This window comes from Leuciscus leuciscus (genome assembly GCF_965113295.1).
Source record: "Leuciscus leuciscus genome assembly, chromosome: 6".
Lineage (NCBI taxonomy): Eukaryota > Metazoa > Chordata > Actinopteri > Cypriniformes > Leuciscidae > Leuciscus > Leuciscus leuciscus.
Genome location: NC_138730.1, coordinates 24384061 through 24513561, shown reverse-complemented (window position 1 = coordinate 24513561; position 129501 = coordinate 24384061). Strand labels below are relative to the sequence as shown.

The 129501-nt window shown below is 39.4% G+C and overlaps 3 protein-coding genes and 2 long non-coding RNA genes across 5 annotated transcripts; 3 read left to right on the top strand and 2 right to left on the bottom strand.

Annotated features, from left to right (window-relative positions):
- Positions 1–13447: 13447 nt before the first annotated feature.
- On the bottom strand, positions 13448–83260 carry chd7 (chromodomain helicase DNA binding protein 7). The gene is made up of 38 exons (XM_082172590.1): positions 82999–83260; positions 52658–54639; positions 42700–43127; positions 38157–38292; positions 37722–37844; positions 37551–37616; positions 36713–36768; positions 36253–36367; positions 35645–35728; positions 35336–35473; positions 35087–35208; positions 34700–34943; positions 33257–33433; positions 29802–29945; positions 29426–29702; positions 29076–29286; positions 28728–28923; positions 28392–28559; positions 27993–28172; positions 27680–27790; positions 26834–27039; positions 25552–25751; positions 25294–25453; positions 23449–23538; positions 22909–23012; positions 21468–21597; positions 21262–21319; positions 21073–21133; positions 20644–20980; positions 20345–20553; positions 18802–19584; positions 18192–18349; positions 17595–17822; positions 17039–17443; positions 16765–16962; positions 16515–16655; positions 16318–16422; positions 13448–15544 (listed from the first exon to the last, which is right to left on the bottom strand). Exons 2-38 carry the CDS (start codon positions 54461–54463, stop codon positions 14492–14494), a joined length of 9408 nt encoding a protein of 3135 aa, XP_082028716.1. The 5' UTR covers positions 54464–54639; positions 82999–83260; the 3' UTR covers positions 13448–14491.
- On the top strand, positions 77181–84691 carry LOC309500843. Its single transcript, XR_014206705.1, has 2 exons — positions 77181–78342; positions 78374–84691. It is a non-coding gene; the product is annotated as an uncharacterized lncRNA (long non-coding RNA).
- Positions 84123–97596, bottom strand: rab2a (RAB2A, member RAS oncogene family). Its single transcript, XM_082172595.1, has 8 exons — positions 97392–97596; positions 92315–92386; positions 91481–91548; positions 88919–89001; positions 88682–88774; positions 87986–88097; positions 87019–87087; positions 84123–85589 (listed from the first exon to the last, which is right to left on the bottom strand). The coding sequence occupies exons 1-8, from the start codon at positions 97435–97437 to the stop codon at positions 85494–85496; spliced, it is 639 nt and encodes a 212-aa protein (XP_082028721.1). The 5' UTR covers positions 97438–97596; the 3' UTR covers positions 84123–85493.
- A 4949-nt stretch (positions 97597–102545) lies between these two features.
- On the top strand, positions 102546–103333 carry LOC309500844. The gene is made up of 3 exons (XR_014206706.1): positions 102546–102772; positions 102904–102975; positions 103218–103333. It is a non-coding gene; the product is annotated as an uncharacterized lncRNA (long non-coding RNA).
- Positions 103334–109007: 5674 nt separating this feature from the next.
- Positions 109008–121509, top strand: ca8 (carbonic anhydrase VIII). Its single transcript, XM_082171852.1, has 9 exons — positions 109008–109588; positions 110523–110714; positions 113338–113462; positions 114033–114128; positions 114320–114382; positions 114470–114518; positions 114667–114779; positions 118376–118546; positions 120986–121509. The coding sequence occupies exons 1-8, from the start codon at positions 109516–109518 to the stop codon at positions 118508–118510; spliced, it is 846 nt and encodes a 281-aa protein (XP_082027978.1). The 5' UTR covers positions 109008–109515; the 3' UTR covers positions 118511–118546; positions 120986–121509.
- The last annotated feature ends 7992 nt before the right edge of the window (positions 121510–129501 follow it).

The following is a 129501-nucleotide window of genomic DNA, read 5'->3' as shown; positions in this document are numbered from 1 at the left end:
AAATAGAAGGAAACGTAATCAGATTAATTTGAGTCTGACTATTTCCTAGTGATAAAACAGCAGTACAGTCCATTGTAGCCTAATATTACATCCCTGAGCAGCAGAGCAGTCCAGGCTAACATACGTACACTACATAGCCAACACTATACAACTAATTCAATTATCATCACAGCCCACAGCAGTTCAGAACAGCATAGAACAGATTGTTAGGGAAATCCCCAACATTTACGTGAGGTTTGGGCACCACCTGCTGTCTTGACCCGCAAAATTCATGGGGAATTTTGAAAAATCTACATATTATGGACAAATAAGTAGAGTGGAAAAGGATGTGTATACTTAATAATGTTGAAGCTTTGGGGTTATTCAACAGCGAGGTGTTAAAGTGTTTGACACTGATTCTTATAATGTTTTTTGGAAGTGTGCGCTGTCAGCCCGGCTAGCTCAGTCGGTAGAGCATGAGACTCTTAATCTCAGGGTCGTGGGTTCGAGCCCCACGTTGGGCGTACGTTTTCTCTACCTCACAGAGAGGGTACAACAGCTAATTCTCACTAACACTGAACTTTCTCTTCATTAAGTAATAATAATGAAAATGTATATAGATTTACTAGGTATTAAAATGACTAAATATTTTCAGACCTAACACGGGGTACAATTGTTGCATCCCTGCAGCATAATGTCTTGGTCCAGCAAATATATAAGATAGTAGCAATTTTATATCATCAGATATTGAGAAAAGAAAACATTCTTTTTATGTTATATTATATTATGTTTACACTTTTTATGTAACTATACACTTTTTAATTTAAAAACAAGACAAAATCTGTAATTGTACTAACCTTGCACAGCCAACAGAGGACAGTTCAGATAAACGTGCAAATAGTCAGGCATTAGCTAAATATTTTCTTTGAAAGAAAAAAAAGGTTCAGGGTCTTAATAATATTAGTATCTCCATATTATTAATATTACTATTATTTTTTATAAATAATTTATGAATATTGTTTTTTTGGTTGTTTTTTTTAGCCCTCTATCTGCCTGATCTTATATCTTGTTGCCTCTATTTGGGTTTTACATTAAAATAAAACAGCATGTTGTGTCAATTAGGTACTTTTTTTTTATTGACATGGCAGATTGTAGCAATAATTACAGTGCTCTAACAACAGAGGTTAGCTGAATACATTAATAAATAACAACTGACATTGAACACGATATAGATGTAATGAAGACCAAGTTTCAGTGAAATAAAGATGTCTTTATGTCCTTCATTATGTGTGTAGGCCTATTCTGAGTGGCAGTTTCTCTCAGCAGATGATGAGGTTATGATACGTGATAGCATCTGAAATACACAATTGAGTTTAGAGTTTTTGTGTCTCTTCCATTTGATTATGTAAAAAACAACTATGTTCATGAAGTCCAAAATTAGCATAAATGGACAGAATGAGCCCTTTACCATGTTAAAAGGAAAAAGTGATATAAGTCATGATATAGCTTTAATGTTTTTTTTGTGACTGTACAAATAGCCCGAGAATCACGAATTGCTTTACGGCACGACGTCACATACCTCTATGGAAGACACTAGCACATTTCAGATGTGAATCATGGCAGAGTCGACGAAGAAAACGAAGAAAGCGCGGTCGGAAGAGTGCAGAGACGGCTCTGCGTGAGTGGTATTTACGACAGTAACGTTAAATACAAGTACTCCGCAGCAACTCTAGGGGTCGCTGTTTGAGAAAAATAGAAACTGCATAGTGTGCCTTTAAAGTTATAATTTAAAGACATTTTAATAAAGAAATAATTTACCTGTTGAGAGACAGTCTGTGTAGTAACTGTGGTTGTACAGCTAAGCTCCAGAAAATCAATAATGAGGTGGCTTTGACAGTTACAGATTGGAAAAACAAAAAGGCGGAATAAACTCTAACACAAAGAACCATTTCAGCATATAAAGGGTTCTTCAGGATGATACGGTACTAAATAGAACGGTTGGGCTACTACGTGTAAAGAACCATCTTTTTTGAGTGTCGGTTTGGGTTTTGCTCTGCGCTATAACTATAGCTTTGCCCCCTACTTAATTTAAAAACTAAAATGAAGACAAAGATGAACAATCCAATGACATGGAAGTAGGCCACATATGCTTAACTAGATGCTGAATCTCTCAGTCATGCATGCTTGGCCAGCGGAGTGAGGTCGTTAGTTCAAAGGGGCGCATCTGTTCAAAAATCTGATGTGTCAGTGAAAAGCGTACGGCTCAGGGTGAAAGAGGGTGTGCTGGAAAAACAGGCAGTGCTCATTACAAGCTATATAAAATAATGAAAATTATGAATATGACTGGCAGACAGTCTCCTGGGGGAACGTTTCAGGGCCATTGAAGAGGGGAAGATTTAGGATTTTAAAAATCATTATTACATGGCTTGGTTGAATTCTAATGTACATTGCGGCCGGTCTGTTATTTCTTGATAACAGACCGCTGCTAAGTATAACACACCGTTGCCATGAAAAACAGAGCGTTGCTATGGATGCAGGATTCTAACCGGAACAGACTATTTTATTTAGCGGAAGCAATACAATAGTTTTTAAATCAATAAACTCCTTTTTAAATATTATTTTGTGTCAAATTATTGATTTATTTGGTAGGTAGCCATGTAATAAGCGGGATGGTGTAGAGCGAGGCGGTTGTTATAGCGAATACAACCCCTTCAGGCTGATTCAAGACCCCTCCGCTTCGTGTCAGGGTCCTGATCAGCCTGTCGGGATTGTATTCGCTATAACAATCGCCTCGCTCTACATTATCCCTTACATATCTGGAAGATTCCCACTCTGTGATATATTTCCACCATACTAATGTACACAAATTATTCACTAGTCTAATTTATATATTGTGTGGTGAACTATGTACAGTAGATAAAGTTTTCTAGGAATTCAGATGGCCCTCAAGGTTTTCAAATGACAACTTCTGTTTATTCATCTTATAGATAACAATAATAATTTGAAATTCAGAAAATATCAGTCAGAAATGTGTCCCACCAAAAATGTCAACAGACAATAGCAAATAACAACATTGGAAATGAGATCGTTTGACACGATAGACCACAGAGAGAAAGGCACTGACATATCCCAAATAAAAAAAAGATTTTACCGAATTTGAATATTGCATGTACAAAACAATTGAAACATTCTTCAAAATATATTTGTTTGTGTTCCACATAAGACCGAAACTCAGGTTTGAACGACATGAGGGTGAGTATAGGCTAAATAATGATAATATTTATTCAATTGCTTTAATTTACTAGACGTTAGAAGTGCTTACAACAATTACCAAACACTATATTTTACTTTTATCAGCCATTCATTTTTATTACATTTACAAAACAACGAGTTACAAACACAGAAATGTCCTGTATAAAAGCTCGAGCATTTGGTCCATATATGCACTACATTTGATTTCCAGCAGAGGTCCCTCCAACAACGACTCTCAATCTGACTGACCACGTGCTTGCTGTGGCTTGACTGAATGGGCTGTTTCATCTGACTTTAAGTGTGTTTTCAGACATTTTTCTTGATCGTGGAAGAAAACCATCAGCCTGGCTTCATTCAGATATGCTAGCATGGAGAAATAACAAATATTAAAGAAAAGAGATAAACATACAAACATATTTACTTGCAGCTCAGGCCTAAATGTCTGATTTGGACACCTTTTTTTTCTTGGTAGATCAGTTTTCGTAGTTGATTATATTAATTAATTATCTTATAGTGTCCCTATAAGAAATAAGATTACAGAAACATTTTAGCCATTTACATTTATATCAACATGTATCATACATCAAGCTTTTGCGATTGTAATTTCTGTGGTTTTTAAATGTCACTTCTCGTCTTCTTTTACATTGTGAGGCTTCACGGCTTGTCATTCCGAGCATGTTTATCTCAAACAGAGATGCATCCCTGTCAGATCCACACTTGATCTGCTGAGGAGCGCTGTGGCATTAGTGCAGAGCCGTGAACTTCTCTGTGTCCATGACGCATCCCCTCCTCCATTAGCCATCAGGACGTGGGGACTGGGATTGGGAGGGGGCCCGGTGTGGGGGGAGGAGCTCTTTTGTCATGAGCGGCGTTGTGGCTAATCTAAAGACCTGTGATGGACGCCTCTCTGGCTGGACTCCACCCCTGAGAGGAGCAGGGGGGATGGGAGATCGCGTGAGAGGGCAAGGGGGGAGGGGTGGAAGGAGGAGGAGGAGAAGGCGAAGGCTGGAGGAGGGGGGAAGGTCATTAGTCAGCATGGCGAAAAGGAGAACAGCAGGACACAGTGCCACACATTACAGCCCAACCACCTCCTGCATTGTCCTTCCTCACAGGCCAAATGACTGCTGGAGTTAAGTTTCTAATCTCTCTTGAGGGGGTTGGAGCGCCTCTTTTTTCATGGTAATCTAGAGTTTTGGGCAGGTAAAGTATGTAACACATGTAAATGAATGAATCCTTCACCAGAGGAGGAGATAGGAAGGTTTGTTTTAAGATTAGGATTGTGTCTGGCCAATTATATGTATTGGCACCCTTTGACCTGCGCTTCTATCTTTAGATATCTATAGGCCACCCCTGTGTGCGTGACTGAAAATGTAATATTTTTGCACCCAGCTCCATCAAAAGTGACCTTTACTGCTCAGCATGGCACCACAGCAACAGACACCTGCTGTTCCAGTCCTCGAAGGCCATCAAACCACATGTCTCTCACAGCAGACACTCCTAAGAACTTTCTTTTGTGATTTAAAAAGACATTTTGCTAGCATGGTTGTTTTAGAAAATGCAGTGAGAAGATAAACGTAAACTTGTGGCATCTGCAGCAGTGCTGGCTAGTGATCGGATGTTGATTCTTAACCGTCTCAGAAGAGCGTCTATGTGCAGGCGGCCGGCAGCCAGAGCTCAAGGCACAGACACGGTCCAGACTCGCGGCTGGGTTTGTGTGCCACGCTGATAAGACATGCAGCTGGAGGGGAACCAGCCTCACTTGGTCAAAAGACAGCGGAAGAAGACGCCAGAACACAGATGAATGGGGTCAAATGAAAAGTAGTAGACAACAAAAAACTACACTAAGATTTTTTGTTTTAAGAGTAACATTACAATGTGTGTAGCGAGGTTCTCAACTGGTTTAACTTCAGGGACCATATTTTAGGCTACTTTGACGAAGTTGCGAATCCAAAAACGTTTATTGTATGAAAATAAACCAAAAAGACCTTTAAATTGAATCATTGAAATGTATTATATAAGGGCTGGGTAAAAATATCGATTTCTTGATTTTAATCGATTCTCATATTTATGTTTATATACATTTTTAAATCCCAAGAATCAATCTTTTAGTCTATGCAGTATTTTAGTTGATGAATTAACAGAACATTGTAGCATGCCTCTCATCCAATAACTCATATCAGTTTACATTTCCAAACATTCTTTTTGCCATTAATTGTAATAATCCAGTGAGATTTGTGTATGCACAAGGAGTCTGACAACAGCCGGTATGATCTGATCTCACCATCATCGAGTCCGTCTGTGATTACATGAAGAAACAGAAAAAACTGAGACAGAAATCCAGAAGAACTGCGGGAACGTCTCCAAGATGCTTGAAGAAACCTTCCTGCAAAGCTACAGTACTGTGAAAAGTACTGGCATTTGTGTTAAAATGCTGTAAAGTGAGAATGCTTTCAAAAATAAAATCATGAATTGAATTTATTTATGATTTAACTTCTATTAACTAATAACAAATCAATATATGGTGTAACGACACTTTGCGTTTAAAACGGCTTTTGTCCAGGTACACTTGCGCATAGTTTTTCAGGTAGCTTTGCAGGATGGTTTCTTCAAGCATCTTGGAGACGTTCCCGCAGTTCTTCTGGATTTAGTTTGTCTCAGTTTTTTCTGTTTCTTCATGTAATCACAGACGGACACGATGATGGCGAGATCAGATCATACCGGCTGTTGTCAGACTCCTTGTGCATACACAAATCTCACTGGATTATTACAATTAATGGCAAAAAGAATGTTTGGAAATGTAAACAGAAATTTCCTACTGACACACTACAGCAAAAGATATAAATAACTGACTTAAAAAAATTTTTGGGGGGATATTAACATGCCTAAGACTTTTGCACAGTACTGTATATATACATATACATATATACTTATATATATACAGACCCTTTCCAAAAAATTTGAATATCATGGAAAAGTTTATTTATTTCCATAATTCCATTCAAAATGATAAACTTCCATAGATTACAGATTCAGGGCCCACAACTTAAACGATTTCAAGTATTTAGTTGTTTATTTGTACATAATTTGGGCTTCCAGCTCATAAAACCCACGAAAACAGGATTTTTAAAAATTTGAATATTACATGAAATCACACCGTAATTACACAGTAATACCATGGTCATGGAACCAGGTTTTGGTTCTTTTGGCAGTGTGGGCGGGTGCAAATCCTGCTGGAAAACGAAGGAAGCATGAAGTGCTCTGAAAATGTCCTGGTAGACGGCTGCGTTGACTCTGGATTTAATAAAGCACAGTGGACCAAAGTCCTCTTTTCTGATGAGAGCAAATTTTGCATCTCATTTGGAAACCAAGGTCCCAGAGTCTGGAGGAAGAACGGAGAGGAACACAATCCAAGATGCTTGAAGTCCAGTGTGAAATTTCCACAGTCTGTGTTGGTTTTGGGAGCCATGTCATCGGCTGGTGTTGGTCCACTGTGCTGTCCACTCAACACACCCGTCTACCAGGACATTTTCAGAGCACTTCATGCTTCCTTCAGCAGACAAGCTTTATGGAGATGCTGACTTCATTTTCCAGCAGGATTTGCACTTGCCCACACTGCCAAAAGAACCAAAACCTGGTTCAATGACCATGGTATTACTGTGTAATTACGGTGTGATTTCATGTAATATTCTAATTTTTTGAAATCCTGTTTTCGTGGGTTTTATGAGCTGGAAGCCCAAATTATGTACAAATAAACAACTAAATACTTGAAATCGTTTAAGTTGTGGGCCCTGAATCTATAATCTATGGAAGTTTAATGTTTTGAATGGAATTATGGAAATAAATAAACTTTTCCATGATATTCAAATTTTTTGGAAAGGGTCTGTATATGCTCGATCAGTGTTTCAATAGCGGAAAGACGTCAATAGCTTGTAAACAATGTCACGTAACATTACATTACCCTCAGAAAAGGCATTCAGTGACCAACCCATACAATTAATAAGTATACCTTAAGTTAATTTAAAGTATAGGCTACTTAAGTTAAGTTCAAGTATATTTTTAAGTAGGCTACTTTATGAAGTAATATCAATGTTCTAGTACTTGCAAGTGTACTTTTTATACTAGGCTACTTGGGACTAAATTGGCCCACTTTTATTGTGTAAAAGTATACTTATGAGTATTTGACTTTTTTAGTTTAATATTTTCCTTATAGTTTGAGTGTTTGGTTTGTAAACATTTCTTGAATTGCATGCTCTCGGCAGCTAATAAGCCTACTTCACCATACAAAACACATTGTTAGCACAAACCAAGTTTGTCTTCATTGCAAGTCAACCTGTATATAAAGGGAGTTTACCCCAAAAATAAAAAAGTCATAATTTGTTTACCCTCATGTCATTCCAAACCCATAAAATGTTTGTTCATTTTCAAAACACAATTTAAGATATTTTAATGGAACCCGAGAGATTTCTGTTCCTCCATTCATCCAAAACACTGGCACGTCAAAACATTCATAAAGAGACCGTTAAGAAATCTGTTACACTTTACACATGACATGGTCTTAAATACATGCAACTAACCATACACCAAACCAAAATCCTAACCCTAAACCTATATTAAGTATGTTGTAAATAATTATTACTCAGTACTAAAATGTATAATTACACTATAATAAGGACACCTTAAAATAAAGTGTAACCATGGTAATCCATGTGGATCGAGACGTTTAATCCAAGTGTTCTGAAGAGGCATGATCTTTTATTTAAATTAAATTTAGACCTTTATACTCATATAAACATTGATCAGCGAGCATAAAATATGGTAAACAAAAGCTCAACCGGACTCAAACTTCATTGGTTCTCACGTGTCAAAACCAGTGAGAACCAATGTGGTCTGAACCAACAGAAATCTTTCTGGTTTTATTAAAAATTGCTTCTTTTATGTTCCAAAGATGAACAAAAGTCATACAGGTTTGGCACAACATGAGGGCGAGTAAATTATGAGTTTATTATTCTGATCCTCATTATTCTGATTATAGATTCATTTTATTATTAGCCTTTAGCATCGTTGCTGTCCGCAACCATATCAGAACAGACAACCCACAAAAACCACTGACTTGTTTACTGGTCAGACACTTTCATCTAATAACAGGACGATTTAAGACTGAATCACACTGAGACTTGAGGATTTAACATAAATGTCTCTCAGAGATGAGAAACTGCCATGTGTTATGCATTCCTCTCTTCCACCCCCATATCAGCAGAAGTTGGGCAAAACATTCTGCAGCAAATCTTCCTGGGCGAACAGGGCATAATGAGGTTGTTTGTGTAGCGCAGGAGCGTTTAATTTCACAGTGAAATACAGCCCGTCTCTGGGGCCTCACAGCTCACAGACACCGGCTTTGGGCAATATGGCTTCTGATGAGTCATACCTGTGCTGAATAATCAGTCTTCATCTCAACTGTGTGACAAGCACAGACCAGCAAGCAAAATCAGGAGACCTCCAAGTATGTTTGTAGACATGAAGGTCATCATCTGTTTTTACATAATTAAACTTAAAGGATTTTCACCCATAGTTTAACAAAAAATGAGAACTGTCATCATTTACTCGCACTCATGTTGTTAAAATGATGTTAGACAGGATGTTCATGCTGCTCATTTTCATACAATGAAAGTGAATGACATTATAGAAGCAGGCACACAAGAACCAATGAAATCTTTGACATTTTGACGTGATCCCATATTTGAATATACATGAACGTAGGCTAAGATTAGAGAGCTGCAGAGGATTCTCAATGAATACCGACTTAAAATTTAGACACACAAAGCTTACGGAAGACTTTAAATAATGTATAGTTGTATAATATGCACTCCTTTCATGGTGCTTTTGGTCATTTTTGGAGCTTGACATTTAGTCACCATTAACTTTCTTTGCATGGAAAAGAGCAACATTCTGCTAAATTCTTATTTTTTGTTGTTGTTTCTTGTATAAAAAGAGAAGAAATTCAAACAGGTTTGGAGGATGAGTAAATGTCATATTCTTGGGAGGATTATTTATTTAAAATATATTTCTATTTTTATATCCCTCGCTGTTTTCCACAAGAAGCTGTCAGAAGTTCTAAGTTGACATCTGTTTGCACTACTGAGTGAGAGCGTGAAAAAGTGTGCGCGCGCAGTTTGAGAAACAGGCCTGGCGAGCAGTCGGCATGACACTTATCACCCAGCCTGCGATTGATGCTCTGCCTCTCGCCCTCAATGTCACGCACGACACATCCGTCTCCGAGGGAAACAGGAGGTGTGAGAGCGTGTGACAGTTTTAAATCCCCTCAGCCAGGGAGAAGGACATCGACGCTGCATCTGTTAGAGCTCGGCTGCGTCCCTCCCTCCCCCCTACCTGTGTCACCGGCGCGGGATACTGTGATCAATCACGGCGAGGCACCAGGTCGTCAAGGCGACCGCAAAATCGCTCTTTATCGGAAAGCTGCAGAGACAGGCGGCCCGACCAACTCCAGCTGGAAATGACATATTTATTGGCTCAGAATAAGAATCAGCTGGCCAGAGCCTGACATTTGAAGAAAACAGTAGTTTTAGGCTCATTGGCTGGATGGTTTAGATGGTTTTAGATGGATAGACGCTAGGCCTATAAACCCATGCTTTTTGTGACACATCTCTTGGAATCCTGTAAGAGGAAACTGTAGGTCATCGGGATCAGATTCCTGTGCATTACTACAACCCTGTAGGCTCTCGCTGGATATCAAATCAGTTCAGCGGCTGAACAGAGCATGTAGTATGACATGAACGTCATACAAAAGTATGAACAGATACAGGATCGCTGGCGCTAGATAAAAGTGCGCTGAGCCCCAGACTTGCAGACCTGTCACAATAGCTAATGAGCTGCTCTCGTTAAGGGAGCGTCCTCCAATTAGCTGATTATGTAATAGTAATTTTGATTAGTCGCACCTCAATGCCTCCGGTCATTTCTTCTGAGAGAACGGACTTGCGTCCATGAATCAATCCTGGAACAATAGGCTACTGTCAAAAATGTAATCAATCTTATGAACTAAAAAAAAACAAAACACTCAAGGGCTGAATCCAAAATCGCCCCCTGTACCCTCAAATAGGGCGCTATTTGTAGTGGTGTCTGAAACCATAGTTCACGATTCTGAGTGCACTTATTCAATCCCACATTGCAGTGCAATAACGAGTGTACAGCCGATGCTCATTCAACGGCTGTCTGAATTCACTCACTCCTTTTCATTCACTTCTTTAAGTGAACAGTATCAGTGGACTAACGTAGGGAATAGAGAATGAAGGTTTATGGGGAGAAGGCCATTGCAAAAGGGAAGTTCCGTCCCGTTCACTGTCACTAGAGGCTTGTGGGCGTTCCTGCTGTCGCTCTAATGTTATTGGTCGAAGGCACATTGGGGCCATTTTATCTTTAGAAAGTGCAGTCCCAAATGATAATGACTGCTCACTGCATTATATAATTAACAACACAAACTATAAACTTATGAATCAGAATCACTAAGCGTTTTACGCGTAGCCTGGCTACAGATGACAACGTTGTCAAAATGATCCCCATTTTCACAGATCCGCGAAAGGTCATTTTTGAAAGAAAAATATCGTGTGTAACGTTAGCTGCACTCGTGTTCTGGCTTCCGATTTGTATTTCCACAGCATCTTGAAGGTCATATCTTACGGATTTATGAATGAACCGCTCATTTTAAAATCTTCTCAGTCTACTGACATTACATCTGCTTCAAAAATTACAATGCTCATGATAACATACAATAAGTAAATCTGCATCACCAGCTAATTACTCTTAGACAGCAATGCCACAGAGCTACCGCAAAAATGCAAGTTCAAAGACAAAATAGGCTACAAAAGATATTTTGTTTTCGCGCTTGTTTCTCTGGCCCATAAGGTCTTTAATGTGCTTGTGGATGACGTCAACGTTTTCACATTCACCATGTGTAGTAGACAATGGTATCGTTTTCAAATACTTACACTTTGAAACCCGTTTTCAAAAGTTTACGTTTTCAGACCCCCAGAACGCAGTTGTCGTGTAAATGAACGGGCCAAAACGCATAAAAAGTTTAGAAATTTTTAATTTTTAGTTAAAAACGGTGTTGTGTAAAAGACCCCCTTAAGACTGCCTACTACTATTTCTTTTCCACGCATAATTTTATTATAATTATGTAGGGTAGGCTATATGGTTACAGTCAAATCATAAAACAGTGAAATCGCCCTGGAACTCAGTCTTGCCTGCACTTTAGATGGTGACGTGGGAGCTCCATTGCACTGACAGTCTTCACTCCTGGTGGTTGTCGCTTGCGAAATTCACTGCTCATTTGTATAAAGTTGAACTTTTCTGAATTTTTGACGGGCGACTCACGTCGTTTGACGCCTACAATAGTCACTGTCGCTTGTGTCACCAGCCCTCCATTGAAAATGAATGGAATCATGGCTGTGTCGCTGGCAGTGTGAACAGGGCCAGTCACTTTTTTTGTTTACCGTACTTTTAAAGTAGGTGGACAAGCCTGGGGGAAAAAAAGACTATAAATGTAAAAAATAGTTTTTGCTCTATAAAGTGATTACATTTGAGCAGAGCAACAAAAAAATAAATATGTATATATGTATATGTAGGCCTATATACATATATATACACAGCTCAGAAGTTGAGAAAGACAATTTGTGTGTTGTCAGATTTTATTTGTTGTTGATCTGTAATTTAGACAAACAGATAAAGCAGAGTTTGGTCTTTCCCCATTCAAGTAGTTAGGTGCTGTACATGGCCAGAAATAATAAACATGTTTTACAAATATGACCCGTCTTCAGGTTGAGTGAACTGACTTTAAGGGACTTTGGAAATGCATAGTAAACATGGTTTAGTTTTTTTTAAAGCACTGATTCAAATAGTGATTAAAAAAATGTGTAATTAAAGGAGTAGTTGACTCAGTCCTCTTTTGACAACTTTGAGTAGTTGACTCAATGCCACTGAATATCATTGAAAATTGTTAAACCAATACATATGGGTGATTTTCTGATATCACCTCATTAAGTTTTTTCTTATGGTGGTTCAGTGCCAAAAGTCCTCTTTTACAGTCTACAACCGCAGCAGCCAAGCATTCAGTTTGACCTTCCTGATAAAGGGCCTCTCCCAAGGGAAAGCTGCCAGCTCTAATCCCAGCGCCCAGCATTAGTGAACTGTGCTGTGTTGCCATGTTTGACGCTCAGTGGCCAACCACAACCTGTCTCCTCGCCAATGACAGACTTCACACCCAGCAGTCAGTGGTTTGTGAAGGAGGCACGATGCCGGCGGTGACGAGCCCTCAGCGAGCGACTGCGCCATGTGTCAAGATGGCACATAATGACTAGGAACCACAGAAGATCTTCAATGCCACAAAACCGCCCTGACGACACAAGAACTCGCTCTTCATTAAAAACAGGAAGCAAAGAATCTATTCAACAAACGCAAGAGCAGTCCACTGTTATTCGCCTATAAAGGACCAGGGAAAACATTTCCCACATCCAAAAACTCAATTAACGTACATTAACACCTCAGGACTTCAATGGCAACAATAAAAGGCATCATTGACAACTCTGTGTATGAGCACCTCCTGTCCAAATCTCAAACTCTAACTCCCGCCAAGAGCTGCATGCTGGGTGCACACGAGACCTATGGATTTCACGAGCCACTTCATCGGAAAGTGCAATTATGAAAGATGTCTGTCGAGAGAGGGGGGAAAAAGCCTTGTTCCAGGCGTTAGGCTCATAATGGCTGGCTACTGGAGCGGACAGAGAGCCCCTGCCATGTCCTCCCGTCCTGTCGGAGTGCATTATGTCAACCGCTCCACAGGACTGATGGTGTTTATGATGGCTAGAGTAAACAGGCCTGTCGGAACCTCTTTCCCCGGCAACCAGGTCATGCAGCGCTACTGTATGAGGCATCTAGTGCAGAATCATTCAAGTTCAGTTTTGAAATTCTGTTCTTTAAAAATTAATTAAAAATGTGCTGTCTGTAACAAGTACTTTGCACCTAAATTCAACATTGCTATAGCATTAAACATTTGGTGCTAATGATTAAAAACCTTTACAATTAATTCAAATAAATACATGTGAATGTAAAGGAAATTAACAATTTATTCTGTTAGATGATATATAAGGTTAGTTGTCAACAGAGGATGCAGTTTGACATCCCCACAGAGCTACACAAAACAGCGTTTTGGTTTCCTAGGCGAATATTGAGTCACTTTTATTAAAAGCATCATTACTACAGTTGGCAGCAATTTACAGTTCATCATACATGATGGTTTCAAAAAAAAAGAAAGAAAAAAAACTCACAAAAGAAAAAAAAAAACATGTACAACATTTATGTCTGTAAACTTCAAGGCTAGTTAGAATTGAGGTAATGCTGTTCAGCTTTGTGGCTAAAGTAACAAAAGTCCATTCAAATAGATAAAGGTACCTGATTTTATTCTTACACCAGTGCATTAACATGGATACAATGAGACAATTTGACTGCAGTAATTTATTTCATGTCACTTTTTCACACTTTCCGGTGTTTAGTCAAAAGAGTAAAATCGAACATTCAAAAGCTGCCTTCGTTATTGCTGTCTCCACAGGTAGAGAGGTCTCCTCACCTGTTTGGATTGTCAGTGTGAGAGACTGGGAACAGTCCAAGTGTAGGCTATGATATGTGAGAACTTCGCCCGCTCCTCTCAGCAGAACAGTACAACGAAAACCACGATTCTTCCTCAGCAGCGGAGAGTGTCTTAATGCCGTTAAACTGTACACCACTGAACATTACGAGATGCTACTCATTGTTACAATATCAACAGTAGAGTAAGAGAGAAAAAAGACAAAACAAAATAATATTAAAATAAAGAGAGAGCAGCATAGCACTATCGGAACGATTAATTCCTATAATATTTCAGGAAATTTCCATCTCATCTAGAAGGCACCCACACAGTGCCAAAGACTTCAAAAAACAAAACAACCAAAAACACAAAAAGAAAAATACATGGGGGGGGGGACACCCTTTTGACATCCGCACAAATCTATGTCTGTTCGCATCATCCCTGGCTACGCTAATGGTTACAGAGACAGCTCATTTGCTTTACTCTTAACGTTACCTGTCAACAAAAACCAAACAACCAAAGTGTTTTGGATATTGAGTTGGCATGTAAACACCTGGACTAACCATCCTGTCAGAGTTCAGTGTGTCTCCTCAGCCCTGGGGAAATGTTGGAAGGCCTGATTCAGTTTCAGTCACTTTTGTCATCCTCATCAGCAGGTTCGTCATCGTCCTCATCATCATCATCATCATCGTCATCGTCGTCATCATCATCATCCATTCCACCCTCCATGGAGTCCATTTCCTCTACTGGCCCTGCCAGGTCATCATCTAGTACTGATGAATCAGCAGTCTTGTTCTGGCTCTCCTCTGAGTCACTGTCTTCAAGTGTGTTGTCAGCAGTTTCAACATCAGCCGCAGAGGCGTTCTGGTCCTGATTTGTGCTGGGCCCTTTGGCGGACTCCTTGTCCTCACCGGCAGCCCCCAAAGCCCCAGACACAGCACTCTGGAGGTCAGCTAGGGAAGCTTGGGGGAAGCCTGGGAGGCCCAGGCCGCCAAGGCTGGCGGGTAAAAACATGGATGGGTAGAAGAGGCCTGGGGCCATGGTAGACAGCAAGAAAGGGTTGAAGGCCAGCGGACTAGTAGACATGCCGGCAGCAGCGGCCGCAGCAGCAGCAGCATTCAGCGCGGCAGCGTCTCCGGTAGCCTCGGCAGACTCCGTTTCAGTCTGTTTCTCTGCTTTTTCCTTCTCATCTCCTTCCTCCTTGGTCTCCTCATCCGTCTTCAGGTTGGGATTCTCCTCAGATTCGGCCTGTTCTGTACCAGACGCACCGTTGGTTGCAGTCGCAGCTGCAGCCAGACTTCCTCCGAACAGACCCCCTAGACTGAACATGTTGGGGAGGCCGCCCATGCCAGGAAGCATGAGAGGAAGCATGGCCGCGGCGTGCTTGCCGTCTGCCCCCCCTCCGAGAGCAGCGGGAAAGCCCATGAGGCCAGCTGCCAGCTGGAGGCTCTGGAGGTTCTGCAGGCCCTGCAGACTGGTCAGGTCCATACTGCCAAACAGTCCATTCATCAGCAAAGGATTAACACCGGATGTGGAAGCTGCTGCTGCGGCCGCTGCCTGCGCTGCTGCCGACGCCTTGGCGATTTCAGATTTGGGACGTCTGCCTCTGCGGCGCACGCCCTCCTCTCTGACCACCGGCCCAGTCAGGAGTCGGTCAAACATGGACTCTGGGAGAAAGCCCTGGGAACAAAAAAATGTTATATTATATAATTAAGGTATAACTTCCCATTAAACAGTTTGAGGTCATTAAGATTGTTTTACACATTAAAAAAACCAGCAAAATTGTGAAATATTATTTAAAATAACTTCTATATTAATACATTTTAAAAGGTAATTTATTCTTTATTTTTAGCAGCCATTACTCCAGTCTTCAGTGTCACGTGATTCTTCAGAAATAACTAACCATCAGAAATCATTCTAATATGCTGATTTGGTTCTCAAGAAACATTTGTATATTTAATAAAAAATAAATAAAAATAAATTATATTTGTTTATATGCGTGTGCTGGGCAACAATTAATTGCATCCAGAATAAAAGTTTGTTTTTACATAATATATGAGTGTACTGTGAATAATTATTTTATATAAAAATACACATGCATATATTTAATAAAAAGGTGTTATTTATATATAATATAAATTATATATAAATATATATACACAGTATATACATGCAAATATTTCTTAAATATATACATGCGTGTGTGTATTTATATATACAAAATCATTGCCCAGCACTAATAAAAAAAATTATTATATACACACACACACAGTTGTGCTGCATAATATTTGTGAAACCCCCCCCCCCAAAAAAACGTATTCTTTGATGAATATAAAGTTTGAAAAAACAGTGTTTATATGAAATGGATGTTTTGTAACATGTCTGTCACTTTTATTCAATTTGATGCATCCTTGCTGAATAAAAGTATCAATTTTGATAAAATCAAGACTCACCGATTGCTTCACAATATCTGTCCAGTCTGGGGCGATGGCAAATTCTGGATTTTCAATCAGCCAGCGAGGTAAATCCTTCATTGGAGGGGCCATGGCTCCTCCCATCTGTAGTCATAAAAGTTATAAATGTTGCAACAAGTGTAAAGTACATTTTGGGATAAAACAAAATGGATCCATTTCTAAAAATGAATACTTGCCTTTCTTCCATTCCTAATGTTAACAACAGGGACTCTCTCTTCTCCGGTCAGCGTGTTTATGTCAATCTTGTTGGGATTGCGGCATCTGTGTCTTTTCTGTTTGGGTTTCGCGAACTGGGAGAGGAGGTGGTCCTCATTCTTCTGAAAGATAAAAACAAGAGAACTCTAAGATAAACAGCATACCGCACAGGACATTCCTACATCAGCCAACAGAATTTTTTTTTTGATGGGCACAAAGAATTGCACTCACTGGTACGTATCCAGGCACATCCATAGTGTAGGTGGGATGCTGTCTCAGCCATTCCCGTAGGTCCTTAGTGCTGGGACCATCTTCTCCTTGAAGATGGCTTCCCTCTTCTAGGCCTTCACCAGGGGCTTTCTGTGCAGGAGATGACATGGGCCTGTGTGCCCGCCCATCTACAAAAGCTTTGGTCCCATCAGAATTTTCCTGTAGAAAAAAAAATTATCAATGTGCTACATGAAAACGGCATGACACCCACATCACATCCTGGCAGGATACGTACCACATTGAGAGGTCCTCTCTTGTTCCCCATAAAGAGCAGTTCCAACCCCTCCACATTTTTCCTGCGACCTCTTTTTCTCCGGTTGGGGAGTTCAGTGTCATGCAGAGAGCCGTTGGCCCTTGGTCTGGAGGAAGCGCCTGCTTGCAGCAGCTCCATCTGTGCTTTCAGGGCTGCGGAGGAGGCCATGGCTCCAGGGAAGGCAGAGGAGGAGGAAGAGGAGGACACGCCGTGCAGGGCTTTGGTCAGGTCTATGGCCTGTGTCTGGCCTTCTGTGGCATGGGACTCTCGTAGCTGTGCTACCATCTCCATCAGGTTCCTGCGCTTGGCAGCACGCTCTGCCTCAATCTCCACCTTCCTCCTCCTGCGTCTGCGCTGTCGAGGTACTGACAGGCTTAAAGTTTCATCCTGGACAAGAACATTGACAGGGTGTTTAATCAACGTAACTCTTAAAATCTATTGTATAATAATAAACGATGTTTAAACAAAAGACAAAAAGTGCATTGGCACCCACAGTGAGTTTCAGTGCACAGTAGGGCGGGTTATAGGTGGGACTTGCCTTGTTGACCTGTGGTGACATGGTGAGGTCCTCACTGCCACTATAGCTGGTCTGACCCACCATTGAGAGATCACCAAGACTCCGCCTCTGCAGGGGGCTGTCCGTTGTCATGGAGCTGTAGCCAGGCAACAGGCCTGGGAAGTCAAAGAACTGCCTCCTGTTGAAAGGCCACTTGCCCTTCATGACCGCTTCACAGATGTTGTCCATACGATTGATCATTACCCTGTCCTGAAGTACAAACACAGAAGATCAGCACAAGTGTGAGCGAGCGTGCGCGTGTATGCATGCATAATGAAGTAGAGGATACATAAAGGGCATCTCATTTTCTCCATTTCAGCTCTGGTTTCATGTCTCAAGGATCTTATAATGCTCTATTAAAGGATAAAGCTCTAAAACTTTAAGTACAGTCTTTTCACTAAGCATCACATCATAGTTTTCCTCACAGCTTTGGGCTTGGCTTCATTTACCTTCAAATTGCTTTTGTGGCAAACAATATTACAACATGCTACAAGGGAAAACTAGATGCATATAAAAAAAAAAATTAATTGACAAAAAAGGAAGGAAAAGATTAGAAGAGGGAAAAATGGTTTGACTAACCTTGGGCCAGAAAGAGAATAGTGAGCGTTCACTGAACATCTGAGAGGCTGGCGGCTCGACGTCATCAACACTAAAGCAGTCCCTGGTCTCATCGCGGGCAGTGCTCACGGAGGCGTTACTCTCCTCGTCAAAATTCTTACTCTCGGAGGCGGCTCCAACTGCAAATCATAATGATCTTTCAATACAAACAAGACTGCAACAAATTTTTAAATCAAAATCTATGCTCAATGATCAATGAAAATTGATCAGTGTAAAAAACTGCTTGAGCAGCCAAATAATCTTTGTTCAATCAATAGAATACAGGGTTTTACAACAATTACAAGTTTTACAGTTCTGTTTGGTGTCAGTAGAGGCACAGAAATTACATACTTGAACTTCAAATTCCCAATAAAATAGGTATTCCTCAAAGTAAAATTACAAATGATTGAGAGAAATTAGCATAATCCTAGATTTAATAGTAATTTAAATTGAGAAAATGGAAGCTTGGCCTAAAACTGGTGTAATTTGTTTTTGGAGCATACAAAAATGTTTTGGGCATGTTTCTCAGATAGAGATGTAACAAACGTAGTTTTAATAGAAAATAAAACATTAAATAATGCCTAATATTCACCTTCAGCTTGTGAAGATTTTTCTGATTTGTCATCCTCATCCATTTTTTCTTCCTCATCTTCTTCAGAGATTTTGTCAATAGGTACTTCAGTCTCATTGTTCGAGGGAGGCTCACTCTCATCCTGAGCGATTTTATCTTCAGGGGTAGGGAGTGTATCTGTGGACTCATGATCTACGGGATTCACCTCAGCCATACCATCCACAGGACAATCCAGCTCTACCTTGGTCTTAAACTCCATTGCATCTTTCTCCTCCATCTCCATCTCCTCGGGCTCGTGCTTAAGACTCAAATCATTTGCTTCCTCTTCTTCCTTCACTTCCTTTTTAGGAGACAGGGCTTCAGATTTATCTCCTTTGACCTCCTCTGTGTTACTGTTCTCCACTTTGGGCACCATCATATCACCATGCTCTTCTTTCACTTCTTCATCTTTGAGCAGGGTCAGAGGGGTGAGGGGATCAGACATGATGGGCATTTCAGCACCCTTGCCCTGTGTGAACTTTCTATGGGCCTCCAAGAAGCTCAGCTCAGGGTCGTTGAGGATGTGGTAGTCAGTGCGGCTGACACCATGCTTTGCGGCACCCTGAAGGAGGTCTCGATCATGGCGCCCGGGCTCCCACCAGGCAGGGAGGTCGGGGCTGGGTTGGCACAGACTCAACCTCTCCCCCAGCAGAGGGTGCGGCAACACCTGCTCCCTGATACGCCGCAGCAGCTCGATACGATAGAGCGTCCGTGAAGCCCGCTCCTCTGTGATGGGGTCAATGATGAGGGTGGGGTCCGGCAGTTCTGCAAGCAGAAAGATGATGTTCAGTTGAATAATCGAAAATGTGCAAATTCAAATCAAAGCAACATTAAAATGTAAAATGCACAAATAATGTAATTACAGTGCGATTTAAAAAAGTAAATATATTCATGGCAGACAACCGATATGGTTATATATGTGTATATGTATATGTGTGTATGTGTGTATATGTGTGTGTATGTATATGTATATATATATACACAATTTAGCATTAATGGATTAAAAAGAGAAACAAGAATCATTAAATTCTACAAATCAATCTAGGAATCACAATGTTATAATGTACAGTATGAAAAACATTAATTGAGATAATATTTAACAGTATTAACAAATTATATATTTTTTATATTAACTGAGTACTGGATGATGGCAAAGGTAATCTAAATGTAAAAATAGGGGAAATGAGCTGCACAATTAAAACTCCAATATTGAAGGACAGCAATAAAATTAAAACAAATCTTTTTTATCAGCTATCAATATGGTTCCGATATATTGTGCATGTTTCTTCTGGTAGCATGTTTCTTCTAGGGATGAAGATGCATAAATAGAGGGAAATAGAGCTACTAAAAAGGTAGAGGAAGCAGACTAGGTTAGGGGGCACAATGAAGAAAATAATTTTTGGGACTACACAACCAAAACAAAAAGCAGGAAATCACAAAAAGAAGATGATAAAAATCTTTGAACACTTTTATTGCATTTAGCAATAGCACAAATTCCCACTCTCAAAATACAGGAATAGTTTACCTGTCTCTGATTTGATCTGCATCCGGCACACACGCTTGCACATGGCCACAAAAGAATAGTAATATTTTTCCAGGCTCTCATCAGTCTTCTTGTCCAGACGAGCAAAAGCACGGAATTGGGACCAGTCAAAGCACTGTCTGTGCACGTCATAAACCACACCGAATGTGGACACCACCCGGTAGAAATCAGCCTCTTCACGCCTTGTCCATCTGGAAAACAGATGTTGATAAATGGAAATGAGGTGATGCGTGACTAAAGAATAACTTTTTTTCAAAATGGAAGATCTAGAAGTAACTCACCTCTGCCGTCGCTCTTTGAAATAAGCTGCTCCATCAGCCAGCAGGGCGGCGCTATCAGGGATGAAAGGTGATCCCTTGGCCATGAAGGGCCCTCCTTCAGCCATGAAAGCCACTGCTCCCTCTGGAGCATAAGCTCCTCCCTCTGATACCATGGCGAGGATGTCATCACGTGGGCGGCGCCGGCGCCGGTCAGGTTTGGTCATGGCTTCCTGCCTTAGTTGCTCGCGCTTGTGAGTGCGCTGATAGGCCGTGATGAGACGGCGCAATCGGGCGGTAAGAGCCGAGGCTGGAGGCCAGTACAGATTGCCTGCCTTCCCATTCTCACCAGGCTTAGGACCTGAGGGTGGACAAACAGACGCCGATAGTGAGCACAGAGAAGTAAAAAATCAAGTATGATGGGTAACACCTGTTCACTAGGGAAATAAATACCTTCTCCAGCCTCACCATCCATCCCTTCATCTTTATCATCCAGTGGTGAGTTTGTAAAATCCTGTGGACATGGCAGAGAAAAGTTATGTAATGCAATCTAATAATATTTTAGAATATTATTCTAATGATTTTAGATAATAGTATAATAATAGTATAATAGTCAAGACTAAAATACTTTTGAAAACTCACATCCAGATCATCTTTGAAAGGCATCCGTAGTGGCTTGTACTCTGGGTCTTCATCCTCTCTATTGTGAAAAAGAGTGGGAGAGAAAACAAAGAAAATCAGCAAAAAAGAAAAGCAGGGTGATAGATAAAGAAAGAGGAAGAGAGCCAGAGAAAGAAAGAGCAGGAGGAGTCCCTCTTGCTGGGGCTGTGATTTTGGGCCAAACTTACCCCTCGACACCATCTGCCATCATGTCCGCTCCCCTCTGCTCGGCAGCGATGGCCTTGGCATCAGGCATGCCCACCCTCTCCAGGAAACACAGGGTGGGGTCAGCACGCATTGAGTTATACTTCTCATAGCCTAGCGGAAGAAAAGAGAGCAGCGGCGAACATAAAAAAACGGCATAATTACAGGGTAAGCTGAGGGCTGGGGAACTATTATTTCCCCTGGTGATGTGAAGGCAAAAAAAAAAAAAAAAGTCTCAAATGTATTTTGAAAACAATAATAATACATTTATTTTAACATTTCTGTTTAAATATAGAAGGTGCCAAAAAAATTAAGTCCAATACAAAAACATCCAAAAAACTCAAATCAGGCTAAGCTAACACATTATGTGCTGCAATAACCTTATAATCTTCCAGAAGATTGAATAAAACCAAAAAAAGAAAAGGAAAAAGATAGAAACAAAAGGAAAGCCAGAGGAAAATGCCCGTTGAAACTGTCCAAGCAGAACAGATTTGAGCCTGCGGATCCCTACAGTGCACAACAGGGGAGGCGATTGGCAGGCTGGACCCACTTCAGCTGAGCCGCTGATCAGACGGGGCTCAAGCACCCCCTCCCCCGCTAGAACATCACATTTCAATTAGGATTTATGCGGTGACACATTGTTCCTAACTGCCGCCGCGCCCCGAGCCAAACTGTAATCATGAGGGGGTTTATAGGCCATCACTCTTTCCTCTGCAGTCCAGGCCTGCCACCTCTCCTCTCCCCGTTTCCTCCCCAGACCTCCCTACTGAATTGGGATTATGATTAAGAACAGGCAGCCTGTGTTATATACACGCTCCTGTGTGCGTATGGAGGCCAGCTGAGTTAACGAGGTAGCGCAGCGCACCGGGGGAGACTGGAGAGACAGCTCTCTGTACACACATTCAGGAAAAAGACCAATCTGAGAGAAGCTTAAAAGCCCCTCACATCAAGATTAATATCGGCGGTGAGAGCAGAAGACACTATTAAATAAAGTGACTATTACTACACTTTATACAATTAAAAGTCAGCAGTTGAGAAACTCCTTTCCATCTCTCTTTTTAAATACTGCTTTTGGCCCCTTTTCCCTTAAAAGATAAATTGTGACAGCTCCGCAGCTTCACAAAAGAAAACAATCACGACCCAAACAGGGAATTTAGCAGGCTCTCCCAGAACACTTAACACTGTGGGTCAATGTTAATAAAATGCGCTGAGAGGTGCCTGTTGCCTCTGATAGATTAGATCTCGGCTCTTTCCCCCATCCATTTTCCCAGCCACCCTCAATCTAGTGCAGGATTGGCCATTCGGAAAATATCACCAATCAATCTTCTAGGCAATATTACAATAGGTCAACATTAGCAATTATTGTCGCCTGTCACCGCAAAAGCACCAGTCGGAGAGCAGCAGCCGTGAGGAGGCGGAGCTTACCATGCTTATAGACGCCGACGAGGAGGGACTTGTCAGCATCGAGATCCCACCAATCAGTGGGGACGTCGGCGTGGAAGGGTTGTGGGATCCAGATATCCAACTCACTATAAATGAAAGACAAACAAACACAGGAAAGAGTGATTAAAACCAGGAGATGGCCGCAGTGGCATATAATCTAATGAGAGCGGCATTAATGTCTATCTGCAGACATCTGGTAGGAAACGCAAGCATTAGCAAGCCACATCTCATTTAGGCCCATTTCTCATCTTGTTTATTTAGGGCCAACCTGATTACGGCCGGAGATCTGAGCTGCTCGCTTATCTCACCCTGTGCACTTGCGAGCCCATCGCAATCATTAGAGCTTCAGTCGAGTCCTTGAGATCATCAACATGGCGAGCACGTTTGCACATTATAAATGCATGCACATCTGGGTGGGGGTGTTGTCAGAAAGGGGGAAGAGGAGGAGGAGAAAGTGATGGAGGGAGAGGAAAGATAACAGCAGGCAGGATTCAGTGGAAGGGAATGGAGAGAGATGCCAACCTTGAATCCGTTCCCTCCAGGATTCTGTCTGCCTGGTCTCCGATGACTTCTTGTCGCAGATAGTACAGCATGCGGACCCGCAGCAGCACTCTGTCAGAGATAGAGCGAGCAAGAGAGGATAAAAAGGGCAGGAGAAAAAAAAACAAAAAAAAAAAAAACAGATGAGTTGGGGGTTAATAGAGTGCCACACAGATTGAAAGGAAGGAAAAAGGGACAAAGGAAGGAGAGAAGGCAGAAAACAAAAGAGCGAGTAAGTTTGGCCAGCTCCGAGCTGTGCCAGCAGCAGTAGCAGCGGCAGCAGCAGCTCTTTGGCATGTGCCACGGCTCATCCATCATGCTGCCAGGGCTGATTAGCCACGCTGTGCGGCAGCCTCCGCGCCTGACAGATGGCTGCACATAATCACCTCTGTGTGTGCCGCCTTTCACCCGCTTCCAACAGGTCTGCCTGGCACCTGGCCTGGCACCGCGCCGCTGCGCTTGGGGAGCCGCCCGTACCCACCCTCTCCCCCCTCCCCCACGCATATGCACTCCAGCACCTTCATCCTCTCGTTTTAATTTCCTTCCTAATGCTGTTAGGGAAGTTGGGGAGGTGCTAACGGGACGCCTCCAAAGTAAAGAGGCAGAAGTTTGCAGTGTGGCGAGCAGATGGTTGGCGGTCTAAGCACCTCGCATTTATCGTCTCGTAACGTTTCCTCAGCTGTTGCTCTGTTCCCCTTCTCTGGATGCACATCAGAGCCAGCAGTGTAAACCTTTTTTTCCCTTCTCTCTCTTCTCTGTCACTGCCTAGCGTTAGGCAGGACATAACAATGCTGGCCTGGCAACAGAAATTATTTATCAAATGAAACCAGAGAGGCCTCAAAAAACAAAAGACAAGCCGGCGACACAGGGCATTATGGACATGTGGTGCAAGAGGCAAAATCATCATGTGCTGCCTGATGAGCTGAACGATGAATTATTGAGTGATCTTAAAAACTGTTATTTTAGTGAAGAAAAAGACTTCTCATGGCCTGTAATTCATTATTTCAGTCATTTGGCAGAAGCCTTTGCCAGAAAGATGGGACTGTTTTTTTTTTTTTTTTTTTTTTTTTTTTTTAAGATTCTTTACAGCTGGCCATTTTTTTTAACTGACATTCATTAGTCAAAGCTAAACTATGGAGGAGCCAAGCAACTTAATGAAACATCTGCACCACAAGGTAATAGCGCTAACTCGCTTTTGGACATGTTAAGCTAATTCACAAGTTTGCTTCAATTACTTTTTCCAAGTTGAAAAGCTTTTCAAAAGTCTTCAAATACACCTGCTTCTGAGGATATCAGGCTTGGAAGTCAAAAAAGTTACTTTCAAAAAAGATAGCAGCAGTAAAACTTGAATTTTCATATTTCATGGCCAAATTTGACAAAAATTGCTAGGAAGATTTCCATTTATATGTCAGGTACAAATCTTTTTGAATAGATCTAAATTATACTTACACTAAATTATACTAGGATAAATTATACAATGTCTCCAAGACCATCAATGGGGTGACTAATGTTATCACATTGACCTAGAATTACTTTAAAATGTAATTGGCATATGCACACACACATACATATATACACACACATAAACACAATTGTATTGTATATATTGTATGTATGTATGCATGTATATGTACATATATATATATATATATATATATATATATATATATATATATATATATATATATATATATATATAAAAACACACACACATATACACACAACTTTAATTTCACTGTTTTTTTCAGGTTTCCCAAGACCATAAACCCGCAAACAGATTTACATTATTTTTGCTGGAAGTTTCTGTAAAGGTGTGAAAGGACATACTTGTTGCAGTGGTGTTTCAGGTGTCTCTTATAACTATCCTCTTGAAGGAGGATGTCAGGATTACAGTCAGCAAGCCAGTCAGCCTGTGGCATGTGAGTCTGAGCAGCCTGCGGCTTCCCCTTCTTCCCTTTACGGCCCCGGGGCACAGGAGCAGACAGACCTGAAACCACAAAAATTGCATTTAACAGGTTAAGAAAAAGTAAATGCAAGAGAGCTCATTGAGGAAATAAATGCAATTCCATGGTTGTAGTGTCCTACCAGAGTGGTTGGTCAGTGTGCGGCTCTGGCCATCCTCGGTAGGGGTTATGAGGTCCCAAATGAAGCTCTTGATGTTCTCATCTCCACGGTAGTGGAGCAGGCAGTAGGCCAGGAGGGCTCGGCAGATGGTCTCTACATCTCTCTCCCTTAGCGGACGCTTAAAGCGGCCATGGGACAGGATGTCACCCCAGCGGCCCCAGCTATGCAAAACAGAAGAGAATTTAGCCAGGGCTCAAAAAGTCACTGACAAAGCAAGTTAAAACAATTCACAAAGTAAATTTTTACCGTCTGGGAAAAAACCTCAGTGTCAAGACCATTTAAGAATAGCATTACTCTAAGATTGTACCATTTCTCACAAACTGGAGAAGGTGGGACACCACCACTATCTTGCTGGCATGGTGCATGACCATGGGGAGACCCAATGCCCTTGTTATTTGATGGAGTATAAGCACTCTAAGCACAGGCCTAAAGGGCTTTTTTGGGAAGAGAGAGGGGGAAAGGTCTGCTCTGATTTCACAACCCTACACTGCAAAAAAAAAAAAAAAACTTCAGAAGAGACAAAGCTCTCAGACTTGATGGATCTAATTTGCCGTATAGCCCAGGGGTCTAGACGCGTCTGACTAAAAAAAAAAAAAAAAAAAAAAAATACTGGTCAGACATGGTGCGTGCAGCCAGCCATGATTAGTGCTGAGTGCACTGAGGCCTGGTGCTTAATTAACTGTGCGCGTTAGATAGCGCCGTGTCTGCCACTGCCCCGGGACAAGCAAGCGTGACAAACTCGGCCACTGCACTGGTGGGCTGTGAGCTACCAGATATTCTCATTCCAAATGGAAAACACGACGAGACAAGGGGAATTTGGATGGCGATAAAACAAAGCTGGAAGCTGAATATCCCATCTCATGGCACTGGGATGGACTTCCTGCTAAAAGCTGGTTTCTATGATGAGCTACGATTGAGGGAAATGGAAATCTATTAATGAGGGACATGGACTGAAAAAGTTAGATGCCTGCAATAATTTTAACTTGAATGTTTCTATGTAGGAAATTTTTCCCAGTGGGGGTTCTGTGTTGCCCTACAGAGTCATGTATAGTTGATTTTGAGCAAAAGGCATCTGCTAAATGGCAACTAATTATAAGGAAAGCCCCCAGGGACTGTTTAAGTGCAAGATGTTGATATAGCACAATTGTGATCTCAGTAGATTTTCAGGGTAGCATAGTCAGAGTACAAAGATGTTAAAACCAACAACAATTCTTAAATATGACAATTTCCAGACTGCACTCACCCATACACCAGAAGGTTCTTCTCCACTCTAAAGCACTCACTGCGGGGGTACCCCTGGGTTCGGTCCTGGGGCCTCCGCGGTTTCTGAATGGGCTTGTCTTCAGAGTCACTCTCAAGTTCTGAATACTCCATCAAATCATCCTCCTTCATAGAACTGTAGTGACGAGTCTGCTTCCGGACCCGAGGAGTGTCAATCACCAGATTATTCTGACAAGAGATATGATCTGGGGTAAGAGCACTCCCTCAAGTGTTTAAGACAGCAGAAAAGGATTCTGTTTGTTCAGCACCATGATATAGGTGATTGCTAGATAGCAAGATGGAAGACCTCTAATCATGGACATATGCAGAAAATGTGATAAGGCACTTTTTTTTTTTTTTTTTTACATAACATTTCTCTGTATGCAGATTAAAGATGCTTAGCGCCTACAATTCTCCTGAGAGCAAAGAACAGCGGTAATTACAGAAAATGCTTCCCATGGCCAAGTTTAAACAATTTTGCCTTTGCTCAATTACGGCTACATTCCACGCATTGTTAGCCTGGGGAAATCAGCCTTATTAATTATGCCAAGATAGCATATTTATGAGGAGTGACACAACCAAGTGCAGTGTTAACTACCCAGATTTGAATTCACACCATCTTCAGTTAATTGTCAAATAGGATTGTGAATATGATACCTGTCAAAAGCTGCTAATTCATGACTCTAGCATTAACAAAACAATGAATAGTCAGCCGTAAGTGCTCCACATAAGAGAGTATGCTACAGATTAGTGCCTTTTTATGCAACATCTTCTATGAGGCATTTCACAGTACAAGAGAGCTCCTTTCCTCCATTCATTTGCATCTTACCCTGCCATTGATCACATCCAGGTCCAGCTCTGCTTTCTTTGCCCATTTCTGCCAGAAATCTGGGTCCTCCAGAGAAATGTCGGTTCTGTTCCCAGAGGCCACAAAACTTGCCTGGTAGGGGAAAATAAATGAATGTAAATGGTGAGATCAGACACAATTACCCTATAGGCTGCACTATTTTAAGAGCAAGATGAAATGGGTAGTAAGCATATATACTTGTAATTACACAATAAAATTGATGGGTGGGTACTTTATTAATATCATAAATACCTCAGCCATGGCAAAAAAGGAGAAAGATTTTAAATGTCATCACCTTAGCAAACGTTGAGCCTTTGCCTTCTGATTCAATGGTAATGGTCTGTGTGCGCCTCTGCAAAATCTGATCAATGTCTTCTTCACAGAACTTGGATCCCTCGTCCTCTTCATCCATTAGAGCTCCATAAGCTCCTTTACGTAGGAGGTCCTCTACCTCCTTTTTAGAGAGCTGCTGAACCTAAAAAAGGAGAGAAAAAAGAAAAACAAATAATCAACTTAACAAAAAACAGATCTCAATAAACTTACTGTTTTCATCTTGGGTATTTTATGGAATAGACTGATTTTCTTTTTCACCATCTACCTAAATTAGTCTCATCAGAATGTTTGATTAATGAACCATCTGGAATATTGTTTCAATGAAACACCACAAGATGGTGGCGCTGTGTGCAGTTCATACCCCGTTGGCAGCATTCTCTCTCCCGCTCATGGACTGAAGCACCGCCTTGTCCAGTCCTAACTTCAGACTGGCCTTGTCAAACATTTCTCTTTCGTAGGAGTTTCTGGTGATCAGGCGGTAAATCTTCACAGCCTTGCTCTGTCCTATCCTGTGGCATCGAGCCTGTGCCTGAAGGCAACAGCACAAAACGGTCACACACACCACCTCTAAAGAGGTGCATAATGTGATAGTGCACTTCCAGCTGGGTTACTAGTTGGAATGCAGCTTTAAGATTTTGTGAAATAAAATGGCTTCCAATGAAGGTCCAGCACATTTTCACTTGCATACTATGCTTACCTGTAAGTCATTCTGAGGGTTCCAGTCGGAGTCAAATATAATGCACGTATCAGCTGCAGTTAAGTTAATACCCAAGCCTCCAGCCCTGGTACATAGCAGGAACACGAAACGGTCAGATTCTGGTCGTGAGAAGCGGTCAATAGCTGCCTGGCGTAGATTTCCTCGAACTCTGCCATCTATACGCTCATATGGATACCTAGATTACAGGAAATTGAGCATACATTAACAATACATTTTTATTGGTTGATTGCATTTCTTAAATATTTTTTTACATCTGAAATTTCATATTAAATTAAAAAGTGTTTCTCTATCAATTTATTGGCAGTGGTGTGGGCTCAGACATCCTACCGTCTCTGGATGAGGTAGTCCTCCAGGATGTCCAGACAGCGCACCATCTGGGAAAAGATGAGCACACGGTGACCCCCAGCCTTCAGTTTGGGGAGCAGCTTGTCGATCAGCACCAGTTTTCCTGCAGCCTGGACCATGGCCTGGAGGTGGAACTCTGGGTAATCTAAAGGGTGACTCTCCCTGAACTCCTCCATTATCTTCTCCTCAGCTCCTACAGACAGAGAAAAGAATGAAATTTAAGTTTGGCTGACTGGAGAAATGGTTATACAGTTTAAACAAACACCATTAGCAAATCAATAAAACAATTTTAATTTCACATGTAGAGTTTCACATCTGATATTGTTGCTCACCATTGATGAGGTAGGGGTGATTACAGCACTTTCTCAGCTCCATCATGGTGTTCAGCAAGTTGGGAACACTGGATCCTCCTCCACCTCCGCTGCCACCTCCTCCACTCTTGGCAAGGAAGGCAAAGTTCTTCTCCAAGATGGCACGGTAGTATTTCTTCTGCACATTGGTCAGTTCCACTTCAATGATGGTCTCCTCTTTCGGTGCAAGATTCTTCTCTACATCCTCCTTCAGTCGGCGCAGCATCATGGGCTTCAGAATGGCCTGCAGCTTTTGAACCTGAAACAAGGAAATTACATCCATTAGAAAACATCCAGGCATCTCTGAAACGTTTCACACACCAAGTACAGTGGTTTAACAAGTGCTGATATTCCATACCTGCTCTTCTGTTTTAAGATCTCCAAACTCCAGCATGAAGGTGGATTCTGAAGGAAACCTGTCTGGCTCCAGGAAATTAAGGAGACTGAAGAGCTCCTCCACTGTGTTTTGCAGTGGGGTCCCAGTCAGCAGGACTTTGTGTTCCTATGGAAGATAAGAGTCTTGTTAAGTGACAAACAAAAATGAACTCCTCCAAAGTCCTTTCACCATGTTAACCAATAAGGGTGCTCCAATCAGGGTTTCTGGGGCCGATTACGATCGCTGGAAGCAGTATTAGTATTAGTGATACTAATCACCAATACAATCACCTAAATAAATAATACTACATGATATATAGAAGGCTTCAAATAACCCCACTGGGCAGAGTCCTGCACGGGTCCATTTTTGGAGACCCGCCCCCGCCCGTACCCGCAAAGTTCAGCACCAGATCCGACCCGTCACCCGTGATAATATCAAAATTAAATCCACACCCGCCCAGACCCGTTAATATTTGGCCCGTTACCCGACCCGTGCCCGCGATAAACCACACAGGTGACGCGTTCATGTAACAACATGTAAGGGTGCGTTGCCAATAACGCACCAAAGCTGTCACAAAGAACTTGGGAAAAGTAATGATTATTAATAGGCCTATGTCAAATATATCAATGAGACATTTCAATTGTTTATTAATAAGCAAGTGTTTTCTGTGTCAAAGATGATGATGCTGACTCGCGATCTTCGCAGTAGTGAACGCGCCAGAGAGAAATGCACATCTCATACGGATTATAAGCAGAGAACAGTCTGTTTTCTTTCGTTTTGAATTGTTTTGTTTAAAAGTACACATTTCATGCTTTCTATTTCTCAGGTCTGTGAGGCAAGTAGCTTATACGTTGAGTTTCGGTTCATTTAAGTTCATCAGTTCACGCGCGGGCGCCTCCGGCCGTGTCCTGATTATATTGCCTGCCTGCTATATTTAGCCTACTTACATTTACATTTACATTTATTCATTTAGCTGACGCTTCTATCCAAAGCGACTTACAATTGCTATATATGTCAGAGGTCGCACGCCTCTGGAGCAACTAGGGGTTAAGTGTCTTGCTCAGGGACACATTGGTGTCTCACAGTGGATTCGAACCCGGGTCTCTCACACCAAAGGCATGTGTCTTATCCATTGCGCCACTACCACCCCACTTCTTCCCCTTCCCCACCCTTCCCCACCCCACCACCACCCTACTTCTTATTTATTAAATCCAGGAATTTGGTAGATGAAACATTGATTAAAATTAAGATACAATTAATACAAAACGAAATTCACTTTAAAGAAAGGCTGAACAAACTTAATGAAGTGGTCAAAATCATGTCTGCCCACTCCATTTGTCTCACGATATTCGGGATCATCTTATCTTATTCATGCTTTTCACTTTTCATATAATCAACATGAAATATATAAAACAAATTATATTATTTTATTTAAACATGAATATGAAACTAAATAGTTTTTTAATGACTGGGCTACAACACATAGGCCTATTAGCCTACAGTACAGAGAAATTTAATGTCGCAACTTGGTCGGACTAAAAGGGGAGAAAAAAATAAAATTGGGTCGGTCCTAAATTGACAGGGTCGGTCGGGTTACGGCAAACAAGAATATTTTTAAGGATGGCCTGACTAAAACACATATTTGCGTATGTGTAATGCTGGTAATTTAGACATACAAATGTCTATTCTACATATTTTTCATCCGCTACCCGCCCGCAAGATGTTCATTATCCGCCCGCGTCCCCGCCCGTGAATTTTAGGAATGTCACAATCCACCCGTTTTAGCCACTTTTATGCGGGTACCCGCGGATACCCGCGGGTACCCGACCTGTTGCAGGATTCTGCCACTGGGGTTAGTTAGAAATTCTTAATATATTTAAGTATAACAAATTAAGCAATAAGAAAGTATCATGAAATGACAACTCTTTATTGGCAAGCAACATGTGCAACATATTCTATTCCCTCCCTTAAAGGTGATTAGGAACAACTTGGAGCTTAACAAATATAGCATTCCTGTGAAATAAATAATTTCAGTCCATCAATAAAGAACAGTCCATCAACAAAGTTATCAAATGTAAATCGACCGCATTGTCTTCACTGTATAGATTAAACCTGCTAAATCTACTAAAAAGCAGTGAGTGATTTTTCTGTTTTTTGATTAACAATGAAACAGATGGCAGTAGGTTTTTTGGGCTGCTGTCACTAAGACTTGACTAAGATCAAATGCATTTTCTTTCACAACTGTTTACAAGAATATATTAGCCAAGAGGGGAATTTACAATTTTGTCATAATTTTGTCTGTATTTGTCTGTTTAAAGGAACACTCCACCGTTTTTTGAAATAGGGCTTATTCACTTTCTTTCCTACATTTAGATAGGTGGGCAAATGCATTTTTGTCTCAGTGCATGCATTGTTTTAGTTTGACAGGGTCTGCGCTAGCTTAGCTTAGCACAATGAATGGAATCCTTTGTTGCCAGCTAGCATGTCCTGAGTAAAAGTGATATAAAAAATTTAAAAAACCCACCTAATTACTTCTTGTGGCCTGCGTATTCACAACAAGTACACATAGTGATGCAGATTAACACTAGGCGATTTCCTAGGCAGATATTGACTTATATATTAAGGACTATATTAGGGGGAAGCACAGGCGAAGCACTGCTACTTGGGCGTGATATCTCTGCGCCCAAGTAGCAGTGCTTCACCTGTGCTTCCCCCTAATATAGTCCCAAGTCAATATCTGCATAGGAAATCGTCTAGTGTTAATCTGCATCGCTATTTGTACTTGTTGTGAATACGCAGGCCACAAGAAGTAATTAGGTGGTTTTTAAAAAATTTTTATATCACTTTTACTCAGGACATGCTAGCTGGCAACAAAGGATTCCATTCATTATGCTAAGCTAAGCTAGCACCGACCCTGTCAAACTAAAACAATGCATGCACTGAGACAAAAATGCATTTGCCCACCTATCTAAATGTAGGAAAGAAGGTGAATAAGCCCTATTTCAAAAAACGGTGGAGTGTTCCTTTAAGCACAAAAGAAGCGAAAGAGAACTCGCTCTGTGCACTACAGATGTGTCTGCAAAGAAAACTCTTCACACAGTGCTCATGTACCGAAATAATTTCTCTTGTCTTTTTGTGCTTGAATGCTTAAATTGGCAATGACAAAATAAAGGTGTCTCTTGGAAAAAATAAATAAATAAATAAATATATATATATATATATATATATATAATTTTTTTTTACGTTGCATCGATCACCTTATTGTTAGTAATTTGATCAATGTATTGATCCATAATGTATTGTTACACCCCTAATATTCACAGGTTTTCAGCACCATGGGAACCCTGCATCTGGTAAAAGTGAAAGCTATAGCTGTATTTACAGCAGGTTCTTTTCAGAAAAAATATGTTTTTTTAGGTGGAAGTGGAAGCACTAACCATGTCCATCATCTTTAGGCCCTCAAGCAGCTTGCAGTTCCTGTTCTTGAGTCTATGAGCCTCATCAATGATCACACAGCGCCAAGGCACACTCCGTAGTTCGGGGCAGTCTGTCAGGATCATCTCAAATGTGGTGATGATTGCATGGAATTTGTAGGCTCCCTTTATTACACGACCCTGCAGGAAGAGATTTTGGTTGTTGAAGGGCTCTTGAATGCACAACCTTATATATATATAGTCCTGCAGAAATCTTGTGAAACATTAGCATCAATAACTTAAGTCAGTGTTTCCCAACCTTTGAGTCACGGCACCCTTTGAAAATTAAAACAAAATTTGTGGCACCCTAAACTAATGTTATGATACTATTTTGATGCATTGAAATGTATTGATTTTCAATACCACATGGAAGAAACGCCTACTTGTCATATAGATATTTTTAATATTATAAAAAAAAAAAAATGGTCCATCAATTGAAAGTCTAGGAGTCAGTAATTCCTTCTGAAGAGATCACTTTATATGACGACATTTAATTAAGGCTTTTATTCATTTATAAACATCGCTCAATTACATTGCAAATCTCACCTAAATGTTTGCTTGTGTTTTTATATTGGGATTATTTTGTTAAAATTGCACAAGATAGCTTCAATATAAGTTTTTAAAATATATTTTATAATGTAATAATTTCACAGTTAATCTCCAAATTAATGTAGAAACAACAAAGACAGTATATTATAACTAATTGTTTAATGGCATCTTTTAATGAATGAAGGCCAGCATCACTGATATCAATACTGCTGGTGATGTCTTCAATGATTTTATTTTCAATTTTAAACATTAAATCACCATTCAACACTACAGTATAATTGAAAGCTATCATTTTTCAAACAATCCTCACATATACCCATAATAAATGTCATTTACCTGCACCCTTCCTACCTGTCTAACAGGTAGGAAATATACAGAAATTGAATAAAGTTAATTGCGGAAAACTTTTGCGAAAAAAAGTTAATTTAAATAAAAAAAGCATGCATTACCGTTGACAGCACGGACATGACTGATGTGTTTATATGAATATGCGGCAAGACGGACGTTGTGACAATATTTTCATGTGATTTGACCAGAAGCGGAACAAGCCATGAAAAAGAGGCAGATGTATGTGTACGCACTGGGAATGAAATCATGAGCAACCCCCACAATTGAACGCAGAAAACGTACAATTTGCGTTTTTATTATACATTTTTGCGCGTCATTTGTTATTAGAGACTGAGATTGATGGTACATAAATTATAATTTTTTATACACATTTTAGCAATTTTAAAATGTTTGATGCAGTTTTTACACGGCACGCCTGCATTCGCCAGACGGCACCCTGGATGGGAAACGCTGACTTAAATGATATAAAATGATCTATGCATATCAAATGACAAAAGAAGCATTATGTACCTGTGTGTCTCTGTAGTACATCTCATAAGCCTGAATAGTCTTTCGGCTTGCCTGGCTACCATGATAGACCACTACGTTTAGCTCAGTCCATGTCCTGAACTCCCTCTCCCAGTTTGGAATGGTGGAAAGAGGAGCAATAACCAAGTAAGGACCATGGATTCCCTTCAGGTATATCTCGTAGAGGAATGTGATGGACTGGATTGTTTTGCCAAGGCCCATTTCATCAGCTAAAATGCAGTTTCGCCTAAGAGCAGAAACAAAAAAAAAAGTGCAAATTTTCATGCAGCGGCAGCAATTCATGACATCCCTGCATTTAAATAGCTTGAAAAATTCAGTCCATGTGTGAGTAAGCAGTGTAGTTGGACGGCTGGGTAATTGCATACATACGTGTTGTACCAATTGAAGAGCAGCCAGTTGACTCCCTCCAGCTGGTATTCCCTGAGCGCATTGCCATTTTTATATTCTCTGGAACTCTCGGATTTCTGCCAGTCACTGGTAGGAGGTCGCTCCTGTTTCAAATAAAACAATTCCCGTTAGTGGTTTCCATGCAACCGCAAGAACGTGGCCCTCTCTCCTCACTAGCTCAGCACTCCAAAGTAAAAATAAAGAGAGGGCAAGAGGACTGCCAGCTCTTACCACGCGCTTTGGCTCTGGCTCACGTGCCATCACTCTCTCGAACTCCTCAATCTTCCCTTGGTCAATGTCAGCTTTTAACTCCCACGTGCTGTCCTCGTAAGGCAAGGAGCACCACTTTACCAGGTACAAAGTTACAGGCTGCAGGAACACACATCAACACAACAGTTTTCCAAAAGAGGGTTCTCACATCTTTCTAAATTTTCTGGGGGTGGCTCTCGTAAGAGCTTTAATCAAGGTTATCCATGCTGTTTTGAAAGAAAGACGGATTAAGAACGACTGAAGCGAATGGATGAGAGAGACAAGTCATACCTCTCCATTTTCATCTGTGCTTTCAGACACATCCAGAACCCTGTCCACCTCCACATAATCTGGGTTGAAGGGCTCATCATCCATCTGTCAATAAGAACGTGATTGATTGGTTAGTTGGAGCACTGAAGAATGGCGGTTTCACTGCTGCTTGAGCCACAACTACTTTGAGACTTTAAATGAGAATCTACCAGGTGGAATAATTTCAAAGTTTTCTGATGTGGGTGGCATAAATCTCTCTGGGAAAACCCCACCTGGTTTTGATAGAATGAAAAGCCCTTTCGAATGGTAGTGTGGAGTTGCACACCAGAAATGAAAGTCTCAGCATTCGTTTCAATGCAACTGCTTGAATTACTTTAACTTGTGAACTGAACTAAGCATGTGAAGGGAGATTGCGTGCAACTGAGATAAGGGCTTGAAGTGAGGCGTTTTATTGCCTTAGCATGCATGAGATTGTTCGAAAAGCCACTATAATACTACCACAATACACCACTGTTGAGCATACATACTGCCACCATTATCAGTGAGGGCCATAAAATGGGGGGGGGGGGGGGGGGGGGGATGGGAGACAAAATGGTGGATGACAAGGAAAATGGAGGGCTGATGCTAACCTCACTAAGGAAGTTACTGAGGGCTTGCTTGGCCTTGAACCTCTTAACCTTCTGCTGGATTCTCTTATCCTTCTCCAGCTCTTCGATGTCTGCCCAGCGACAATGCAGGTAGGAGCTGAAAAAAAATATACAATTAAAAAGTCATGGGTGAACTATCATTTAAAAATTAACATGTCAGATAAACAAGACAAAACATGAGTATGTTTATGTAGGAGCACAGTAACAAATTGTGTTCCTAAACAAATGACTAAACAGGTGTATTGACAGGTGATGATCCATCTGCATGAGTAGTTTTATACATAGTTGAGAAAATCTGATAACTAATTTTAATAGTTTTGTTGCTTGTATGCATTATTTGGCAAATGAATTCCATTAATGTTTAACTGTAATTATTCTCCAATTACCTTAATTATGCAAGAAAGTCACATTAGATGGAAGACATGCTAGATCAGATACTTACAAGCCTTTGAATTTGACATAAAACTCCTCAACTTCCACCTCTTCACCAGATGACAACTGTAAAATAAGAAGCAGGAATATTTGGTGATCAACACATTTGTTTGTAAACCGTTTGGAGCCTTTAAATCACTAGTGTGCATAATTTCCACCCATCACAGTCACAAGTGTAACTCATTTCCTGTGACAAACAACTCTGTGTTTTAGCATTGCTCTCAACTGTAATGCCCCAGGACAAAAGCAGTATGACAACAAAGACTGGGGGAGAGAGATAGAGCAGTCGTCGTCCTATTCTCTTTCTCCAGCTAGTAGTACGCTGTGTGGCTGAGTCATGAATCACTTCAGCTCTTCTACCACACACAGCCCCATTCACAGGGAGCTGACCCAGGGCCTGGCTTCCTGCCAAAACCACAGCACTACGGCAGACGCCAAACCTACCATTTCCTCGGGCGGGAGCCCATTTGCAGCTGCGCTACTAAAAGCCATGCAAGGCGTATTATTTTTGGCCAGGCTTTGTTTTGTGGAGCAGTTTCAAAGTAGTAACGTTGCACGCTGTCACGGTCTGCATATAAGGGTCTGAGATTAAACACGCTGAGAGACAGTTTATTCTTACATGGCTTCATCTCAAAACCTCACACAGGCTTTGCTCTGAACCTGCAACGGCCTTTACTGGATTAATACTACTACTGTCAGGCCGAAAACAATATCAGCCCACTCAGGCATCTTCCTGACCATCACAGTCTGGGGCAAGATTTGAGACAGCTATTAGGTGTAATCTGCCCTCATCCAGCAGACAGCAATGGTTAAAGCTCATGTGAGAGGCTTTTGGTGGCTCAGCTCACCTCTTTCTTTCCAATGCGCATCCCCATAATCTTCTCCACCACAGGGCCCTCAGCATCTGGCAACTCCTATAGTACACACGGGAATGAAGGACACAGAGTCAGCGTGAGAACATCCATCATGCATAACAAACAGTGGGTTACATCAGCAGTTTTCCAACTCATGATACTGACCTGCTGCTCAGATGTTGTTGGAGACTTTGGTCCTGGGGAATCATCTCCATCATCATCAGAAATTCTGAACTCCAGGTCCTCAGTATAGCGTTTCCTCTTTACCTGCCGGCTAGATCGCCTCTTCTGTAATCAGAAAAAAAGTTACACAAATGACAAAAATAAAAAATAAAACCATGAAGTTTTTAATCTGATAAAGATTAGCAATAAACTGAATAACAACAGTGACCATGTTTGTGTACGATGATGTGCTGTCACTTGTATTAAGCAGGATAAAGGTGACATTTTATTAGCATTATCTTGTCAATCTTTAGTTATCGGTTTTAGTCTCAGAAAAAACCCATATCGACTACTAGCAAAGGCGGCATTCAAACCTTTTTTAGAGACAATAAGAACTTTATTATTTTTTATTAGCCAAAGTGAAAACTTGATGTTTACCTGAACGCCATCATCTTCCTCCTCCTCTGGTGAATGTGGCGGTGTTTTCTCCACATCAGATGTGACTGAGGGCTCTCTCTTGCGCTTTGCCTCTTTCTTGGTGCTGTTACTGGACTCGAAGTCTGATTTTTTTGCACTGTGGGTGAACAGGGACGTTTGGTTAATATAACAGTCACACCAATAAACCACAGATTTGTCTGGGTCAAAGTCAAACCACCACGCTGAGAAGTTTTAGTTAAAAAAACAACAACACTAGCAAACAACTGTTCATACCAGTCCCAGAACTTTAAGTTTAATGCTTTATATATAATTTTTATATATAAGCACCTTTTAGCTTCAACAGTTCAATTAAATAGTAAATGGACAAATAAACGTTTAAAAGTAGTTTCAATTAAGATGAGGTACAATTGCAGAATAAACGACATGTATAATTGTACAATAATTAGAAAATTGCAGTTTAAAGAAGTTTTATATGGAGTTTAACATCTCACACTGCTATTACAATGTAATGTGAATCTGTATGAGCAACTTTAATGCAAGAAAAAAAATCTCAGGCTATCCACAGTTCTTGTATTTTTCTCTTTAGTTCTTTTCATTTGTACCTTGCGTTCACATGGACATACCAGGTTAAAAAAAGGATAATGCTTTAAGGTCCTTTCCCTCCTAAGTTCAGTTTCAGACACAGAAAATAGGGAATGAGAGAGGAAAGACAAGAACTAGTTAAATCCACTTCCAGTTTAGAGTTGTACTCTCTTCCCTGCCACATATTACACAATGCCCTAGAGGCTCTTGCGCTCTCTCGCTCTGGGGCCCCCTCTCTCTTTTCATTCGCACGCCAAGAGCAATCAAATCGCCCTGGTAACCGGCGGTCACGTGACCCGCACCTGTTCCTCTGGCTGGACGCCACTGGCTAAAGCCATCTGCTTGCCTCAGTTAGAGTCTCTCTCTCCAACACACATTCAAGCACCTGCAGCCGCACCGCTCTGTGGCTTTGGGTTTCATACTGTCACTGCTCAGCAAACACAGCCAGAAATAAGGAGAAAAAAAAGGCACATACAAAAGGAAGAAAGAAAAAAGGGACAGGAGGAAAAAAGCCACGAGGGCAGGAAGAACACTCAGTTTAGGGGGAGGGATGACAGACTTCCTTTCGATGGCTGACCTTTATGAACCATAAAAGGCAAAGAGCTGCTATAGGACATACACTGAAGATCCAGTTGAACGGGCCAGCGGGGTGGGCCATGGTGAGTGTAGTCTTTGAGATGAACGGGCAGAGAGAGAGGGGCTAATTGGCATTAGTAGGGGGAGGATGCAGTCCCTGCTGCAGGTTTACATGAGCTCTAGAGCTGACACTCAGGAGGAGGAGAGAGGGCCAGGGGGTTAATGGGACACCTGCCGTCGCCAGTGAGATGACTCATCTTCAGCTGGACCCCCGCACGGTGCTCTCTCTAACAGCAGCTGCTCTCACGCCGTACACATAACTGTTTACCCTCAACAGCTCTTTTGCAGTGTCGCACAGGCGCAAACGTAAACACACGTACATAAACAAGGAGATAAAAACGCAGAGAACGAACATGCTACGACAAGTTAACAACTGCAAATAAAAACGGGCATCTGTGTCCTTCAAAGCAAGCAGGCTAATTAGGAACCACCAGACAAAACAAGGTCACTTGAAAAAAAGGGGGGGACAGGATCCAAACACGCCCTGTTAGTCAGAGTGCTAGCAAGTTGAATCAATGGAGGTGGTGCAATTAAAATCACACTAAAACGTGCCTGAATTAGGGTAAGGGAAATGCCTGAGAGTGCCGGACTGTGAGGGAGAACGTGTGGAAAGAGGATGTGAGTGGGTGAGTTGAGATATGTGAGAAGGAACACAAACTGTGCAGTGGAATGAGAGGAAAGATAGGGAGGGCTAGAATGAGACTCGGCAGAAGGATTGCGAGTGTGTGATAATAGGTGGAAAAGGACAGTGTACGCATGCAAGAGCGTGTGAAAGTGTTAGGGGCCCAGTGGAGGAGCAACACAGGAAGAGAGTCGGGGGGGAAGCAACAGTGTCGTGTCTTGTGCTCTCAGAGCAAGGTCACCCGTTCAATTCCGCGGCATCGAGAAGGCTGGTTTTTTACTAAGAGTGCAACTGCACAAAACAAAACACTTTCTGCGTTACTCAGATTTGCGTTTTGTTGTACCTCTGCGAAAACAAAGCAACATACATCTTACGGTAGTTAAATTGCCAAGAGACCATTCAAGCTACTTTTTGAGCCGCCTTAAAAAAAAGTTATTTCAACGTGGAGCATCTTTCATGTGCATAGCGTGGGGGCTGGCTCTTTGTTTTAAATGTGGAAGGCTTTGATGGGAGTGGGTAACACCGGTGATGTGAGTCTTCACTCTTGCTTGTCTCCCCAGAGGCTGCGCATTTATCATTCGGCACACTTCTCACTCGCTCGGTCTTCTGAGGCAGTGGCCTGTCTGATCACCAAAGCAGCAAACCCAAGAATTCACAGGAACTGAAAACTCCCAAGCTCTGGTGGGACAGGCCTGCCAGTCTAAGAAGATAAAATAAACTGAAAGGACAAAGTTGGATGCTTGGTCCTTTCCTTCTGTTGTGCCATCCACCTCTCTGCACTTTATCTTTAAGGTTCAGTCACAGAATTCAAGTTTTTTCCCCCCACTGGAGCCTGGGGGGATGACAATGTGAAGCACTTGTTTCAGGACAAATATGCAGGCAGGCTGACATAAAGGTGATGTAGTCAGACTCATGAGCAAACAGGCATGCTGGTCCCGCAAGCGAAGAGCTTTAAGTACACACATTGCAGCACTTCCTATGCAACCGCGACTGTTGTGGTTTTTGTATGCGAGCACACAGGATGTAGCTAAGATAATATGCGAAAGAAAAAAAAGAGACTCTGCTTTGACATGAAATGAAAAATCAAAGGGCCGACGGAACTGCCCACCCAGGTTAGGTGGTTATGCAGTTAGAAAAAAACCCCACCAACTAAAATGGGGGCTTTGCAGTAGTTGCTTGGGAACCTGCCAATAAATTGAAGGTGAGAGGTGTGTATTTGCAATGCAAAACAGTCTTCTCGTGGGGGGAAAGAGCCACATGCAATGCAGCAATGAGGAGGGATCTTTCTGAAGTGTTTGATGGCTGTGTGTATATATGGAAAACAAACCTGGGTACACAGACGCTCACATATTACTCTGGGTGCGGCCTGAGAATCACTATTTATAGTTGTACTTTCTTTGTCAGATAAGAACACCAACAGATACAAGGCAAAGATTTTTAATGTCCAACTTAGTTTCCTGTACTCGACTTCCATGATCGAAACTAGCAACTAAACAAGGAAAACATTAAAAGAGCTGATAAGAAAGGCAACAAACAAATGGAGATGGGGGAAGGGAAATGAATGACATACTCTCATCAAATGTGAGATGTGCTATATGTAGCCCACTTTTTGAGAAATGGGGCCACAGTTTAAAAACTATCCACAGGGACTCGCCAATGCCACACATCCAGTACTGTAGCAGATTTGGTCAAATTCAGGCCGGCATGATTAATGAGACAGCATTGTGGACTAACTAGCATTAGGTGCCATTTTGAATGGAGACATTCCCCCTCCCCTTTTCCTTTTTTACAAACACACACACACTTTCCTCCCTCCTCCCCCTTCAGATGACCTACTGCTCTGGCACTCTGCTGCAGATGCACTTGCTTTGGCCCTGCCCTTTTCCTCTGGATGAAAGGGACGTGGTGGTGGAGTGACGGGCTTTGGATAGGCGAGGGGAGGAGGAGGTTAAGGGGGAGGGCTGACACATTCCTCAGTCGGATCATGTTACTACCTCAGCTAGAGAGAAAAAAATGGCCATATAACCTTGCTGCTCTGCATATTCAGGATGGATGCATTTTCTTTTCTTTCTTTTTTGAGGGGGATGGAAATGGGGGGTGTCAAAAAGAAAAGAAACGAAAAGAATGTGGCATCATTTAAAATGTGATGAGCACCATGATTGTTAACTGTATCCAGAAGAGACAGATATATACGATGGATAAACATGATAGTATGATGTTTTAGGCAGTGGTTATTAACATGTATAACAAACTCTTGACAGAACAAATGACCAGCAAAGATGATAGTAACCCTTCACAGACCTCCGAATGAAGTTCAGATACCTAAGCAGGGTCTGTCAGAAAGGCGTCAAGTTTGTGGTTTAGCGCATGTAGTTCAAAGCAAAAAAGCTGAAGTCTTTTAATCTATAGACAAGATCAAGTTCTTTGTGTCTCAAAAGTGTAATAAAACAGAACACCCCTGACACTTCTGAACTGACTAAACTCTGATATAGCACTATCAGCTTGTAATAGTCCTAGAAAACAAATCATAGTAAACATATCTACAGTTCAATGAACCAGATGATCACATGAGGCTTTTTGACTCCATCCACATGTATGGGTAAACGCATACAATAAAGATGTAGAGTTTAAAACCTGTAGTTTAAAAACATTTTTTTATAAAAAGGCAAGGTGAACGCTACAGGAAACTCAAATTTCACATACCTGGGCTTTTTGGAGCTTTTAGGCTTCGGGGTGGCAGTCTTCACTTTTTTCTCCTTCGGTTCCTTGGGTTCTTTGGGTGTCTTGGGTGTCTTGGGAGTCTTCGGGGTTTTGGGAGTCTTGGGCTCTTTCGGTTCCTTGGGCTCCTTCTCCTTTGGCTTCTTTTTGCTCTTCTTTTCAATGGCAGACTGTTCCGCGGGAGTCATAAGACTGTCTCCCTTGTTAATCAGAGCAGCTGCCTCTCCACCAGCCTCACCACTGATGTCGTTACCCTCCTGGCCGTCACTTACCTTGGCCTTCTTCTTTTTCTTCTTTTTTGGCTTGAGCTCGCTCTCCGTCTGCTGTATGTCACAGCTGGCTGGTTGGAGGTTTTGGCCCGAGACAGGTGCCTTACTGGATGTTATCTCCAGGGAAGGGTCTGATGGAGAATGCTGTTTACGGGGGAGAAAAACAGGGAGATCTGTTAGTACCAAGAATGAAGAAATATAAATCAAGGCAGAACACAGAATTGTTGTGTGTGTGTGTGTGTGTATGCGTATGCATGAACTATACAGTAGTCAACATTTAAAGTGGATGTAAACCTTTCAAAGTTATACATGTGGTGGCCGACAGACACTGTCATCCTTTTTTTGCCCTCTTTTTTTTTTAAAGCTGTGATTTTACCACTGGATTTCATAGCTTTGTAAGATAAAATCCTTCTTTGCTAGACCTGATAATTATTTTGGTAAATAATCATATCAATATCAAAAAGTAGAATAAAAAAGTAGCATTAAAAAGTTTATTTTGACTAATAGTCTAATTTTCTACCATATAGCCTACAATTGAATAAAATTAACAGCTAGCTAACAACAACAACTTGCTTTGCTCTTTTTTTCTGTTTTCACCTCACTCCAGTCTAAACTAGGCAAAAAAAAAAAAAGGTAATTTCTACACATTGTCATATATAACCTGAAAATACTGTAGTTCATTAAGGTTAAATCTTGCTAACCACTCTTACTAAAAAAAAAAATGGGGTAAGCACACTTACATTCTAATTTAAGAGGGTTTCTGAGTAAATGATTTGTTTAACACTTTACGATATAGTTTGATTTGTTAACAATAGTTAATTAAGCGTTAAGGGTCGGGGAGCAGCTGGCCCGTACGGATCATGAATCACGGATCAACTACGATACCTATTCTTGACATCGCACATCCTGTGATGTGACTATCGTGGATGCGTACATCGTGATATCGATGCTAAAACGATACATCGTGCAACCCTAATACATATAACTAACCGTAAATAAGCTTCTCTCTAAAGTTTTTTTTATAGCTAACTAACACATCGTGAACATCGGATGACTTTCCTGAGGTAGATGCAACATTAAGTTACGTTGTCCAAAAGCTGCCTTATTGACATCTTTCTGCGGTTGAAACACAGATTGAGTGACTACGAGACAGATTTATGCAAGTTGTGCTGTATCTTTCAACATACCTTCTGATATTCATGTATGTTTTTCTAGATATAATTCGTATTAAAGTGGAAGACGACACTCACTACGCTACAGCGATCTGTCACGTCACATTTAAGAGCGTCAAAACGGCATTCATAGTTGAATTTCGTGATAAAATGGGACAGAATTTGAAAGATGACAATTTCTTTTTAGAAGAAATAAAGCACAGAGCTACTTGCGATTATTGGATGAGAGGCGTGGTACAAACAATGTTTAGAATAGGGAAAAACGGCAGGCCTGGAAACTCCCTAGCTTGAACTATAAAATATTATATTTGTTATACAATTAATTATATATATATATATATATATATATATAATTAATTGTATACTATAAAATATTTATATATATAAAATACAATTTCTTAATTTTTATCAGAAGGCATGCTAAATCAAAAATGGAGAGTCCATGTCTTTAATATTAAAGGAGAACTTGGTAACTTTTTTAACTTAATAAAACTGTCTAGAAATCATTTGGATGGTTAAACAACCTGTTCTGGTGATATTGGTGACTTTCCCCGCTCCCCCCAGCGTTCCCAGGCGGAAAACCAACCTTGCAACACTACCGTCCCGGCAAGTTAGAAATTGGAAGTCTCGTGAGAAGCGAGAACTAGAACGAGCGCGAAACACAAATTGCTTTACGGCAATTCGACATAAACACACACGCATGTATGATGTATTACCAGATTACCCACCTCGGTAGACATAGCTCCACGCGATACAGTTGGCTTGCTCCGATCAAAACAAACGCACATGAGCAGCGGTAGAGAGGGGGAGGAGGCCGCCGCAAATGAGTTTTTTACGACTGTGTTGTGAAATATACGCCCCCCCCACAGCTGTAGGGGGAGCTCGTGGGGAAAACATGCGACAACAAAAGGGAAAATCAGCGAAGAAGTGACTAGAGTTCGCTAGAGTTACCGAGTTCTCCTTTAAATATGAGCCTCTTATGCATCCACTGGGAGTGCATCCACTTCATGATTAAACATGAAGACAATAAACACACGACTGTGACAATGTTTTTGTGTTCAAGGCTTCTCTGGTATTTTCATAAGAATAAAGTATTTTAATGCAATGCTAATCAACATAGCCTTTATTTGTTTATAGACCTTATGCGCCAGACAAACAAGTGCGCAGCCATCTTTAGAATTTTGTTTTGTGGTAGCCCTGTATATTTCTATGGCATCGCTGGCAAACTGTATTTAGCTGGTGAAGTAGATTTATTTATTGTATAGTTAATGAAAGTTATCATGAGAACTGTAATGTTTGAAGCAGATGCCATAAATGTCAGTGGACCGGGAAGATTTTAAAACGAGCGGTTCATTCATACATCTGTAAGATCTCACCTTCGTGCTGTGGAAATAGAAACCGGAAGACAGAACGCAACGAGTGCAGTGCTGAAAAGGGAGCTTCATAAGGTCTATACAATACTATAAAATAATATATTGTCTGCCTGTGATAAGAAGTTATTTCAGACACTCGACTTGAGTAAAAACTATTAAATGTTGCCTTTTGTTGGACAACAGGTTTATGTATTACAAGTTTGGGAAGACGTTTGAAGCATGCTGCTTTGCACGTTATGATATGACACTATAAGCAACTCAAACTTGCAGTGCTTTGAGATGGAGCAGCAGTTAATACTGATCACAGACCCGCTCTTCACTAACGCTATGCGTACATTTAAAAATCAGAGGAAAAAAACCCTGCAGCCTTTACGATTTCATAATCGCACTAAGCCAAATCGCGATTTCAGTTTAATTTCGGTTAATCGTGCAGCCCTACATCATGCCATGTTACTTCATATAATTCCTATTGCTCCCATAAGTGCCAGTGCTAGTTGTAGCTCAGCAGAATCAATGCAGCAATGGTTTTGCCTTTCTCCTTGCAGTTATCTCCGTTCTACTCTGCATTCATTGCAAAGGCGGCTGACAGGAAACATGTTGGCAGCTGAGCCAAGCGTCCAGTTTCTCAGAGTCCCTGTAGCAGATGGGACTGGGGCATTATGACGGTAATAAATTATATCTATACTTCATAAATGCCTCAGTTTTAAACATCAGCAAATATAATGTAATATGCTACAAAAAAACAATCTTCCTGATTTTCCAGGATGGAAACTGTGTATTCTTTTTAAGTCATGTGTTGATTCTAGTCAAGAGTATTACATACCATGCACTCAGCTTTAAAACAAAAGACTTTGTAAACCACATCATTGTGGTGATGAAATACATATTTCCTGTAAACAACGGCAGGAGATATAAGGGTGCACAGTGCATGCCAAACAGTGGCAAGGTCACAGAAAATGCCCAACACCCAGTCCAACGGTGGTCATTAGAGCAGCTGGAACAGCGAGTGTTCTGCTGGCACTTTAACGGATAAATGTCTCTCCTCCTGCCAAGCCTCCCCAATAATCAATTGCATGAATGACAATAGGCCTACCGCATGCGCTCTCTGCATTTCTAATTTGACAGCAGCAGTCCAGAATACAATATGTTCAATATAGGATTTCATCTCTCGGAGGGGAAGACTGACGTGTCAGTTAATCTAGCAGGCAAAGTGCTCACTCGATGAGCTAAATACTCCCTGAAGGAGCACTGAGCTTCGGCGCAGCACGGCAGGCTTTTTGCAGGGCGAACCCATGAGTTAACACCCAATTCATCTGATGAAAAGCAGGCTCCTAGACACGGAGCCTAACCCTAGCTAAACTTTATCTTCAAGATTCATTACTTACCGCTGCTGAACTTCAGTCTGCCTCTGACTCAGAGCAAATCTAATGAGCTACAAATTTATGGCATTGAAACACCTAGATTTTGTAAGCTACTTACTAGCAGCTAACTACTCCAATCACCCCCCCCAAGAATGCCAAAGTATAAACGGTGTCAAACGAGTTTATAAAGCTTTGAGGCTGTAATAAACTATAAAAAGGACAACGGGAAAAAAACCTGCCACGTTAGGACTTCAGACAAATATCAAAAAGCTGTCCAAGAGACTAGAACATTTATACACTTGCCATTTTACCCCTTCTGTCACAACTTCCTTTTACAACATTTAGTTTGCGCAAATTAAAGAGCAGCAAGTGCAAGCATACAACCGTACCTTCCTGGGTATACAAGCTGAATATTTAGGAAGTACTGCTCTGCTTGCATCTCTCCCAGAGAGAGGGTAACACCACTAAGACGGCTGTCAGCTGCTGTCAGCCGAGAGACTCAAGAGGCTAGCACCTTGCATGAACTGCTAAACAGGAAATAAAGGAATCATAAACATGGCTGTTCAATCTCCACATTGGGCATGACTGGATTTAAGCCATGGCTAGGGCTCTCATGGTGAAGGAATATACGATATTATCGGCATATTATTATTTGTATTATTATTATGCTATATAAGCAAGCTTGTTGGGCTATCACTAGGGGCCAAGCACTGAAAGTGCATAGACCCCTATTGTATCTGTTGGCGTTCCTATTATTATTATTATTCTTGAGTCTATGGCAGATCATAGAACCGCTTGTGGGAAAGTTATGAAATTTGGCACACATATAGAGGACTGTCTGAACGGTCACCATAGCAAATTTGGAGTCTCTAACTCAATGCCTCTAGCACCACCAACTGTCCAAAGTTTCACTCATGTTTATGCTAGGGCTGGACCCGAATATTCGAATATTCGTTCGGTGGGTTGGTATCCGATTTGAAAATTTGACATTCGAATATTCTGTTTTTTTTATTTTTTTATTGCACACCTGGGATCCCTCTCGAAACTGTTCTCATTCGCGCTTGAATAAGGCCGGCGACACACTGGCTGCGTGGCGTGTCCGTTTTTATTTCGGCTCCCATGTTAACAGGTTGGAGTTTGCACACTGCCTGCGTGAGACACGCGTCTCAGGCGCGGCTCGAGCCATGCGGAAAATGCGTGCATGCTAGAAATAGAACCGACGCCTAAAAGTGTTCCAGCAATGGGAGTGTTCTCTGGCTAGAGCGGGAAAATAGAATAATAGAAACAAAATGTATTAGCGTTTTTACCCGTTATTATCAAATCTAAATTAATCTCGTTTTTCTTTATTTAAATTTCGTTTATCTTTATTTAAATTACGTTTTTTCTTCATTTAAATTACGTTTTTCTTTATTTAAATCCACCCTTTACTGTGTCAGTAATTTGTTAGTCAGAAAAATATTAGACTACCTTAAAAGTATTGCTTAATTTAACGGACCTGTGTGTGTGTGCGCGTTTTATAGCACTAGTGCAGTGTCCGTTCTCGGAGCATATAAGCCCTGCCCGCGTGAGGTGCGCCGCTTCCCGCTTGAGCTGTTCTGTAGTTTACTAAAAGTTTATTAATTCTGAATGTGTCGCGTCTCGCATGTCTATTGCACCAAATGCGACACTGCACTCCCTTGTGAAGTCGATTGGATGAACGGTTCTCGAAATAATAAAAATGCAAACGGACATACCGACACACAGATTCCAGCCTTTATTAGAGAGAAGAATATGTTCAGGCCCCTCTCTCCGAAGCTTTGAATATTCGATGTTCATTACTACCGAAGCTTCGAAGCTCAAAAAATGGTATTCGGACCAGCCCTAGTTTATGCTAATAACTTTTGAACCATAATGGCTAGACAAAAAATTATTTCCACTGATACCTTGGCTCAGGGCGATTCAATTGCACCCTATGACGTCATTTACATAATTTTCCACCATTTTGAATAAAAAAATAAAAAAAAATAAAAAAAAAAGTACTTTTAATTCCTCCTAGGCTGTTGCTACGATTTTCACGAAAATTTAATCAAATCATCTTCAGACCATGCCGACAACGTCGATTTATCAAACAGTTCTCAAATACTGCACAAACTAATTTTACATAGCGCTTGCAAAAACAGACGTAAGGCTGTATCTCCGCAACACTATCATATTCAGACCAAACTTGGTACATGTCATCACAAGCATGACCTAAGGCTACATGCTGCGTTTCGGAGATACGAAAAATTGTCATTTTTTCTTATACCGATTCAGGGCGTGTCATGCCGAATCGAATGATATCCAATTTTTCCATATCGACCATTTTGAATCTTGTACCAAAATGCTGTATTTTATGAACGCTTTAGCATATCGTTAAACTCGGTATGGTTCATCAGTACGATGCCCTAAAGGAGCCTGAGAAGTTTCGAACCAGCGCCGCCTAGTGGTAAAATTTACATTTCAAATGCTTCTAACTCTGTTAGGTTGACTTATTTTCACGGGAGTCATCTCAGATTCCTGAATCCTTGCAGAGTCCAACGATACCAAACATGCAAGGTTTCGCCTTACGGTTTGTGTAGCGTTGTGATTTAGCGCTTAAACATTTGCCAATATCTTCGAAACCAGTAGACCGATCGAAACAAAACCACAGTAGGAAGTTTGGAAACATAGGTCATTGGCTATACGCTAATGCCCAAATGTCAACATTAATAGTAAGTGGCAAGAAAATGCAAACAAAGTACGGTGTGGGTAATTTATGTTTATACACAAATGTCTATAACTCCAAATGAAATGAAATTTTCACTATGAGGACACAAAAACTGTGGGATTGTGCCTCTTGTTGGCGCTACAATAGAACCAAACAGGAAATTTTCATTGACTTCAATACATTATTCTGATATAAAATGCTATACTTTATGAACGCATTAGCTGTCATTAAAAAACTCTGTATGAGTCATCGGCACCGTGCCCAGAAGGTACTCAGATTGAGACAGCGCCACCTTTTGGTCAAAATGTATAATGAAATTTCCAAAAATGCGAATATATTTTAAATAAATTAGCCTATTGCAATGAAACTGGTCTTAATATATCTCTTGGGTCAGGCCGAGAACATACCAAGTTTGCCATATTTGGCCGAACTTCCTGTTCACCATCTTGATTTTCATTCGATACCTACTTTAACTCCTCCTAGACCGTTTGTCCGGTTTTCACCAAAATCGAATCGTATCATCTCCAGACCATGCCGACTAATGTTATGGATTTCGTGTCGATAGACAAAACCATTTTCGTATACAGCAGCAGCAAAGTTGAGGCATGATGCCAAAATGACTATTCAAGCATCATCTCTGCAATACCTTGACATACGCCTAAAAACACTGATTCATTTATGATTGAAACCAGGTGTTGAACTTAACTTTGAGTGCCACTTCACAAGGCTCAATTGTCGATCAGGCGTGTCACATGGGTAACGCTGAAGGCTGATGTTTCACTTCTCAGAAATCAATGGCATTGATTCAGTGTACTGAACAGCATTGACACCAGTCATGGGAAGTTCCCTCAACCATTGAAAGCATATTACGACAAAGATATCGCTTTGATCTTCTGACAACTGATGGCAAACTGTTTTTCACAAATATATTACTGGACCTGAAGAATGACAGACACAGGTAAATCACGCATGCTCAGTTCCCTTGTCGCTGTCTGCTCTCTCTCTGTTGTGTGTGGGGCAGAGCTGCCTGAGCCCCGCCTCCGCATCAGATAGCAGACAAGATAACTGAGCCAGCGTGATAGGCTAAAACGTTCATGAAATTAATTATGTAAACAAGCATGTAAACAAAATGGGCAATACATAGTCACCAAAGTTTATCGCGGTCATGTCCATATATCGTGCGAAAAGTTGATATAGTAATTATCAAGACAGGCCCAGCCATGGCAAAACATCTCATGCATGCATTCCCATCTGCACTTCTATTTTAGTTCTTAAAGCCCAGTGTGATGCTGTGAACACTTGCGCTTGGTACCAGTTTGACTGGAGCCACAATGAAGAGTCTGTTCCCCTCAGATAAAGCACAGCTCTACTTAAAGGTCACACTCTCTTTTATTTCTCATCAAACCTCTTAATATTCCATCAGAAAACACAGCACTGGGGTTTAATAGTGCGAGAAGTGAACACAGTGCAGTGCAAAGGGGGGCTATGTATCTTTGATTACGAAGCATTCAGCAAAAAAGAGTGAACATCACATATGACTCACTTCATTCAAACTTCAACCAAGTATAGGACGACAAAGTATAGGAGAAACAAAACAGAGGACTATTGGTTATGAATGCATTTTAGATTCCTGCCCAAATATTTTATAACCGTCATTGTAGGTTTTAGAAATGAGAGATGGTAACCAGCTATAAATAAAATTAACAAGGTCTCAGCTGGTCTAAAACTGAGATTTAACGGCGATATGTGGAAGTGGTGACATCTTTTCTTTCGTATTGTGTACATCCGTGTAAAATGTATTATGGAAAAAGACAAAATGTAGGGCAGGGACTTGGTTCTATGTATCAGCAGAGAAAGATCTGATAGTGAGCTTGCAGTCATTTGTAAGAAATGGCCAGAATTTAAGTGGACTAAATGTTTGTTTTGACATGCATCATAAGAGAAAAGTCTGTCATTTCAGCATCGAGTTATGACATTTTGATTAAGAACTATGAGGTCAAAACTGACAATTTTTTATGAAAAGTATGCACAGATGAATCGTTTACACTAAGATCAGTAACATATTAGGAAAATAGGGTGAACATTTTTAATCAAATCACACCATATTACAGAAAAATATATATTAGGATCAAATGACTTCAGGCATCTCATGATCCGGACATGCATTTCATCTAGGTCACAAGTGATGTGGATGAATTAATACTGACTGATCTTAAAATGTCAACCACACAACTTTAATATCAGTACACAACCAAAAAGACATCACTGACATTGAGCCATGGCTGTCAATGGTGGTATGAGTGAGAAAGAGACAAAAATGCTATGTGCAGGATGTGTATGCTGGAATAACAGCAGCCATTGTGTGTGAATGGGTCACTAGAGAAAGAGGCTTTCAGAGCAAAACAAGCTAATGGTATCAGAAGCACGTGACACTGGCTCCCCCCCTCCACCCTCCCAACAGGACGCATCCTGCTGTACACCATTAACTCACGCATGAGTCCTCCGAGACAGGCAAAGCAAACAGAGAGTGCAGAGAGAGAGAGAGAGAGAGAGAGAGAGAGAGAGAGAGAGAGAGAGAGAGAGAGAGAGAGAGAGAGAGACAGAAATGATGCAGACAGAGCGAGAGAGAGAGAGAGAGAGAGAGAGAGAGAGAGAGAGAGAGAGAGAGAGAGAGAGAGAGCGAGAGAGAGAGAAATTATGCAGACAGAGAGCGAGCAAGAGGGGAACGGAAGGAGCGCAGACGGGGGAGGAGAATGATGCTTACTGCGAGCAGGAAGGGAGCATTTCCCCTTCAGAGTGGGAAGGGGGAGGGGTAGGGGTTAGGAGATTAGCACTGTGGCGCCTGTGTCTTGGGGAGGGCCAGGATATGCAGCGAGGAGGAAACAAACAGCTGTAAAAATCCATTTCCACACTTGTGGGGTACGGGCGGCACCATAGCCGGCAAGAGAAACCTTCAAATGGGCCTTCTGCCACCCACATGCACATGGATTTTCAAAAAGACTTTTAATGGCAATGGAAAGCATGCTTCATTTGCGCAACTCACCTGCATGTGAGGCACTTTCTGCATGGGTGGAGGTGACTGGCGAGGAGGTGCCCATGCCTGCTGAGATGGAGGGGAGTTCTGGTGGTGTGCACCTTGGTGTGTCTGTGATTGAGGAATAGAGGGAGGGGTGTGCACCTGCTGTAGCTGGAAAGGCAATGGGGGCGTCTGCAGCTGCTGGCGCTGCGCTTGAGCAAGCATCCTCTGGTCCTGCGGGCCCAGTGGCTCTGTATGGTTTGCACCCAGTCCTGCTGGAGGTCTTCCTTGAGCACTCGTTGCCCTGTGATTGGGTGACAAAGCAGCATACATCTGGGTTGGAGGAGGATGTGGGTGCGAGGGATGTGATGGTAGCTGTTGGTGAGGATGTTGCTGCGCTGCTTTCATTGGGCCGGCTCCTCTCTGGGCATGAGCCATTGGGCCTTGAGATTGATGTGGCACGACAGGGTAGCTGCCAACATCGGTTCCCAAACCAGCACTGGGTGGCCGGCCCTGCTGGGGAGGTGGGGTGCCTGCAGGGGTGGCCAGGTTCCTCATGGGCGACATGGAAGGAGGGGAGGCATATGATCCCTGAGGTGGAGTCTGTAGATGCTGTTGCTGCAGCTTCTGTTGGGCTGTAGACTGGTTCTGAGCTTGATGCATAGGCTGGGTGTTGATTTGGTTCACATGAATGGGCTGCTGGTGCATTGGTCCCTGTTGAGCCCCAGCTGTGGGGTAGCGCTGGGGCCCCGTTGGGGCAGGGTAGCGTTGCACCTGGGTCACAGGAGCATTAGGGTTGCTGTTGCTGCTGGTGGTAAGGCTCAAGTTGGGACTCATTCCTGAAGTGTTGGCTAATCCCTGATTAAGGTTGCCGTACGAAGGATAGGGAGGGTACTGCCCTGAGCTGTTTACAGTGTTGGAAGGGACTTGCTGGTTGTGCATGTTAAATCCCATGGTTTGGTGGGGTCTTCCACCCATGACCTGCTGCTGCCGTGAAGGGCTTTGTGGGAACTGGGGGTTATGGCTGGCGACGGACTCCGTATGACCCGGACCCTGGCCGGGTCTGTGGAGAAACTGCTGATTGGGTTGCTGATGCTGTTGAGGAGGCTGTGCCGGGTGACGCATGGGGGGCCCCGACATGCCGGGATTCTGAGTTATACCCATGTGACCCATGAAATGATTGGCTTCCTGAGGGAGGCCTTGTGGAAAGTGGTTCATTCTGGGAGGTGTTTGTGTCTGGTTGTGACCCTGAATGGCATAGTCACCACGACCAATAAAAGGGCCCATTTGGTGGGTGTGTCCTTGTGGTCCAGCAGGGCCGTGCTGATGAGAGGAGGCTTGTGGAGGTTGCTGCTGGAAAGGTGGTCTAGTTTGTTCAGGCACCTGAATCGCTTGAGCACCCCACACATTTCCACCATCTGGGAATGATTGGCTCCGCCCATCTCCTTGTGCACCCGGGTAGACATGATGCCCTGCTGTCCCTCCCGCACTTGGCGGAGCACCATGATAGCGGGAATGAGGGGAGGACATGCCATTTACTGGTCCGTTCCCCATCAACCGGCCTCCCTGCTGGTCCATTGGATGCATTTTGGGCTGCTCATACTGATTAAAGTGGTCAAAATGGTGGCCAAGCTTGGCCTGTCCAGGGACAGCAGGTGAGGAGAGGTGAAGAGAAGAGGGGAGCTGTCCGTAGCCTTGGTGCTCATGGGGCATCTGTTGACTCATGGGATTTGCCTGACCTTGGGGGTAGCCACAGTCCCCCAGGCCCTCCAACTCATCAGAGAACAGATTCCCATCATCTCCAAAGAGGTTGATCATGCCTGGGTCAGCCATGGCTGCAGTGCTCCTGCTGTGCAGCCGAGCTTCAGAAGCAGGACAGGGAATGTGTGCTCACACAGAGGTGGATGTCCTCAAAGCCGCTAATCCGCTAACTAATCTGCAGCATGTCACTCCATATTTCCTTAATTCTCTCAGAGAACGCAGCGTCAGGCAAAGTCAGGTTACAGGACCTGGAGAGGAAGGGAGAGAGAGAGAGGGAATATTAACACAAATAGCTCTAGGTGAGAGCAAGCCTCTTCTATTTTGTTCACTTAAACCATGCTTTATTTAATTTTCAGCCAGTGAGTCACAGCTGTTGAGAGATATGAGAGCAGTTGAAGGGTGGTGAGACTGAGGTTTTTTTTTTGTGTGCAGTTAAATCAGTTGTAACTGACTCCTTGCCAACCTTTGATCCCAACCCCCACCCTCTGTTCCTTCTGCTCCCAAACAAAAGGGCCAACACACACAGAGCCTAAATTCATTCATTCTTTACAATTTGTTGATGGTGAGGAAAGAACAAAGGAGTTTAAAGTGAGGCAGCAGCAGAAGTAGTGGTAGTTAAACAACAGCAGCTGCCAGACCATGCAGGCAGATGTAGGAACACAAGCAGGCAGCCCACCTGCTGAAGCCAAGACTTAAAACCAGCCCTGTTGCCGCCTGCATTTGTGAGCGTTTCTGGAATATTTGAGTATGAGTGGAGTGTAAATTCATGTGCACATCATGTACTTAAGCAGCTCGTCCCAATTGCAAGGTAATCAGATGAGTGGGGGAATTATGTAGATGTGCCAAACCAGGCAAGGGTGGGGGAAGATGCAGCCTGCTGAGATGGTCTACTCAACCACAACTACCTCCATGTGTGTATATGCAAGTTAGTGAGTGAATATGAACATGTGGGGGGTGGCAAGGAATGCATCGCCTCAACTTCAACTACTCTACAAGAAAAAATTTCCATCCCAAGCTCCTCCCATTTGGTTCCTCCTTCAGCCCTTTTTCACCCAACCCCCAATTTCCCTCTTTCTCTAGGCCTCTCCACATGGCTGTTAAAATTACCCTGGTGAAAATCTACTCTGACCAGCCTTATTTAACTGTGCGTTCACACCGCCGCCGGCAAAAGCGGCAAAATTCGCTCTCGCCGCCCTGCCAACAACGCCGTAGAAAGATTTGTGGACGCTCTGACGCAAATCGAATGCTTGGTCTTTTTTTAACTTTATTTAAAGGGTCCGCAAAGCAAACAAGCATGTTGATCGTTATTTGTGCAGACTAACCAAGTAGGGTATAAGTTAACCTCATGGAATCTTTTAAATGTGAAAGAAATTGATCGATGGAAAGAACTTAACTATAGTAACATGCTTGCTAATGAAATAAGCCAATTAAAAGCCATTTATGTGGTGTATTGTGTTCATGGTTAAGTGCTAATCTAATTTGCATTCTTGCTGAAAAACAAGCGTTCTAGCGCGAAAATGTTGCCTATAAATAGTGTTGCGTGCCTTGTCAAATTCACATGATCAACCTCTCCTCTATTTTGCCTTGGGAACTAATGTGGTCGGGAAGTTTACTTGACTGCGTTCTAGGGATGGGACGATTACCGGTTTCACTATAAACCACGATAAAATGTACAGACGGTTCGTATTATCGTTTAAAATTTAATTATCATTAAAACAGTGTTTGATTATCGCGATTTTAATAACTCACTGTGAATCCTGTCCAGCCAGCAACAGTCTGAAGCAGGCGCAGCGCGCAATGTTAGGTTTTTTTATTCGAGAAGGAATGTCGGAGGGCAGTGACCGTATTCGGGAGATTTTTCAGCCTTTTAAGAGGACCAAATCTGAGGTGTGGTCATATTTTGGCTTTTACAAAAGTCCTTAGGGAAACTTAATCGATGATGATCACTACAATAGAGGGGGAAACACTTCAAATCTGCCGAGTCGTCTTGTGTGACCATCACCCACTGTTTATAGCGAACGCAAGGCAGGTTAACTTTGACCTCAATACCAAAACTACGTCTGGGAAATAATTGGGCACAAAATGTTGTTTTGAGTTGAAATATTTGATCTCACTCACTTGAAATAAACGTGAAGCTTCCGCGAAGAAAAGTTCGCAGCAAGTGGCTTTGAGCCAAAGACAAACGAACAAGTTCAAACAAGACTATTAAGAGTGACATTTAAGGGATAATAATGTATATCATTGTACACTTATTACACTGATTTTTTTTTACCACATAATTACGGGGACATATTGAATTGAGATTAACGTTTTAAACCTTACCGGTTTATAAGTCCATTTTGTACAACGTACAAAACAATCGCCCAGACAAGATGATCACAATATTATTAAACTCTGTAAACAATAAATCAACTCTGATTTAATTTTCAATACAATCAAAAACGGAGACGCAAGACGGCAAGTTGTATTTGATTGAAACGAGAGAGCGCGTCCGTTGTGACACATAGATGTGCGCTGTGTTATAATGCGTTGCTATTGACGACGGTCATTATAAGGAAGGAAATGCCACAGAATAGAATCTTGCTTAAATAAGTGCATAGAGCTGATTGTTTTATTTGTTGTTTGTTGATTTTCAGTGTGAGCATCAGTTATTTTTGAACACTTTCATCTCGTTTGAACAAAACCGTGATAATATTGATTATCACGATAATTTTGGTCACTATAATCGTGATACGAAATTTTCATACCATCCCATCCCTACTGCGTTCTGTGGAATCTTCTCAAGCGGAGGACTTCTACATTCCGATTGGTGGCCGCCGAACCACGTCATAGCTCATTACCATAAAGTTGACCTGACTTCAACTCTCCTCGCCGCTCTCGCCGTCCAAGACGCGCCACCCTCGCCGGAGCTCGCCGCCGGCTCACACTGAAAATGAATGGCTTCCGGCCACTGACGCTCTCACCGGCGCCGGTGTGAACTCACAGTAAGGATCAAAGTCACTAAAACAAGCTACAGCTTGTTGCATTTTAAACATCCTTTATGAAGTTTCATGTCCAGAATATTTGCAGCATTGTTTTTTAGTTAATTGTTTTAGTTAATTGTTATACATCACTACTAGGGGTGGGCAAAAAAAAAAAAAATCGATTCACATATGAATCGCGATTCAAACGTTACCGATTCAAAATCGATTCATAGAATTCCAAAAATCAATTTTTTTTATTTTTTTTTATTTATATTTTTTGGTATTGTCCTGAAATGAGTTTAGCTTGCCCTTCCCATAGATGGCGCTGCATCGAATTCACACTTACGCCTGCACACTCTTGTCATAGCCAAAAAAAAGTGCAGCAGAAGCTTCTTATACTGTCTATGAGCAGAAGCAGAGCAGAAGGAAGGCTGGCTGGCTGGCTGTGTGGCGTGTCTGTTTTTATTTCGGCTCTCATGTTAACAGGTTAGAGCTTGCACACAGCCTGCGTGACACGCGCGTCTCAGGTGTGGCCCGAGTCGTACGGAAAACGCGTGCATGCTAGAAATAGAACCGACGCCAATTTTTCTCGCGACACGCAAGCGTGTTGGAAGCGTTTTCAGGCTAAATAGAATGTTTATATGTCATTTTGACACGAATATTCATATTAATAAATGACATTTTGATGTTTGAAAGTCTAGGTTTTGAAATAAATGCAGATATAATGTAGGCATATTGTTTTGTTTTTTTTGATTTTCAAAAATGGCACCTGTCAATACAGAACGAAATATTCTGTAGCCTATTTTGCCGTCAATAGCCTACTCCTTAAACTACATTTAGCAGTATTGTTTGTTTGATCTGACTACAGCACTTTAAAGCTAAATGTAAAAAAAAAAAAATGTATTTAAGTTTTAATTTAAACTTGAATTAAATGTATTTGAAAGCTGGCCAAAGCTTGGCACTTTGTACTGTTTAGTTGCAAAAGTTTTTATGAAGACAAAGTAATATCAAACTTCATTTAATTTGTTTATTTATTTTCTTTTAAATTGTATGTCTACTGCAATCACACAGGAAAAAGTCAACTACATTTACATACTGTGAATCGTTTTTTTTAATCGAGAATCGTTTTTTAATCGAAAATCGATTTTGAATCGAATCTTGAGACTAAAAATCGGTATCGAATCGTGAAATTTTCTGAATCGTGCACCCCTAATCACTACGGCAACAAATGACAGACAAAAAAAACGTTCTGGTCATAAACAGGGGGACAAATGAGTAAATGAGTAAAACTAGATAACTTTGAAGTGCAGTGGTCGTGTAGCGTGGCAGGAGGTGTCAAGGCTACCTGTAGGGCAACAACTGCAGTATATAGTCACTACTACAAACCACACAAAAAAATAAATGATGCACTATTACACACTTCACCAAAATCAGCAGACTGGCACAAACCACCATTCATTTAACTGACAAGGATGGGATCCTTTTGGGGCAGACATAACTAAACCCTCCTTAACTTTTTTTGACCTGAAGCCCTGAAGATGGTGAGAAGTTAACAATTACGACCACAGCTAACCTTAATAGGAGTGATCGAAAGGATGAGAGATGCCTGTGGGTGACAGCACCACAGCTTTAATCTCCTCACAACTCTAGTTAAGAGCAGGAAGAGGAGTCTCAACACCACAGCCATAAATCAGTCCCTATTTACCAGAGTACTTCGCTACTCTTGCTGCACTGGTGGGGGAGGGTGGGAGATCCTACAGAGCCATGCTAAAAGCTGCAAATTTGAATCCCTATGATCAGATTTGGCGTCTAAGCCAGCAGGCTGACCGTTCACCCAATTCTCTTTGGAGAGTGACAGATGTGGCAGAGTGCCAGAACGGCTCCTTTTGAAGTGCCACACCCCTCAGGAGGAGCACAAGCCATAGAGCAAGAGCACCATGACGTACACACTTAACTCATAACGTAACTGCAGCGAGTGGGTGGCCAGGCTTGCCCCTGACCGGAGGGTAGAACAAGTGAGTATGCAGCCATTCACAACCATGAACATACATAATGTTGCAAAAATGGCCTTGACAAGCCAAAAACACATTTAAGCCGTCTACAATACTTGTATCCTCTACGATAAGCGCCTCAAGGCCACAGTTTCACTAGCGGAGTCCAAAAAAGTCAAGAATTTGGATTTTATACAATGCTGGATTTGTGTGTACATATTTAAAAAAAAATAATTCTTCCACAAATAATTTTCCATTTCTGATCCTGAAAAGAAACAAGAAGCCTAGGAACAGGAAAATTTGTCAAAATTACTGAAAGAGATAACAGAACGTAATCTATAAAATGAAACAGTTTTGACCACTTTACAAGCAGCAAAGCATTTTTAATATGTTTGCCACACCAAGACTGTGAATAATGATGAATAAGACCATTCAAGAGTCATAATCTATTTTAAAATCGTAGAAATGTAATTCAATGTCAAGAAGAATGAATGTACTGGGCAAGTAACAAATATTAAGTAACATTACAACATTCACTTTTAACATTACCAGTGTTTCATAGCTCAAGTTACTGCATAGGGCAAAAAGCCTAGAGCATGTGAAAAGTGTGGTCTAGAGTGAGACTACTGTGACGCATAATAAATCTGAATAAAGGTCCACTCACGGGTAAGTTATCACCACAATTGCCAAACTGGAGCAAAACTGGAGTATTCAAGAGACACTGTGCTGATCATGTGATCTGCTGGTCAGTTTATACTTTTCAGTCCATTTCTATGACAATGAGCCAGTTTAGATAAGCAGTTATAATCAAAGTTCAGCTGCTTTTTGCTTAGTCAAGCTAGAGTTTATCTGTATTCAAGTATAGGCTACATGTTACAAAAAGAGCAATTAAATGTATTTGAAGCAGGGCTCGACATTAAACCTTTTCATGCGCTTGTCCTTTGGACAAGTACTTGTCATTTACTTGTCCGTGCAAAAAAATTGTTTGTCGGGATTTCTTTTGTGTGTGCGCGTTGTAAATATAATTTATTTAAATCAATATTATCATCAGTGTTCAATCAGCTTTGATATTTAAATCTGCATATTGTAATATCTGCACCTCAGAGCAAGAGACAACAAAAAAATGCTTTTCCACTGTCGGGGCCAAACCGTTCTCTTTCCTTAATCGTTCCATTCCGTGCCAATCGTTAAGGATATGGTTTCATTTTCCACTGTGGGGCTGATAACAGAGCTCTTAAAAATATAATTCAAATGTGCCAGTCGTTGCCTTGGTAACGCAAGATATTTCTTTAAATTTTTTCGGATATTTATTTTAATTTTATTAATTTGTGTTCACGTCGCTCAAATATCGCGCTTAGGCAGCTACAGAGAAACTGGTAGCCAGGCAACAGACAAGTGAGTTGCGATTTCACTTACAGCCTGATGGTGGAAAAGTGGCTAAAGAGGCCAACTGTTACAAATATTCAATTTAATCACAGAAGTAAAATCTATAAAAGTTTATAGTTGATCAATGACGAGCAAACCATCTTTTTAAAGTAACTTGGTGCTTTAAATGACAATTGTATTCATTACATCATTAGGTGGCGACAAGTTAATTAGGCTTAACGTATCTGTCATTGAATCATTAATTCAAGAGATTCGTTCAGAAATGTTGATTCATCCAGTAATGAAACAAGTGAAGTATTTATGAGCGAGTGTTGTCACGATACTGGAATTTTCAACTTTGAAAATATCGATATTCGATACCATTTTTGATACAACAGGTAAAACTTCCATATACACCGCCATCATTTTACTGCCACAATTTTGTTGTAGTAGCTTACACAGCACAGGGAGGCTTTATTTGAATCGTTGAACTACATAATTTTTTTTTTAAAGTAAACCGTAATAAAATAAAAACAAATTGCAAACTGAAGCCATGGCTCTAGACTGCGACCATTTTTTGAGAATGTGCGAGTTATTTGACGTGATTGTATTTGTGCAAGTGCATAGTCTCACACTCAATCGGTGTCTGCCAACCTGCACTTGCATTAGGGACTTATGGGCAATTCCACACAAAAGTCATCCTTACTATGAAAAAATTTAGTTTTTACCTAAAGATTAAAACCCTTTTTAAGTTGTCCATTTAGGTCTGCAATATACTGTATTAATGTGCTGTATCAGAAATTAAGAAAATTGCCTTGTTTTTCCACCACATATGAGGTGAGCAGCAATGCCAAAATAAAGTTCAACCAACCATATTTCATGCTTTCAAAAGAGGGATCAAAGACCCCCTTTTTAAAACTTTATTTTAACAAAGCATTTTGCAGAAAGATTGAGGCATGCCTGAGAAATAAATATACTCATTTTGTCATAACATTGCCTGCTGAATTTATAAGGGCTATAATTAAGAGGTCACGATGCCTCAGTGCTCTTCCACGTCCATTAAGTTTTAAAGATTATGTTTATATAATATAAAAATTATAAATACAAATAACTTGAAACTTTATATGCAAAGCTAAACTATGTTTATGCTTATTACAGGGATGCAAACATGTATGGTCAAAAAAGAGAGGTTATCGAAGCCCTCACCCCGCGGCAAATATCCAGATACTTACATAATTGTGATGAATTTAATCCTTTGTAAGTTATCATTTGCAGTGTAAGATTACAGTTAACACCTTTAAATATTACAGAAATGTATTATGTATTTTTATTAAACTTAGTGAGTGTATAAATCAGCAGCAAAAAGTAATTCTTGAGAAAATCTGCACAGTAATTTTATAAAATCTAAACATGTTAATAAAAACAAATTACTATTAGTACTCTTATAAAATTCAATCAGGCAATCATACATTTCACAATTTTATATTTATATATGAATGTCAAGAATTCAGAAGTGTATATATTTATATAGCCTACACTACACAGAAATAATACACTATTAAATTATGCTTATTTTAAATGTATTGTGCAGGCTAGGTATAAAAAATATAGGCTTTTAATAATCTTTCAGTGCGCAAAACCATGATAATATGAAACGCTTCAAAACAGAGCGCACAAAGCGCGTATGCGCATATCGCGGGTGCAGAATGATGTGCTCAAAGCAACATGGATTCACAGTGTGCAGCGCTGCACAAGTGCGCATTTAAAAGTTCACATTATAATGTGAACTTTTAAATGCGCACATTGGAGAGAGTTTTACCGTGCATCCTGCTGTAACCGGACGAGGCGCGCGCGCGCTGTTTGAATACTGAATGGAGAATGATTGACAGCCGCAGAGGAGGGAAAATTAGTTTCCGTAAACTTTAATTTAATGATGTAAATAGACTTCTGTCCCTCACATTAAGCTATGGAATGGCTTCAGATGACTGTGAAATTATAATCAGACGCTCTCAGACCCAAGTCACCCAAACTGACGTGAAAAAAGCGGGAGGCGGCGAAAAGCGTGCTGTTTGCATCCATGTAATTAGATCGACATTTCATCCCGCTACTTTGATCTGAACAACCATAACACTGCATTAAGGACGTGACCGTTACAGGCCCTTCATATTAAATCATATGCATATTACTATTGCTGTGATCTGTTTCAGGCGTACCGTATATCAGTGCATATCCAATAATTGCAATAATATTTGTGCTTTGTTAGTTTTAATATGAAAAAAGGTCTCAACTTTCAAATTCAGTCGATATTATAAAATTCAAACAATAGAGGTCGCTCTGTAATAGGCATGATATAATTCTGTATAGCGGTAGATCAAGCGCACATGAACCGATCTTCTCTTCCTCTTTGCCAGTTACAAGACGAAATATGAATATCAAAAGGTAGCCTATATGATACAGTACAACCTACAGAAGAGCATACGTCTTATAGGACACTTTTCTCTGGATGTTGCATTTTTCCCTCTTTGTTAAAACACGAATATTCATCATAATCCCACGATCAAGCTGACAAAATAATAATAATAATAATAATAATAATAATAATAATAATAATAATAACAACAACAACAACAATAATAATGCAATAATTTTGACTCACGACTGTGCTTTGAACTGCACAAACTGGCTGAAAACCGTGCGATCATTTAGACAAAAAGCTCATGATTGCGAGCAACTCGCACCAAAGGAAAATAGTGTTAATCAGTTCACCTGGACTGTGGAGGAAACCTCCAATTTAAACTCCTATTTGATAAACATTAATATTTGTTAATTATTTTAGCAAGCAGTTCTGTTAGTAGGAAAAATCATGGTCTCTATATTGAGTCTTGAACCACGCTTGTCAACATGAGAAATAGCCTTATAACCATTTGAATTAGAGCGATTTAGTAGCCTATAATAAAGTTGATTAATTGTGCAATCTTACCAGACTGGTATCACAGATTTCAATATTTGGTTGGAATGAGTCACTGAGCATTTAATTATAGAATATCGGAGGGGTTGTGCGATTATTGTCTAAAAAAATCTCCATGTTTTCGCTGCTGATGCGGTGGTGACATGTTCATGTAACCAGAGGGTGGCGATGCCTAAAAGCTGTCACAAAGAACCGGCAAAAATTATTATGAATGTCAAATATAGCAAAGAGACATTTTAATTGTTTATTAATAAAAAAGTGTTTTCTGTGTCAGTGTCGGCTGCAAAGATGAAGTTGACGATGCTGACTCGCGATCTTCGCAGTATTGTGAACGCGCCTATAGAGAGAAATGCACATTTAATTTAGATTATATAAGCAGACAGCAGTCTGTTTCCTTTCGCTTTGAATTGTTTTGTTTAAAAGATATTTCAAGCTTTCAATAGATTATTTCTCAGGTCTGTGAGAGAAAAGTACTTTATACGCTGAGTTTCAGTTCATTTATGAGACAAGCTCCAGTTCATGCGCCGGCGCCTCCGTGTCTTTATTATATTGTCTGCTATATTTGCTTATTTATTAAATCCAGGCAATTGGTTGATGAAACCAATTAAAATTAATATACAATTTATACAAAACGAAATTCACTTAAAGGCAAAAAAAAAAAAAAAAAACTTAATCAAATGGTCAAAATCCTCTGAAATTTTTTATTTTTTAAATTATTTTATTTATACATAAATATGAAACTAAACGCGTTTTCTTTAATGACTAGACTAAGACTACAACACGTAGGCCTATATATTAGCCTACAGTAGCCTACAGAGAAATTTAATGTCGGAGCGGGATTTGAGCGAACGCTGTCTTACCGGTGAGCATGTGAGGAAGGGGTGCGGTTTTCGAACAATCATCGAATATTATTTTTGCTTGAAATGCCAATCCTTAATATTTGGTGTTTTAAATGCTTTTTAAAAGTTTTAAAGCAGTCTTTTAGTGCCGCTTTCAGAGCGGTCATGTCCGTAACATTGTTTTTTCCTCAAATGCGAACACGAAAATTTTTATAAAATGAATATTGTATGTTCTGTGGAGAGCCAACCCTTCTTCATCCAGTGGGTAGAATTACTTTTGGTTTGCACAGTGTAATTCATAGAATTACTAAAAAATATTTTGCCACCTAAAACTTAGAGATTTTTCTTCTCACGTCCGTAACGTAATGCGTGTATTTCCCTCATATTAAATATAAAACATGTGTAAACTGATATTTTTCTAAAGTCTGGACTGCTTTATTAAGGGAGTATGGATATATAAACAGACATTTCAATATATTGGTATTAAATGCATTTTCTGAGAATTAATATTTAAATTTAATACTTTAATAGTTTTGACTGCAAATGTCACGTCCATAACGCTGGAATTGCCCTAATCTAATCTGTCACGTATTACCGACTACGACTCTCGTTCAGCTCACAATGCATTGAGCAGAGACATTCAGCTTTTAAGTGAAGTGTCTGTCTAACTGAACCAAATGATTTGTATTACAATAAAAAAAAATCTAAACGACGGTGGGGGGCAGTGCCACGGTGGGCAAGTGATGTAACCTTTTTGATAGTTAAAAGATTAAAACATTTTGTCAATATGGTCTTGTGTCACTGTCAGTCTTTTTACATCAGTGCAAAGCTAGGGTATGCAGATTAAGACAACTATTCATCACCATGCATTGATTAATGTGACCAAATCATGTCAAGTTTATTTGTATAGCGCTTTTCACAATACAGATTGCATCAAAGCAGCTTCACAGTATTAAACCAAATCATGTGCTGGTGCAACCAACTGAGAAAGTTAGTCGCACCAGTGCGACCAGTGGGAAGAATGAGTCTAGAGCCCTGGTTGCACAAATAAATAGAATAGAATAAAGACAAATGAAATAAACATGGCTTTAAGCTTTTCAGGTGGGTCTACAGATAGTTATATGGATAAAATAACTGGATAGTTTTCATTGCAAACCTTAAATGCAGATTAATGCTTACAATTAAAGTTACAAAAGTTATTTACTAAAGAGCAACAAGTGATTTTCTTTGATTAACATGACAAGCAGGAATATTAGACTGCTGTCACTTTAAGAGCTTATGCACAGATCCAATATGGTTACACAACATGCATTTTCTCTAAAATATTTTTTTTTAAAAGTGCCTATTTAGCCTACCTGAATACACGCCATACGGACAATTTGACAAATTTGTATGTATTTGACCATTTAAGCGCAATAAGCCATGAAAAAGAGGTGGCGGCTTTATGAAAGAGCCACTTATATCGATGAGTGGCGTGAGCGCGAAACCTGCGGGAATGAGTCAGATGATCCGCAATACCAGCACAAATGACACAAGTGAGTGAGGAGGTGGGTGTGTGTTAATTCACCGCCAGAGAGAAGAGAGCGAGAACACACAGCTGGTATCAGTTTATTGATAGATACTGCAGAAAAAGTATTGGAACCTTTTCAGATATTTCAGTATCGATACTAGGAAAGTCACGATACAAAAATTCCAGTAGTAATATTAAACAAAATTCAATGAGTTTATTATTTATGATGATAATCATTAAAAGTAAATATATATAAACATTTGAAGACTACATGCCATTTAAAAGTTAACATTGTTTATAAAAGAGATCAAGTGAAAAATAAGCAACCCTCTACGCTAGGGATGTTAACGATTAATCGACGATCGATTAATTGTCGATAATATATTTAATCGATAAAACTTATCGATCGTCGATTAAGCAGGTTCATACGCGCGCGCGCTGCTCAACCGCGAAACATCTAAAGCAGACAAGAGGAAAAATGAAGTGAGCGCGCCAGTTATGGTTTACAGCTAGAGTTACCCATCATGACCCTGAGTATGCGTGTGCATTCGCAGCCTTTATTTTGTGCAAATGTAAGTTGTAATATTGTTTATTTTGTGCCTATCTAGGCCTATATCTGATTTCTCTCATATAGGATGTATTTGGTTAAGAAATAACACTGTAGTAAAGCATGTCGGTGCGTCAGCGTACGCAGCTCAAACGGCAATGCACGACTAATAATGACTATGATTGTGACTATAATGTTACGTAAACATGACAAAGAGAACAATATTGTAATAAAACAGTGTTAATTATTTGGGTTTAGTTGCTGTGTTTCATTGCGTTGCTCTAATAAGAGCGTCCACAACATGAGTCATTCTGAATAGCACGTAGTTCAAGTTCATTTGTGCATTCACGTCATTTTGAGCAGATATCATTAGTAAAATTGTTTATTTTGTATTTATCTGATTAATCTCATATAGGATGCGTTTCTTTGAGGTAGCAAAGTGCGTTTACCAGTGTTCATTCAAAGCTTCAGTGCACGCAGCTCAAACAGAAATGCACCACTAATAATAACTATTGGGACTGTCATATTACATAACATAAATGAGAACACTTAATAAATCGTTGTGAATTCATTGGGTTTAGTTGCCGTTTTCAGTGCGTTGTTCCAGGAAGAGCGCTTCCACAACAGGACTAGCACACATCAGAGGCGACGTTGGTGACACGTTGTATTAGCCGTTATATATTTGATTATTAAATAAGTAATTTAATAAATCAAATATACCCTGTACTGTACTCCAGAAATGCTGGTATAGTCACATTTTCTAAATTTCAAAACCGATTTGGTACCGAAGTACCGGTACTTTTGACAACCCTAATGGATACACATCGAAATTTGACAACACAAATCAAACTGATTTTTAAATTATAAGTCAAATTAAACAATTTACATAAACTGCAGCAATTAACTTTTGTCAGAACCTCTAGTAAATTATATGCTAGTTTGTTTAGTTGTCCGTTCAGAATCACGGGAGAATCGTGATCTCAATTTGCAACAAAAAAAATTGTGATTCTCAGTTCATCCACAATCATGCAGCTCTAATACAAACATACTTATGGAGACTGTAAAGACATGAGAAAGGTCTCACTGAGGAACAAAATGGGTAACATCTCTTGCCAGCTACGTGTGAATGGAAGGGATTCATGCAACTCACCATCTTCCTCAAAATCAGTTTCATAACAGTTAAGTTACACAATGTAAGAAAGCCAATCAGTCGCACTGATCACTGATTATTAGATGTCATGGCTACACAAGTAGTTCACTGAGGTTTTTTCCATTCCTCATACAAAATATAGGAGGTGCATGGGGCATTCATGGGATAAACAAAACCACCATTAATGTTTGATAAAGCCTTATACTATGAATACATATTTGATGAACATTATAGGTCACACTGACATACTTTTCATCTTGCATTAAAGTTACATTGAAGGTCACTTGATTCTTAATATAGAATAATATACTTGAGATCTAGTTAACTAAAAAAAACAAAAACAGCAAAATCCCTCAGTGACAGAACTGCCAACAAAACATCAGTATTTCTGAGATGATGCTAACAATAAGCTCATGTTTATAAGGGTGAACAAGTTCATGCCCTCTTTCATTAATCGTTCAACAATCATCTTTTGACACTAGCGATAAACAAAAGCAGTCTGAGCCGGTTTTCAGCCATCTGTGTCAGAGCACCAACCCGCATTGTTTTTTCCTGAAACCAAACCAACCAATGTGGCCTTGCCAAAAGAGCAATGCACGGTGATACTAGCACAGAAAAAGACTAAAGGGAAAAAAAGTGGGGGAGGAAAGGCCCACCAAGTGCGTGTGATTGCAGTCATTAACACCGACAGTCTCTTTAATGCACTCGGAGAGCACGTCACTGATTAACCAATCCTACCTCCCCAATTTTCCCATTTCACAGGGAGCTTTAAAACCTTGTTAAGAGAGGGCAGGTCTATGGCCACCTGTGGTTTGTCTCTTGAGTTTAAGTTTAACATACGAGGTGTGCATCATAGCAAAAAGGAGGGGTTGCACTCAAAACAAGCTCCTTGCACAAATGCTCTCCAGCAGCATTCCTTTTATTTCATTCCCCTGTTCAACAACCCCCACTAGAAGCTGTAACTGCAGCTGGGCATAATTTATGTGTGTGCTCCTCCACATTATATGCATGGGCGGGGGTTTGGAGGGGGTGTATCTGTGGCAAGTAACTGAGCACAAAGACAGTGTGAGGGTGACACAGGATGCGACGGGTGGGTAACTGGAGAGTGAGCGGGGGTTAGGGCTGTAGAGCTGCTCCATTTGCGTAAACTGGTTCCTTTACACAATGCTGCTGTAATTAAATGGATGAGTCCCCCCCCTCCCCTCACACTTTATCGTGCTAGCTCAACCAAATGGGGTAAAAAAAAAAATAAAAAAAAATAAATAAATAAAAGTTGCTTGCGGAGAGCAGTGCAATCCGTGCGTGATATGATGTCATGCAACAATCATTACAGTTTGAATATGAAGCAGTTCCTATTAGAAGGAACAGTTAGATGGCAACATTTCAGTCACACATAAAAACAAGAGCTTGAGTGCGCTAAAAGTCACAGACAATCATAGAGAAAGCGGATTTGGGGTAGAAAAAAAAAAAAAAGAGGAAGAGAACTTTGACCTTCACTTCCAGACCTGCTGTCACCCAGTCTGCCTCTGGCACTTGAGTACCAGCTGAGAACTTGCAGCAGGGTCAGCTGGGGCAAGAAGCCATAAAATTCCACTGTTCCTCTAGCAGAAGGCGACAGTAAGGCCATGTATCCACCAAAGCGTTTTTTTTCATGCGGCTGGCGTATTTTTTCAATTGTTTTCAATGGGAGTGCCACGTTTTTAAAACGCCATGAGCGCAACGAGGTGCTGAACGTTTTTTTCACGCTGAAGCACTCTGCGTTTTTTACAGGTCGCCGAGAGTTGAAGAACTTTCAACTTTGGGTAAAATGCAGCGCTCATCACTGTCACTTTTTACCCAACCGTCCAAGCACAGAGGAGGAAGGGCGGGACCAATACCACACCGACCAACCGCCACATTCTGCTTGTACAACGTCAACAGATGACAACAAGCATAATAACAGAACAAAATTTAAAACAAGAGCAAGCGAAAATAGGCTGTGTTACATTGTATCGACATTTTAATATAGAATCAACACAGAAACAAAATGAGTGAAATGTGATACTAGTAACACTTTCGCGGATATTCCGTATCATAAGCAAAGTGTCTCTACTAAAAAAAAAATGCTGCGCTGCCGAAACGCTCTCAAGCACCCACAGCTAGGCATTTTCAGCAGAGCGCCTAGAGTTTTCAGCTGGCTAAAAATGCTTTGGTGGACACACGGCCAAAAGGCTTTAAAGCGAAATAATCTCAACCATGTCACTGGCATAGTATGGAGGAAGCTTAACCAGATCAGGGCTCCAGACCAACATTTAATGGGGTCATCAGATGCCCATTTTTCACAAGTTGGTATGATTCTTTAGGGTCTCCATGTTTGTAATATACTTTGGTTAAAATTCCTCAATGGTTGTGTAAAACAACTCCCTTTTTACCTCCTCAAAAACAGCTCTGTTCACAGCGACCTGTTTCGGTGCATGTCTCTTTAAATGATAATGAGCAACTGCTCACCCCACTCCTCTCTTCCGTGGGGTGTGCTGACAAGACACAAAGTGCTGCCATGGCAGACAGTATACAAATGGCTGAAGGCAGAAATATGCTAATACGGGAAATATGCTAATACGGGACAGTCCATCATTGGTCGTGGGCGGAGTATGAGCAATATGACATCATATTGCTCAGAAAATCCAAATGGCTTGATTGAGACCGTTTAGGCTTTTTGAGAAAAAAAAAAAAAAAAAAGAGTGAATGGATTTTCTTCATTGTATGGTGGTGTGTCCACACACTGCAAAGACACATTTATATGCAAACACCATATAAAAGTGAATTTTGCAGCCGATGACCCCTTTAAGAGCAGTAGCACAGGTGTGTTCTACAGATGGTGGTGCCAGCACCTGATCTTGTAGCGCTGGGGGGGATTTTTAATCATCAAGGTAATTTAATCATAAAATTACTACTGTTTTGCATTAAGAACAGTTACTAATATTAGCTACATGTTTATTTCTTGGAAATGCACTTTTGCCATTAAAGCAGTGAGCTCGAGATAAGATGGAGATAAAATTAACTTAACCACAATAACGTGCAAAAAAACTTAGTGAAACATTTTAATATTTTACTCTTATTAAAATGTACCATCGTTCTTTAGTATCATACTGAAATGACTGACACTTCAGTGATTATAAAAAGGAGCACTCTTTACGGTGTAATTCAGTTGCAGTTTGAATAAAAGTTTGTTTTTCATTAGAAATTGACTTCCCACATACTTCAATAAAACAACATGCCAAACTTTGACAAAATTATTTCTTGATTTGATATTTTATAATTTGATTTCATAATGTCTAAATATAAAATCAAAAACAAACCGTATGAAAAAAATATTAGTGAGTGGAAATAGCTTGTTTGCAGACAAGTGATTCTGACAACGGCCAAAATTCAGATGGAGGGCAGGAAGTGAAAAGCAGTATGGACGAGATGGAGGAAAGTCCATACTGTGCTGGTTTAGATAGGTACAAACAGAAAATCACAACAACATTTGGACGTGATCCTTATGTTATGAAGAGGAACGATTTTTCTACTGAATTTAAATACTTGCCTGCAATCGAGGCGACAGATATAGAGAATGTGAAGCTGCCGTCACGACGTGTCGAGTTCAAGTCTGTTTTGTTTATATCGTGCAGTATGTAGATTTTCTGTCGTGATTGTGAAAAATGTCGCCATTGTAGGTCATTCATGATGAATCGAGAATTGCTATAGGAACTCACATCATTCAGGGAGAAAACGGGACAGTGAAATAAATTTTCGCTTTTTCTACGTGTAAAAACACTAAGGGTAGCAGGTTGAGGAGGTGATGGAAAGACGCCGGATAGCAAATCTAGTAATAAATGTCACTAATTAATCCCTATCACTCAAAATAATCACATTGCTGAGTGTTTTTGTATTTTGTTTGGTTTAATAATTAACATTAAATAATTAACATGAGAGTGTGACTCTCACTCAAGCGGCTTGTGAATTAGCAGAACTTGCACGCAGCCCCTTCAAAACTGTTCACAAGCTTATATGGATTTGATTTTGGTTGTCATTTGTTGAAATAAACAAAAAAATGACTGCCTTGTCTGTACGTTGAATGTGACCCTCTCCGATTTTCCTCTGTGGTCATATGTGAAAGTGAGTATTTACAATGACAACTAGAGGGGGAACGGATCGCAGTTGATCCGTACGGATCAGGCCCCACGGTTTGGCACGCATGTGATTTGCGGATTAACTGCTAAATTTAAATCATAGAATGAAAGTTTATAATTTGGACGTGTTTTGTCTTGCCAACTTACACATTCAAACAATTTTAAACCAGAAGAAGAGGCGAAAGTCGGGACTCAGCCGCACGCATTCAAAGCATGCGCAGAGAGAGTGAGGCACAGACAGCGCTCGAACACCGAATTGATTCCTCTTTCGCGTTTCCTTGCCCTTGAACGGACACAAACACAAAATTATGTCAAAATACTCGTCTAAATACCCATCTCGGCAATATCCTCTTGTTTATGTCAAAAGTGAACAGTTGAGAAAGAAGCCGGATGTTTGTCCGTTTTTTTCGGTCCGTGTATAAATGAAAAGCAAAGTTTTGGTTCGTTTGCCGCTTGAGGCTCTTTTTTTCATCCAAGATTAGTTTCAGTGGCTTTATGTTCGTTTAAACCGGACCGCTAAATGGCACAGTTATCTCAGAACGTAAACTTTGACACGGAGAACCACAAAGATGCATCACTAGCGTTAACATTAGCAAATTCAGCTCAAAAGATGATAGAATTATACCATCTCCCGCTGTGTTGTACAGAGCTGAAGTTAGGACTAATTTTGGCTTACACTATAAAGAAACCACTAAGGAGATCAACAAGTCATGTTGTTTGCAAAATAAGCCATGATAAAATCCAATACTCACAAACGCATTGAATCTAAGAGCTCACTTAACATCCTGACGTATGCATATGTAAAATAACGCAATCATCCAACAGCATATCACAGCAAAATCTCCAGTGTTGAAATCCTGGTGTTAAGGACTCAGAGTAAAGAGTTAATTTTCTGGTGTTGAATTTCAAGGGATTAACACTGCTAGTGTAAACCGCACCCTCTGGCTGGTGAAAATATGTAGAGTTAAATCCGGGACATTTACACGCTGGGTGCGACGAAACGAGCTGAAACTTTTCACAGGCGCCATTTTCTTTGACTCGTGATGCAAGGCATACGAGGTGGGAAAACAGATATTACGTGTTGTATCGCATTTATATATGCATTTTATAAAATCATATCGCTTTATAACAATATGTGCTGTGCATTTTTGTTGACGCGCGATGTGGAGCAGACCAGGATGAGGTTGCTTTTAAACAGGGAAACGACAAAAGTGTTTAAACTAATTTACAATAAGTATTTCATAACATTGATTTATAGCTATATTTAAATGCTCTGCGCGCTTAAACGAGCCGAAACTTCTCAAAGGCGACATCTTTGACTAAACACGGAGCTGACGATGAGGAGGTTTGCTTGTAACGTTAACAGGGAAAACTCAGAATGTAAGGGTTTTTAACCTAATTTACAACATGTATTTCATGGCATTATATTGTTTTATAACAATATTTATGTAATGTGCACACCTTAACCTTTCTCACAGACTAGGCCCTACATATTCTTTGACTCGTGGCGCAGTGCAGACACGGAGTTTGCTTTTAACAGTGAAAACACAGAGCAAGTGTTTTAACTAATTTACAATACGTGTTTTATAATGTAATATTTGTTATGACAATATTTGTGATGTGCAAATATCATAAAGTATGCATTTATCCTCAAACTCTTTTACTCTCATTTGCCAGTACACCTAGCATATAACTGAAAAACAGAAGAACAACTCCAAAAACTGCGGACCAACAATGCACGTTAAATTGTCACTTTAGTTCCTTATTTGGAGGACCAATTTTCTTAGAATGGGTAAGTAATTCTTTCAGATTAAATATTTATGCTAAATGTATTTATCAGATTAACTTTTGGTTGATGTTTGGATATGCTTTCATGTTTAAATGTATTGATCTTGCTATGTGTTTGCTAGGAGCATTTCTATGATGCACCAAGTGGCTAAGGGCACCAGGCTTGGTGTTTAAAGACTGTACAGACTAGAACCTGGTGATGGTAAGATTTAACAGATAACATATGAGAGAATCATGGGCACAAACAAAAAAATTATCATAGCTTTGTTTCTATTTGGTATAACTAGATTTTCTGTTTCATAACACTCATTTTGAATTTGTCCAGTCAAATTATTTTACAAAAGTAATCCTTTTTGAGAAAAAAACCCACTTGAGTCACATGGATTACTTATGATTTCCTTTATACCTTTTCGTGGCTTTGGAAGTGGTAGTTGAATAGGCTATTAATGAAGGGACAGAAATCTCGTAGATTTCATTAAAAATATCTTCATTAAGTGTTCCGAAGATGAGGAAAACTCTTACTGACAACATAAGGGTGAATAATTAATGACAGAATTAATATTTTAGGATGAATCAAGTCTTTAATTTACTTGGAAATCAGTAAATTCAAGTCTTATCTAACCAAAACAGTTTCTTGTTCGAGTCACAAAAGTCTAAGACGATTGAACGTTTTCCACCATAAACTTGCTGTATTTATAAAACACAAATTGTATTAATTGTAATTGGTCTGGTTTTGTTGTCTAGGGAACCAGCACTCCAGGATTTTTCGAGAAAGTTGGATCTGCACAGCCTTTCCTGCTCTGTGCAACAACTATGCACTGAACTTTACTGTTAGCAACTGGACACAACTGATCCACTCATATCCTGCAACTGTTTATCATCTGCTGAATGTTGTTGACTCAAGCACTGCTGTACTGTTGCAAAGTCAAAGGTACTCAATCAACTTCACTGACACAGGACTTACATTCACTGACATTTACAGGACTCGAAGTATTGCAGACCATTTGATAAGCAGCTTTCATATAATTCTGATGACAGAAATGCCTATACTGTGCCTTCATTTATTTTAAAAGTTAACCTATGATGTAAATGGGCTTGTTCATTAAACTAGTTTGTTAAAACAACTGTTTGCATTTTGCCTTTATTTTTAACTTTACAATGAACAGAATTCTACTATGATCCCAGACTACGGTTACAATTTAACTTTCTGGACTTCCGGTCTGTATTTTCACAGCGATTCTGCGTGTTTATTAATGAACGGCTCGTTTTAAAATATTCCCGGTCGACTGACATTTGTTAAGTCATCTGCTTTAAACATCACAGTCCTCATGATAACTTTCATTAACTTTACATTAAGTAAATCCACTTCAAAAGCTAATTACTCCTGGACAGCAGCGCCATAGAAATATACAGAGCGACCGCAAAAACGGAAGTTAAAAGACAATATTCTAAAGATGGCGGCGCCCTCGTTTCTCTGGCGCATAAGGTCTATAAGGTTGAGAAGATTATGATTTCCTTTTTTTTTTTTTTTGTGTTAGGTCAACACCAGAACCATGTAGAATTTTAACTCTGCCAGTGTTTGCTACAAAGCTGTACCCAGCTATGTAACAGTGTTGTTGTTATCTGCATTGGTGTTAAAGGGCACCTATTATGCCCCTTTTTACAAGATGTAATATTGGTCTTGGGTGTCCCCAGAATGCATTTGTGAAGTTTCAGCACAAAATACCCCACAGTTAATTTATTATAACCAATTGAAAATGTCATTTTTGGGGCCTGTTTTAAAAAGAGCTGTTTTGGAGTGTACCACCTTAAATGTTAATGAGCTGCATATCCCCGCCCTGCTGCTGGACCCAGATGATGAAGAGACACGAATGAGAATGGACTAAACGTCTCGGAATGGTTATTTGATACATTTATGTACTTACAAAGTTTTAATCGCGTCCCCTTTGCAATTATGGATGTGCAACACACACACACACACACACACACGAACTGTGATAACGTTCGCGCAATTTTTTGAAACTACACACACACAAATACTGTGATAACGTTTGCTAAGTACAAACGATTTATTTATTTTTTTCTTAAGGGGAGGGAGATAGACGTTTATATACGGTCTATGGAGATAGAGCAGACCTTCATTTATTTACATCTGTAATTGCTGCAAAAATGATAGCCTACGTGACATAAAACTGTCTGACGTTGTTTGTTGAGACATCTATGACGACGACAATAAATAGCTTTAGACGCATTTGTTGTTGAACTGGCTGACATCGATTGAAATGACTATTTGCTCAAAAATCATAAAATACACTTACTTCTGGAGGTGACGTTGAATCGCGAACTGTAGGCAATGATCCACACTTGATTAACTTTGACCCTCGTTCACTAAACAGTAGGGGTGGCACGGTACATGAAAAAACATCCGAACCGTTCGGTTCGCTTGTCTCGGTTCGGTGCGTGTGTGCGTCGCGCGGTTCGCACGGTTCGACGCATGCGCAATGTAGCCTTGTGCCCGTGCTACTGCTAATACAATGCTAAATCATAAATCAGACAAATGTAGAATAACATTACAATGTCCAGCAATCGATTGAAATAGTACACTGGGTTTACTTAGACATTTAATGAGATCAACTCCACTAGGCTATATGTTGTTTTTTTTCACGTGAATAAATAGGCTACATAGATCGACTGTTCCACGTACCGGTATGTACTTTAATGGTCCAGTGGCAGAACTTGCCAAGCGTGTCAAAGGTTCTGAGTTCTAATCTGCACTCGTATATATTTTTCTTTTTCATCAAAACCGATTATGTTTATCAGCGGTTGTATATCAAGCAGGGACAGATTTGTATGAATTTTGTTTTGTGATTTCATCGGAACGAATAGAGTAGCCTAGAGTCTCCTCAACGGACTGAAGCGCGCGTCTGAGTGAAGAATGTGCGGCCGCTGCGGTGTGTGCGCGAGCCACGAGAACACTGTATCAGCGCCACTGATCGCAACGGCAACGAGCACTTTGATCACTTGATTAAAAAAAACACATTTCAGCGCTAGATTGCTTCTTATTTAACAAACGAACGAAACGAATACTTTGCTAGTTAACTGGAAATGTTTTATTTATTTGTATTGGTACATCCGTGCTGGGACATAATATCAACCCTGGCAAAAAGTGGTGACAAATAACTGTCCGACACAGCCCACGGGAAATGAGAAGCTGCGTTTTGCAAACACACCCCATTTATGAAATAAATAAATTAATAATTAGATAATTCAGCTATATATCATATGCTGAAGTAAATTTTTGGAGTGTTAAAGATTAAAAGAAAAAACAACAACAAGAACCGTACAGAACCGAAAACCGTGACCCTAAAACCGTGATACGAACCGAACCGTGGGTTTTGTGAACCGTGCCACCCCTACTAAACAGTCAGTCAGAATTTTTTTTAAAAGTTTAAAAATTTTGAAAAGTTTAAGTGGCGCCGTTTCTTCATAAATAAAATCCATCCGCTGCGTTTTCAGTGGCTCTGATGTCAGTGAAGACTAGTATGTCCATTCTTTCATCCCACAACAGAACACCTACACTTCTTATGAGACATTACACACCGGCTGTCGTTGAAACAATGGAGGATGCAGATCACCGAGGGCGGGGTCTATGCCAAAACCAGACTGTCAATCAAACCGCGTCGGTGGGGCTTAGCGCATTTCTACGTCACAGTGAGGGAAATCTAGAACAGGGCGTTCTGAGACAGTGCTTGTGATTTATTGAGATAGTAAAAAAACTACTGGGTGGATTTTTATCATTCTAGGGTGGTTTTGCTCACACACTGCCAACACACATTTATGTTCAAACACCATGTAAAAGTGAATTTTGCATAATAGGTGCCCTTTAATATTTTACTCTTAGTGTTCATATTGTAACACTGTGTCGGTGTTGCGAGAGGTAACACTTTTGAAAGTGTTGAACTAACACTTTGTGGGTGAAACTAACTCTATTGGTGTTGATTTCCGGATTTCAAATTTACTGTGTGCCTAATTTTACCAAATTAAATGTCGACCCAGGATGAGGTATACGAGTGTGCAACATAGTATAAGGACTCAATCTACTCCATCTGGTTTTGATCATCGTTCTGAATCAGATCGGGATGTAGTCTTTAAAAAACTTGATTTTCTCAGCTTTTTGCTCAAAATGTTGCTTCTTTATGAAACTTACCCACATTCAAGTGTTGATAAAAAAAAAAGAATGCATTAAGCTAGAAATGAAAAACTTTTTTGTTTAAAAGTAGAGGGTCTGTTCTTTCTTTTAATATATATTGCATGTTCATATTCATACAAAAAAAATATATTCTGGGGGCCACGAAAATAATGTGAAAATGATCAAATGCTGGCAGTGGTTGGCCACTTAAAATGAAAAAAATCCCCTCCTCTCAATGAGAAAATATCAGTTAAGATAGCATATGATCATAGCGATGTGGATATGTTGGCACAAGCTCTGTAATTTATTCAGAGTGGACTAGGCACTGTTAATTACTTGAGAAATAAATAAAAACGGCAAAATTGTGAGCCTTTAAAGAAAATTCAAAGAATATTTAGTCTGTATACATAACGGTTCACCTAAAGAAACCTGTAAGCACTATTTTTCCTTTACTCAGATTTAAAAAAAATATTGTGCTGATGTTACAGTGACTGACAAAAGCAAATGCAGATCTCAAGAGTTCTGATTAAATATAAACTTTCTCCGTTTTTTTGTGTGCATATAGTGGTATTCATTATGAGAGTATATGAGAGTAATGCAGTAATTCGTGGATCTCTGTAATAGACTCTCCCTGTGCTCACCAGGCCCTGTCTCTCCCTCTATTAAAGCACTTACATGATAAAAATAAGTCATCTATAATGTTTTGAATAAACATACCACTAAAACAAAAAACACGATATGGTGCTTTTTTCACTTTAAGGCTCCAGCGTGTATGCGCTTCAGGTGATCAATGCAAACAATCACTGTTCTAATCGCAAAGTGTGTCAAAATGACTATTCCCAAACTTTAAAGGCTTAAAAGCAAACATTTAATTCTGACTTCATGTCATTCTTGCACGTCCCACACATTGAAACATCAGTATTTCCTACAGTATGTGCACTCATCAGTAAATGTTCATCAAAGCAATCGCGTCTCTTCAGAAGACTTGGATTAAACTGCTTGATTGATTACAATGCCTTTATTGGGATATTTTAACCCCTTTAAGTGTTTAGGTGAAACTTTTAAGTTAAGGGAATGGACTTTAAAATGGAGGGACAGAAATCTCTCAGGTTTCCTATAAATAAATAAATAAATAAACTTCATTTGTGTTTGGAAAATGAACAAAGATCTTAAAGGTTTGAAACAACATGAGGGTGAGTATAATGAAAGAAATTTCATTTTTGGGTGAATTAGGCTATACCTCAAATACAGTGAGCTGAGTCTTGGATAAAACTAAATCACATTTCATTGTTCACATCCCAGATACATACCGTCACATTTTATATCGCGATATATCAATATAACAATACTACATGAAGTAATGGAAAGTCTTAATCTCATCATAATCATCATATCAACGTTACTGTACCACTGATTTTGACATTCCCTCAGCTCTGATGAATTTAAGGATCCTGAGGTTCTGATGACTGCCTGTAGCCACATGGGACACAGAAATGACCTGAAGGGAATTTCTACATTAAATCCACTTCTAAAAAGCCTACGAATTCAGACCATGTGTGGCTTTAAGAAATTATCACAGAAAAAAAGCAAGTTTTAAGTTGTTGTATGAGTGGAAAAAGGCTGCTTTGTTTGACAAAAAAAATGGGGAAATGACACACAAACAGTGAATTGCATGCACGACAATATTAACAGCGGATGTGATTATGAAAGCTTTTGAAGATATTTTGAAAGGCTTGATTAAACACGCACTAACAAATAGGCTCAGATCATGGTACAGATATATTATTTTTGCACCACTTGGTTCACTGCCCATATAAAAGCAGAGTTTATAGAAACTTTATGAAAAAATAAGGTCTCCAGAGAGGAAAAAACTGAAATAAATTCAAATGCAGCAGGCCCCTTAATTTAGAAAAACTAAAATATCTAAATCTTCATCCATTAAAGGCCAGAACCTCTCATTTGAATATTAGAGGACTCATCCATTCCAAGCTATTCATCTGAAACGGTTCCTCCATCTTCTGTGTGGCAGGGAAGAGGGGGATGGTCAGCGAGAAGGGGAAAAAAAGCCTGCTTGTTTTGCAGCACAACAGGCCACTGCAGCCCTCCTGCTAACCCACGGCAAGAGAGGAGGGGTTGAGGGAAAGGGCCTGCACAGAGCGGTGCTGCTCCTGGCGTGGATTGAAAGCATGTTGTCAGATATCTGAAATACAAGCTTTGAAAGCACCGTCCAATATCAGTGTTTGTGTGCACATGTGTCAATGCAGGGTGTGCCTGACCCACTCTACCACAGTCCTCCAAATCTGTCACAGCCAGACCCAAGCTAGTTTAGTACCAGGATGGTTTGTACGAATTCAAAATCGCTACAAATTAAAAACATATCTATGCTCACTGTTTTGCAATATATAACTACAGCATAGATTTTCATGTTCATTGTATAATTTCAAGGCACACAGGAGACTTTTCCCTCCCCTGAGTTTCATTCAGGCACATACTAAAGATATGGATCCACAGACATTACAATAGGTTTAAAACTGCAGTGTGTAGGCGTCTAGAGGCCAGGGTAAAGCATTTCACTATCAAAACAACACTAATACTGATTCAAATGAATTGGTAAACATTGCTGACCAGATCTTGTATCTCATGCAACGCACTTAAAGGCTTAGTTCACCCAAAAATGACAATTGTCATTAATCACTCACACTCATGTCCTTCCAAACCTGTAAAACTTTCCATCACCTACAGAACACAAATGAAGGTCTTTTTGATGAAAGTTTTATGAATCTCTTTATAAACTTTTTGAAACATCAAAGCATCAGTTGCGTTGCTGAGGGACAAAAAGCTCTCAGATTTCATCAAAAAGATCATTTGTGTTTCAGAAGATGAACGAAAGTCTTAAGAGTTTGGAACGACATGAGGGTGAGAAATTTACATTTTTGGGTGAACTATCCCTTTAAAAATACATATAGCAAAGGATGCAACAGACATCATGCCATACTTGCATTTAGTCACAAAACTAGGTTAGGTACAATATTTCATATAATTAACTAAAGCATACAAACTAATCTAAACGACTTATATATTGCTGAGATATCAATAAAACAAGAAATAAATACCCCCTTATTGTTAGTTTAAAGTTCCAAAATTGGTTGAGAGAACAAGCAAGTTGCTATCGAAAATCTCGTTAGTTCAATAAAAAGTTGAGCAGACTAAATCGACAAGAATTTCTCTGACCATGAACTGCAACTGTAACTCATACAAATAATGTTCTCACAGATCAAATGCAGTATATGGGCGAAGGTATGCACTGTAAGCGACTTTACACTACGTACAAACGTGTACTGAAACAACAACAAGTTGGATTCAAACTTTCTCTGAGGACAAAAGAGGAACCAGCACTTGACTTTTCGATTTGATGCAACTAGTGAACAAGCCCCGACAACCACAAGAAAAGGCAAGCGAGATGAAAAGCCTAAAGCGACTACAAAGCAGCCTCACATATGCTCCGCCATACCGTCTTCATAATATCTGCTCATTGAGTGGACCGACACACATTAAAAGCTGCCATCTTAGGTTAAAGACTTGAGGCAGAGAGAGACAACGACGATACCATCTTTACACGATTCTTCGTCAGACTTTCAAGATTAAAATTGTGTTTTAAAGAACTTTTTAAACACTAAATATTTTTAACGACAATTGTTTTAGTTAATTTGAACGACAAAATACAGATACGGGTTAAAATGGCATAAAAACACTACATGATCAATTATAAATGAGCTTTTCCCCTATTCGTGGCTCTACAACGCTGTAAATGAAGCAGGTGCTTTTCACGTTTTCTGTGTGGCTTTAATATGGAGATTGGATAATAAAACCCGGTCGACTTTATGTATAGTACGAAATAAACAAAATCGTAAACTTTTGAAAAAACACGGAAACTCCCCCAAAGATAAACCAGGTGCATTTTTTCAGTTCCCCTCAAATAAAGTGTCGTCCGATCCCTCCTCCCTTTAAACCCCTTCTCTACCTGTTGAGGGAGAAAGGGGACAAAAGAAATGTGAGATGAGTTGTGTCCGGCTAGCAAGTTAGCTTGTCGTGAGACAATGAAGTCGACGCTGTCCGTCTCTTAGAGCAGATCGGCCACTTCCAACTAGCTAACGTTAATTACCCTCAGCGCACGCCTGACTCTCCAATGCGCCTCTCACAGCCGACCAAACGATACAAATAAAACATTCCCCCAACCTGGAACACAAGCAACATCTATGAATTGAGATTCATGAAATACATAAAAGTTTTTGACTTCTCTAAACGAATAGATAAAGAAAACGAGGAATTGACCATCTGGCCTCAAGCAACCTTCCCCGGTATCTATATTGTCCTTTGGACGAGCGCACTTTCCTGCTCGCTTTGCTGTTTCCACATACTATTTCGGGCATCATCGAATGTTATAAGCGAAAACCACAAGCATAACACTTTAAGGCTATTCTTACGTGCAGTTTCGTGCACGTGAAAACTATTTTTGAGTGTAATTGTTGATACGAGGGGTCGGGGATCTCCCTCATTCAGCTCGGCCAATGACTCACCTCTACGCTCAAACCACCTCGTGTCTCAACAATTAGCTTGCTAACGAACGCTTACTTTATGAGGTTTTGAAAAAAATATTTTCATCAATTCGTGAGAAATGTAAAGGATATGAGTGTTTTTCTAGACCACTCGAACAGAAATTGCATGTATACGATTTAACTAACATATTTGTCGCTTCCACTCCTATAGGGATCCGTGCGTCTCTATACAATGCAGTGCGCGTGAGCTAAACGAGCTAATGTTAGCATGTGCGCGAGCTAGTTTGAGATTCTTCGAGAAGTTAAAATGTGAAGAAACGAAAAACTAACCTCCGGTTTCTGTGTTCCCTGTGGAAAGTTGAATTAAAACAACTTTTCGCTGTTTTAAAACACGGTTTTCACCGCGGGTACCGCCATGGTACAAAACAAGTTAAATGTACACTCAAAAACAGTTTTCTCACAATGAAAGTGCGGGTATATTTGTACAACAACGTTAAAAACGCTAGGAACTACCCGATAAGTTTGTGTGCGACTGAAAAAGTTGGTTGATTCATATTGTATAATGAGAAAGAAAGACTATTCCTTACCCTACTCAACGCGGGTCAGTTTAGGGTTTTCACCAATTAACTCCTCTTCATCTATCCCGAAAATCCGTTTAAGTACGTGAATAACTGTCGAAATTCAAATGCTGTCGGCGTCTCAGCGTCCCGTCCTCGCCGACTCTGCTTCTCTCCTTTGTGTTAATTTCACTCAATTCGAGTTTAATCCGATCGATCCAGGCAGTCGCGTTCTCGTGTCCTCTCCTCTAGACACTCGCGCTCACCTTCCACAGGCAGGGGGCGCGTGCATGACTTACTGGATAAACATGCGTGCGCGTGAGTGACCTCGCCGGGCTGTGACGCAAGCGCTTTTTTTCTTTTACTTTCCAGGTCTTTGTAAACATTACGTATTGTTTCGATACTGCAGATTGTCTTTTAAAAATCGATATATCATATTTACATATCATATTTCGGGGTTTTAAACTTTTTTTTAGCTCTCGTCATGTTACATCGAAGTCTTTTTTAGTGAAAGAGCATTGTGCACTTGATATCTCATATCTAAGTTTTAAAGATTTTTTGTATGCTGACTGGAAAAACTCATGTAGAGATCACATTGTACCGCAGTTCTATATGTAAACACAATATTTGCATGAAGCATTCATGTTTTTTTATTACTGGAATGTTGTGAATCATTTTGTCTTTCACAGTTAAACATTATTTATAATTACCGATAATTAAAGATGCTGTGTTTGCCTTCATGAATCTGAGGAAATTTCCATTCACAACTGTACTATTATGGGTATAATCATACACAACCAAGCTATACACATACATGCGGAATTTACCTGAATCGTAAAACAACCAATCCCTGTTGGCGTCGGTGGCCCGGATGTTCAGGTCTGCCTCTTTACGTCAGTTCTATCTATATGCCTGCTGCACTCTCGGGTTTGATACATTGCACCTCTGGCGCATTCACAGACGTTTTATCATCAGTCGTTACACGCTGTGGTTCATGTATTATCGGATGATTTTGCAAATGTTCTAAACTAAAACAAACATTTATGGCCAGAAAACAGCAAAATATACATTTAATCTTAAACAGACACTTTATTCATATGCAATCCAACACAAAGCCAGTCCCGGCTTTGTATAAAAACTGCACATAAGCAAACTGAGTTTAGAAGGTTTTATTATATTTTTTCGTGATAGCATTTCATTTTGAGAACACAGCAAATAAAGTCGAGGGTCACAAAGTTACTCCAGGTTTGGCTTTATCACACCCCTTTCACAACAGACAAGATGTTCACCATATATCTATTAACAACATAGTGCCAAGAGAAAGCAAGTCTTTACACAATCACTCAGACACCTAAATTAATGTGGATCTGCACTGACTTTACACAGCGGACTGCATCGGAGAAAATTAATTTTGAAGAGAGGAGAAAAAAAAATAGATATATTTATATGCATACTAATGCATGCATATGTGACGACTTGTATGGATATATAAGTACAGGCATGTATGCGTGAGTGTCTGTCTAATGGATAAGTGAGTCTAGCGTTATCATATGCAATATACGACTGCACGTAATCACTGAAATGATCTTGTGTAACATGAATATGTTATTGTTTTGACGTCCCAAAATCTTTTAAGGCAAACAGCAGATCTAGTTCTGGAGAGGTGATCCATATCTGGAGCCATGATTTTAGAACACAGGTAAACACAAATTTGGCATTAAAATAGGTATATAGAGCCAGAGTTTCTATACAGAGAAGAGGATCGGGGGCACGTTTACGAGGGGTCAAGGCAGATGGCAGGACCAAACTAAAATAAATGAAGTAAAAGATTACCTTAAAATGGTGTCAAAGAGGTTTTGGAAATATCGCAATACTGTTGCAGTTTCAAGCTCTATTCATACAGTATAGAATTTAAGCAAATTCAGTACAGAATTCTAGCTCAGTCAACGTACACCAAAGCAAGAAATGATAACTATATATACAGAATGTGAATGATAAATACAGATTTAAAACAGTCCTGCTTTTTTTCTTCTTTTAACTTCTTCACTTTGATAACAGCTGTTTCTTTTTTTAGACCAGCTCTACGTTCCTTTTATTTTGACTTCTGAGTTCACCACAGTTTTCATTGAATTCACCCACATAAACTGATTAAAATACTATAGATGACTTTGTAGTGTTTAATACAGTTCAGCTTGAAGTCAAAAGGGCAAAAACAAAAACAATTTGCTGAGAAACAAACATGAATATATATTTACCATAATAACTCCAAAGCTCCTGCCTTTTTCCTTACTAGTAACCATATAATGTCTTCTGTAGCCCAAACAGGCTTCAGGAGTTTGTCAAGAGGTTTGAAGAGGACCTGGACTTTATAAATATTTTTGTTTTGGACAGCCATCTAACATATGATTTGAATCCGGGGCCTGGGCTGTGGGAGGTTAAGAAAATGTTAGTGAGCCCGACCAGTCCAGTAGAAACGTAAGGGGCGGAGGGGGGTGTGGAGGAGACTGGGGGGTAAAGGGTAGTGCTCAGCAACAGCCCCCTCCGGCTTGCTGTCCTCCCTGACTACCGCCCATCGTGGAGTTGGTGGCAGCATGCTGGGGTCCAATTTTGATGCCGTTAGCCTGCACACACAAATAAAACATGCAAGACATTTAAACACTTATTTCCATTTCAGATGACAGACCACACAATTTGAACCTCTGCTTCCATAAGAAAAAAGAATCCATGAGGAATTATGGTGATTTTGTATAACGCTGTATTAAGCAGACAACAGCCCCTGTAGGCCTGAATTAGTGGGCCGCTTTTGTCAGCACTGAGGCGGGAGAACCTCTGGAGTGTTATTCCAGCGGTAACTCAGAGACGTAGGGAAACCTGCCAGAGCTTTAAAAATACACACACACCCAAGCTGGTGGCACTTTCATTCATCACACAAAGGCATCCACCGCACAAACTTTTCCCTTAAGCGGGCTTGTGTTCAAAACAGACATGCCGTAGCGAAGCTGTGCTTTTGTAACGTTCTCAGGAAACTCCACACTGCGCCAAATCTGATTTATAGTGATCTGGGGTGAGCTCACATGTGAGCCTTGAGGTTCCTGGCCAGGATATCTATCAGCTGATGTGGTTTGGATGCTGTGCCTTAACTTTTTTCTTTATAAAAAAAAACTCTTCCTACTACTCCAATAAAATAGCTGCACTGGGCTCACCTCCATTCAACCAGCTGTAACTTACGAAATGTGAGGAATTTATGTGTTGGCTACCAGCCAGTAGAGAGAAACTGAAGTGCTGGAGGGCTTGTGTGGAGCTTTCCCTGGAGCAGATCTGTGTTCGTTGTAACCTTGCTCCCTCCTCTCACTTCAGTCTTATGGGTTTATGTAATTGTCAAGTATTCACCACCATTACATTCCTAAACATTTTATGGGCTGTTACAATGCCTGAATCATGTGCAAACCAGTACAATAATATCTGCTATGGTACATTGGCTATTACATCTGAATTTGCATAGATTTGAGGACAACAATGTGGCTACTGTGGGAAAACAATCACCATAGTACAAAGTGCATCAACCATCCAATGTGAGACTCTAGTATATGACTTTACTTTTTTATTAAACCTATTTACTGATGAAAAACTCTGACAAAGTATCTGTAATATACAAGAAGCTTTCACTAAAGTTAAAGGTGCAGCGCTTAATTTATATGTCACTAGTGTCACTAAACTGAATTAAATTAGCAAAAAAAGAAAAGAAAAAGATAACCCCAAACTCACACCATTGCTTAAACTGGTCACAGAGGCACAATGTTTAATTTTGGGGGGATTCATCCTATGAAAATCCTACTGAACATTGTATATCAAGTGGGGAAAGTAGCAAGTATTTTAACAAAATTACACATTTCACCTTCCAGGAAATAGTTTGTAAATGTAGTTTCTGAATCCACCCACCAGACCATGCATAATGGATTTCAGTGTAACGCAACAGGAAGTCCTCTTGACCCAATTACTTTTAAGTTGTAAAAGCAAACAAAGAATGTGCTTCCTTGTCATATGGGTTACCTCGTTATTTATATCAAAGACTCCCTCCTGGATCTTTTCATAAATCTCCTTGGCTGTGTTGATAAATGCCTGAAACACAAAAAAAGACCATATTTTATCCATGCGATTAAAATGCTATTCTTTAACTGCTTAAGATGATAAACTCACACAGAATTCATACTGAATTAAATGAGACGGTGCAAAACAACCAATACTGGAATCAAAACAATACTGCATACTGGGATCAATATAATTCATGAATAAACAAGTCAGATAAAACAGATATGATTAACTTGAAGTGTTCAAACTGTCAAGGTTTTTACAGTTGAAGGCTGGTGCCCCCATCTGGCTGCAAGTGATGGTGTCTATTATTACTGGAGTTGAGCACACATTGGTCACCCAGAGAAGATAAACACGGCCGTCTGCATGGCTCACCTTTAAAGTGTTAAGACCTGCCACCGGCACTTCGTAGCCTAATTAACAGAGCTGCTTTGCTTTTTGGTGCAACTGCCTCTCAGCTCTCCAGAGCTATCAGTCCTCTGTGGCTCAATTACCACCGAGAGAGAAAGAGATGGCTGAGCGAGTGCCACAGATGTGTGCGCTTGTATCTGCGGATGTGTGTGTGGCAGGGAATCTATGAATATGCATGAACCTTAAATAGGAGATTGAAACGTCATAAAGGGGTGGGGGAAGGGTCAGGAGAATTCACACGACACTAATGAGACAAATTAATCATTGAGGCGACTTCGGGTGGGAGGATGGGGGAGGGACTTCCACAATTTAACATCCCTACTCTTTTAAAGCCAGCTCTAAGCCCTGCTTTAGCTTCTTGGCTTCCACCGCAGAGATCCGAATGTTTTTCTCCCCAGTCTGTGTCCCTAGGGTGTTTTCTATATGCATGTATGTGCACATGTTTTCACACAAGAACCCAAACATAAATCACGACACTGGCACTGAAGACCTCTGAGCCACACAAGAGCTGTTTTACCTCTTCTACATTTGATGCAGTCTTTGCAGAAGTCTCCATGAAGATCAGTCCATGTTCTCTGGCAAAGGCCTCTCCTTCCTCTTTCTTCACCTCTCTCCGTGACTCCAAATCACTGGCATGAGGAAATAAATCAGATTTTGTTTATTTCAAAAGATTGAATTTAAATTTACAATTTAAAATAACTGTTTTCAATTTAAAAAATTATGTAAATTATTCCTCTGATGGCAAAGCTGAAATTCAGCATCTATCTTCAGTGTCACATGATCCTTCAGAAATCACTCTAATATGCTGATTTGGTGCTCAAGAAACATTTCTTATTATTATCATCAATCCTGAAAATGGTTGTGCTGCTTAATATTTTTTTTGGAAACTATTATATATTTAGTTTCAGGATCATTTGATTAAAATGAGGTTCAAAAGAACTAAATCATTAATGTACTGAAAATGGAAAACTTAAATTAATTGAGTAAATGTGGTGTAAACCGGTCCAATTTACACCAGGGTTTAGATCCAAATCGTCATTTTAGAATTGATGTACTCTTATTTCTCACATCTCATTTGCTGTAATTAAACTGTATTATATATATAAAATGAATCTGTCAATGTACTAGATAAATAATATAAATAGACTTTCTACTACTAATAAAAAAAATAAAAAAATAAAAAATAATAATGATGATAATGATGTACACTGACCTTTTATTTCCAATGAGCATGATGACCATGTTAGAGTTGGAATGTTGACGAGCATCTTCTAACCAAGTTGTCAAGTGATTAAAAGTGTCCCTTCTGCAAATATATAACAAACAGCCACACATATTTTTTTTTACAGTGAATTAAACAAGAAAAATCTTTGTAGTTAAGACCTGAAACTGGAGACGACAAGATAGTGGAGCAGAACAGAATATGGCAGTCATGCGAGTTTGGTCTCACCTTGTGATGTCATAAACTAGCAGAGCCCCAGCTGCACCTCTGTAGTAAGACCTGGTGATTGAACGGAAGGACTCCTGTCCGGCCTGAAACACAAAGACACAGGGATCATGCCACCAGTAAAAGCCTGTTTATAAGGAACAATGAGGTGCCAACAATGTCCACAGGGTATACACTTTGTGCGTAAACCATCTTCACCACAATTCCTCCAGGCTGGTGTTGCCCTGGGAACTCCAGCTCTAAAAAACCACTGTGACGTCCCATGCACAGACCCTCCACCCCATAACGCTTCTCTGGAGCATCACTGACGCCTCTCAAATCTACCGGCCCCCAGCGTACGGCCACCATTCAACGGCGTGTCAGGGTATAAGATGGCCTCTGGTCCACCCAGCCCCTTTGACAGCAGGCAAATAAGCCAGGAGCACGTATTTGAATTCAATAACCCATTCCCCGGGGCAGCTGTTAACATTAGAGTTAATGGAGCCCATTGTGAATAAATGATGAATGACACTGTTATGCCTGCCATCTGCTGGAGTGAAAGGTTACAGGAAGGCCAGACATGCAGATTTCTCCTGTTATTTCATCCAACACCCACCCCCTCATCCCCATCTTCTCTCATTTTATCACAGAGCTTGTTGAAATAACCTTGAAATAAATTATTTATGGTGCATTTAAACACACAGTACAATTTAGGTGACATCATCACTTCAAAGCCAGACCAAAAAAACCACAGCATGATTACCTCCAATTATTCCGACATTAGATTTTTCATTAGACAGCCTCGCCCTTACAAACTGGCTATAAACAGGAAAACATCATTTTTAACATTTAATGTCTCTTCATTTATTCTTTACACATGCATAACTGCTTCTCTTATGAGAACCGCAACCTTCTAAGAGAGTATACAAGTATACATAAGAAAAGAAAAACAAGACATCTGATATATACAACAAATACTGACGCTATGACGAAAACATCATGGCCTTTGATATGTTGTCTCCCTCTGCTGGCCAATGTGTTTATGTGCAGCCAAGACATTTTTTTACTGACTGCATTTCCTACATGAGGAAGATTAAACAAGTCTGCTGCTATATTGTAAAAACATTTATACATGCTGGCAAATAAATGATCCAAGTCAACTGAGACAAGGTTTTAAAAGCTATGTAAATAAAACAAACATACCCCCAGTTTCAAGGAATGCTTATAAAAATCAAGTTCTATTCAAGGCGGCATATTTTGATAGACAGAATGAAGTCTCCACAATTCAACAAAATATTTAGTTTGGGTCTTTCACTATGAAGAACTGAAGTGGTAATCAGGAAAAAAGGAAAAGAAAGAAAAACTGTTCAAAGGTTTGGGGTCAGTAAGATTATACAAATAATTATCAAATTGATTAACAGTGACAAAAGACCTTTATGATGTTAAAAATATAATTCAAATAAATGCTGTTTTACTATTCAAAGTATAAAAAAATAAATGTTTCTTAAGCAGCAATTCAGCATATTTCAATGATTTCTGAAGGATCATGTGAAACTGAAGACTGATGCTGAAAATTCAGCTTTGCCATCACAGGAATAAATTACATTTTAAAATATATTAAAATAGAAAACAGTTATTTTAATTATGATCCTACTATACAATATTACTGCTTTTAATGTAATCAAATAAATGCATAAGAGACTTTAAATTAAACATTAAAGCCAGTATAAATCTTCTACATACTAGCATTAATGTCCAACAGATATGAGTGAAATAGGCATCTTAAGAAAACAAACCCGTTTCTGTGCAACATAGCTAAAAACTGCAAAAAAAAAAAAAAAGGTACCAGCATACAGCAGGATTATAATTATAATTAGAAAACTAATTAGAAACACTTTCGCCCTGTCAATCATTTTGAACAAGACATCAGGTTTGTTGACCTTTCTCTGAAGGGCTGGGCTTAAGAAAAAGAGAGCATGTGGATGAAGCAAGGGATGCCCTGCTGGTTCGTGTCATAATTACACCATTTGGCTGCAAAGAACATCTCCATTTATTAACTGCAGTTAAAAAAAATATCCATGGATTTTGAAGAAGAGAAATAAAAAACCCATTGCAAGCAACATTTACTTTTAGTACATATTTTTGGAGGGCTCTTAAAGGAATAGTTCACTTAAAAAAAAATATTTGCTCATCATTTACTCACCCTCAAGTTGTTTCAAACCTGTATGAATTTCTTTTTGGTGCCAATAAGCATTATTATGCCATTGTCTCTAGAATCATTAGTCCCATGACATCTAAGTTCGATGTCATGTGACTGGCTCAAAACAACCTGACAGCAGAACTGAGCTCCCATGAGCAGCCTCAGGCATATTGCTGAGTTAGCATTATTGTATGGTCAAATTTGCCAAATCAGGAAACACATGTTCCCTCAACACTGTCTCAACTGTGTCAGTTTCATATATCAGTCATGGTAACACTCATCATTTACTAAGGCCATGAATTTGACCTAAATGATCACACATAGAAACAAACTTGTGCTTTCTGCACAAATAAGATGCATGAAAAATCAGATGACTGTAATCTTACCGTATCCCAGATCTGAAGTTTTATCTGTTTGCCATCTATAGTGATCATTCGCGCTCCAAATTCAACACCTGTCAAGACAAATGAAGGCAGAGCTTGATTCATGACTCATGCGATGACACAGCAGTGAACAGATCACCTCAGATTTGCATCAACACCACAGATCAGATCTTTTATTTGAAAGCATTAGTGATATAAAACTTGACAATAGTTACCAAATGGCATCTTTAAATACATTTATTTACCCAGGTTGTGTAGAATGTGCTCATATAGAGTGGATGGAGCCTCAAACACTAGAGCTGCACGATTTTTTAAATACCTATGTGATCTTAATGCTAAATTTATTCAAGAGATTCGTTCAAAAACAATGATTCATCCAGTAATGAAACAAGTCATGTCTTTATGAGCGAGTCATTGAATTATTCATTTATACTTATTTATAAAAAAAAAAAAATATATATATATATATATATATATATAAATATATATACACACACAAATTAATTCATTATATCTTTTTTTAAAATAGAATGCAGCAATTAACATTTTAGAACCTCTAGTAAACGACCTGTTATTTTGTTTAGTTGTCTATTTAAAATCGTGGGAGAATTGTGATCGCCATTAAAAAAAATTTAATAAATAAAATAAAATAAACGTGACAGTCATTTTATCCAGATTTGTGCAGCTTCAAACATGAAACAAATTTTACTATTATGTTTTTTTATAAAGTAAAACACTTGAAGGAGACTGACACCAGTCTGTTTTCTGTGCTAAAGAGAACCATTCCTGCTGTTTTAATTAATGAGAAAATATATGGTTGGGTTAAAAGAGCCTTACCGATAGTGAGATCGTGCACTGGCTGAAAGCGCTTATCTGTAAACTGTAATAATAGGCACGACTTCCCCACACCTGCAAAGCAAACACAGAGGGTCACGTGTGAATGGCCACAATTAGCCTCAGGCCTATACATCTGCTGTATCCCATTACATCAAAATCATTTGTTCAGGATTTAATTGAAAATATATGTATAAAAAAGATAGGGTCATTTCTGTAGTGAAGCCAAAACTGGCTTCCCCTTTCACCTCATTTTCCAACAATGTGCATAAACAAATGGTTTAATTAAAGCCATTGTAAGACCATCTTATTTTTCTACTGCTAAGATGAATGAGAACAACGAAACTCATGCATTAAGATCAATATCAGACAAATAGAAAAGAAAAATAATTTATCAGTTACATTAAGGCAGATTAGTTTGAGATCACAGCATGTAACACCAATTACCTGATGGATTGACATAAAAAAACAAAGACATTTCATATACAATTTTCTTTTCATTATTCACTGTGTAAAAAAAAAATATATATATTTTCTCTGCACTTTAAATTATTACCTGTATTACTCATTACCAAAATGTCACATGCTAGTTTACATGGACTTGATTCTATATGAAACTAACTACATTAATTGAGTAAAATCATCAGTTCAAGACATTTTATATTGGCATAACTAAAACTCGTCCACCAAAATGAGGATCTGCCATGATACACAAACAGGTTAAATGCTTATGACATTAGGAGGAGGCGTTACCATGAGCAACAGCAGTTGCCAAGCAAGCGAGCAGCATTCAAAGAGCGCTCACAAGAGAGATGTATGGAGACAACACAACATTGATGAAATTACAATGTGTATTGTGCAGACTCACCTACAGCAAACACTACACAGCCTATAGAACATAGCCGCTTTACAATATACTTGTGAGCTGATGTATGGTCTCTTGTGAATAATGGTGACAACATATATAATGTGGTAACAGCTAGATGCTACTGCTTCAATCTAACCCTGTAGTGTTATATTTATGGTAGTATAGTCATGGTAAGCATCTAAAATCAAACTCACAGGGGTGAGCTAATCAATGTTCTCCAACACTTAAAGTGGATTAAAACTAATATTTATAGCGAATATGAATGAATGCAAACTTTCTCTGCAGTTCTGCACTTGCATAGAAGTGCTCAAGAGAAATGTAAAGTAGCACTACTTGTATAGTTGGTATACTTGTATATTTAAACCAACCACTTATGCTTATTTTTTTCATTTGTGGGTAACTTAAGATAAAAGTGTCTGCTTAATAGGCATGTGCCGGTATCAAATTTTCATGCTGCGATTAATTGATTGAGCTTTTATCACGGTATACGGTATTATCACGATATTTTAATTGCTCAAGAGAAACGGATGGATTGGGGTGTAGAATTTTTTTTTTGCATCACAATAGGTGTAACTGTGATTGTCAAAACATTTGGTAACTAAACAGAATTTTACACAATTTTCACGATTTCAATTCAATTCTTGGGATTTGATTTCAATCTTGATTCAATATTGACTCTTTGGATAAATATTAGGTAGGCTACAGTAGATAGCCTACATGTTAATTTTTCTCAAGAAAAAATATATCTCACATAATGCTGTAAACATTCAGAGAGCCCTGTCAGCTGGTATTATTAAAGGTTATAAATTAACAAATTAAATGAAATATAATTTGGTTTTCACTATAATAACAATTATGACACAAGTAAAAATATAATACAAATGTAATATAGTGCACATTTTTAGCAAAATACTCCTCTCTATAGCTATTTTTTTTCTAGTCAACTAACGTGTTGGTCATTAAATGGCTTTCCTGAGGTAAATGTAACGTTCTGTGACATAATTGTTCACCTGCAGTTTTATTGCTTTTTCCGTGGTTGAAAAACACTGATTGATCGATATTATGTATGAGGCATAAATACCTTTCGGTAAGTTGTACTGTATCTTTAAATAAAAACTAACAGATGATCGGTTTACTTGAACTGAGGCGCTACAGCGATCGGTCACGTCACATTTACAAGCGCCAAAACGGTATTTATTGTCTGAATTTCGTAATAAAATGGACAGAACATGAGAGCTGAGAATTTTTTTCATATCAAAAGTAACCTGCTCTGTCTAGTCTGTTGGCGTCAGTGTCCTCTTTGCTCCGCGATTTTTCTCTGTGTGAGAAAATGGATGTGTGGCGCGAGAGCGTGTGAGAAGTCTAAATTGTGTGAGTCTCACGCTGAATGCGTAGAGTTGACAGCCCTGCTTTTAAAAGGGGGATAAAACGTCGGCAGCGTTCCTCCTTCCGTCATGCTTCTTCTCCATGTGAGGATTCATTACATTAGACTAGAGTGCGCACTGCGCCGTATGCACATGGTGCTTCTACATGTGGGGATTGTTTACATCAGAGTGCGCACGTGTTTCGCGCAGCATTTACGCAGTGTTTTAAGCGGTTGATGGAAAATAAGTTCATGCGCGTTCTGTAAATATAAATTCTGATCTATTATTTTTCACGGTATTTTGAAGTGCCCACGATAACAATATCGTGCATATTCATTACCGCGATTTATCGCATTACCGAATACCGGCACATGTCTACTGCTTAATGAATAACTGCAAATATAGTTTGTCAAAAAAAAAAATCAAACAAAACTTGTGCAAGTTTTAACACTGCAAGTGCAAACTTATACCTCAATCATGAACAAGGCAAGATGCAGTCTCATGATGCCTAGTATTGACTAGCTAGATCAAGTTTCAGATGAGCATCAACTGACTTGGGTTGAGCAACGTGCAGAGGCATGAGCCTGTTTACACATACTAACATCACTTTTATAACCAAACTAAGTCTGACAAACCCAATTTTACTATTGTTCAGAGTCTTATTAAATGCATCAGGCATTGTAGAGTTTATATGATGGTTGCATTTGTCTTGAGAACAGCCCAAGGCCTGATTCAAAATGTAGAAAACCACTGTGCATGTGGAAGTGTTGGGCAAGATGTTGAAATAATTTGGCCCACAACAAACTTGATCATCAGATGTTATGGTACACTACAAACTATTCTAGATTAGGCCTAGACAGTTAAAGGGATAGTTCAAAAAGGAAAAATGGCTTTCACCATTTACTCACCCTCATATAGTTCTAAACCTGAATGACTTACTTTCTTCTGTGGAACACAAATAAAGATATTTTGAGAAATGTCTCAGGGTTTTTTGTTCATACAATGGAAGTTAATGTTCACCAAAACTGTTTGGTTATTTTTTGTGTTCTGCAGAAGAAACTCAGTCATACAAGTCTGGAACAATTTTTTGGGGTGAACTATCACTTTAACTCATGTATGTTAGCAGTCCCAGTGAGCACGCGCACACACAGACAATGTTTAAATAAAAAAGGAAATCAAACTCAGAGATGAGACTATCATAACATGTTCCCAGACAATTAATGTGGGCTAAAACTAATTCGCATTTATGTGAATGCACTAATTTAATAATTAAAACTTTTTTTTTTAAACTGCCCCTGCTGTTCTGCACTTGCAAAAAGAATAAAGTCTACAAGGTTCAGTCTTCCAAAAAATGTAGAGCACCACCGCTGCATTTCCACATGAGGCAGAAAAGACACTTCACAGTCAATGAAGCAAACTTACCTAGTCTGTCAATGAAAAGCTTGTTGAAGGTTACATTTGCAACATAAAAGCCCCCAGTTTCAAGATGAATTTATTATGTCTTATGATGGTTTTAATGCTGTGTCAGTGCAACAAAATCCTCAATACAACATTGGTCCTACAGTTGAATCTAGAGCTAATGTAAAACACTAAATTATGTGTAAATCACAGCATAATTTAGAGTACAAAAATGGTCCCAGTCCCACTTTATATTAGGTGTCTTTAACGATTATGTACTTGAAAAAAATGTGTTAGGTACAATGCACTTTATGCAATGCATTAATGTTGTATAACAAAACACTTTTGCTGCCATCTAGATGGGATACAGGTAAGTTCACTGGTTTATAGTGTAATTATATATCTATAATTGTAATTATAGACATAACTAGAAACTAGAGCTAGAAAGTAATTACATGCATGTATTTTAAATAAAAGTACAACGTGAAAATATTTATGTACAAAGTGCATGAGATCAAACTTAATAATTGTCATGTTAATACATATAAAAAATAAAAATAATAAACCAACACGTTCCCTGAAATTGAGTGGATGCAAAATGCTGGGTTGAATTAAACATCAGCTCCCTCCTCAGCATTATATTAATGTAACTGTTATTTCTGGCAAAATATTAGTTTTTTGGGGAAAGTAAAACTTCTGTTCAAAACTAAATGACAGATAAACGCATTTAAAGACAGAAATACACTGTCTGTTATTGCCGTATCTCTTGGGGAAAGGCCTAACGTTACAGTGACAGAAATCTGGTGAAAACACTAGCAGGCCACAAATATACGGGGATACCAGCATCAAAAACACACATGGTATGACCCTGACCGATAAATGTGGGACTTGAGTAATAAAACAAGTTAATTTATCTTATAGACATTGCTTATTAAATGTTTAATATTCTGATAAAACGCAACTGGGCCAACGCCATTTTCAGAGAGTAAATAGCTGCTAGCGATGTTGGCTAACTAGCCAGGTTGTGGCCTTTAACTGGACTAGAAAAAGATGTAAGCAAAGCAAGCGAATACTGAGCCAGACGTACTGACACGTACACAGCATGTTGCTTTTTCGCTCAACATCTCATGCTAATAGAAAGCAGAGATGCTGCTGTTGTTATTGAGGCAGACAGCTGATATGAAGCAACGTTTAGCTTGCCTGCTAGCTTCCCCCACCCAATGGAAAACAAAAGACCGTGGCAGCCTCGTAACCACACACCGCTGTCGTGACATGAAGCACACGATTAGGAATTAACTTTATGTTGGTGATAAGAATTAGCATGAGGCAGATGGAAGGAAAGGCAGAGTAAAAACACAGGCTGTCAGTCCTCCCACCCCTCGCGCCTCTGCTTGAACCACGTCATTGACTCCAACACTGCGGAAATAACAGACTCGCTGTCGCTGCTTACCCGTGTCTCCGATTATGATGTATTTGAAGAGATACGCGTACGCCATGGCCAACCGGTCCTGTATCAACCTGTGCTGGCCTTACTAAAATGGCTCCTTGAAGCTAAAACCGCAGAGAAAGCGTGTGTGATATTTGCCTCCGCTAAGCCAGCCCTTTTCTCTCCTCGACGGGAAGGAACAATAAACACCTCGAGCTCCAGCCGGTCTACGTCACACGTCCCGCCTTCGCCACGCACACAGAACAGAAGAGGTTGTGGACTTCACCGGAAGTTCCCTCACCTAACCGCGATGTGTCAGGTCAATGTTCGCCGACAGATAATTATGTCATTAGACGTTAAGGTTTTATTGTTCGCTAGACACTACAGAAGGATAATTATCATTCTAAATATTCAAACCTTGTACTGACCTCTCGAAAAGTGATCGTGAGTGAACTCCTGAATGTTGAAAAAGCAAAGCTGAAGAATATCCCATTTAAATCCAATATTAATCAACCAAATTTGAGCACTCACAGAAAAAAAAAAAAAAGAGCAAAAATTGCTTGTCCTTGGGGCAGTCCATTTTAAGGGATACCTCGTTCCATATTTACCCCTAAAAAGTTTCATAGTAGCCTAGTAAGTTGGCATAAAAGGAAAAATGAAAAACATGCATTATTTACTAAATGGATATAGCTAGATCTTATTGTTAACCATTCATCTGTGCATTTCATTTAATTTAATTTTATTTATTTTTTTACTTTGTAATGTTAAATCAAAATGTCTGAACAGTGAAAACGATAGACACATGCAGGTCTTCTCCAATCAACGGGTGCTTCTTAATTCGAGGTAATTAGAATTAGAAATCCTAGTGGGTTGACTTTCCTAGTCCAGTCCTTCTGAGGCTTGTAGGCTAGAGTCCTTCTTAGCATTAGACACTAGAGGCTGCAAAAATTAGGTTAGCCGGAATTGGGGACACTTCCTATAATACCCAATGTACTCGTTACATCATAAGAAGAATGGCATCTATGCTAATGTTAGTCTTTCTGCTTATTCCGAGGTTTACTGTAATCAGCTGGATCCAGATCAGATGGTGGACCTGCGCCTAGACACAACCACAACGCATGATGTAGTCAGCCGGATCCGGGCCGTATCCAGACCAGATGGAGGACCTGCACCTAGACACGACCACAACGCATCCCTGAAGTGTCAGCAGAGATTGTGTCAACTAGACTCTCCCCTGTGAAGGCCTCATCAACACGACAGCCATCAGCACTGATCCTCAACAAACCCATCCCCATACCGGCGTGACTCAGATCTTCAACGAGATGGAACTGGATAATATTCTGATTGTTCCAAACCAATCTGACTTCTGACCTATAATGCTGCTTGAATCATAATAATAATCATACACTGTTTGTTCATTGACCATAGGAGAACTGGCCCCCCGAGTCTGGGTTCTCCCAAGGTTTTTTTCTCCATTCTGCCACCTGATGGAGTTTTGGTTCCTTGCCACTGTCGCCTTTTTCCACCTTTGTTCACAATGGCTTGGCTTGCTAAGTTGGGGACATTAAATTTAACATTTAATTTAATATTCAAAATAATATTGATCTGCCTGCATTGACACTATTATACAAGAACTGAACTGAGCTGGATGATGACATCATGGTTTACTCCAGAGCAGCTATATATATATAAATGAACTCAATTAATAACTCTTAAAAACAAAAATGAAACATCACTGAACTTGCTTAAGCTGGACTGTGACACTATTTTCTTATGGAAACAAACTTTTTTGCATTATTTTCCTGTTATCTCTGTAAAGCTGCTTTGAAACAATCTGTAATTGTAAAAAGCACTATATAAATAAATGTGACTTGACTAGAGTAGGGGCAGTTGTGGCCTAATGGACAGAGAGTCGGACTTGTAACCTGAAGGATGCGCGTTCGAGTCTTAGGACCGGCAGGAAATGTAAGTGGGGTTGAATGTACTGTGCTCTCTTCCACTCTCAATACCCACAACTGAGGTGCCCTTGAGCAAGGCACCTAACCCCCAATCACGGTGCCGCAGCAAAAAATGTCTGCCCACTGCTCCGGTGTGTGTTCAATACTCACTGCTTTGTATACGCACTTCGATGGGTGAGTATGGGACACCATACTTGGTATATCACTTTAGAATGAGACGTATTTAATCTATGGTTAAATACTTTGTATTAAAAATCTTTAACTGATTTACAATTAATGCAATACAGTGAATTACAACCATCCGTGGTTTCCAAGTGGTTTACATTGTGAACAGTTTGGCATGAAGTGATTAATTTACAACAAAACAAAAGAAAACATAACACCATCTCCAAAATATTATTTTTTTGTCTTGATATACATAATGAAATTGGCGAGCTCAGTGCTTAATTGTGTACTAATTCTTTATTGTGAATTGGAATGTGTGCAAAGGATTGTGGGTGACTGGAGGATGAATACACCCAATGCATTCTTCAAAATAAGCCGTATGAAGGACATGAAACGCAGACTTCCAAGGATCCTTCAAAAATTTTGATGGCCTTTGTCAGCGCTTGTTGACATAAGGCTGCATTTCTAGGCTGCTACTAGGACAAAGTCTTTGAACTATAAAGCACCCATTTAGTCTGCTTAAACCAGCCTCTAAAAGCTTGTGTTCATCTGCCTCCATTTTGAGTGCAACAACCACACCTTAAAATCCAATCAACAAATGGTGTATTCCACCCTACTTTTTTTTAATAGCGTTACACTAGAATGTACGTCACAATACAGAAGAAAATATCAGTCCCAACCTGTTTCATTGTGACTTTAAAGGGTTAGTTCACCCAAAAATGAAAATTCTGTCAGTAATTACTCACCCTCATGTTGTTCCAACCCCGTAAGACCTTCGTTCATCTTCGGAATATATAATTAAGATATATTTTTGATTAAATCTGAGACCTATCTCACTCCTCCATAGGCTTCTAAGGGACTGAAACTTGCTGGCCCAGAAAAGTTGTTAAAGAGTTAAATTTAGTCCAAGTGACTACAGTGGCTTAATCTTAAGTTTATAAAGCGACAAGAACACAAAAATAACGACTTTTCCACTATTCATTTCCTTCTCTCTGGGCCTCGAGTTATTTCACGTAGTGTTTTACTGCGTCACCACGTAGGCTCACTATTGGCCGACGCTGGTCATGTGGTGATGCGTGTGGCGTATAACACAGACGCGCTGCGTTAAAACACTACGTGGAATAACTCGAGGCCCAGAGAGAAGGAAATGAATAGTGGAATAAAGTCGTTATTTTTGTTGTTTTTTTCGCACAAAAAGTATTCTCGTCGCTTTATAAACTTAAGATTGAGCCACTGTAGTCACTTGGACTATATTAATGATCTCTTTAATAACTTTTCTGGGCCAGCAAGTTTCAGTCCCTTAGAAGCCTATGGAGGAGTGAGATAGCTCTCAGATTTAATCAAAAATATATCTTAATTATATATTCCGAAGATGAACGAAGGTCTTACGGGGTTGGAACAACATGAGGGTGAGTAATTACTGACAGAATTTTCATTTTTGGGTGAACTAACCCTTTAAGGTTTCTAAGGTACTAATATGCACCTTTTAGTGGGTAGATAAGGCACAAAGTTGTCAATCCCCCTAACGCTAACCGTTACCACCCTAGCGACAAGATACCACTAAGGTTCAATTTTCTGACGGTGAATATTCAGGAAAAGTACAAGGACACATACACAGTTTTTTGTTTTTGTTGTGTATACCATAAATAGTGTGGTGTGATCTCTAATCACTCACACTATTTCTTAATATTTCACATTTACCATAACCTTACATTTATTTTTTATCGTAAGTGTATCCAGAGCCGATCAGACTATACGCGTACACTACGCAAGTTGCGTAGGGCCCCGCAAATTACTCAAGGCCCCGACTCCCCCTCGTGTCAAAGCGCGTCAATCAATGTTTACAATATCAATGAGAAAATGAAGCGGAACTATCCTTCTGGGGCCTGTTTCAGAAAGGAGGTTCAACCATCTCTGAGTTAAAACTTGAACTCTGAGTTGACTTACCCTGAGATGGGAAACTCTGAGTTTTCGGTTACAGAACAGCTGAAATGAGTTAGTTCAATCAACTCTGAGTTGACTGACTCTGAGTTATGCGTGTGCACCACAACTATAAAAAGCCATTATCAATGGAGCGCTGATATTATGAGTCACCATGGCAACAGCGCCAGACAAAAAGAGGTCTGCAAATTTCTCACCAGCAGAACTGGATGTGCTTCTGCAAGCATATGGAGAGTACAAACACATATTATTATTATTTTTTAAAGATCGGCTGCAGCAGCGAAGGACAGAGAGTTAGCTAGGGAGAAAATAGTTGCTCGAGTCAATGCGTAAGTTTACATTTTAATTACTGTTATACAGTGTTGGGTGTAATTAATTATCAAGTCATCTAAATACTGTAATTTAATTAAAGGGATTACTCTTAATTCTTTAAAGTAAAATCTGATGTAATTGCATTAGACTATAGAACAATTCTGTATATTTAACATACATTTTTAAAAGGTATATTTTTTATGTAACCTTCTCCCTCTACACACTTTGGTCAATTCAAGAATAATTCATGCTATTGTATATTGTTTATTTGAAAGCATTAAAAGTGCAGTTTCTTGTCTCTCCTTGTATTGTTCAAGTGGTTGAGGTTGATATGGGATTTAGTAATAAGTAGACCAATACTTTCTAAAGATAGTCATTATTACATTAATCTAATTACACTGTTGAAGATGTCATTTGTAGTTAGTAATACAAGTAACTTACCCAACTGTTACAATATCAGAGGTGAAACTGGAAGAACAGTATGTTATTCAACCTAATTTTAATTTTCATGTAGGTGCAATCCTGCAGGTATTAAAAGAACATGGCAGCAGCTGAAAATTAAATATAAAAACATAATTCAATCAAGTAAGGCTTGAGCATATCATGGGTGTTATGCTACCTGACTTTACATTTGACATATTAAATAACTAAATAGCATCCAGTGTCTGCAGTGCAGCAGCATTTTTGGCTGAGGGAATTCCTGGAGGGACTTCAGAGCCAGTCACTCCCGAAGATCTAAGGGCCTTCATAAAATGTAAGAGGTTTACATGTGTTATTTTTTATATAGGCAAATTTTTATATTTCCATTTATTTTACTTTGGGTTGGGTTTTTTGTTGGTCCCAACAGATTCTGATGGTAATATCTGTCTTTTGGAGCCTCCTGTCCCAACAAAACCCCAGGCAGTTGTAAGTAGCCTACTCAATACACCATTATGACAAATAGTGTTAGAAAGTTTGCTCAACCAAATGCTAATCTTCACAGGACGATGGGGATAAAGAGTTTCTGCTGCCACAGAGAGGCCTACAGAGGTAAATGTTAATATTATGTGTCTACACATCAAACAATCTACACATTCAGATTTTTTCACATTTTTATGTGGAGTAGCCTATAGAATCTAAGTATAAACAGGTATTCTTATCTCTCCCCCTCCCGCCCCCAGAGTGTGGAAGAACAGCAGGAGGACGGTCCATCAACTTCTGTTGCACAGATGAACACAGTTCAGTGATTCTCAGTAAATGCCACAGTTTAACTCTGTAGAATTTGTTTAGAACTACATTATGTAACTCTAATCTACTACTGTATTTTCAGTTGCCAGTTAAGGAGTTATATAGACTTCATCTTATAATTTTTTTTGAAAAAAACAGCAGTAAAAATAGCTATATTTTATTTATTAATAAAATATAAATTGTATTAATAAAAATGTACTGAAAGAATGAATGAGGTGTTTAAACACCGCTTCCTCTTTAAAAAAAGGGGAGGAGACCGAAAGAAACTCTGGGTTTACCGAAGAAAACCTGCTCCCGACCAGGTTAGGTTCACAGAGTAAGTTAACATGGTAACTGACTCTGACTATAAGTTACCTCTCTTTCAGAAACGGGCTTGACTTAATTTAATATTCAATATGACTTACGTTCTCAGGTTTGACATACCTCCCATTCTGAAACAGAAAACCCAGAGTTTCCCTCATTTCAGGGTTAACATACTCAGAGTTTTCACTTAACCTCCTTTCTGAAACAGGCCCCTGGTCATGAAAAGAGAGAGAGAGAGTAAAACACACCATGAGAGTTAATTGCGGCAACAGTTATCAGGTAGACTTGTGTGCTCTCCTCTCCAAGTTTGATGTCAGCAAAGAACAGTAAGCTAAAGTTAAGTTGATGTGAGTTGATTTATTATGTTTAATAAACGACAAAGGACAACGGTGTTTGTTTATAAACTGCAGCTCTGAAAAGATAACCGCGTCGCGCGTTAACATGTGTTCATATGCGCATGCACGAAATGAAACGCACTTTTCAACAGAAACATCTGTTTTGAGTCGGGACCAGTACAATATGGTCGTGATGGCACTCCTCATAGTTTTAAAACAAGATGATGATTATCTAGTCTCTCAGTCAAGGTTTAGTTACAACTCTGCACTAATGCAAGATGGAAAGCAATGTATTGACAGTGACTATTGATTTATAGGCTCCATTGAATTTAAAATGTTGATTGGCTGGAGATTCTGCTCAATATGGATGCACATCCCTCAGTAAAATAACCATCAAGTATCAAGAATTGCTTTTATCATTTAAAACACAGTGACATGCTATGGCGCCATTCTAGCTTTTATTAATTTATTCATAATTCAATTTGTACTATTTAAAATGTGAATTCTTGGTTTTAAGAATGAACTTTTTACTAGTAACAATGTCTTCTGATATCAGGAATTACATTTTCACAAGAACTAGTTAAAGGGTAACTCTCGCCAAAATGCAACCTGGTCTTTTTGTTAATCTACTCGAGGCAAACTTTCGTTTAAAAGCATAATTAGAATGGAAACGCCACTTTTAAATTTGACCGTTTTTTTGTTTTAGGTTAAATGCCTTGTGAATGGGGCACTTTTATGATATCATCAAAATCGCTATTTTTAAAACACTAAGAAGGTTCGACAGAACATGAAACTTTGCTCGACGTATCACCAGGGGCTCTACACATGAACTCGAGCATTGAGAACAATGTTACTAGTAGCCACGCAGCCAGTGTGTCGCCGGCCTAAAGATGGAAAGCTCCTAAAGTTTAGTTCAATATAAATTCACAGATAGTTTGTTGTTTTCTCGTTAGTTATTGACCTTGTATTTGAAAAAGGATCCTCATATAAGAAACAATACTAAAATTCAGAGTCGGTTCATTCGCATTCGGAAATCAACAATTTTTGACTGTCAAAATGCCGGCGGACACAGCTACAGTGAGTTGTTCAAACTCTTTCTTTTTAGTAAACTCTGTGTACACAAACAATGTTCTCAATGCTCAAGTTCATGTGTAGAGCCCCTGGTGAAAGTTTCATGTTGTATCGAGCCTCCTTAGTGTTTTAAAAATAGTGATTTTTGATGCTATCATATAAGTGCCCCATTCACTCCCATTCACAAGGCATTTTAACCTTAAACGAAAATACGGTCAAACATAAAAGTGGCGTTTCCATTCTAATTATGCTTTTAAACAAGTTTGGCTCGGGTAGATTAACAAAAAGAGCCTATAGTTGCATTTTGGCGAGAGTTACCCTTTAAAGGAGGGATAGTAGTGGGAACACTGGGGTGTCAGGTGTGACTGTGTGGCAATGGCAAATGGTTCATGGCTCACGGGTCAGGTATGAGGGCCCCTAAACAGAATTTTGGCCCCATGGAGGTCAGGATCGGCTCTGAGTATATCCATATTATTAGGGCTGGCCAAAAAAATTGATTTTTCGATTAATCGTTTTTTAAAATGTGGTTGATTCAAAATCGATTCTCAAAGGCCACGAATTGATTTTTTTCCACATTTATCTATCACCCAAAAGCCAGTATTAGTTTTCCTAAACTCTTCATTGGCTTGCAGCCTCCATGTTACAGCTAATGCTGTGAGATTTTATGTTTGTTTAATCTTAAACATAAAATAACCTGATCCTGTTTGATTAAGGCATGCGACTGTTCTGACTTGTCCAATTTTCAGCATCAATTTTTCATCTTGCATCAAAATCCTGTCTATTTATTGTATGCATTTAAAATATAGAGTTGGGTTCTGTTTTAATGTACCCCAAGTTTACCTAAAATAAAAAGAGTTTAATATACAGGTTTGTGGCTCTTAATTTCTTTTTATTAATTAACCACTTGTAAACTTATGTTCACTGTTCTTTTTTTTAAATATAGGATTTGTATTAAATCTATATTCATTGAGTCGAATCGAGAATCGAATCGGGGATCGAAATCAAATTGAGAATCAAAATCGAATTGGAAAATCTGAATTGATACCCAGCCCTACATATTAGACAAATACTTTTAGTATTCAGAAGCAAATAATAAACATTACTTTTTGTATGGATAAATGTGAAGTGTAGCGATCCTCATATCCAGCAATGAAGTAATACTAACAGTTTGCATGGTTGTCCTTGTTCAGATGGACACGGGCATCAAAGTGCATGGTTAACCACACTCCAGTGCCAGTGGTGCTATTTGGGCCACAGTGATGGTGTAGAGTTGGATGGTCCTGGAGCGACACAAAACCATTTCACGGGTGAAGGGGCAGCCCACTTATGTCTACAAACCTTCAGTTACCAATCTCCATTTAAATTAATATTTTGTGCCAGATTTAAGAATATGTATATGTAAGTATAAGCAGTGGCGGACAGTAACGAAGTAAATGTAATTCGTTACTGTACTTAAGTAGCTTTTTTGCGTATCTGTACTTTACTGAAGTATTTAAATTTGGGAAGACTTTTACTTTAACTCCACTACATTTCAAAGTCAAATATCTTACTTTTTACTCTACTACATTTTCAAAATCAGTCGTTCCTTTTTATTTATGAGTGGATAAAAACTTAACTGGTCAAACGAGCCACCAATCACAGTAGCCTACAACGTGCGCACTTTGTTTTGAACTTGCCTTGGTGGTATCTACTAAGCGCGAACCAGAGCCGTTAAATATGAGAGTTGCGACCATAGACAGTATATAAGAGGTTGCGACACACACGGCTTGTTCGACTTGAATCGGCGCTGCACAGACCGATCAGTTTATGACATCAAAGTATAGAGCGAAATCGCGAGAGCGATTGAAAAGCATACAGAGCCGTCTACTCTCTAATCGCTCTTGCGGTATTTTAATGTCATTCACCGATTGGTCTGTGCAGTGTGCCGTTTCAAGTCGAACAAGCCTACTGTGATCTTGCCGCCGCGCGGTCACGTGATTCGTGTAGCTCTCAATAGTTCCAAACAATTTGTGTTGCCAATAATTTTAAGCGGGGCAGAGAGCAGCAGCTATTATTGCAGCAATTATCGGTAAATACTGACGCATAATGAACATTGCTTATTACCTTGACACTAAAATTACTTGCATATAATAGCATTTTTTTTTTCTGAGGAGTAGCAGAAACACTGCATTAATACGTTTTGGTGTTTAATTTTGTAGGGAAATTCGCTGCTCCCATAATGTAGTGTGTAATATATTCAATGGCATTGTGCAGGTTTATGTGAATGTATCATAACATTAGGATGTTTATAATTATGACCATAGACGCTTGTGAAAAATATGTACAGTAATTACTGTAAATGTATTATACCTTATGGGATCAGTCCCCTTCCGTCCAAAATTAAACACACAAAAAATGTATTCAATTTAAATATATATATATATATATATATATATATATATAGACTAATTAATGTCATTTTATTAATAGATTGATGTGCCAAGAGTGACAGAGTCTTCACGTAGACTGAGTTAAGCAAGAGTCTTGTGACAAAAATTATAATAGGACATTATAGCAATAAAAAAATCATAGTACTTGGATACTTAAGTACATTTGAAGGCAAATACTTTTGTACTTTTACTCAAGTGAATGTTTAAAGGCAGCACTTCTACTTTTACTTGAGTAATATTTTACCTTAAGTATCTTTACTTTAACTCAAGTACATGGTATGTGTACTTCGTCCACCACTGAGTATAAGTATTAAGTATATGTAATGCATATACTGTATATAATGAGCAAATGAGAGGAATATACCACGTGAGCTTTACCCTAAAGAAAATTGGTTAAGATATCAGATGAGAGAAAGAGCTTGACCTTAGGAACCTGATGAACTATTGACCCTTGACCTGATGACCCTTGAACTGATGAACTATTCAGGTAAATGACTTTCAATGGACTTCCCCTGCAAATTTCATATAGACTTCTGTACCGTGCCTTTGACTTACTTTTACATTTAATCATCCCATTGTCTGAAATGTTTTATGTTAAAGGTGAAGTGTGTAACTCATATTCCACTAAACACTTACTGTCAACAATTGTTATTTTTGCGATTCTAAATTATTTTAATACATTTTTGCTCATTTAATCATTTGTGAAATCAACTGGACCTGTTGCAGCAGTGATATATTGATAAAATGTTATTACTATTAATTTCTTGTCTTTAATCATATACAGTATTCACAATCATAAAACACCTCCCAAGTGTCCAGCCTGAGAATCCCAACCCGAGCAGGATCCAGGCCTGATGGTCATCCTGCATACATCTTAGACATTATTTATTACTATGACATTGTTTTTTAGAGTAGATTTATTTGCCCCCATTCGTTCCACAAGTGAGGTTGAAGGCAAGTCAAAAATGAGCACACTGCTTTAATCATATAGCTTTCTATACCAATCCACTTGCATTCATATACTCTGAGGATATTGTCATGTCTTGTTATGCCCACTAGAGGACAGTGCTGTAATCTGCTGAACCTGGACTCAAACAGGACATCTATTGTTCATGAATAATTATTCAAAGTATTCAAATGATTGCTCAACATCAAACCACCCACACAATCTGATACACTGATAAAGTACTTATGTTTTGATGCCAGTGAATGCATATTTCCTGATATATCCGATGAAATATAGATTTAATATAGAGGATGCTGAGGTCACGTGACAACCCTGTTCTTGTCCCTGAGCTTTGGGGAGTAAAACGACCTACTTATAATTAATTAGGTAGGTAGTGATTGCACTTTTGTGTAATGTGCTGCCTTTAATTTTAGAAAATTAGGGTCAAAGTAGTTTCTTAGGATAGAATTCAAGGCAATGCACCATAATGTTCATCTTCTCCCGTTGTTACTTTTTTTTAATTATCTGGGTCAATAAGTGCAATCAGGAGACTTTCATCCATCTAGTTCAAATTGTTCATGATAGCATAAGATACATTTGTCCAGCTGATAAAATATCTAAGCATTGTTGAACTGAGGAGAGTGATACAATTTGACTATGCTGACAAAAAACAAGGTCACCTGTAAACTTCTTATTAAAATTAGCTAAAAAGGTCATCTTGTTTTGCTGGTGACCAGGAAAAAAACATGCAGGAAGAAAACAACTATAAGCCAGGGGAAAGCACCGTATGGGCCTCTCATCCTTACCTTGAAAACCCTATCAGTAATGTACCAAGCAAACAATAACAGACCTTTCCTCTCTTCAGTTTTTAATTCTTCACCCTCCTCCTGGTGGGTGTTTTTTTTAACCACACCCATTTCCTCCATTGTGGGAGGAACTGTCCAAGAGCAACATCACTCCTGCATTCCTGCCAGTGTGCACTGTGCTTCCCGTGGCCTGACTGTAAACCGGTACAGACTGCTGAGTTGTTTCTATGGTGCTACATCTTAAGAGTCACTGCACGCAGCCAATCAGATGACTTGTGGGGGAACCGTGTGGGCTGTAGTAGCTAACAGAATGAGTTTGTGAACTTACTTTTGGTGTACTCTGAAGTTGATACAGGGTGGACAGCTTTTCTGGAAGAGAACAGGAGAAGAAAACTCATAATTTTCAATGGAATGACAAGTGTTTTCTGTTGGTTGCAATCTCACCGTGGACGACATTGTGTCTTTGAAGCTGCTGAGTTCAATCACTTCCACCTTTACTGTTATAGACCACTTTCTTCATGTTTTTTGGGTGGGAAGTGAGCAAACGACAAGGAAGACTTTATCCTGAAAACCGGGCCAGAAAGAACTAGTTTTTGGCATCTGCTCAGGACAGAACGCAAGTTGTTCTGAAAGCCATAGAGGAAATTCAGTTGCCATGGCAGATAATGTTAATGAAGAGACCGATAACTACCCTGGCAAGGATGAGCTGGAATGGGGCTATGAAGAAGGTAAGGACTCAATCCGAGAATCACTTCTTATCCTCCTCTTTGTGAAACATGAAACTTTATTGTCACACCCATGATAAACAAGTCTCAATTAGCCTATATATATATATATATAGTGAATTTATGGAGTTTCTACACCGCTGAGTCTTTAAATACACAGACAATACTAGATAGTTGTGATCTATCTTTTTCAACAATGCTGCATGTGGCCACTTCTAATTTACAACCAATTCAGATCTTTCTTTTCTTTTCTTTTTTACAGTGAATCAGTGCACTATGTTTTTAACTTAAAATGATTTTTTTATTAAATAAGGGCATAAATAAAAATATTTAAAGCATAATTGTATAATTGTTTATTATCAGATTTTTTTTATTTCAATTGTATTAAGACCAAGATGTTTCTTTTTGTGTGAAGAATCATCTTTCTAAGCTTCAATTTGTACTATTTCTAGTAGTGTTAGTCTGCAAAGAAACACATTTACTTTTCTAGTGCAATTTTAGATAATAAAGCAAATGCATAGAGAAGAGTAAAAGAAGAGAGGAGTGAGTAATACATATACACAGGGTGATATGAAAAACAGCAGAGGAATGAGCACATCCTGTATCCCCCTGTGTCTGCTATTCCTGTTGGCCCCTCAGCAATGACTCTGAAGCACTGGAGTACTAGCTGTCCTTATTTAGTTTCAACATTGGGACATAAAAATGGACCACTGTTTGTATTATCTGTGTGGCACCAGCAAATATTTCATAGCTACAAAGTTTAATTCGAGGTTGAGCAACAGGCTGTGGGTCTAGTGGGTCATGAACAAGGACAGTGTTATCATACGCTCAAAGCGAGATAACTGTTCTTTGATAAATGCATTCAAACAAAATGTTAGCTATCACTATTCAATGGTTGATAGAATCAACTTTTTTTGTCTTTTGTGAATTAATCCAGGTGTTGAATGGGGTCTTCTGTTTCCTGAGGCAAATGGAGAGTACCAGTCCCCCATAAACCTTAACTCTAGGGAGGCCCGCTATGACCCGCGGCTGCTGGAGGTGGGGCTTAACCCCAACTATGTCGTTTGCAGGGACTGTGAAGTCATTAACGACGGTCACACCGTGAGGATCATGCTCAAGTCCAAATCAGGTATAGCATGCTGAAAGGTATCCCTATATTTAAATTTAAAGGAATAGTTCACTAAAAATAAATATTCTGCCATTATTTTTTCCATGTCATTCACAACTCTTATGTGTCATAATTCTTTCATTGGAACACCAAAAAAGTTGATAGTTAACAAAAATGTCAAGTTCCAAAAAGGACATAAAAGTCCGTTGTCCGCTGTAATTATACAGTACGAGAGCGGACTTTAGATGCGAAATAAAAACAATCACTCAGGCCTTGTGGTGTTTGTTGGTGAGACGTGAGTCTGCGCGCTGCACAGTGCAGGACACTAAAGATATACGAATTTAAAACAGACAATGAAACGGTATGTAGGCTATACAGTACAGTGCATGTTTTCATATCGTTATAAATAAAGTAATTAATTTGTTGACTAGATGCTGCTTTAGTGAAGACCAGCAGTATGTTTGTTGTCAAGGCTGAGAGGACGCTAACACTAGTAGGTCTGCCTCAAGCGGTTTTAAACCGTGTGACAAAAACACACACCCAAAGCCCGACCCAAATGTTTAATGTCACGATTGTTACCATCTATATGCATTTGTCTATTTTTAGCTGGTCGCTTTAATGCATTCGTTCTCCATCGAAGTTGCATATTTAAAGTTTGTGACTTGAAAAAGCAAATTGTAGACAGAGTGCCCTATCTTGCACCCAGCGCAACTGACTTTGTACACCGACGCATGTATCATTCCTATTTTGCACCCGACGCACAGCAGACTTCTTCCTCCACAGTCGCACATCGGTAAATTATGGAATGAACTTGCGCTCCTGGGGGCGGTTCAGCGAAAAGGGGAGGCGTGTTCCAGTGCAAACGTTCCTTGGTGCTATTTTGCAGTTTCAGAAAACAATTCTGGGTTTCTGCCATTTTAAGGGCGCATGCTTGGCCATAATGTAGTGTGTGCACAACGCGCATACACTTTGCTTCTCTCATCTACACAGACGCAGGCAACAGTTCCCATTTTTGCAAACCATACATAATTACAAGGAAAAATATTCCACATGAAGGAAATCATTGTGGTGTCCATGAAGATGGGAAAAAATAGGCATAAATCTAGCTTACACATTTACCCAAATTATTATACGCCTGTTTAACCAAAGCTAATTTGGGTGGGTTTCTCCCATCCATACAATGTCACTTCTCTGTCTTTTACGGCCCTGACGAGAACGTCTGTCTCCTCGGCTGTGAACCGCTCCTGGCAGGCGCCTGGCAAATCCGCCGTTATAATAGCAATCCGCCATGGAACTAGCGCGCCTGCTTTTAAAGGGAATGTGAGATGACGCTCTGATTGGTTTATTTCACGTTACGCCCAAACCACACCTATGAGTAATGTAGCTAGCTACTTCAGACCAACCCATTTTAGATTTGTGTCGGATCCGCGAGATCCGACCACAAAGTTACTTGCGTTTTGCGTTTGATACTTGCGTTTCAGATCATTAAAATAGGGCCCACAAACTGTCATGCAGCCGACAGAAACACATAAACAAATAAGAAACATTCAATTTCAGTTATTTTTTCATTGTCACTGTAATACATATGTTGTTATTTTTATCAGATAATCCTCAAGTGTTCTGAAATAGAAGCAAATAAAGTGTGAGCATACTATGTCTAATTTCAGTGCTATATGGTGTTTGTGTAGATATAAAGATGGCTATCTTTAAGCATGACTGTTTGTAATTATATGAAATGATAACACTTTACAATAAGAGAAGAGACCATATGTAGCATTAACTAAAGTTAATAAAAGTATTGTTCATTGTTAATTTCAACATTTACTAATACTTTTTTACAAGTTGTATTTCTTAACATTAGATAATGCACTTTGAACTAATGTATAACTAAGGTAACTAAGGTATAATTAATATATTCATATTTTTGATACTTAAAAAGTACAGTACATTTTCATGGTTTAGTACTGTTTTTAAATTTTTGTAATAAAGTTCAGCACTATTTTATGTGTTATGTTGGTTTTCATTCAGTATCCTTTTAAAAACTATCAGTTGATTTATCGGTTATCGGCCAGTGCGGTCCAATCTAGTTATCATTATCGGTAAAATCCACAATCGGTCGACCTCTTAATATCCCTTTCATTTAAAATGGTGAATAACACATGCATAACAATTTTTGCAATCAAATTTATATTTATTTTACATTTACATAATATGCTCTAAAATAATTTGAAATAAATAATTCTCAAATGAATCCATTTGGGGGAAAAAAATTAACTTGACAATAAATAAATCTGTACAATAAAAAGATTTATATGTTAGCACCATATTATAGTATTTTTCACAAATACAGATCTTCTAGTTTAAAAAAAGAAGAGGCAAATATCGGCCAACATATCAGCTTGGATTTATCGATTTATCAGTCAACCACTATTTGTTACATGAGGGTGAGTAAATAATGACAGAACTTTCATTTTGGGGTGAACTAGCCCTTTGACAAAGTCCACAAAAAAGTTATAAGATGTTTTGCTTTTCTAGGTCATTGAGAGGTTAAAAGACATAAATCTGATGTCTGTGAGAAACCTTTATTGTTTGTCAAATCATCCTGTTCTCTTCCCTTTCCTGTGACCTGTGAATGCTGTCTCAGTTGTGACTGGGGGTCCTCTCCCCAGTGACCATGAGTATGAACTGAGTGAGGTGCGCTTCCACTGGGGAAAAGAGAACCAGAGGGGATCTGAACACACTGTCAACTTCAAGGCTTTTCCTATGGAGGTCAGTGTCACTCCGCCAGTTCTGTCCATATTGAGCATTTGCTCTTAATGTTCCTCTAAGTCACTCATACTTCCTGATGTCTAAAAAAAAGTCTGTTTCACACTGCACACATAGACAGCAGCACATATTTACTTAGGGGCCCCTATTAACAGGTCACAGTATTCACATTGCATAAGCAATAAGCCTTTTTTTAGCAACAAAACAAATTATAAATGGCAACCTCAGTTCATGTCAAAAACAACAATACCACATGCTCCAATGAAGGATTTATCATCAAGTCATCTATTCAAATCACCCGTCTCTGGCACCTGCTCTCTAACTCCTGGTCTTCTGTACATAAGGAGAAAGATAAGAGCCTGTTCTCAATGTGTCACCATGTTTGTCAACCTGTTACCATGTTGCGGTTCCTCAAGTTGTTGGCACAACTGCAAGTCAAACCAGTCTTATACCAGGACACGGAACTGGCATAAAATAATCACCTTCATAATGTTGCATACTTTGTAGCTATATGTTGATTTTAGAGTTCAGTTTATTGCAGATCCCTCAATTAGTAATAAATATCTCTCACAGCTTCATCTAATCCACTGGAACTCTACATTATTCAACAGCGTGGAGGAGGCCATGGGCAAGAAAAAAGGCATTCTCATCATTGCCTTATTTGTGCAGGTATCTACTCCATATATTGGAGGTCACGACAAAAACAAAAATCCCCAATCACGTTGGGTAAATAAACATGGTATTAGTAGTGTAAACATAGACAGCCTTTTAAGAGGCAAAGTCAAATGTATATGTCTCTGGTCATCTTGCAGTATATTATGTTCAGTTGACACTGGTGCTCTATTTTTTGTTCTATGCAGGTTGGGAAGGAACATCTTGGGCTGAAGGCCATCACAGACGTCCTGCAGGACCTGCAGTACAAGGTGATCAGAAGAGATGCCTTACTAGAGACTAAAGCGAAAAATATGACACTTACTCTTGTGACTAAAAATGCCTTTTTGTGTGTACAGGGAAAGACTAAAATAATTCCATGTTTTAACCCCAACACATTACTGCCTGGTAAATGATTTATTTCATAATCTATCATACTGATACTTTTATATATTTTTGCATGTTGTGATTTTTTATCTTTTCCGACTACATCATGATATCCTAGTTAAAGGTTATTGGTTTGTAACTGTCTCTGTTGGTTTGTGTACCTCCTCAGATCCTCTCTTAAGAGATTACTGGGTGTATGAGGGCTCTTTAACCACACCACCCTGTAGTGAGAACGTCATCTGGATTCTTTACCGTTACCCTCTTACCATCTCTCAGATGCAGGTAACATCTTTACACCTGTTATTAAATATTATTATTACTCAGATATACATGATAAATCTCTAAACCCCATTCACTTGGTGGCTATTTATATTTTTTAATTATGACAACTCTCTGAATAGTTTTAGCATGTTATTGAATATGGCAATGTGGACTTGATCTGCTACACTGCTGCTGCTGTTAATTATTGCTGCTGCAGAGTAAATATGGACTTGCTTCTGCTAATAGATACACAGGCACGCTGCTGTGAGCTATAAGATATGCTGCATAAATATACATACATAAATCCCATAGCAGATCTAGGCAGGTGGAGTTGGAGGAGGCGGAGGGTTTCAGATGAACTCGCGCCGCAGGACTACCTTACAGAAATCAATGAACCAGACTATTTAAATGTTGAGCAAGCAATCTCATTGACCATTGGCTGCAGAATCAGCAGAGGCCAATCAGCTTGTGTCTTGCAGTAATGATCTGATTGCTTGCAGATTGCATGTAAAGGACCAATCAGCCTGCGCCTTCTAGAATTTTATGACTGATATAAAGTTTGGTGTCTGTAATCAAAAAAAAAAGATGTTTTTTTTGAAAGAAGTCTATTATAAGGGGCTTTCACACCTGAGGAACCTTTTCATAGTTCCTTCCTAGAACTATTGGCAGAAGTACCCGGATTTTGGTGTGTTTGCACCACAGGAACTAGGAACGATTTTAGTTCTAGGATATCCTTTTGGGGGAACTAATTTAGCTCCCACTTCTAGGGTGACCAGATGAGATTGGCTGAAATTCGGGACGGGGGGGGTGTGGTGGGGGGGTCTATGGGTCTGGGGGGTGTCTATGGGTCTGGGGTGACGGGATGGGGGGCTTCTATGATATCAGACTGCGTAGCCTATAATAAAAGATAATGAATTTCAAACCTAGCTGAACCAAACATATTTTTATTCAAAGATCAACAGTCTGTCATTATTCTGTATTGACAGGTGCAATATTTGAAAATCGATCATATATTTTTTTTTATTACATTCATATCTGCATTTATGTAAAAACTTAAACTTTCAAACATCAAAATGTCATTTATTAATATGTTTTCATGTCAAAATGACATACAAACATCTTTTCCTATTCTATTTTGCTTGCTATTTTGCAGGCTTGCGTGTCGCGTGAAAAATAGGCGTCGGTTCTGTTTCTAGCATGCACGCGTTTTCCGCGCGGCTCGAGGCGCGCCTGAGACGCGTGTCTCACGCAGGCAGTGTGCAAGCTCTAACCTGTTAACAGGGGAGCCGAAATAAAAACGGACACGCCACGCAGCCAGTGTGTCGCCGGCCTCAACCTCCGCAGACAGTTTTTAATGTTTATAAGACAATAACTACTCAAGGTTTTGCTTTAGTATAATTTTCGGGACAATTAGGGCCAGATTCGGGATTCGGGACAACAGTTTAGATTTCGGGACTGTCCTGAATTTTTCGGGACGTCTGGTCACCCTACCCACTTCAGAGTATGGTCTGTTAAACTTAAAGGACTCATTCATTCGAACAGACAAAAGGGGAAATCAGAAACCAACTTTGACGTGACTAGAACTAACTGGGGTTTACCGCAGTACTATACATCATAAGGTGCAGAACGATTTTGCAACTTAGATTATCTTTGATCTCAATGACTGGCAGAGCAGAGTCTTTCAAGTAAAGGCCAGTCATATATTGAGTATGATGCAAAGATACAACATGAAAATGGGTCAGGGTCTTGTCTGTGTTTGATAACATAACTTTTTTAAATTATAAATTGTTTCCTTCTTGGATTAAGTTCAAATGTGGTATCCCCATTTTGTACTTGTACATGTACTGATATGACCCTGTTTATGTTATAACTTCAATAATAGCATCAGAGAAAGAAAAGATAAGAAAATACTCCTCATGTTTCTAAAAGAGCTCACACCCGGGGTCCAAATTCAACACTCACACCAAATGTGAGCAAAAAGTGACACTGGCCAGTAAAAGGAATGGAGTTATCCACCAGTTGGCTGGTAATTTTGAATGGAAGCATCCAAGCATTATACATTTAAATTGAATTGCAAGAAGCACAGTCTGACTCTTGCTGATGTTAGGGATGCGTATATTTCAGATTAAACCATGTGGACACAGATGTGGAATATTCCTTACACTTAACAACCTAAACTAAAATATAAGGAACAATATCATGATGACAGGCGCTAAAACTAAGGCAAATGGTACACTTATCATCATTCCACAGGCATAATATTTTTTATTAGCCTGACGTCGGCATACTCAGATTCGAGTCTGATACTGCTCCATGGGCTCTATGCACGATCGCTTCCGCGTTTTGTCTCAGCCCGCCCAGTTACATCCGGTGCTGCGTCGAAAGCCGTTTTTGCATTAGGTGGAGATAATGGCAAATTACACTCGCTGTTTACAAGAACTTCCAGCGGTTAACGTGAATGATGTTAACAATATTGTGAGGTAGTTAGCTGTCACACCTAAGAGTAAGAAAGAGAAGGGCTTTAAATTATATATTTCGAGCTACATCGACAACTTTGAGGGTGAGTATTCACTCATATCATGCGAAATCCGACTAGCGAATCGGTTTCTAAAATCGTTGTCTCCGTTTCTGAGAAAATGAATTTTATGAAAGTTTTGCCGCTAGTACACTCGCTATAGAACGCGCTATGCGGAAGTAAAGATGCTGGCTGAGATTCTATCGGAAATACGTCAGCAGCGTTCGTGCATAGAGCGTATTGGGCTGTGATTAAGGGGCGTGTTTCAACCGAACCAGGAAAGAAAATGCCTCTGCACTCAATTGGATAGAACTACAACCAATCAGAGCAACGGAGTAAGTGACGTATGTTCTTCATTCATCTTTCCGATCGACAAATGCCTTGATCGCGGTTCTCTGTTCCTCTTTTAAAATGAATGCGCTATCTGTGATATCTTCTATCACAGTCACGATGGCGGAATCTACACATCTCAAATCTCCAGCGGCAGTCATCTTTGTTGTAAACGAATTCAACCCAAGCGCTCTTTGGTGACGTGGATGATTACGTTACTGTTGATCATCTGTCCATCATCGTATGAAGCCCGCCCTGACAATTTGATTGGTCCGAACAGCTCTGGTTCGAGCATAGTTACTCCAGACCGAACTTCCCGACCTCAAAAGTTGTGGGCGGGGCTAAGTTCGGCTGGCATCCAGGCTAGGGATAACTCTACCCCAAAACAAAAAACGTTCTACATTTTAATACAATATTATTTAGCTATTTGAATTATGAGGACTCATGATGTAGAGGACATGACCTGAAACCTGAATACACACTGTGGGTCGTCATAATGTAGGTCTCACACACACACACACACACACACACACACACACACACACACACACACACACACACACACACACACACACACACACACACACACACACACAAACACACACACACACACACAGACAAACACACACATAAACACACACACACACAGACAAACACACACATAAACACACACACACACACACACACACACACACAAATTGCTTTGGATAAATGCATCTGCCAAATGGAGAAAAGTAAATGTAAACTAACCCAAACTCTTTTTCTGCCACAGATTGAGGAGTTTCGTCGTCTTAGGTCCCACATTAAAGGAGCAGAGCTTCAAGAAGGCAATGACGGGATGCTGGGGGACAACTTCAGACCCACCCAGCCCCTGAGCGACAGGGTGGTCAGGGCAGCCTTCCAGTAAAACCCCCACAGCAGGATACATTTTAATCTGCCATGGGTAAATTTACAGGAGATTGTATTCTGTTCTTTGTTTCTTCAAGCGGAGCACCCTCATTTGAGCATAATACCATGGCTTACGTATGACTTTGGCTGCTCTTTGTAAAGGAGGAGTTAGATTTGGCTTCTCACATTAGCTGATTAAATGTCTCATTGTCTGGGTTGGGGGAAGAGCCCATCTGGATTTTAGTGCAAAACTGTTATTACTTCCAAAATTATAGAAAACGGAAGATTCATCTCCATATGACCATCATTCTGACCAATAACTGTACAAACGCTCATGCTTAGTGTGCATTAATGGAAATAGGCCAAGTTCTCTTAGCAGTATTAGCATCACTATACAATAGAGAGCTGCAAGGGTTAGAGCAATACAGTAACCCAATTCCTTCTGATCTAGGACTTTCTGCAGCATTGTGTATAGATCTGTCTATTTCTAGGGCTCCCCAGGGCACACCTGGGTCTGCCTGCATATTATTCATTTTGAAATGAGATTTTGAGCAGGATAATTTAGGCCATGATGATGCAATGCTACTAAAAAAGTCTGAAGATGTAACAAGAGTAATCTAAAGTATTACTTTGGCAATTCTGTGCTTCTATACTACACTTCTGTTAAAAAAGGTTTAAGTGCTTTATCATGTAACTTTTATTAATAAATAACCAGCATTTCTAGCAGAGAATTTCAGCAAAGATTAGAAGGATCCTACACTCTCAGTCATTCAAGTTTTCTCCTTAGTTTGTTTGGGATGATGGTGAAATAATGTTATTCACCTCAAATTTGATTAATATAACCTGAAGCCATGAGCTGTAAACATCACAATAAACAAAGCAAAAAAAAAAACTTCAAATACAGAGTAAACCTCATTTCCCACTTCCTACGTTTTATATAAAAAATATCCAACTAGGTCAAGTATGTTGCAATCGTCTTCAAACCATGGCCATGAACTGCCAGTAAATCAGACTAAAGTCAGGATGTAAATTAGCTGAATCAGTACTAAGCAGTAAAATTGATGTCAGCCAACAACAATTGTAAGTCACTTCACCAACTGCATTTTAAATTTGAAAGGTCTCCTCTATTACTAGGCAAATTAGTAATGTTAAAACTGCTTTCACTTATGCTACATGCTTTTTTTGGCTCACGTATATATTTATATTATCACATATCCACACTTTCCATCCTCTCTCTACCACACACACACACACACACACACACACACACACACATACACATACACATACACACACACACACACACAATAAACACACTACTTCCTCTGTGCTAAGCAACAGAGAGCACATGCATGACAGGCTGATGGAGTCACAGTGAGATATTGTTCAGATGTAATGGATAGCTAATGGTCACATGACTGCCTCACAAATCAGCAATGTGCAGTTGGAATGAGAAGTGAGGGTCCACACATCCTTATTCTCTTCCTATTTCCACCCTGCTGTACACTGGATCGGAAAAAGTCTAAGTCAGAATGTAACGTTATAACCCTAAGAAGAAGAAAAAATGGCCCCAACATGTTAGTCATAAAGAGTCACTGGTGACCACAGTCATCCCAGATAGCAAATGACATCTGGCCCAGTTGTGGCCCACATCTCCCACAATCTTCTGGGCCGCCGCATGGAATGGTGGTGATGACTGAGTGTGGCTGGCAATAGAATACATAGCTGGGCCTCATCTGGGCCAACAATGGCATATATGGCTCAGTTCTGGCAGAGGCAAAGGTCACATGGGCCACATCTGGGCCACACACATCAAGCCACATCTCACACTAAAACCGGCTTGATGTGTATGGGCCAGATACGGGCCCATATGACCTTTGCCGCTGCCAGAACTGAGCCATATGTGACATCTCTACAACATCACACTTACTTTCATTTCATGTCTCTATGCTAAATTACATGCTTATGAATGAGGGTATTCAATGAAGTGTCAGTAGTGATCCATCGAAATGAAAATTCTTGGCTAAAAAGTACAATTCTGAACATATTTAGACAAATCTCCTGAATCCTAGCAACAATGCATTTATTTGTGCATAAGAAATTACACATACTGCACAATGTTTGTGTATTTGTGCATTCTTTCGGTGCATGGATTTATTCTGTGCATGTGTGGGAGGTTAAATGGTACTGGTTTTACTCAACATCATCATTAGAAAAAAAGAAAAAAAAATTTACAAATTTGTTACAAATTTTTTAGCTAATGCCCGTGTCCAGTCATGATAGACATGATAGCAGTTGTCTTTACACTCTGCATAGGAAACTTGAAATAATGCTGTCTGCTGAGAGGTTCAGACCACAAACCAAACCAAAAGCAGAAGATAAAAGCTTTGTTATTGTATTTATTATACATTATATATACTGTATATTACACTGTATTAAAAATATACTACTTCCATGCATGTAGTTTGATCTAAACCATTTTTTTATCTTTCAGAAATTAGAAATGATGAAGAAATAGAGACAAGGGCTCTACAATGTCCTGGCTAAAGTGAAAGTTCATCACTTCCTGTAGATATGCATGGGCAACATTTTGTAGTTGAATGTCCTGACTGAGTATGGCCCTGGTGTGTGCAGATGATGCTTTTAGATTTCATTTGAAACAAAATTATACTGAATTTCATGTAAAAAAAAAAGAGAAAGCCAGTCAGTATGAAGAGACACCCTGTGTGATAAGCTTTTATAAGGAGGAGTGAAGGACCATATTAACGCTTGATGAATATTGCTAGAACACTGCAGTTTAACAATAGGTAGCATGTGTGTAATCCTATAAATGCAGACCCATTCCATACAGTTTTATATTTGATTATTTCTGATAATATCATACAACATAATGACATGAACAGAATAAGTTTAGTCATATTAGAAGGTATTTATGACTGTACATTGAAGGCTTTTAAATACTAGAATTGAAATAAATGTACGCTGTTGAATGAACTGATTAAAGACACAAAGATTGGCTTCATGGGTGCTTTTTTTTCTTTACCTTATCTGTGTTGAATGACCAGAATATGAAGGACTGTAGGGTATATTAGCCTCTGTTTAATGTTTGTTTTAGATTTGTATTGATAGTCTGTAGTCTGTGTGGAGATTGCTGTTACCGCTCACATCTGCAGATTTAGTGCTTCTGTCTCTGCAGATAGCAATATCTGGTCTTTTGTTTTGTCATTATCTTGCTTTAAACAACTTTTCAACATCTAGTCCCGCAGAAAAAGGAAACATGATTCATTAAAAGATATACGTGTTTGTATTATTTATGAAACCTGACAAGCCACAGACTCTTCTGTTCTCGTGGGAAACGTTCAGGTGAAAAGCATTGCTTTTGCATACCTTGAAAGTCCCTTGTCATCATAATGATTGTCATATAAGAAGTAAGGGTACAGCCTGACATTTACAGTAGAAATCAGTGTCATTTCAAATAGATTCTCACTGTAATATTTCTCACTGGATATTTTGGGGGGCGTACTTGTTTCATTAAGCCTGTGGGAAACATAACTTGACGATACTTTTAACGTTTAGCTCTACTACGTAAACTGCACACTCTCGCACCCTAAAAGGTCTTATTTAGTAACTTATTAAAAACATAATACGTTTTCCAAAATAAACATAACTGCTTCAAAATTCTTGCTTTTGCTATGTGTGTGTGCAGTTTATGTTGTAGGAAAGTTATTGGCTGCGTCCAAAATCACATAGCCTACTCTCTTGAGTAAGTACTTATATTGAATAAGTAATTACTTCACACCCACAAAAAAAAGTATGTTCTATATAGTATGAATGTGATTCGGAAGTACTACATCTGCCATGCTGTCATTATCATGTGACCTACCAGCGTCAGTTACGTCGCTTCACTGCCAGTCATAAATCCTCTCCCGTGGCCTCATGGGATAGTAAAGTGTCCATCATATGCACACTTCAGAATCTAACCGGAAGTATATCCAGGCACTTTTTGTCTATTCTTTTATGAGTACTGTGAATTCATACTTATTTTGTCACATTCTGTTTTTCACCTACACACCTATGCAATTTCAGATGTAGCCACAGTCCAATAGGAAAATCTCAAGGGAACCAGGGGCGTATTATTCTTCCGGGTTTTAACATCATCCTGCACCAAAATTACAGTATTTATTTATTATAGTATTTATTAATATTTTGAATCAGTGTTTATTTTTATATTTTCTGTTTTCAATCTAAGTTTTAATACATTTTATTTTTCTATTTAGTTTCAGTTTTATTTTATTTTTAGTCATTTTACTTCATCTTAAACTTATTACAGTTATTTGCCAAGGTAATATTTCTAATTATTGTTTTTTATCTAATATTAATAGGCTTGATTTGTTTCAGCTATTTCAGTTAATGGAAAAATTATTTTAGTTAACCATTTCTGATTTGTCAGTGATTTATTTGAAACACCTGTCCCTGACACTCTGGTTTCATATATCATTCAAATTGGAAAGCACTTAAAGGGATAGTTCACCAAAAAAATGAAAATGCTGTCATCATTTACTCACACTCAAGTTGTTCCAAACCTGTATGAATTTCTCTCTTCTGTTGAACACAAAAAAGATGTTTTGAAGAATATGGGTAACCAAACAGTTGATGGGCCTCATTGACTTCCATAGTATGGAAAAAATACTATAGTAGTCAATAGGAAGTCAAAGCCCAACAACTGTTTGCTTAGTGACATCCTTCAAAATATCTTCTTTTGTGTTCAGCAGAAGTAAGAAACTCATACAGGTTTGGAACAACTTGAGGGTTTTTGGGTGAATTATCCCTTTAAGGAACCTTACTGAATGTTTGCTTCAATTGAGCAACATTATGGGTGTATTCACACCAGGTTCGATTCAATCGAACCAAACAAGTCAGGTGTGAATACACCCTATACTCCAGTCTACAAACAACACTACAGCAAAAATATGATAGTGTATCTGCCATTATGATGTTAGCATGTTGTCATTTAAGGCGTTGACATGCCAACTGCAAACTGACTAAATTTGTATTTTAATCGTAGGCTATTAACTATTCTACTGGTCCGCAACACCTAGCAACTAGCATATGCAACTCCACCCAACGGCTTCAAAGCTTCTAACACAGTATAATGAATATCCTGTTTTGTCTTCTGAATACAGAGGATCCACATCTGTCAATTCAGTCTAAAGTTATTTGCTTGTTTGCATTCAAAAGGCATGTTATTGTGTAAATTACGCCACTATAAAAAAAATATCACGGTATCATCCAAAGTAATATAGCACATAAATAAGATAATAATTTAGCACCAGTACTGCAGTACAATGGTTTTACCATCACTTTTCATTTTTGTGAGGGTCACATTTGTACTGCTAAGGCATGTAGGTGCTGTGGGTCAAAAAATGTGTTTTACCACAGAAGAAAGACATATAATTGGACTTTGGACCAAGTTAGCTGTATTTTGTCAACAGAACAAACAGATGTAGTTATCAGATTACTTTATGACTTTTAGATGGGTGTTATCAGATCATTTATAGCAACCGAAGACGGCTGTATTTTGAGATGTGTCGATTGAAACACGCTACAGTGCCCTCAGCTGTCTGAAAAAGAAATGACAGACAACATCAATTGCTCATTAGAAGCACAAGAAATGAGCGCAATTTAAAGACGTTGCGAGGTTCAAGACACAAATATAGCACTATGGTCAGTAAAAAAATTTTTTTTTGTTAAAATCACTCTATCGCTTATGGAAAGCTGATAGTGTCACATCAGAGAGCAGAATCATCAAATCCCTAATGAGGATGAGAGCATTTCTTGGCTCCACATTTAAAGCTGTGGGTGAAGTGCACGAGAGAGCCTTTCATCTTCAAACACACTCGATGAGCAAATCGTCATGCTCTGACTTCATGGTGAATGGTTAACTATGGGTTAGAATTGTTGCATTATTCCAAATAAATAGACTGAGATTCACAAATAAATGTAAAAAGATTCACAAAAAATAATCTAATTCACAAATAGATTAAGATCCACCAATAAATGTAAAGAGTTTCACAAAAATGTATAAAATAAAAAATACAAATACAAATATGTTTTATGTCACAAACACAACCCTGCCTGACACGCATTATTGTGCATTTGTGGATCACCACATTCATTTGTGGATTTTGACACTTCTAGGGTCCTATCATACACCCGGTGCAATGCAGCGCCAGGCGCCACATATTTTTTTGCTGGTTTCAGCCCGACGCAGTTATCATTTTCAAGTCCTGCGCCACATTTGAGCACATTTGCGCGCCCATGGGCGTGCTGGTCTGAAAACGAGGTGTGTTCAGGCGCATTGTTGGCACGTTGCTATTTTGAGGAAACTGACTGCGCCCTTGACCAACTGAAACCTGGTCTAAAGTCAATGGCGCATTTTTTTTTTGTTATTTAAAGAGCGCGATAGTAATGTGCGCCTATAGGCAGGTCCACAACGCTCATACACTTTGTCCCGTAGATAGTCTGCTCGCACGTTACCTCGCAAGAGAAGCATTCAGTTTTTCCGCTTGCAAATTCCGCCATGTAAAAAGCGAATCCGCCATCCGGCGGCAATCCGGCGGCTTTTAAAGGGAATGGGAGATGAGACTCTGATTGGTTTATTGCACGTTACGCCCAAAACACACAGATTACTGATTAAGAGAATATGGACAACACCTTTAGACCATGCGCCGGGTGCGCTGACCATTTTTCCTGTCGTTAAACTGGCAAAAGTGGATTCAGACTAAGTGCACTCGTGCCGTATGCTTTAGATCATGCGCTTAGATCGTTAAAATAGGGACCCTAGTGTCAAGAAGTGCAGACAAATCCACAAATAAGGGGACTCCACCAACCGCTTACTCCAGCCAATCAGATAACGACCACATTGCGCTGACCAATCGCAGCACTTTCTCGCTACAACCAATCACGTTTGGCTTAACACTCAGGATGGGAACAGGTGCATTTTGCAGTTTGCACCCCTGAAAGGCACTGTATATTCTATGTATTCGCTTCGTTTAAACTGAGTTCCACACAACACACACAAAAGTGCTGTTTGTGTGGTTAAAAACCTGTGTGTCCAAAAGATTATTGGAGTTTAAGGCTTCTTTATATTTCCATCATGATCAGTGAATCAGAAAAAACTAAGAATTTATAAAACTAAGAAAAAAATAAATAATTATACACAAATTATGAATATTGACAGATCCCAAGCATCATTATCAGTAACATCCTCTCTACACTGGACGCAAGTGGCATGACACTAGAAAATAGAAAGCCCATTATATTATACAATCAGTAATACTGTCTACAATGGACGTGATGCGGCGCAGCGCAACATAATGATTCACCGACAGTAAATGGATGCCCGTTCTTCTGAAGTACTACAGTACACACACTTGCGCTAATTTATGGCTGATTTTGCCTTTTAAAGCACAATCGTGGTGACAAATATAGGACATAATATCATGTATAATACCAAATATGAGCCCAAATGAAATGACCATCAGTGATGTAACAGTGCGAGGTTCAGCATCACTGCAGTTTTACTGTTTGTTTGTTTTTAGTGGATAATGCAAATAAAAATCTTGCAATTCTGAAAAATACATCTTTGTATTTATTTGCTGTAAGTACCTTAAACAATCAATTTTTTTTATTTTTATGAATTGTATTAATATTTGTGAAACTCTTTACATTTATTTTTGGATCTTAATCTATTTATTTGTGAATTTGTTTCATTTTTGTGAATCTCTTTACATGTATTTGTAAATCTCAATCTATTTATTTGGAATAATGCAACAATTCTAACCCCATAATAAATTGAGGTAGTCAACCTAGTGTGTCACGCTAAATGAAACGTTTCACTCCACTAATCAGCAAGAAGATTCGCACAATGCCCATCAGACAGCTAATTCCTCAATCCTCTTGTCGTTATTAAGACTTGATTAGAGGGAAATTATAGCATGAAAAATAAACAAGATACAAATGTTAATATGTTAATAGCTCTCCCTTGGCCCTGAAACAGGCAGATTATAACAATCATTCACAAATCCTATCAGTCTAAAACAGAATTACAAACATGAGCAACAAACGTGCATTCATGCACACACACGTTTGTTTTTCTATCATGATGGGGCCTATGTAGGGCTGCTCGATTATGGAAAAAATCATAATCACGATTATTTTGGTCAATATTGAAATCACGATTATGTAACACGATTATTTCACATGACTGGGAACGTGTTGCATTTATTAAAAAGACACGGTAACACTTTACAATAATGTTAATTAGTTAACATTAGTTAATGTATTAACTAACATGAACTAACAATGAGAAAAACATTTGTTACAGTATTTATTAATCTTTTTTAATGCTAGTTAATAAAAATACAGCTGTTCATTGTTTGTTCATGTTAGTTTACAGTGCATTAACTAATGTTAACAAATACAACCTTTCATTTTAATAACGTATTAGTAAATGGTGAAATTAATATTAACTAAGATGCTGTAGAATTATTGTTCATTATTAGTTAATCTTAACAAAGGTAAGTTAGTTATAATGCTAATTAATGAACCTTATTGTAAAGTGTCACCAAACACACCTTTCAACAATTCTTAAAAAATCGAAATTTGAACATTGATTGTACTTTTTGAACTATTAAAATAAATAATGTAACAGATAATAGGCTCCTTCAATGAGTATTTTAATAATTCCCGCAGATCTAGCACTTATAATGCGGGAACTCAGCGCGTGAGTGTTCAGCGGCGCCGCGTCTCTCTCTCTCTCTCTCTCTCTCTCTGTCTCTCAAAATGCGCTGGACAAGGCAAGCGTCGAAACTACACTCTCGCGTTTATGAGTCGGGACATGATGGAATTGTCACTTGTACAATCGGGCCAGCATTACATCGTAACTAAAGTTTATCATTTTCACTTCTTTTTAAGTCTTATCAGTTTAAACATTCAAGCTGAGAGAGTTTACGGCATAGGGAAGGGCAGATGTGCGCGTGTCATTCAGAACACAAGACAAAATAAGAGCGTTCTTTCAAAACAGAAAATGGCAAAATAATCGTTTTTACTCGATTATACTATTTTGGTGATTGTTGGGAGCAAAAATCGAAATTGAAATCGAAATTCAATTAATTGCACAGCCCTAGGCCTATGCATTGACTGCTATTGTTTTTATACTGAGCTACTGCTTTTTTGTCATCATACCCCTAAACCAAACCCTCACACAAACCTTTTTGCTTTAAGAGATTATTTAGTAGGTTTTTACTGTTAAATTAGGTATATACTATAATAAAATGAATATTCAAATTATTCAATTCTGAAATTATTTTCATGTTATGACCAATAAAAATATCGGACCAATGTTTGTCTAAATAAAAAAAAAGAAAAGAAAAGAAATCATTTTAATTTTGTAAATGTAGGCATCACTATATTACAATGTGTAGTATGAAAATGGATATTAATTTTGAGATTTGCTAAAGATTATATTTAACAGCTATTAAATTATTTGCATTAAAGATTACATTTAAGTGAGAGATGATGGCAAAGGTAATCTAAATGTAAAAATATGGGAAATGAGCATTGAATTAAATATTCAATCTTTAACAATAAATTAGTAAAATCTCTAATATCAGCCGATAACTGATATGATACCGATGTGTATCACACACACACACATACACACACACACACACACACACACACACACAATATTGGATATTTATTTTGAGATTTGCTAAAGATTACATTTAACAGTTTAAATATTCAAGCACAAACAATAGAAATAAATTATATCTAATATAGATACAGTTGATAACTATGGTACCGATATATTGTGCATCCCTAGCGCTTTCACACACTCATAAGCTTTCTACATTGTTCTCTTTGACCAAGCCTATGCACATTCAAACTTTGCTCACTTCAGTGGAATCACAAAGACGTGCTTTGAATAAACATACAGATTCTCAATACGCTTCTGTACAGTTGGCATGTGTATGAATAGTCCAGAGCTCTTTTATGTGGCATATACCTGTAAGTAAACAAACTGATTGTGAACACAGAGGGGGGTGCATGAGCAGAGATCAGACAGTGCCTGAATGTCACTGTCCCAAATCTGCCCAAACCTGTTTTGATCAAACATTGTGCTTCCATGCGGGAACAGAAATGACTCAAGTGTGTAACCTGGAATCATTTTATCAGCTTGGACGCAAAGAAGATATAAATTTGAGCTGGAAAATATATGTTTTATGTGTTTTCTTTAAATGGTCCAGAAAAACCATTCAAGTGGCCACTCTAGTGTGATGTACCAGCGAACACAAACTTAATGCAAGATGACAGATTTATTTTGCTTATTTTGCTAGGATTTTGTTCTCAGATAAGTGCCGCTTTATTCTGGTGGTCTAGTTTGACATGATTCCTGGCACCAGGGAGCTGATGGCACACTTGTAGCTGCTTTGAAGAAACAGCAGGGGGAGCTCTGAGTATGCAAGTTTTTATGTACGAATGGAGGATAGAAAGGTTTCAGGCCACAGGCCATCTAATTGAGTGATCTGCAATGACCTTTCATGGTCAGAGGGGAAATATCAATGACAAAGGATTATTCCATTTGACATTTCTATTATTCTCCTCCAATATTCACATGGATAGTTTATTTGTTGTTTTTGTTGCCAACAGCACTATAGTGCTTGGATTTCAGACATGGATGATTAAGTTTTATCTTGCAGATTTTGAACCGGAAAAGTGTGGGACTATTTTCACAGAGTTTCACTTCGGATTTTTAATCTATACTATAGCCTACAATAAGATGTGCAACTTGCTACATGAATGTTCTGACCTCATCATGAGTTCCAGTTGAACATGTTTATGCATTAAAACATGTCTGGGCAAAATTCAGCTCTTCATTGTACACATCAGACATAATTGCAATGGCTTTAATTGATTTGTTTCCATAGTAGAAGATTAGGTGGACCC

Coding starts and splice junctions, on each gene's coding strand:
- chd7 (XM_082172590.1), bottom strand. CDS start 54,463: ATGGCTGACCCAGGCATGATCAACCTCTTTGGAGATGATGGGAATCTG. Junction 28,924..29,075: donor GACTACCTCATCCAGAGACG/GTAGGATGTCTG, acceptor CCTGTAATCTAG/GTATCCATATGAGCGTATAG. Junction 16,423..16,514: donor ACATTAGGAATGGAAGAAAG/GCAAGTATTCAT, acceptor TTATGACTACAG/ATGGGAGGAGCCATGGCCCC.
- rab2a (XM_082172595.1), bottom strand. CDS start 97,437: ATGGCGTACGCGTATCTCTTCAAATACATCATAATCGGAGACACGG. Junction 88,775..88,918: donor CTAGTTTATGACATCACAAG/GTGAGACCAAAC, acceptor ATATATTTGCAG/AAGGGACACTTTTAATCACT. Junction 88,098..88,681: donor ATGCTCATTGGAAATAAAAG/GTCAGTGTACAT, acceptor TCCTCATGCCAG/TGATTTGGAGTCACGGAGAG.
- ca8 (XM_082171852.1), top strand. CDS start 109,516: ATGGCAGATAATGTTAATGAAGAGACCGATAACTACCCTGGCAAGGAT. Junction 109,589..110,522: donor GGAATGGGGCTATGAAGAAG/GTAAGGACTCAA, acceptor GAATTAATCCAG/GTGTTGAATGGGGTCTTCTG. Junction 114,383..114,469: donor TGCAGGACCTGCAGTACAAG/GTGATCAGAAGA, acceptor TTGTGTGTACAG/GGAAAGACTAAAATAATTCC.